The sequence below is a fragment of the Populus nigra genome, chromosome 9, assembly GCF_951802175.1.
Source record: "Populus nigra chromosome 9, ddPopNigr1.1, whole genome shotgun sequence".
NCBI lineage: Eukaryota > Viridiplantae > Streptophyta > Magnoliopsida > Malpighiales > Salicaceae > Populus > Populus nigra.
Genome location: NC_084860.1, coordinates 14,218,801 through 14,362,979, shown reverse-complemented (window position 1 = coordinate 14,362,979; position 144,179 = coordinate 14,218,801). Strand labels below are relative to the sequence as shown.

The 144,179-nt window shown below is 32.1% G+C and overlaps 12 protein-coding genes and 1 long non-coding RNA gene across 18 annotated transcripts in view; 7 read left to right on the top strand and 6 right to left on the bottom strand.

Annotated features, from left to right (window-relative positions):
* Positions 1 to 1,718, top strand: part of LOC133703268 (uncharacterized) — a 1,918-nt gene extending 200 nt beyond the window's left edge. The window contains exons 1-2 of the long non-coding RNA XR_009843862.1: positions 1 to 472; positions 1,380 to 1,718. The exon at positions 1 to 472 is cut by the window's left edge and continues 200 nt beyond it. This is a non-coding gene — a long non-coding RNA (uncharacterized LOC133703268). The remainder of the gene's footprint in view (positions 473 to 1,379) is intronic.
* A 17,193-nt stretch (positions 1,719 to 18,911) lies between these two features.
* On the top strand, positions 18,912 to 20,701 carry LOC133703117 (B-box zinc finger protein 22-like). Its single transcript, XM_062127546.1, has 2 exons — positions 18,912 to 19,986; positions 20,178 to 20,701. Exons 1-2 carry the CDS (start codon positions 19,159 to 19,161, stop codon positions 20,307 to 20,309), a joined length of 960 nt encoding a protein of 319 aa, XP_061983530.1. The 5' UTR covers positions 18,912 to 19,158; the 3' UTR covers positions 20,310 to 20,701.
* A 12,208-nt stretch (positions 20,702 to 32,909) lies between these two features.
* Positions 32,910 to 36,906, bottom strand: LOC133703456 (universal stress protein PHOS32-like). Its single transcript, XM_062127986.1, has 3 exons — positions 35,921 to 36,906; positions 33,495 to 33,542; positions 32,910 to 33,199 (listed from the first exon to the last, which is right to left on the bottom strand). Exons 1-2 carry the CDS (start codon positions 36,681 to 36,683, stop codon positions 33,535 to 33,537), a joined length of 771 nt encoding a protein of 256 aa, XP_061983970.1. The 5' UTR covers positions 36,684 to 36,906; the 3' UTR covers positions 32,910 to 33,199; positions 33,495 to 33,534.
* Positions 36,907 to 55,284: 18,378 nt separating this feature from the next.
* On the bottom strand, positions 55,285 to 62,218 carry LOC133702904 (tRNA (guanine(37)-N1)-methyltransferase 1). Of its 3 annotated transcripts, XM_062127236.1 has the most exons (9): positions 61,251 to 62,218; positions 59,038 to 59,136; positions 58,088 to 58,207; positions 57,818 to 57,984; positions 57,105 to 57,175; positions 56,733 to 56,875; positions 56,248 to 56,359; positions 55,711 to 55,823; positions 55,285 to 55,558 (listed from the first exon to the last, which is right to left on the bottom strand). In XM_062127236.1, the coding sequence occupies exons 1-9, from the start codon at positions 62,124 to 62,126 to the stop codon at positions 55,391 to 55,393; spliced, it is 1,869 nt and encodes a 622-aa protein (XP_061983220.1). In that variant the 5' UTR covers positions 62,127 to 62,218; the 3' UTR covers positions 55,285 to 55,390. The 3 variants fall into 3 exon arrangements, with proteins under 3 accessions (XP_061983220.1, XP_061983221.1, XP_061983222.1); XM_062127237.1 differs by lacking the exon at positions 59,038 to 59,136 and having other exon boundaries at positions 58,088 to 58,215; positions 61,223 to 62,218; XM_062127238.1 differs by lacking the exon at positions 59,038 to 59,136.
* Positions 62,219 to 67,149: 4,931 nt separating this feature from the next.
* Positions 67,150 to 77,549, top strand: LOC133703158 (ubiquitin carboxyl-terminal hydrolase 14-like). 2 transcript variants are annotated; one of them, XM_062127602.1, is made up of 20 exons: positions 67,150 to 67,534; positions 68,010 to 68,181; positions 68,590 to 68,702; positions 68,808 to 69,144; positions 71,035 to 71,129; positions 71,882 to 72,015; positions 72,099 to 72,155; positions 72,327 to 72,404; positions 72,501 to 72,555; positions 72,649 to 72,684; positions 73,069 to 73,149; positions 73,902 to 74,100; positions 74,184 to 74,241; positions 74,309 to 74,431; positions 74,536 to 74,624; positions 74,716 to 74,805; positions 75,748 to 75,918; positions 76,040 to 76,158; positions 76,272 to 76,404; positions 76,988 to 77,549. In XM_062127602.1, the coding sequence occupies exons 1-20, from the start codon at positions 67,439 to 67,441 to the stop codon at positions 77,164 to 77,166; spliced, it is 2,415 nt and encodes an 804-aa protein (XP_061983586.1). In that variant the 5' UTR covers positions 67,150 to 67,438; the 3' UTR covers positions 77,167 to 77,549. The 2 variants fall into 2 exon arrangements, with proteins under 2 accessions (XP_061983586.1, XP_061983585.1); XM_062127601.1 differs by having other exon boundaries at positions 72,646 to 72,684.
* Positions 77,550 to 83,529: 5,980 nt separating this feature from the next.
* On the bottom strand, positions 83,530 to 85,099 carry LOC133702656 (transcription factor MYB41-like). The gene is made up of 3 exons (XM_062126961.1): positions 84,967 to 85,099; positions 84,675 to 84,804; positions 83,530 to 84,319 (listed from the first exon to the last, which is right to left on the bottom strand). Exons 1-3 carry the CDS (start codon positions 85,097 to 85,099, stop codon positions 83,530 to 83,532), a joined length of 1,053 nt encoding a protein of 350 aa, XP_061982945.1.
* A 13,830-nt stretch (positions 85,100 to 98,929) lies between these two features.
* LOC133702780 (uncharacterized) lies at positions 98,930 to 99,238 on the top strand. The gene has a single exon (XM_062127097.1). It carries the CDS (start codon positions 98,930 to 98,932, stop codon positions 99,236 to 99,238), a length of 309 nt encoding a protein of 102 aa, XP_061983081.1.
* A 6,573-nt stretch (positions 99,239 to 105,811) lies between these two features.
* On the top strand, positions 105,812 to 108,859 carry LOC133703350 (vesicle-associated protein 4-1-like). Its single transcript, XM_062127822.1, has 7 exons — positions 105,812 to 106,328; positions 106,442 to 106,512; positions 106,858 to 106,939; positions 107,059 to 107,177; positions 108,169 to 108,246; positions 108,343 to 108,462; positions 108,557 to 108,859. The coding sequence occupies exons 1-7, from the start codon at positions 106,058 to 106,060 to the stop codon at positions 108,608 to 108,610; spliced, it is 795 nt and encodes a 264-aa protein (XP_061983806.1). The 5' UTR covers positions 105,812 to 106,057; the 3' UTR covers positions 108,611 to 108,859.
* Positions 108,860 to 112,836: 3,977 nt separating this feature from the next.
* On the bottom strand, positions 112,837 to 115,132 carry LOC133703349 (uncharacterized). The gene is made up of 2 exons (XM_062127821.1): positions 114,430 to 115,132; positions 112,837 to 113,452 (listed from the first exon to the last, which is right to left on the bottom strand). Exons 1-2 carry the CDS (start codon positions 114,883 to 114,885, stop codon positions 113,093 to 113,095), a joined length of 816 nt encoding a protein of 271 aa, XP_061983805.1. The 5' UTR covers positions 114,886 to 115,132; the 3' UTR covers positions 112,837 to 113,092.
* A 3,781-nt stretch (positions 115,133 to 118,913) lies between these two features.
* On the top strand, positions 118,914 to 119,657 carry LOC133703224 (uncharacterized). Its single transcript, XM_062127681.1, has 2 exons — positions 118,914 to 119,180; positions 119,367 to 119,657. The coding sequence occupies exons 1-2, from the start codon at positions 119,043 to 119,045 to the stop codon at positions 119,577 to 119,579; spliced, it is 351 nt and encodes a 116-aa protein (XP_061983665.1). The 5' UTR covers positions 118,914 to 119,042; the 3' UTR covers positions 119,580 to 119,657.
* Positions 119,658 to 122,336: 2,679 nt separating this feature from the next.
* Positions 122,337 to 125,474, bottom strand: LOC133703159 (uncharacterized). 3 transcript variants are annotated; one of them, XR_009843835.1, is made up of 7 exons: positions 125,282 to 125,474; positions 124,613 to 124,677; positions 124,462 to 124,491; positions 123,463 to 124,348; positions 123,003 to 123,242; positions 122,819 to 122,880; positions 122,337 to 122,612 (listed from the first exon to the last, which is right to left on the bottom strand). XR_009843835.1 is itself a non-coding variant. In XM_062127604.1 (6 exons), the coding sequence occupies exons 1-5, from the start codon at positions 125,321 to 125,323 to the stop codon at positions 123,009 to 123,011; spliced, it is 1,257 nt and encodes a 418-aa protein (XP_061983588.1). In that variant the 5' UTR covers positions 125,324 to 125,474; the 3' UTR covers positions 122,337 to 122,880; positions 123,003 to 123,008. The 3 variants fall into 3 exon arrangements, 2 of the variants coding, with proteins under 2 accessions (XP_061983588.1, XP_061983589.1); XM_062127604.1 differs by having other exon boundaries at positions 122,337 to 122,880; XM_062127605.1 differs by lacking the exon at positions 122,819 to 122,880.
* Positions 125,475 to 128,495: 3,021 nt separating this feature from the next.
* LOC133703662 (chlorophyll a-b binding protein 13, chloroplastic-like) lies at positions 128,496 to 129,849 on the top strand. The gene is made up of 3 exons (XM_062128273.1): positions 128,496 to 128,708; positions 128,788 to 128,949; positions 129,167 to 129,849. Exons 1-3 carry the CDS (start codon positions 128,589 to 128,591, stop codon positions 129,674 to 129,676), a joined length of 792 nt encoding a protein of 263 aa, XP_061984257.1. The 5' UTR covers positions 128,496 to 128,588; the 3' UTR covers positions 129,677 to 129,849.
* A 234-nt stretch (positions 129,850 to 130,083) lies between these two features.
* Positions 130,084 to 143,918, bottom strand: LOC133703661 (myosin-2-like). Its single transcript, XM_062128271.1, has 25 exons — positions 143,450 to 143,918; positions 142,129 to 142,606; positions 141,400 to 141,501; positions 141,157 to 141,300; positions 140,904 to 141,054; positions 140,779 to 140,806; positions 140,380 to 140,548; positions 140,218 to 140,281; positions 140,081 to 140,094; positions 139,907 to 139,991; positions 138,726 to 138,829; positions 138,481 to 138,619; positions 137,804 to 137,922; positions 137,536 to 137,688; positions 137,364 to 137,453; positions 136,630 to 136,707; positions 136,343 to 136,501; positions 135,211 to 135,378; positions 134,714 to 134,919; positions 134,492 to 134,627; positions 133,319 to 133,448; positions 132,882 to 133,004; positions 132,687 to 132,802; positions 131,764 to 131,976; positions 130,084 to 130,954 (listed from the first exon to the last, which is right to left on the bottom strand). The coding sequence occupies exons 2-25, from the start codon at positions 142,570 to 142,572 to the stop codon at positions 130,490 to 130,492; spliced, it is 3,600 nt and encodes a 1,199-aa protein (XP_061984255.1). The 5' UTR covers positions 142,573 to 142,606; positions 143,450 to 143,918; the 3' UTR covers positions 130,084 to 130,489.
* Positions 143,919 to 144,179: the final 261 nt, after the last annotated feature.

The window sequence follows — 144,179 nt, the reverse complement described above, 5'->3', positions numbered from 1 at the left end:
TCCTTCTCTTATATAATCCCCCTCCTCACCCACTTCTCCACCATCCCATTATTCACACAGCTCCAGAGCTTTCACTGTTTGTTTTAGCATTATAATAAAGTATTTCTTTCACATTTTCTCAACCATCAATGGCATTGATAGGTCATGCAGTGGAATTTCAGGATTACCTCCCATCCATGATGCAGACACTGGGAACAGAAGGGTTTATGTTGGAGCTGTGTAGCGGGTTTCGTTTGTTAATGGATGTTGATAAAGGCCTGATCACGTTTGAGAGCTTGAAGAGAAATATTATGCTACTAGGGCTGCAAGACATGAGGGATGATGACCTTGTGTGCATGTTAATGGAAGGTGATTTGGATGGAGATGGGGCTATAAATCAGATGGAATTTTGTATTCTCATGTTTAGATTGAGTCCTGAGTTGATGAATGGATCAAAGCAATGGGTGGAACTCTACGCGAATGACATGTAGCGGTACTTAATTTCATGTTCTTACTACTGAAGCATTACTTTATCAGTTGTATTATCCTTTTATGAATATCATGAAGTTAGATTTGCAATATTAATTAATTTAAGATTTCTTACTTAATAATAATAATAATAATAATAATAATAAAGCATTTTTTGCTATTAATAAGAAGAGATCACGATCGATTTCAATTACTAAATCAAATTATTTGGAAAATGGCTATCCCAAATTTATAGTATTTTTCTGAATTAGTTTTTGATTCGGTATTAGGAAAGTGGCACCATTTCCCTCTCTACCACGAAACATTTAATTGCTCATGAACGAGGCATGCAGTTTCTAGGCAGGAAACTACCTAATGACTAGGTAGCAAAAGCATTCTCAGAATAATCTGTCGTAAAGGGTGAATATATATATATATATGAAATTAAGGCTTGACTGCTGAGTTCGTCTGGCTCGATAAAAATAAAATACCGTTTCATTGATAAGGATAAAGCTCAGCGATTTCCGAAACACACTGAGATCTAATTCCATCATGTTTAACTTATATTTATCTGTTTATCCTTAGGTTTCCTTTCTGCAAGAAAACCCTTCTGCAAGTAAACTTTTAAAAAGATAAATCTTTTGTAACAAACTTTGGATATATATATGGCTAAGAGAACACAAGTCTCTCAAGAAATTGAAGATGTATTTTATTTCTTTCATGGTAGCTAATGCTTCTAACGATTCTGTGGCTACCACTATAGATTCTTCACTATCTTCCGCTACATTTCATCTTCCAGCTCAAGTTATTTCCATCAAACTTGATGGAACTAAATTTCTTGTCTGATCAGCTCAATTGTTTTCTCTATTTTGGAGCTATGAACTTATAAGAATTATTGATGGTTCTGATTTTTGTCCTCTTTAATTTTCCAGCGAAGAACACAAGGTCCAATAGATTCTTAATTCTGCTTATATGACTTGGCAATATAAGGACCAAACACTACTTGGTTGTATTATTTCTTCATTATCTCCTACAGTGGTCTCCATTATTTATGGCCTTGAGACTTCTCGTCTTACTTGGTAAGCCCTTGGTGCACGTTTTGTTGCGCCCTCATCCTCTCGCATTTCTCTTATCAAGAAAAAGTTACAGTCTTTACAGCAACGCTCCTTGTCCTGTCAAAATATTTTGGATTTCATTAAATCTCTTGCTGATGAACTATCTGTTGTTGGGAAACCTATTGATGATTCTAATATAATCTTATTTGTTCTCAATGGTCTCAATTCTTCATTTCATTTCTTTGTCACTACGTATATGCTCCTTTCTAAAAAGAAATCTATGTCATTTTCAGATTTTCATGCAAAACTACTAAACTATGACCTTATACAACAATTTCATAGCCAGCCTATTCAACCTGAGGCAGGTTCTTATGCTCTCTACTCACATAAACCTGGCTCAAAAATAGGTTCTCGCCACAACAATATTAAATCTCGCTTCTTAGGGGTATCTAAAGGCTCGAGTGGTGCTTTCTGACTCTCGCTCCCGATCCCTATATCAAATTTGTAAATGAAAGGGTCATCAGGCCTTGGATTGTTTTAATCAAATGAATTACTCATTTTAGGGACATCATCCTCCTACTGAATTAGCCGACATGGATGTGGAGGTCAATACCACTTATCTAAATCAACATTAATGGTATGCAGATAATGGTGCTAATCTTTATGTTACCTCTGATATTTCTAATCTTGCAACCTCTCAACCATATAAAGGTGATGATTCCGTTGGCGTAGGCAATGGGACAGGTTTGACCATGTCTCATACTGGCAATGCCTCTATTAAAACCTTTTCTTTTACTCTTGCCTTAAATAATGTTGTTTATTGTCCTCAAGCCTCTGTTTCTCTTCTCTCTATCAATAAACTCTATAACGATAATAATGTTTTTTTGAACTTACTGGTTCTGATTTTTTTGTAAAGGACATCTTAATAGGGGACACGCTCCTGATAGAGCCAAGTGACAATGGATTGTATCCGATCAACCTTCGTCAACTATCTTCCTCACCATACCATTCTCTCATAATGACTGTTGGCGTCAAGGCTTCTACCTCCACCTTGCATTGTCGTCTGGGTCATTCTTCCACAGAAATTCTTCATCATGTCATTTCTAATTTTTCGCTTCCAATTAATGATTCACTCAATAAAAAGTCTATTTGTGTGTCATGTCAACTAAGTAAGTCTAAACAATTGTCATTCTCTGATTCTTCAAAAGAATCTATTGCTTCTCTTGAAATACTTCATTGTGATGTCTGGTCCACTTCCACTCCTTTTTTGAGTGGTTATCGTTATGATGTTACTTTTATTGATGGTTTTTCTTGTTTTTATTGGATGTTTCTTATTTCAAATAAATTCGATGTTTATTCTACATTTGTTAAATTCAAGCTTTTAGTGGAAAAACAATTCAAATCCACCATAAGACAATTTCAAAGTGATAATAGTGGTGAATATTGTTATACCATCTTTAAACAGTTTTTGAGTGACAATGGCATTTTTCATCGACACTCATGATCTCATACATCTTAACAAAATAACCTCGCTGAGAGGAAACATCATCATATTATAGATATGAGGCTTACTCTTCTCGCTCAATCTGGCATATCTAAGAAATTTTAGGTTGATGTTTTCTTAATCGTTATCTTCATAATTAATCGATTGACAACCAAAGTTCGTGATTATTTATCACCCTATGAATGTCTTTTTCACCTTTCTCTTTACTTCATCTATTTTCGGGCTTTTGGATGTCAATGTTTTCCATGTCTTTATCCTTACACCAATGATAAATTATCGTATCGTAGCACACCTTGCATTTTCATTGATTATAACTCTAATCACAAATGTTTTTGGTGTTTAGATCCTTCCTTCAGGCATGTTTACATTTCTCGAAATGTGATTTTTGACGAAGAGAAATTTTTAGCACAATCCATGCTCACAAATCCTGCCAATTGCGTCCCCTCCTCAGGTAAAACTCCAAGTTTATCCTTCACTCTTCCCTCCCATATTTTCACCTATCCTCTGTTTTTTCTCCTCCCCCAGAATCTTCTTCACCAGACTTTACTCCTAACTGTGTCTCACTTGACACTCATAGTACTCCAGACTTTATCTCCCCTGATAACCATCTTAACTCTTTTATCCCATCTCTTACTTTTATCCACCCCAAGACCTATGTATCTTTATCACCTGCGCCTGTTCTTAGTCATTGCTCTGCTCACCAGGATAGTACACCCTTTAACCTCCAAAACAGTGCCCTCTTTCCTCTTATGCCCTCTATTCAAATACTAACCAGATCACAGACCGATCACCTTAATCCTTGCAGGTTTCCTGATTTTCATTTATATTCTACTAGTCATCCCCTTCAAGTAACGCATGTAAGTCTAGTTTGTTTTGAGCCTTGAACCTATGCTCAAGCGGCATCAATACCTGAATGTCGTGTGGCAATGAACAATGAATTTCAGTCTTTATTAAAGAATAAAACCTGGTCGCTATGTTCTCGTCCTTCTAATAAGAATATGGTTCCATGCAAATGGGTTTTTAAACTCAAACGATGACCTGACAGTAGTGTTGGACGTCATAATGCTAGACTAGTAGTTATCGATTATCTACAAAGAAGTGGTGTTGATTTTCTTAACACGTTCAGCCCAGTCATAAAACCTTCTACTGTCCACATGGTTCTTGCCCTCGCTATTTCTTTCAACTGGGACATTTGGCAACTTGATGTTTCTAATGCCTTTTTTCATAGCCTGTTAGAAGAGGAAGTTTATATGACACAACTGAAAGGTTTTCCAAATGCGGTATACCCCCACTTTGTTTATAAGCTTCATAAATCTCTCTACGGGTTAAAACAAGCTCCTCGTGTTTGGTTTAATTGCCTATCCATTGCTCTTTTACCTCTTGGTTTTTATAGTTCCCAAGTTGATCCTTCATTATTTACCTATCACCTTAAGAGCATCCATGCATTTTTGTTAGTATATGTGGATGATGTTCTTGTTACCTCAAATGATCGGAATTTCGTTACCTCTTTTATTTCTCAACTTTAACTTAAGTTTGCTTTAAAGGATCTCAGCCAATTGACATATTTTATAGGCATTAAAGCCACACGTAATTCTTCTAGCTTACATCTTCGACAAACAAGGTATAGTATTGATCTTTTAGGTCGTGTGTAACTCACTGGTATCTGATTGTATCGTGCTCCTTGTGTATCGGGCTCTAAGTTGTCCAAATGGGATGGTGAAATTCTTCCAGATCCTTCTGAATATAGGTACACGGTGGTTGCTCTATAATATGTCACTCTCACACGCCCCAACATCGCAAACTCTGTGAATCAACTCTGTCAACACATGCAAGTGCTAACCTCTGCTTAATGGACAGTAGCCAAACATGTGTTACAATACTTAAAACATACACTTGATTATGGTCTCTTCTACAAACCTGGTTCCTTTGCCATTAATGTCTATTGCGATTCTGATTGGGCCAGTGATCCTGACGATAGACGATCCATTTATGGTTATGGTGTTTTTATTAGACCCAATCTTATATCTTGGTTGGCTAAAAAACAACTTGTAGTGTCAAAATCAAATACTGAAGTTGAATATCGGTGTTTGGTTCTCGTTATGGCTGAGGTGTATTGGTTGTGAATGTTGTTGCGTGAGCTCCAGGTTTCTTTTGCTTCTGCTCCACTCACGTGGTGTGACAACATAAATGTCTTATCTCTTGCCTTAAATCCAATTTTCCATGCACAATTAAAACACATTGGAGTGGATTACCACTTTGTTTGAGAAAAGGTGGCCAAAAAAGATATCCTTCTTCAACACATCCCCATCTCTCTATAACCTGCAGATATCTTTACCAAAGGACACACGATAAATCAGTTCTACTTCCTTTGAGATAAACTTTCTGTGATAGATTTCCCTGCCAGCTTATGAGAGAATAATAAGGATAAAGCTCATTATACTAAGATTGTCAAAAGACACTGAGATCTAATCCCATCGTGTTTAACTTTTATTTCTCTGTTTATCCTTAAGTTTCCTTTCTGCAAGTAAACTCTTGTAAAGATAAATCTTTTATAACAAACTTTAGGTATATATATGGCTGAGAGAACACAGGTCTCTCAAGGAATTGAAGACGTATTTTAATTCTTTCATTCATATCATGCATCTTTTTTTTAATTTTTGTTTGCCACAACTCTGTGCAATTATATAAGGTCATTCTTGGTCATCTTTTATACAAGTCTAGAACATGCAAATTATCAAAAAAGGAAGCTAAAGGGTTGCCCTCAGTCCTAGAGTATAAGTCCTTGAGAAGAGTGGCATAGCTTGCTCAAGTAATAAAGATGGGATATCACTTGTCACACCAAGTGTCGGAGGCATCTTTAATTGACAGCAAAATGTTTTTTTTTTTCTGAGATGATCATAAGCACAAGGTTGCATGAACAAATTAAAATCCTTTGTTATTAGAAAAGGATAGTACTCCATCTAAAAAAGGCCAAAATAAAGGAATGGAATTTTCAAAAAATCAAAGTGCATTGGATGCATATTTTCTAGTAAATGTGATCAATTTGTCTATGTGAGAAAATATTTTCTTTCACACGTCCTCATGTTTTATTGGGGCGTTTCATTGGGAGGCTCATTCAAGTTTACATTTGAACTTAAAATTCAAATTTAAATCAGTTGATAAAATATCCAATAATTTTGTTATAAAATAGCTCATATATAGTAGCATATACCCATAAATATTTGTTTTTAATTACCATTAAATTATAGATACAAGATAGATTTAGCATCAATCATCGACTTTAGCCAAATTTAATCATTTGTGAAGCTTATTTTTTAATCAATTAAATGATTATAAACATAGATATTTATAGGATTTACAAGAAAGATAACGAATAAAATTATTAAGGATAAATGTACTTTTTTTTCATCTAAATTGTCTTTTTTTTATTCATGTGATTTTTTTCTTACAACAAAAGTTGTTATTAATAGTAGCATAGTTTATTGAATAAAAACAACATCAATAAAAAAAATGTTTGAAGAAACTATATCAATTTGAGATAAAAAGGAAAACACATATATTTAAAAAAAAAACTATTTTTTCCTATTCATGCATTTTTATTTTTTTTTACTTTTGATGAAAACATTTTTTTTACAAGGAGCATTTTGTTTAAGCAAAATCTCATTATGATTATGAAATCAAGCTTCAGATTAAAAAAAATTCATAAACCGATCATCTCTCTGCAACTACTTCTAAGAATAAGAATAAAAAATTTGAAAAAAAAATATAAAAAAATCTATAATGAAAAATAAAGAAAACAATTATATTCTCACTCAATATTAGTTAGAAAATTATAATAATATTTTTTCTTATAGAATTGACACATAATTATCCATAAAACAATCAATAATAGTATCATGAAAAAAGTCATGATCTTCTTAAAAAAAACATCATGATTTTTTATTAGGAGTATTTTTTTAATAAAACATAACCACAATAAAAATAAAGGTTTTGTTTCTAAGTTTCAATTGTTTGAAATAAGTAGAAAAAATTTATTTCTCCAATCTAATTTATTTCTCCTTTTAATGCATCTCTCAATTTTCAATGAAAACATATTTTTTAATTGAAAGAATTGTTTTCCAAACAAAAATCCAACATGATCTTAAAAGAAAATCTTTATAAAAAAATATCAGTAATATATATCGATTTGAATCTGAGATCTCTTACTGAGTTGCTTTATGTGATTGAAGGGAAAAAAATTAATAAATATGATAAAATTATATATCAAAAATCAATTAAAAATTGAATAATAATAGAAATATCAAGATAATTTTTTTATAGTGCATTTAAATATAAACCCAAAATAAATAAATAAAAAATATATATAAAAAGTGGTCAAATCACACACATGACGCAACATAAATAATGTTAATAGTGGATGGGCCTACATGGCTAGGCCCATATAATATTTTTTTTATTAAGAGATTGATGATATAATATCTATTTTTTATTTATCTTTTTAAAATAATAATAGATGATACGTTGTATATTTTCTCATATTATGGGTAGCTGGAAAATTAAGCTATGGCTTTTTAGACTCAAAAATTCATTGATAAAATATTTTAACCTAAAAATCTAATAATGATTCTTATTATCTCAATAAACTCATATATAAACTCAAAACATCTCCCAATCAGATAAAAACACACAAAGTTAAGAGAAAAAAAAACGTGATGGGTCCCTTTTCGTTCTCAATGTTCTTTCCATAGGGTACAGCAAACCCCATTTGACATGACATAATAAGTGTTTTATTTTCTACCAGCGAAATTTTCTCCTTCTTTTTTCCTTTCTTACGAGGGATAGCCCCCGAGATAGACAAAGTTGGTCATTTTTCTTGGTTGCTTTGTTTTTTTTCTCTTCTTTTACTTTATTGCACTATTCATGTCAGCTATGTAATTTGATTTTGTTTTTTTGTTCTTGAACAGTGCATTTGTCATTCTTTCTCCGATTCTAAAAGTCTTATGGGACTAAGAGAAAGAATTCTTTATGTCAGACAATCCTCAAAAAAAATATATATTTAAAAGAGCACAATAGACACCATCGACCGCATTTCACTTGTTGAAAAAAAATGATGGAACTTAAACCATAATTTAGAACATTAAAAAGTATGTGCAAATAGTAAAAATGACCAGAGGATTCATAAAATTCTTCTATCAAAGTTAATTGCAAGGTGATTAATTTGAGACAGTACCAGTACCAGCACCAATAGAAGAATAGATATGAAAGTATCTACTTTTGAAATTTCAAAGTTAGACCATTGGGTTAAAGGTGTCAGATGATTGAGGAGTCAGATGAAAAACGACATAAATCATTTTGACATTAAGCTGGAAAAATTAGTGGTAAAAAGTGAATTTTTTTTTTTTTTTGTCATGAATGAAAATCTTGCAAACAAGTACATGGAAGATATGGTGATTTATGACAAGTTTTTTGGAAATATTATCTTTGATTTCATTTCCATACAAAGGTTAATGTGCTAAAAATCATAACTGATGAGAAGGTCAGATTTGAAGTAAATGAATGTGTGAAGAAACTTGCAGACACTATAAATTAAATTTATAAATCAAGGACATGCTACTTCATCAAAAACTTACTATAATGTTGTAGTTGAAATATCAATATTTTTGGCAGTGGAGTTCAATATCTAATAATTAACTCAATGACAAGTTTTTATGTAAGTGGAGGGAAGTAACATGGGGCACTTTCCTCATTATTTTTTTTATAATTATTTTTATGAAATTAAATTTTTAATTGTTGAGGTTTTATAGGTTTTAAAGAGTTTTGGATAAGTACAATGATAGGATAAAAATCAGCATATTTTTTTATCCAATTATTAAATCGGGCTAAAATCTTACTAGATCATTCTAACAGTCTAATTATATAAAAACAGCTGGTTTGCTAGTTGTTTTAGCTTTTAAGCCTAAATTAGATTTGGAAGTTATTGTTTTTAATTTTCTTTAATTTCCGTGTTGTTTTTTGAATTTTTTTTCTTTTTAAATTAAAACTTTTAATTTAATTAGTATTTACTACTTATGATATTTTTATTTATTTAATATCCTTGTAGATTATTTTTCATAAAATAATTTGTTAAATATACATTTTGAGAAATATTAGAGTTTCTTTCTCTACATTTTAGAGTTGTAAAAATTTAGGGATTGAAAAACACTATTAAGATGCATAATAGGTTTGCGACCCTACTTCTTACCATATAAATATTGATTAAGATGCATAACTGAACAACACACACATCAACCAGGAAGAACACTCTCCTATGTATTGATTCATTTTCTTCCATACCTTATATTCCTCCAATATTTTGTACTTGACTTATTTTGCAAGAGTAAGAAAACCACCAATCCATGATGATTTAAATTATTCAACAAAACACATTTTTCAGATGTAGGTTTAAATGGTAAATTCATCCTCCTTGTTGTTGATTTTATTTTTTTGTATACACTCTTCTATACATGTAAAATAACTTAGATATGACTAGATTGATGCCTCAGGTGAGCATAAATTTTCTTTAACATAAAAAAAGATACTAATGCAATATATGCATTCCTAAAATGTAAAAACAAAATATGAGACTTGAATTATTGACTAGACTAGTTTTAATAAGTTTATTCAATTTAATAATACAAATAAAAAATACAATAAAAATAAATAGATTGACAAAAACATTGACAATAATAAACATTTTTGCTAAACTGAGGTAATCCCTGCAAAAGCAAGTTGATTAAAACTATGAAACTTAATAATCAAACAACCTAATGTTGAAGGGCGGGATGATTAGGATCAATTTTAAAATTAGTAAAAAAATCAATAGAAAAATTTTTTTAAAAAAATAACGAAGCCCAATCTAAACAAAAAAACAATGTTAAAAGATAAAATCAAAAAATTATGAGCTTAAAGAAAACAAAACTCGAGTGAATCTTCTAAACCTAAGTTAATCTCCTAAACTCGCAATCCATTAAATCTGAAATCTGGGCTCAACTAAAAAGTAATTTCCAACTAATTTAATATTGAAAGATAAAATAAAAAACAAATCTGACAAGAAAGTAAACCATAGGAGGATGAAATCACAAAACAAATTCAATTTTAAAATCTATCTCAAATAACATAAGTAGCAATAAAAAAAAAGAGATCAAATCTGACACATGGAAAAAAATAAAAAGAGAATGAAATTAAAAAAAAATCAATTTGATAAATCATTTCATATAAAACAAATAGAAATCAAAAGAATAAAGATCAATTCTAAAAGAAAAAATAATTGAAGAGTTGCCATGAAATTTGAGGTGGAGAAGGAGAATAAAGAGGAAAAAAAAGGATATCGGTGCAAAATCCAACACCTGTTGTCCATACACGGTGTCATATAATGGACGCGTGCATGTCTAATAATTTGTTTTAATTAATTTTATGTTTCTTAAATTAATAAGAAACTCCTAGGTTAACTTCAATATTATTAAAAAAAACATAATGAAAAGAACAAAATACCTTTGATGGCAACTTAGTTTTTTTATTTCAATTGTAAATTAGTTATTTAATTGTGCAAAAAAATTATAAAAGATAAAAAAAAAAACCCCTCTAGGCATGTTCATTCCTTTTTTGCTTTTAATGGTCATCAGCATCACTACTAGAAGAACTAACAGGGATCCTATCCTTGCGACGTTCAATAGTTTTTCTCCTAGACATCTACACAAATTAACAGATAAAAAATTAAACAATACTTGTTTTTTAAAAAAATATTGCAACACCTCCCCTATACAAGAGACTACCTAAAAATTTTAAACCTACAAATACACAACATATATGTCAAAGACAAGTTGGTTTTATTCAATTTCTTTTAACAATTTAGCATAATTCAATTTCGTAGAAACTTTTTATCTTCTATGTGATAATATTTTTAATCATAAATTTACAAAAAATTATTAGAAATTTACAAAAATTCAAAATAATAATTACAATTAATCCTGCATATTTCATTGAAATTGAAAAACAAAAATGAAAAAAAAATTAAATCAAATTAAACAAAATACACAACATATATGTCAAAGACAAGTTGGTTTTATTCAATTTCTTTTAACAATTTAGCATAATTCAATTTCGTAGAAACTTTTTATTTTCTATGTGATAATATTTTTAATCATAAATTTAAAAAAAATTATTAGAAATTTACAAAAATTCAAAATAATAATTAAAATTAATCATGCATATTTCATTGAAATTGAACAACAAAAATGAAAAAAAAATAAATCAAATTAAACAAAATAATGCAAATATTATTACAATAATAACTAAAATTCAAGACAATTATTTTTAAGTGATAATGTTTTTAATCCTAAATTTACAAAAAAAAATTATTCTAAATGGAATAAATACAAAATAATAATTAAAATTAAACTCACACATTTAATAGAAATTGAACAACAAATTTGAAAACAAATAATTAAAATTCAACAAAATAATGCAAAAATTATTCAATAACAACTAAAATTGAATACATTTATTAATTCATAACATTATTAAGAACATAAAATTGAAAAACAATGACAAAAAAAACAAAAATAATGCAAAAAAAAACATAAAAAAGGAAGAAAAAGGAATGAAAAATACTTATCTTAATGGCGTGCTTGATTTCGTTTCTTAACTAAAAAAAGAAAGAAAAGACGTTGTTAATAAACCTAAAAAATAAGAAAAATAAGAAGAAAAATGAAGAACGACAACATACATTAAAATGAGAGGAGAAGAGAATGTTTGCTCTCGGGTTTGAAGTAGAGTGAGAAGAAAAGAGAAAGAGAGAGAAATGAGTGTAAGAGAAGATGAGAGAAGAAGATAAAGCCCAAATCAATCATGGTTGAGGTCTTTTATTTTAGTTTTTACCAAAAGGATTACTAATGAAATAGTAAATACTAATATTTTTATTATTTTTGTTGGTGATTCTGTTTGTAAAGTTAAATTGAAATTTAATGGTCTGCGCTTTTTAGCAATGGAATCACAAATGAAAAATTTAATATTAATCTTTTTAATATTTACATCGGTGATTCCGTCTGTAAAATCAAATGAAAATTTTTAACTTGCATGAAAATTTTCAAAAAGCCCCTCTAAATATTATCGACAGCATTCCATTTTTTCAATGATTCTGTTGGTAAAAAAACAAAAAATTAAAATATCATTAATTTTCATTGCATTGAGAAATGAACAGTTCCCCTAGTCTTAGGAATTTACTGACAAAAACATTTTGTTAGTATACATGTATGTAATTAACACCGTGAATAATGTCAGGGTGAAGAGGAACAAATCTCATGGTCTCTGGAACATACCAACAGACATATTTCGTCGGTATACTCATTGTAATTAACACCGTAAATAGTGCCAAGGTGAAGGGGAACAGTTCTCATGGTCTCTGGAATATACCGACAAACGCATTTTATCGATATACTTGTATGTAATGTGTTTAATGGCAAATTATATTTGTATTCTCTATTTATCCATCCTGAAAATACTTAAATTCACAAAATAACACACAACACAATAACACTAGTTCACATCACAATAATAAAATAAATATTTCCTTATCATTCAATAATAAATTAACATCATTGTCATTACATTAAAGTAAATTTTATCCATAAAATATTACATTATAGTTTATGGCATTACACATTCTTGTCGTGAAAATTAATTAGAATTATCTTCTTCTTCATCAATTGACTCGTCCTCATCTCTATCGCAATTTTGGATGTTGATTTATCGTTATCATCTTCATTGACTTGTGTATATTCGTTGGAGTTCAAAACATCATTCAACTCCTCAATGTCAACATCAATAAAAGTATTCTTGGCAATGTGAAAAATTGAATTTTCTTCTAAGTCATTAGACGAAGCAATTATATAGATCACTAAGTCACCAAATTGAAAAACATCATCTCCCACAGTTAATTCATCGTTGTCATCCTAAACAATCTCGACATAACCCCTAGGTTTAGTTTTCACTATGGATAACCAATCAGCTCTTGAACAATCATTTCTAAAGGAAGGATTGTATGTGCAATAAAGTTGTTGGCATTACTTGGCGAAAACAAAGACATCGTAGACGTTGTGGAATATAGCCTTTAAATTAATTTCAACCAAACCATGATGAGGATCTAGTCTGATTCCTATGTTATTAGTTTCATACCAATAGGATTCGAATAAATATACTTTATTTTGCTCGCTATGATATTGCAATTCAATGATCTCTTCTAACTTCTCATAGTAGTTAACTTCAAACTTATTAAAAGTCGACCCCTTAACATAAATCTAATTGTTATAAGTCTTTCTACCATACCCATATTCTTTAGTATGAAACACATGTCCATTGATAAAATACTTGTTGTAGCACTTCACCTTTCTTTTAGGACCAAGATTTAGTAAATACAAAGTAACACTAGTATTCCCTTCCGATTGATAAACCTAGTACATGAAATACAACTATAAACAGTTAATAAGAAATATGTAATGAAATTAAGTATCCCGAGAGATAAGAATAATTAAATAGTACTTACATATGTTTTGAAGCATATGGAAAATTATTCATTTTGTAATCAAAAGATTTAGGGTTTAGTTAGTTGTGAGTTTTGTGACAGTTAATATTGAAGATGTTGTCTGTGAGGGATTCAATAATATATCAATTTATGATATTATAATAGATAAATTGTTCAAAAATAACAACATATTAAATAATATACTTACTAAATAAAAGAACTCAGATCATCACTGTTAAATAGCATATAATTATGTACTTGTTTGAATTCTATTTTGACAAATATCTTCCCCTTACAGTACTTTTTGGTACGGAATGTCCAAAATGGGAGAATATTGACTAGTTTTCATCAAAAACACATTCTTACCATCATCATCCCTTAGAACGCGGTTGATTCTTGTTCTCAATTGAGGTTTAAAATAGTACAAGATAAATGTTGGGATCTCTTTAACAATATAGGGTTTGTATATCGAAGCCTCAACATATGCCTTGTTTTTTACTTTTCTCTTAAGGTTAAACAAGTACATGTATGGAATTAAATGAATCTTCTGAAAAATGTAAAGAAAGACAATAAATTTTTTAATTACGATGTATATATAAACCCTAACCTCTCGATGGATACATCTATTTATATCGGACTAGGCCTTCAACTTATGCCTCAAACGGTAAATATATAGGTAAATGCTCCATCAAGTCGAAAAATGATAAAAGGAATATCATCTCAAGTTTTCATATTGTTTGGACGATATTTGTTTCAAGCTTCTCTATATGTTGTGTCTACAACTTGTTGGAGCATATATTTCTAAACAAGTCAGTGATCTTCATAAATGCATCTCATATCCTTTTTAGCAATAAATCCTGGTAAGCTAATGGAATGAGTGTTTGTATAAACATGTGACAACCACGGCTTTCCATTCCATACAATCTGCAATCCTTTAAATTCACCAAACTTGACATGTTCGAGGCATGTCTATCAGGAAACACTGACTCTTAAGTCATTGGTAGACAAGTAACTATGCATTCTTGTCTGAGGCAAAGTTGGCTTCGGGCTTTGCGACATGTGACCCAACATAAATCAACTCCAAATTTGTACGGTGACAAAACAAAGCTCTATCCATTCTAGCCTTAATATTATCCTTTATCTTCCCCTTCACATTCATAACCGTGTTGAAAATATTCTCAAATATGTTCCTTTCTATGTGCATAACATCAAAGTTATAGCGGAGGAGATTGGTCTTTCAATAAGAAAGCTCTCATAAAATACTTTGTTTTACCCAATTATGGGTCAAACCAAAATCAGGAAACTTCTGCTTACTAGATTGAAAATCAAACACAATGTCACCGTATTTTGACACCATATTATATAATTCCTCACCTGAAAAAATAGTGGTGCAACATCCCTTCCAACTCTGCCAATAAAGAAGTCTTTTATATTCTTTTTTAACCTATGATCCATTGGCAAAAATCATTGATGGCAATAACAAAAGATATTTTACCGTCATTTGTTAGCGTGAATGCCTTGTTATTTTTCATATAGTATGGATATGCTAATTTTCCATGTGTTCTCCAACTAAAGCCCATTCTATAAGCTAGAAAATCATTAACAGTCCCCATCAAAGTTACATTTATAACTGCTTCAACTCATCAATCAACGATCAAAGAAAAACATCTATATTTCGACCTAGACTATTAGGACTGTGTATGATTATAGATAAAAACATGAACGCCAGCCTTATACACATTCCCCATGGCAAGTTATAAGTCGTGAGTGTCACCGACCAATAAGAACAAGGAGAAGCAAATGACCTGAATAGATTGAATTTGCATGTACACAACCCAAGATGCATGTTCCTTATCTCTACTAAAAAAATAAGGATGCATACTATTAAAGTGTTTCCGGGCTTCACCATTGAAATGATGTGCAATCACTTCATCCACCGCATCATGTGATTGATGTCATGTCATGTCATGTGATCTGCAGTCTTTGGTGATATGAATAACCTCTGTAGTCTAGGTGTGATTGAGAAGTATCTAAGTTTTTTGTGTGTGACAAAAGACTTTCATCTGCCAATCAATTTGGACATGCAGAAGTTTGGACATATGTCAATTTTCTGGTATCCTAGACCTAGGAATTTCATTATGGACTTAGCAGTATAAAAGTTTTGTTTCAGCCTGTTCCCATCAGATAAAATGTTTTTCGTCCATCCAACAATTTTGTCATAATCGGTCTCACTCAATCCATGACCTGATTTGATGTTGAACATCTGTGTAAATACCGATAATTTACTGTGATTTTTGCAACCATCTTATAATGATTTATCAGAATCTTTTAGAAAATCAAAAAACCTAGTCGTCTCTACATTAGGTTCTTCATCTACGATTGAAAATTGACCAGCATGACTCTGATTCATTCCCATCACATCAATAACTATATTCTTACGAGGATTACTATTATCATCTACAACTCCATGCACACTGCTATAATTAGAAGTTAACTCAACCATCTTTTCTACCATGGTATCGTGAAGAATATATATGGTTCTCCGTGTATATACCTATACAAGTATATCTCCACGAATATTTTTTTTTATAGAAAATGCATCGTTACAACATCTGGATTAAAAAAACTTTTTATTTTTACATCTCTAGCATGAACATATAAAACTTTATCCACTAATATTTATTGAATTAGATAATGTATAATTAATAAAATCTTGAATTTCATTATAATAATTTATTATTAGTAACTTTTGAGATTAATCTTTATATTATTCATTACTTATATCACGACTATAAAATAAAATCAAAATCAAAATCTTTTAATAGCATGATACGGACAGAACACCGTCCATTAATTTGATTGCTTTGGATACCTCCTCCCCCACAGAGTCCTACTACTCTAGTTTTTACGGACACATTTTGATAAGGGCTGCTATGTGGGGCTCACAGAACATCACTGGAACCGTCACCTTCTCCTCGCCTCTTTTATTGAGGTTCGAATGGCTTGATAGTCTCCCCAAAGCAAACAATTAGTCTTGATGCAGAGAACCCTAATCTTTGCTTTCTCCTCCGCACAGTCATTTCTCTCTCTTCCACATATTCCCACACTAGTGGTCGCAAGTAAGCAAAAAGCCACACAGATTCCCGTCGCTCCACCATGTGCCACGCTGGATACTTCACGTGGGCTTTGCCATGTCAGCATCGCAAATTTTTTCATTTAAAAAATTATAAATTAACGGAAGAATTTAAGAAATAAAAAAGTGTCTGGATACTTTATCGGACATGGTCATGGTTGTCCCACGACCACCAATGATGTCGCGTAAAATCACTTCCTGCCCATACAAGTGTGTTCATCATGACTATACGAAAACAGGATTCAATCGACAAGTTATATCGAAAACTTATGAAAGCAAATAGGGTTCAGAGAAAGTTTTTAAATGTGTTTGATATTCGTTACAAAATGTGTTTAATAAATGGAAAGCAAACAACACTCAATGCTAAAAAGTTGTCTTGTCTTTGAATTAATATAATATAGTAATAGTATTTATTATACATAATGAAAAAAATTAAATAAATGAACTTTTGTATTTATTAAGTATAATATTTAGTTAAAAACTAAAGATTGGATGATTAGGTTTGTTCTATAAGATTTAAAATGATTCCGTATTAACAAAAAAAAAATACAGTAATAATATCAGACAAAGTAAATTATAATGATACGTAAATTTATTTTAATTTGAGTCAAATCATATAAAAACTTTACTCAATCGAATTGAATAATATCAGTATTTAATGGAAAGAAATTACCATCCCTAATTTTATATTTTTTTATATATTTATTGATGTCTTTGGGAGTATTGCAATAATTCTAACTTAAAATCTATTTGTTTTTGTGTTTTAAAAATGTTTTTAAAAAAATTTAAATTTTTATTTATTTTTTTATTTTAAATTAATATCTTTTGATATTTTTAGATCATTTTAATGTATTAATATCAAAAATAATTTAAAAAAATAAAAATATATATTTTAAAAAATAACCAGTCATTTTCCCACGCATATTCTTACAGGCTTCTAAGAAATATTTCAGGAGCTGGTGTTTTTTAAAGCAGGACTCGGTTTCAAGGAGCAAAGAAACATATATTTACTCGAGTAATGAGAAAGGGAAGGAGGGTTGGATAAGCATGCTATGGATTAGCACACAGGACACTTTAAGCCATGGCTAATGAAGATGGCAGGTGGGCATCACGCGGGTTATTAACCATCATGGACCAGATTTGTGCATCTAGGGTAGGTTAGCCTCTGCCGGCTCCTGCAATGCTCGAGTCTAGACGCCTGCGTCCATCCATAGAAACCAGGAAAGCATCTTGGAGAGCTAAGCTAAATTAATTCTCTTAATTAATCCCACCGGAAAGAGAAAGCTATATTATCAGCTCCATCATAATTCATGGGAAACGTGGCAGATTATAAGTAGGCTTGCCATATCTAGTTTAGGAGAGAGCTCTGAGAATTAATTCTGTATGTGGTACGTTATAAGAAATAATTGGACGAATTTGGCAATCTTCCTTTAGGGGCCGGTTGAGCCTGAAAAGAAAGACTAATGTTAATGTTAACTAGTTTCTGCTTATTTGTTTTTTAAGGCAAGTTGGCAATCAAATCAAACTTTATGTTAAAACTTAGTGGGGATTTGAATTTGAATCTTGCAAAATTTTATTCGAGTCAATTCAAGAAGAAAGTTAAGTTCTCTGTTAGTATGTTTTTTTTAATCAGTGTATTAAAATGATTTGAAAATATAAAAAAATATTTAAAAATATACTTTTAAAATATAAAAATAAATTAGAGATAGATAAAAAAAAAAAACCTCTTCTGAATAAAAACCTCTTCATAAGAATTTTTTACTTCTTCCATGTCTCCTCCGTTGTCTATGCTCTCTCAGCTACATTTATAAAACCCAATTCCGTACATGATTTGGTTTACAGTGGGGTGATAAATTGAGGTGATTAATTTAAAATGTTGTTGTTTTAAAAAATATTTTAAATATTTTTTTAAAAAAAGGATTTTACCTGCATTTTGATATGGATAATTGGGCATGAGGTGACCCCTTAATTTTGACCTTTTAATTTACTAGTTTGATTGAATAATTACCACGAAATTTAATATAAAACATAGCTCAAATAAAGTGCAAAAATAAATTTAATTGTTTTGGTATGCTATATTAAAAATAAAATTTTAAAAATAAAAAAATATTTTAAAAAATAACCTAACCATAATTCTAAAATACTTTTAATTTGAATGGATGGATGGTTCCGGGAAATTTCACTAACCAGTAAGCAAAACCAAACCCTCCCTCTCCCTCTCCCTCTCCCTCTCCCTTAATGGAATCGTAGATAGGAAGTCTGAAACGGTGAAATCTTTTCTCACACCAATCCTAAACTTCCCAAAACATCCCTCGCAAAAAAAAATCACATAATTAAATGCGAGAAATTAGGAGTCGTTTTTCCATTATTCACTATAACTTGTCCACCTATCTTTCCTCTCCTATCCTCTCTCAAAACCCCTTCCTCACCGAACCCAACAAAACAAAATAAACAGGAGAGAATGAAAGGGTGTGAGCTTTGTGGGGGTTCAGCAAGAATGTTCTGTGAATCAGACGAAGCTAGTTTATGTTGGGATTGCGATGAGAAAGTACACTCTGCCAACTTTCTTGTAGCTAAACACTGTAGAACCCTTCTTTGTCAAGTCTGTCAATCTCCAACTCCTTGGAAAGCCTCGGTGTCTAAATTTGCTCCTACTGTTTCCATATGTGAATCTTGTTTTACTATCCCTAACAAAACAAAAGAAACAGAAGAGAGAATGAAAGGGTGTGAGCTTTGTGGGAGTTCAGCAAGGATGTATTGTGAATCAGACCAAGCTAGTTTATGTTGGGATTGTGATGAGAAAGTGCACACTGCCAACTTTCTTGTTGCTAAACATTGTAGAACCCTTCTTTGTCAAGTCTGTCAATCTCCAACTCCTTGGAAAGCCTCGGGGTCTAAATTTGCTCCTACTGTTTCCGTATGTGAATCTTGTTTTACTATTCCTAAAAATAAACGACATTTCCAATCTGAAAACGTCATGACGAGTGATCAAGAAAGTCAAGGAGGAGGAAATGATTTAGATGAGTCTGAAAATGATCAAGAATCTGATGACGAAGATGATACTGATGATGACAGCGATGAAGACGAGGATGAGGAGGAGGAAGATGAGAAGGAAGAAGATGAGGATGGAGACAACCAGGTGGTGCCATGGTCAGGTCCTACTGCGTCGTCGTCGCCATCACCTGTGCCACCTGTGGCTAGTTCTAGTAGTGAAGAGGAGACTTCTTGTGCTGGTAGAAATGGATTCTTGAAACGGATGCGAGAGAGTAATGTTGATCTTGATTCTGATGTTAGTCTCTTTCTTCTTTCATCTTTGATCTGTTTCTTGTTTTCAGCTTTGGTATTAAATTTTAGAGGCACATTATTTAGAGAATTGGTGCATCTTAGGAAATATTGAGTTTTTTTTCTTCCTTTTCTTTTTTTACCCTTTTAGGTTACAAACTTTGGTTTGTTTAATAAATTTAATATCAATGAATGCAGGATGAAATTGGATGTTCCTCTTCTCATAATATAGGAGGTCGAATATTGAGCGATCATGAAGGGAATTCTTTGAGTTCATTGAGGCCATGGAAGCAAGCAAGAACAAGTGTTAATGTTGAAGAAGATGGTTAAGCAGGGTCAAGATCAAAGGTTGTTATAGACACCATCAAGAGACTGCAAAGAGACATGGTCACGAATGGAGAAAACGCGTCTGCTGCTATTCTTGGGATCTGCATATTTGAGTAGAGATCAGAGCCTTTGATTTCAGTCCCTACTAACTTTCCTCTTACGATTAATTAATAACCATACGTTTTGTCATAGTTTTTGAATCATAATTAATTATTATGTCATTTTCTGTTGCTAACATAAGCTTTCTTTCTTTCTTTCTTTCTTTCTTTTTCTTTTTCTTTTTCTATTTGCATAGTTTGTACTTTGTACTGTACATAAGAGGTTTCTCCATGGTGTGTACAGAATTTAGTATTTGATTATTACTTTATGCTATTTTCCTTATTGTTTTCTTACCATGGAAAAAGTGTATGTGTGCCGGTAAAAACATCCTCAAGTTGCTAATGGTCAATTATTTAAGAGTGGGTCACGAATTTTATTTGGTGTGGAAATGACAGTTGATTTGCCATTCCCCATTGTTACACCTACTTTTGTTTCAATAATACATTACTCTTCACTGTAGAGAGAAGAAAAAAAGTTCATCCCTGATTCTTGAATTCAAGCCTTGAGTTCTAACCGCGTACAGAGGGGTAATGCTGATTATTGACTAAGGTGGGTGGTAGGGTAGATGTAAATACTAATAACACTTTGGTCTGCGTGTAAGAGCTTAGTTAATCTTTTGTATTCTTTAAGAAAAATATGTTTCAGATTCATATGAACTTACAAGTTACAAAAATAACATAAAATGGGATTCCTAGTTAGCTAGTTCTCAACGGATGCCATGTACCAACTCAAGCCCATGGAGTTAATGATCTGGAACAGAATGAAGCGTGGGAGAGGTATTTGGCCTTTACGCTGCACTATTCATGACCATCCATCACAAAAATAACGTATAGTCTCGCCTATATTGTTTCATGGCTAGCAAATAATTAAGGTTAAGCTGTCACATATCAACCGGTAGAGTCCATACTGACATAGCTGCCCTCTTTGAATATAAATGATATGACATTATAGATAGATGAAATGAACATGAACAAGAACAGGAACAGGAACAAGGGAAGATGCCCAGAAAAAAGAAAGTTCGTAAGTGGTACTGAGTGGACCCAGATGTATTTGAAGTTAACAACTTGTGGTCTTGGTGGCAGCAAGCCATGAACATTGGCTACAGTTGGGAAAAGAGTGTGGTATGGCTGATAGAAAACAAAACCCACTAAATTTATCATAAAATAAGTAAAAAGAAATCCACTTGCTTTTGGTCTATATGGTTTTGGTGATAAATTTGCTTTATTTAATAAAGGGCTTTGATTTCAACTGTGATGTTGATTGCACAAACTTTGATTTCTTAATTATCTTCGTTACTGTGGCAGATATTTTGGTGTTGAGTGGTTACTTTAAAGAGAATTAATATATAGGTTTTGCTTTGCTGGGGACAATGTTGCTAGATTTAAATCATTGAGATCAAGTTTTCTAAGTAATTTCTCGTTTTCGTTATCTCTTACTCGCTCTCATTTGAATATAAATCCTTCAAGATCTCTTACAACACACATAATAAAAAATAATTAATAAATAAACTTGTGATCAGTTTATACAATCTATATTGCCAATACCATGCAAGGCTTCTTAAACCCAAGGAAACCAATAAAAAGTTAATGTGTAATCTATTCAAGAAACAAGATGGTTTCACGTGTAAAGGCAATTGAGGCCTACAAACTTGTCCTTAGTTCTGACATTCATTTTAAACCTTGAAATAACCTTTTATGTTCGGAAACCTTATTTCAGTTTCAAGACTTTTACCTACCTTCAGTTTTAAATTCATCGGTAAGTCCTTTAATCTGTATAAAGATAATGTTTTTATTGTCAATGGTAATGTGAATGATAGATTATTCAAACATCATTTGAATCATACATTTAATTGTAGCCTTATGATTATGCATGGTAATAATATTGGCATTAAGCTTAGAGTTATAAATGAGAGATCCTCTGTGTCATGGCATAAAAGATTAGGTCATATTTTTATTGATAGAATTAAGAGATTGGTAAATGATGAAGTCGTTGAGGCTCTTGACTTTACTCATTTTAGTATTTATGTAGATTATATTAAAGAAAAGCAAACAAACAAGTCCAAAAAAGTGTCAGGATGACACTTCTATGTTTTAGATATTATACATATTGATATTTCAGGTGTTTATGATATGTGTTTTAATGGTAGGAGATATTTCATTATCTTTGTTAATGATTATACATGATATATGTATCTCTATTTTTCTTATGATAAAAGTAAAACATGAGATGTTTTTAAAGTCTATAAAGCATAAGTAGAGAAACAATTAGGCAAATAAATTAAGATTATGATATCAAATAAAGATGATGATTGTTTTGGCATGTATACTGAAAAAAGATAATTGTTAGGTCTATTTAAAAGTTATTTTAAGGAACAAGGCATTATGGCACAATACACAATGCCAAGCTTGCCATCTTAAAATTGTGTTGTTGAAAGGATAAACCAAACATTGATGGATTGGTGAGGAGTATAGTTAGTAACTCTAATCTCCTATTGTTTTTGTGAGTGAATCTCTAAAAACTGTGACATATATACTAGTGTAAACCCTTAATAAAAAAAACTATAAGTTAACCAAGTTAGCATTAAGTTAAATGAATGGAAGCATGTGGGATCTAAAGTGTAAATAAAAAAAAACTAACTAATTATGTAATAAGTGAAATTGAAATTATAAATAGATGAATAGTGATTACAAGGACATAAATGGCCGACCAAATGAGGAAGGGAAGAGGAGAGAAAAACTTGTGAGAAAACCTTGAAATTGCATCCTAAAGACATAAAAAAAAACTAGATTAAGTGATCAAAGGATGTTAGAAGAAGATTTGGGCAAGGAAAATTGAAGAATTCAAGCATTATTTCTTTAAGGGAAGGCATAGTTTTGAGAGGTAAAAGAGGGGAGGAAGAGAAGTGAAAAAAAAAAGTTTCCTAAGCTTTTTAACCTTTCATTTTCTTTAGATTGAAACGTAATAAACTCTTGCAAACTAGTTATTTTGTGTGGTTTTGTGTAAAATGAATTATTGAAATGTTTAGTGTAGAGATATGTTAAGATTTCTACGTTAAGGTGTTAGGATTGTGGAAATTATGGATGAATAATGATGATATGGGTAAATAATGAATGGGTAAAGGTTAAATTGAATGAATTGAATGGGAGTTTAATTCTTGCCATGTTTAGGGTTTTAATTAATGTATGTAGGAATAATATTTAGGATAATTGATGTAATTACGAATTGTATAGTGTAGAATTGTATTGGTTGGAATGAATGATAAATGAATAATATTTGATTTGAACTATTGGGAAAAGAAAAACTCACTCTTAGATGTTCTTTGTGTTTTCGCAAAAATTATAGAATTTGGGTTGACTTTATTTGGATTGTTTGTTGATAAATGATGTAAAATTATATTAGTTTAAGTGTTGGATGATAGTTTAAGGTGTTAATTGTGAAAGTTTTGAAAGAAACATATTCATTTTGTAATAAAGAAAAGTTTGGCTAACATGTAGGTAAATAGGAAAGTATTTTATATATATATATATATATATATATATATATATATATATATATATATATATAATTGAAGGTCAAATAATGCTTGAATATGTTAGTCTTGATATTAAAAAATGAGGCAAGGTATGAATTGAAAGAGATTGAAGAGAAAAATCATTTCCCACCTTAGTGAATAATTTGGTTAGGTATAAAATAAAAAGAAGTGATGGGTTTTTTATTTAATTGAATGTTCATTAAATTTAAGTGTGCTAGTTAAAGGAATTAATCTATGGGTTCAAGTGTGATGTATAAGTTTTTGAAAGGAATTTCCTTGATTTTTCCTTCTGAAAAAATATGTTAAGAAAGGAATTGCCTAAATGGGGAATATTGTTGCTTGTAAGTGGGTTTTAAAACCAAAAGATACTTTTTAGGTAATATTAAAAAATATAAGCCAAAACTTGTAGCTAAAGGATTCACTCAATAAGAAAGAATTAGTTATCATGATTTCTTATCTCATGTTTCAAATAATGATTCATTTTGGATACTCATGACATTGGTATCGCATTTTGAGATAGAGTTGTATCAAATGAATGTAAAAATGATTTTTTTTTATGAAGACCTAAAGGAAGAGGTTTATATGTAACAACTAAAAAAATTCATTTTAGAAGGGAACAATCACTTGGTTTGTAAGCTTAAAAAATCTATAAATTGACTAAAACAAGCCTCTCGTCAATGATATTTAAAATTGCATAATGTTATTTCTTCATTTGATTTAATAGAGAATATCATGGATGAATGTATATACTATAAGATCAATGGGAATAAAATAATTTTCTTAGTCTTATATGTACATAATATTCTATTTGCTTCAAGTGATTTGGGTTTATTTCATGATGTTAAGAGATTTCTCTTAATGTAATTTGATATAAAAGATATAGGCAAAGATTTTTATGTTATAAGCATAAAAAATTAGAGAGATATTATAGAGATTTTATATGAATAATTATTCATCTAGTGTTGCACCTATTGTTAAAGGTGACACGTTTAGTTTAGAACAAAGCTCAAGGAATAATTTAAAGAGTAAACATATAAAGAACATTTCATATACTTCCGTAGTTGGAAGTTTAGTATATGCTCAGGTTTGTACAAGACCTGACATTGCTTATACAATTAAAATATTAAGCAGATATTAAAGCACTTTAGGTTTAGACCATTAGAGAGTTACTATAACATCTTGATAACCCAGCACACATCATTCACGACATCATTTAAGGTTTTTAGGAAATCACTAGATTTTTTTTACTTGGATGAAAAGTATCAATGTTTTCTAACTCATTAATATTCTACCAAAATTTCGGCAAAATCTTCTTTGTATTTTGAACATTCCAAGTGTCGACATTAAATCAAAACACAATCAAGTACACTTTTTATCCATAAAACCACATAAGAATCATTCTTCCACCTCTTATCCAATCATCATAGATCATATCAACATTTCCTCATTTATTTTCAGTAGTATTTATTAGTCACATTAACCATAATAATAAGACGTCCAAACATATAAAATGGAATTCTATAATAAACTATCATTTATTATATAAGTTAATTAATTGTATTATTCATACCCAAGATACTACAACATCATGATATAAATTTAAGAATTTAGATTTACAAAGTTCCAAAAAAAATACATAATTACAACTAGTCATTAATATTACATAATTAAATCTTGTTACATATCAAAATAAAATGTCTATAAATCACAACCCTAAAAGATTGATTCATAACCACCTAAGTCTAATGCAAAAGGTAACAACTATTAACTGCTCCTAGCAGACTTGTGAGGTACGTGTAAATAAGATCAATTTCATTTATTAAACTTGTAGATTAATAGTTTACTTAAGTTTTAATTAATATCCAAACTTTTTATCTAGACATTCTTATAACCATTCTTTCAAATCATTTAAAAATTTATCATTACATTGATCCATTTAATCCAACACTAATTTTACAATACTCGTAAATCAATTAATCATCTCAGCATTCCTATATAGAAGCCAATCATTTGGTATTCTTTCATGAACATCAATCAATTTGACAAACCTATTATAGTTTCTAATTAATTCGGCATTCCAAATTAGAAGCCAACAATCTAGTATTACTTTTTGAATACCCATCAATTCAGTGAACCCATCTTAGTTGCCAATCAATTTGGCAGTCTCAATTAGAAGCCAACATTCTGGTATTCCTTTTTGAATGCTCATCAATTCAGCGAACCCATCATAGTTGCCAATTAATCCGACATTCCCAATTAGAAGCCAACAATCTAGTATTCCTTCTTAAGTACCTATCAATTCGGCGAACCCATCAAGGTTGCGAATAAATCCAGCATTCCTAATTGAAATCCAACAATCTGATATTTTTTTTTGAATACCCATCAATCCAACGAACCCATCCTAATTATCAATCAATCTGGCATTCCCATTTAGAAGCCAACAATTTGGTATTGTCACTTGAATGTCAATCAATCTTTACAATATACAATTTTTTCTCTCTCCAATTAAACTATCAAATATCACAATTCTACATTTCATAAACTATCAATTCACCATTATAGATAACAAGCAGTTTATAAAGTAAAGTTTACCGTAAGGTACCAAATACCTACCTGCAGTCTGGCTATGTCCAACTCCTCTAGTTTGTCGAACCACATCTCCTGTATTGACAGGTTTTCAACCAATTATTATTGTATCAAAAAATACTCATTCATCATAACATCTATTATAATTTCACCCAGTTATTTATCCATAACTAATTTATTTTTTTTCTTTTCCAACTTATTTGATATAATTCCTTTTATCATATAATTACTTAACATCTAACCTTCTTTTTTTTTTGTTATAATGTTGACCATATCATTCTTGGGAAAAGTTATATTTTCTTTTCTAAATCATCATCAATATATCCTAAATCATTAGTTAAACAAAATTCAACTTAGTTACAAGCTAACTCATAATTTCTTCAATTCTTCACTCAATTGCTATAATATTCTCATTTAATTCACATAAAGGTTTTTATTACTTAAAAATCATGAAGATTCTTATAAATTCCAAAACATTTCCTAACATTTCTTTAAATATTATTCACATACAACTTATTAATGAATCCATGAAATCTCAAAATCCTTTCTCATTTTTTTTTTGGCACCAACATCATCCGTACTCTAGGTTTTCTTTTCTTGCCTATTCACTATTTGGCTAATTCAATCTCATTCTATATTTTTTAGTTACATTTAAATAAACATGAATTCCATTTCATCATGCTTTAATCCCAACACAACAAAAACTCACTTTAAATTCAACAATTCCTTAAAGGCATTAAATTCATAAAACATCAAAAATTCATATTCATCACATAAAAATAGAACCACTCATCAAAGTAATTACCCATATATTCAATTATCATAATTACAATACAATTTACAAGAATAACACACATGTGTTAAATCTATCTTTTTGTCTCTCAATAGCCAGCTCCTAGGGCTTCACCATCTATCAAAATTTCTTTGTTATTTCAACATAATTTCACTCATATTACACCCTAAAATAGTTCTAAGAATCAAATTTCAAAGAACTTTTCCCCAAACTTCTCTTATGAACCCTAATCCTTTTTTTTTTAAGTTTGCTTAAAACTATTTCAATTCTTCTCAAACTACTTTTAAACACCTTACCTAATGATAATTTGAATTTTGAAAGCAACCAGTTAAGGTTCCTGGCACTCTCCTTCTTTTTCCTTTGAATTCTTATTATTCCCTCTTTAAAACCCTTACTTTCCCTCTCTAAATCCCTCTCCCAAATCCTTAGCTTAAATGTTTATTCTTTTTTTAATCTTCTCTACATGGCTACACTTGATTTCAAGGGATTTCAAAACTCGTAATCTAGATCATAAGCTTAGGATTAGCCCTATAGAAGATAAACCCAAAAGGAATCACAAAGCTAAATTTTCAATCAACAAAATATTGAGGGGTGAAATTGAAAAAATAGCTAATTAAAAAAGGATAAAAAAACAAAATAAAAAACAATCAAAAGAATAAGAACTAAATTTGATATAAAAATAATCTGAAATCAAATTCTATAGGAAAAATTAAAAAAAAATCAACTAAAATAAGGATTAAAAACAAATAGCAATAAAAACAATGAGGACCAAACTTGATATAAAAAAAATTAAATATTGAGGGATAAAATTAAAAAATAATATCAATAAAAAAAAGATTCAAAACAAAATAAATAACAGTCAAAAGGATGAGGATCAAATTTGATACAAAATAAAATTTCAAGACACCTTTCAATTTTAGGAGGTCAACATGAATCCCGAGAAAAAGAGAGAGAAAAGAGGGAGGATCAAAAAAAAAATTGATTGTTGAAGCCCTACTATCGTGCTCATGTTGACACGTGTTGGACCATCAGAAAGAGTGCTGCAAGCCACTTTTAAATACCACTACGAAAGCCATTGTTTGGTTTTTAGGTGACACCTCACGCACCACCTAAACATAGTAGTTGTCTCTCATATGTTGGTATATGCATTACACGCGTCAATATATATGCCTTACTTGTTTATCCCATACCCCATGTTTATTTTATTTTTTATTTTCATCCCTTAATACTTACATGTTTTAAATTATCATAATTTTGTTTTATCTTGAAAAATTGAGCACCAGAGATTTCCCTCGATAATACAAGATCCTGGTATCAAAACAACAAAAACAAACTATCAAGTCATATCTCAAATAAAATCAGTGCAAAAGGATCAAATTAAAAGAAAAAAAGTTGAAGGGCCAAAATTAAAAAAGAAACATAAACTCCCCCCTTGACCATGTAAATCAGTCCCTAACGTTGGCAAAAAAAAAGGTTGAACATTTCATTAAGCCTCAAATTTAGTCCGTGAAACTTTAATTATTTTAAATCAATTAAATTGAGTTGTGCTTGACCAAACCAAGAATAAACCGAGCTACATAATATTTCCCTGACATCTCAAGATTCTCACGCGCATGCATATATATATATATATATATATATATATGAAAAAGAAATCACTGAACCAATAGCAAATCAAAGCAATTCTAAATGATAAAATAAGAAGGCAAAGAAATTAAGGTAACGTTTGGGAACGCGGTTCAACCCGTATTTTTAAAAATTTTGAATTTTTTTTTTTGTAAACTTTAATATGGTTTGTACATTTTGGATTGTTTTGATGTGCTGATGTAAAAAATAATTTTTTTAAAAAAAATATCATTGACATGCATTTTGGCATGAAAAGTTATTTCAAAAGCACCCACAACTCTATTATCAAACAAGCTCTAAGAGATCAAAGTATAAAAGTTTATAGAAAAAAAAAACATTGTTGGAATAATAAGCCCCTCACAATCTATAGTGAAAGACTGGGGGCTTAGATTTTTTTATAATTGATAATTTACAAGTTTCTTGTGGGCCTTGCATGACACCAAAATCTCTGAAAACTAAAGCAAAGCAATAACTTTAAAAAAGACACCCATTAAACTCAGTTTCTAGCACGAACAGGACAAGTTTCCATCACGCTAAAATCCCTTTCAAAATTTCAACATATTAGCAAGATACATTCTATCACATATCAACTGGTAGAGTCCATGCTGACATTATAGCTAGATGAAATGAACATGAACAAAGGAAGATGCCTAGAAAGGAGAGACTTAAAATGTGGTTCTGAGTGGATTGCAGTTGACAACTTGTGGTTTTGGTGGCAGAGAGCAATGAATATTGGCTACAGAAGGGAAAAAGAGCGTGTGGTATGGTTTATAGAAAGCAAAACCCTACTAAATCTATAGCATAAAATAAGTAAAAAGAAATCCACTTGTTGTGGGTCTATATGGTTTTGGTGATAAATTTGCTTTATTTAATAAAGGGCTTTGATTTCGTATCTCCATTGCAGTGGATGCGAGCTAGCATTTGGGTTTTACCTTGTCCCGCTCATATAAGATTAAAGGACTAATTATATTTAATGAAGCTTTTGTCTTAACAAGAAGGACAAATTAGAGCATGTGGCCCATCCCATCAAGTTGAGTCGAGGAAGCAAGGTATATTGGATCCTACAATATGATGCATAATGCATTCTACCTATGAATTTTATAGACCGATTCTAGGCCATTATGTAAATAAAAAAAAAAAAAAACTCAATTATTGAGGAAAAGAATCTCCTTACATTTTCTAAATACTTTTTTATTTGATGTTTACATTTTTAGATTATGTTAATGAATCTGTTGAAAGCACTTGAGAATCATGTGCACAACAAAGAAAAGAATTAAAATAAACTCCCTAATCAATTGCTCTTTGTGACATCACCCGAAGATTTTTCTTTTATTATTGTGATAGTTGAATTGTTGCGTGTTAGAATTTATTTCTTTTTATTATATTTTGTTGATAGATATATTAAAAAAATAATTAAAAATCACGTGTATAACAAATAAAAAACCAAACTTTAAAAATAAAATATTAAACAATATAAAACTAAATGAAGGAAGAAACAAGTGGAATAAAAACCTAAAGAAGAGTAATAGAAGAAGAAACTATTTTTGCTTGCAGGTTGATAAATCTTGAACTTTTTAGATGAGTGTTTTTTATTTTTGTAACAAAAAACTATGTAAAGACAAATTCAAATTCAAAGTTAAATTAACTTGAAATTATATAATTTAAATTTTAAACATAAGTAAAAAAGTGAGAGTTGAACCGATATGACCGGATCAACTCGACGGATACAAAAACAACTCAGATAAATGGTAAAAATATTGTTTGACTAAAAACAATTCAAGCCAACTTTAAAAAAAAAACAAACGTTGAGATGACGATATATTGAGTCGACCCAAGTCAACCTGGGTTAACCTTTTCAAATTCATGACCCATGTCATGAAATCATGATAACCCCAAATCAAAACAAATTATGAAACTCAATTACCAATAAACTCATTGTTAAATAATGAAATTAAGAAAAAATTCAATCTTAAAAAATGACACAATAAAATGATATTTATAAACAAAATTACAAATTTAAACAAAATTATAAAATATCATTGGCAGTCTTGCAAGGCCTTTCTAAAATCTGATTACCTTAAAATTTTATCATGAGACATAACAATAAGTAAGGAGACTCCTCGTCAACATTTAACATGATCCAACGGTCGGATTGAGATATATAATTAATAACGTAAAATTAGATAATATTTATTTTTAAAAAAATGCAAAAAAAAATACTATTTAGCTGAACAGAATAACTAGAATTTCGACAACATATCCAGAATAGATCAAGATTCTGAGCGAGAAAAAATTTATTCAATTTATTCTACTTTTTAAACTGGAATGAAATATAAAAATTATTCTACATACATAGAATTGAATGAAATTTACAATCTTGATATAGACGGAGCCGATTTAATATTTTTAACGGTCCCAAAGGACCATCAAGTTTGACCATACGATACTAGATAAACAGGAATGATTAAGATCGAACAGCACGATTTCAACGATTTCCGTCGCCTCTGTTGGAAAAGGAATCTCTCAAATCCCGTGAGAAAATAAAGTCTTAAAAGTTTAGCCACCATTGAAAGTGAACTATATTTTCCTTAATCCTTAGGAACTTGTCTACGACTTCGTTGTCTGTATGAATGGTTTGACTGACCATCCTCCCTGTCCTTCACTACGGGGAGGTAGGGATGATAACTACATCTACGTAGACACTTACAAGTTGCTTGTTGGCCGTGCACGCCACCGCAATCTCGGAAAACTAAAGCTAAGCATGAAGGCACTCATTAAACTCAGTTTCTAGTACGAACACGACAAGTAGAATCCCTGTCATGATTTCAACACATTAGCAAGATACATTCCATCATTGCAAACACTTGCAAAGCTAAGTCAACCAGTTCTGTCACCCAGCAACTGTCCAACATTGTCCCTATTCCCAATCCCGCCGGAACTTGTCAATCTTGTGCTGCGCTAGATGATAAAAACACCACAAGTACCGCCCAAAAAGTTGTTGCCCAAGAGCATATTTACATGGTATATATTTTTTTTTCTTTCGAATATTTTTATAATTTTTTTTTTAAAATGAGACTAATTTCATTTAGGTTCGTAATTGTTTTTCTCAATAAATAAAAACACCACAAGAACAGCTCAAAAGTTGTTGCTCAAAGAGCATATTTGCAGGGTGTATTTTTTTATTCTTATTTGAATATTTTTATATCTTTTTAAAAGATGAGATTAATCCCATTCAGATTTGTGGTTGTCCCTCCTAATAAGTATGCTTCTTGGGAATCGAACTTGTGTTCTCATTCTTGCAAGGATATAGCAATACCTTAACCGCTAGACCAACACTTCATTGGTATATTTACAGGGTATATATATAAGTGTAATAATTGTTGTTTTTAAGTATATTTAATTTGAAAATATATTAAAATAATATTTTTTTTATTTTTTTAAAATTATCTTTAATATAGGCCTGTCAAAAAGATTTAAAAACTTAAAAAAAAAATTAATTTTTAAAAACATGTTTCAGCTATATTTCCAAATATTAACTTACCTGTGGATGCTTTATAAGAAATACCGAGTTCGAGGCTTCACCAAGTTGTAGTCTCATTACCAGTCATTCATCAGGATCTTGGGCCCGGTAAGGGAATGCAGCCTACAAAATGGCACAGATCCCTGCTATATTTGGGAAAAGGTTCAAAACCTGGGCCCAATTCCTTAAACACAAATATATGTGGTTTTAGTTCAGTGTTTATAGTTAATATTTTTTAAAATGTTGAAAATATATTAAAATAATTTATTAAAATTTTTAAAATTTATTTTTTACATTAAAAAATCAAAATTATATAATTTTTTTTAAAAAAATATATTTTGAAAAGCGTTCTTGTAGGGTTGCTTATTCAAATTACAGGTTCAGCCATGATTAAGCAACTCGTTCATAAAAAGCAAACAACTTCTTCTTAAGTGGGAACAAAAGAAGTAAAGAGAAGCAATCTTCAACACCAAAATGATGTACATTACAATCCATTGAAACACATTTCCAAAAGCCTACATGAATATCCAGAAACCTCACATCAATGATCAGCCGTACAAATATTACAAATCCTCCCAAGTTTCAAATGTGAGAAACATTGGACAAGAATCACACGGGAGATAAGAGCATTCCTCTACAATCTGTCTATTGGAAAACAGTAGACCCAAACAAGATCATCTTATTAACTACTCGGCTTCTTCACCTAATCTCTGCTGACAGCGACAACTCCATTATATCTACAAAGACAGACAACCAAATATCAAAATTATATCTACATGGCAATCTAAATGTAGTAGAGAGAGACATTAAGGGAAAATGCACGCCCAAAACAAAAGGGGAAAGGGCAATTATGGGGTCCATCCTCATAATGCCATGTGTATAGCATACATGTGGCCAAATAAACAAGACAAACGTTGCATGCACTGAGCAGGGGGGGGTGGAAGGAGGGGCAAGACGACACAAGATTGCATCGATACATGCAAAATAAAAATACAGGAAAAAAAAAACATGATTCCAGCCTAAACTGCATACCTGCTATGTAGATGAACTAGTCGCAATAAGGTAGTTCAAACTAGGCATCTGTCAGGCACAAGCAACCAACAGTAAATCATTTAAAAACCAACAGTGTATTGAAAAGCAATATTAAAAATCCAAAACATTTATGAAACAAACACAACCAAGCGATAATAGCAATAACAGCAATTCAACCAACATCCAGTCCAAAGAAATCACTTCTTGAACAGAAACAGCACAGCTAACACAATCACTCAGATAAAGGATTTGCAACCAACAATTAGGATAAAGTTACTGAAGTTTCATTAAAAGAACAATATGATATAACAGCAGCACAGAATCTTCAACAAACAGATTAAATGTCTTTATGTTACATCCAATCTAAAATGAATGTACAGACAATGATCCAAATACAATTTACCTCTCTTCTTTCAGCTATTTTAAATATGACACTATGAAACAAAGAATTTCTCAATTGTGCCGACAGGTAAGTGTTAAAATACCTATTCTGTACAGGTAATTAAAGAGTTGCAAATCACAGCAATGGATCTTATTCCAACCACCATTGAGTAGCTAGACTATGACCTCCCTCAGCCAAGGGAGAATCATTAAATAGAAGCAACAAGGAGAAGAAGACAGTCTCCAAGACAGTCAATTTACAAATTGTCGTGTTCATGCAACAGCAAGCATTATACATGGACTTCGTGTTCATGAAAAAGCTATGCAAGGCGAACAAAAGCCTAAGCATAGTCACAACAACACTCTCCTGTGAAGCATTCTAGAAAAACTTAAAACAGATGATAAAGACTAATACAATAAATCTGATTAAAACATCTAATACTAGAATGATTATGTATATTGCTCTGCATCTGCTGTCGTAAGACCAGCAAAATTGAAAGGAAAAAAGAAAAACTTATCCATCAATCCAAAGCCCAGGAAACCTTCATCACATTGCATTAATGAGATATAGTGGTACTTCACCAAGCATTATACATGGACTTTGGTGCTTAATTGTCATTGATAAGCCTTATCAATTGCCATCAATACCTTGCTGCTATTTATTTTCTCTACAGAGCAACAATATCAAATCGCCATCAATCCAAAGCCCAAAAAACCTTCATCACATTGCATTAATGAGATACAGTGATGCTTCACCAAGCATTATATATGGGCTTTGGTGCTTAATTGTCATCAATAAGCCTTATCAGTTGCCATCAATAGCTTGCTGATATTTAATTTCTCTACAGAGCAATAATATCAAAGCACCATCTAGCTCAGTGGAAATACGAAATGAAATGACTCCTAGTTGCAACACACTCTCGCCTGCTACAAATTTCATCTGATAAGACATATATATCTCTAGCTCAAATCAACCACATCTTTAACCAAATTTTACAGGTACCCAAAGGTCCAAAGTCATGCTTATAATTCAGAAAGCATTTCAACTATCTAATACATCTTCAAGGCAATATTGCAACAATTCTCTAATATCCAGCCATGTAAAATATCATGTCACCCATGAGAAGACCAATCTCACAAATTCACAAGTAATATATTTTGTGCTATTTATACACAACATCAACCACTAAAGAAAACAAGAAAATAATTGTAGTTCTGAAATTTCTATTGCCGCATAAGCTCTTACATGTAAATTTAACTATGTTTGACTAATTCACTCAGCTGATGATGCAAAATTTAGGATGATGTGTCCTATTCACATGAACCATAATCTGTGCCAACGATCTCATAATAATATTAAGGAAAAAAAAATCCAATCATGCATAATCAATACCAGCAACGGCAACCATATAACAAAATAACAAAACACAAACAACAATCACATCAGCTATTTAAAGTAAGAATTTTCCTACTACTCAATGTAGATTAGCATGAGAATACCACAATGAAGCCAAATAAGCAGAATCCGCTTTCTATAGCAGTGAAAAAGGCCAGTACCCATTACATTTTATAACATCAAAAGATCCTGCACGTTTTTAGATGCCAGCTCCAACTCAAAGCAACCCTACTTTCATCACAACAGCTTGTTATCCTACAAGCACCATTCAAATTTTGTGCTCCAGATTTCATAAAACAAGCCAACTATTTAACACCTCATCATTGCAATATTTCACGAACACTACAAAACTCAACGATTCCAGGATCACAAGTTACCCACGAGAACATCATCATCCTAAATCAAAATTACTCCATTCTGTCCTATTTATATGCAACTTTGATCTCTCAAAAAATGAACTCTGACCTAATCTAAATTTGCTAGCACCCAATCTGACCTAACCTGATCAAAAAATGAAAATTGCTCCACAACCTAATCTTCCTATACATCACCAGCATTTGCATACACTAACAAACTTGTAACATCATAAACCAAAAAAAAATTCAAAATCAGCAATAACCAAATCCACAACCACATAACAAATCCTAACCTTTAGGTTTTCCCTCTGCAGCCTCCACATCCTCTGGCACATTAACAACCGCCTCCAGGTCAGCCACACCGCCATCCTTATCCTCAGGATATCTAACAACCACGACTGGACATACACAGTGATGAACACAATAATCACTTACACTACCCAATCTCTCATCACTCCCTCTTTTCTCCGCACCAAACCCTCTACTCCCCATAATAACCGCACTCAACCCTAACCTCTCAACTTCAAGACACAGCCTCTCCTTCATATCATGATCTTTCACAATATGAATCTTATACGGGATCTGCGCTTCCTTTAAAGGCCTTGCAAGATCGGCCGCTTTCGACGCAGTGAAAGAATCCTCATCGTCCTCGTTCTGTTGCTGCGGCTTCTCACTACTGTCATTTTTACTGTCAATTTCATTATTAAATTTGCTAGTATTGTTCAAAAGATCGAGTTGCGATTGCGTGGGAGTGGAGAGTGGGAGCGGGCCCCAGTCAGCACCGAAGAGAACGGATGTAGGGCTGACGTGGAGGAGAATGACAGCATCCCCGGGACGGATGTAGTGGTCGACAGCCCAGCTGACAGCGTAGGCAGATTCATCGGAGAGGTCAACGGCGACGCCGATCTTGCGGCGGGCACCAGCGGTGGGAGTGGCGGCGTGTAGGTGGGAGTGGTGGTGAGAGTGGCGTGGGGAAGAAGGGTGGTGGATCTTGATTGTTGGGAGTTGTGGGTGGTCTGGATCTACTGGATTTTGTTGTTGCTGTTGAGGATTCATCGCTTCTGATAAGGTTTGATGTGTTTTTATTTTAAGGTTTAGATGTTTTCTTCGTTTGCTTTATAACAAGTTTCTGATTCCTTAGAGAGAGAGATGGGACTTCGTTTTTGGTTTTGGCTTTGTCTTGTGTTCTGGTTTGGAGAGAGAAGGGAGAGGGTGACAAGTTCGGGGGTCTAGGAAGGAAGGGGGTAGAGGGCGGTGGGGACAGAAAAGTAATGGTAGGGACACGAAGTGTTTGGCAAGGGAAAAGGATTTTTGTAATAAAGGTGTGTCGGTTGGGCTGGGCTGGGCTGGGCTGGGCTGGGATGGGCTGGGATGGAAATAAAGGAACGCCCATCCCAGCTGGATATTATATATTATACCATCAGATTATCTATCCACTAGGCCTTGATTTCTTTTTCCATTGTTGAGAAAACTAGACTTCATGTAAAATAATTTGTTTTAAAAATGTTTTATTTAAAAAAAAATATCTTTTTATAATATGTTATATTCTCCATTGTTTGGTCATGTTAATGAAAAGTTATTAAACTTAATTGTTTGATATTTAATAAGTGTGAAAAATATGTGCAGAAAGAGAAACAATAAGAGCTAATTGATAATAGAAACCATATTAATTAATAAATTTAGTCGCATAAAATATTTCTTTCTTTGAGATGGAAGTTTCTTTTCTACTTTTTTAATCTAATTCTTCCTTTAGACAGCAAAATATATTATATTGATCAATTTTTATACCAAATATAAAAAGTGAAAAAAAATAGTTTATGAAAAAATGTTTCATGTGAAAAAAAATGTTGCCTAAGCGTTTTATGTATGAATTGGTATCGGTAATAAGTGGTGATGGAAAAAAAAGTTGAATTTGTGTTTTTTTATTAACATGAGTTTCCGAGTCAGTTTGTGCACACCTCGACTAATCTCACAGGCTTTGATGTTAACGACCATGTAAGTCTCCAGTGATCTTGAAGTTTGTAGGACTCGAACTAGTGATCTCTAGAAAACAAATATAAGATCTAACCAATTAAATTATACCTCTCAGAGTTTGAATTTGTGTTTTATAATTTGTTATTGATAAGTACTTTTCTTCATTATATTAGAAATATATATAATGTTATGATGGAAAGAAATGATAGAGGGAACAAGGATGACTTCAATGGAGAAGGAATAATGAGGTTTTAGGAGGAGGTGGGGGTTATGGGAGAGTATATTCTTCAATGCTTTTTAAGTTTATGGTGGAACTTTTGTAAGTATATAGATTTATTTTTTCTTATGTGTTGTAGCTAATTTTTTGGTTATATATAATACTAATTTTATTCTTGTAAAATATATTTGTTGGTAATAAAAGTATTTGATAGTACATAAATTTTTTATATATAAAAAAACATAAAATAGCACACTCCAACATTCCTAACATTCAAGTGGAACCCAAATAGCTAGAAATCATGGTTGTTTGGCCCTGAACAGCTATAATTCAGGTATTTTAGGTCCCAAGCTATCCAAATATTGTATGAGCACCTCCTCCCCAAGCATTTTTTAGGTCCTAGTAGCCATGCCCATGGACTTCTCAAGCACACAATTTGTTAAGTGCACATACAATTTGTTAAGTGTACGCACAACCTTTTCTACGTATAGCATATATTATTTTCTTTGTCAATGGCACTTGTCTATCATAAGCACCTCCACCAATGATGCATATGACATAGTTAGAAATGATCGTTTTCGGTTTGATTCAGTTTTAAATTAAAATAACTAATCAAACCAAAATTTATATTTTTTAAAAATTTTAAACCGAACCGAACCGACTAACCGGTTGTTGATTATGTAATTATCAACAATCAAATGAGAATTTCAAACAAAGTTTACTGTCAAATTATAACAAAACAAAGGAATGATTTCCAAGTGAAACTTCAACTAGAAAACCAGTAGAAGAGGACAGAAGGTAACAAGAAAATATTTTCCCTACTTGAAAACCAAATTGTTCTTCTTTTATGAGTCCAATGAACAAACACCTTCAGACACACAAAATTGATGGGAAATTTAACATTAAGCCAAGTTATGGAAACCAAAGCAGATTTTTAAAAGTATTCTTCTATCTATTCATAAACAATTCAAGAAATTCATTAAAAAAAATATTTAAAACCCAAATCTATTTTCTCAATGAATACGAGCAAGTAAGCAATGAAAAAATACTTGGGTGTTTCCATCTTTAACCACACAAAACTAAGAAATCAGAGGGAAAAGGGAAGAAAGGAAGGAGAGTGAAGGGGCATGTGAGGGGAATGTGAGTAGACTAAAGACGGAGGGGAGTGTTGGCTGTGAGAGAAAATAAAATTAGAATAATAGGGTTTCAGTAAAAAAAAAATAAGCCTTTTATACCTAGGTTTGAAGTAAGGTTGAAACTTGGAATTGAACTGGTTCAATTCGGTTCAATCGGTTTCAAACTTTTGAAACCGAACCGAACTGGATTTTTTTTTGTTTTCTAATCGGTTAATTTAGGTTTTTTTTTGTTTGGCTTTCTCAATTAATTTTTTTTTTTTTTCGATTTAATCAGTTTTTTGATTTTTTTGATCACCCATAGACACAACAATCAACTATGACTTAATTTTCTAGAAAAATATTGTCACTTCTCCATCAATGGCAAGCATATCACACACTTCAATATTATTTGGTTCCAAGGCTTGCGTATAACACACCACCATGGCTAGTCAATGGTCTTTTCCTACATGAAGAGCACTAAATAGTATTTACAAGCACCATTTTTTCTTTCAATTGATTATCAGCTCCACAACTAATAATAAGCACCAACTTCTTCTTCATCAATGATATGCTAGTTTTTTATTCTTGATGATGTAAATTTAATGATGTATAAATACACTCAGTCACTTAATGCAAGTCTAAATTCAAGTCCATCAAATCACCAGCTTTGAACGCAATTATGAAACACTTAAATTCTATCTAAATTAAGTTTTTTCAACTTCATCAATATTTATTACTTTTAATATTTAATTATATTATATTAATGAGTCTAGTGTAAAAACAAAGTCTTTGAAATAAAAATGTTTTGCAAAAAATTATCTAAAATATGGAATATGTTTCTGTTTTCAAATTTTATCTATCAAAAAATTTTGTTTTTATTATAAAAAATTTATAGCTTTGCGATTACCCCTTTACATTATAACTCTGATTGCTAAGTCTTTAATAAGGGGGGGAAAATTCCAGTTGCACCTGAAAAATAATATTTCCTTTAGACAATGACGATATTGATATGTTATATCTGGAGGGGGCCTCAAACTTTTTTAAAGCAAAGTTGTTTTTCATGTAAACTTATGATGTTGTAAGAACATGAATGCAGCTTGGTTCATGCAATTTTACAAATGGAATCGAAGGTTATGCAAGAAGAAAGAATAAAGCACTAATTTTAAAAGTTTTTATTGTGTCAAGGTTATATCCATACAACCTTCAATGTTTCACATTAAGTTTGTAGTGAAATTGTGATTTAAATTAATCTGTTAATTAAAAAAAAGAGATAAAAAGTGAATTGTTTTGATTAAAAAAAAACTACGAGGCCTCGAAGTCATGCAAGTAAAAAGAATTATTTATTAAGTAATACTCATAATAGTTGGGATTTTCATCGCCATCTTTAACGAAGAATCAGTAACTGAAAGTGTTTTTCTTGTTTGTTATTGATGAAAAATCAATGGAAGATATAATTAAATTAATAAGTGATAAGATGTTAAATATTACAATGCCTTGGAAATTCCCTTTTATTGGTGGCTAAAAATATACATTTATAATAGGTTTTTATCAGCAACAAGGTGGTGGACGTGCTGGAGTGGTTATCGGGCGTTTATCTGTTGCAACAAAATTAACTTTTCTAGATATTAGATATCTAGAGTATCAACATGCATGCATTAGATATCTTGAAACCACGCTCAATTGTGACATAATAGTTGTTACTTTCTACCCCAACTTCAATATGACTTTTGATGATCCTCAACTTCATCACTTTTTGAAAGTCCAACTACAGATCAATGATGTTGTGGCTTAAAACAGTCATTTCTATGGACACTTAACAGCTACTCACTGGAGCATGTCTTATTGGATGATAACAAAAGCTTCTAGTTTTTTAATGTAAATAGGAAAAAGGGCTTGAAGAACAGAGAATTAGAAAAACAAGTTCTTTATTGAAGAGGCTTCTCCTTCGAGGTCTACTCTCCCAAGGTTTTCTGCCTTAAATCATGTGGACTTAAATCATGTGGACTGAAATAAAAAATTAAAGCTTAGTATGAAGTTTTCAGATTCATGAGGGATTTACGTAGATAATATATCGGTGTATTTAGAAATATGGTATAAATTATATTTTTTTAAAATGAAAATTTTTTATGTTTTTAAATCGTTTTGATGTGCTGATATCAAAAATAATTTTTAAAAAATAATAAAAAAATTATTTTCTTAGATTTATAAGCGAGAAGCATTAAACCACCATCGTTACCACAATCTCAAACATACTCTTAGTGATTGGTTGGTTGGTTGTGTTTCAACCGTGTTTGGATATGTTTTAATTAAAAATATATTTATTTTGAAAATTTAATAATTTTTATATGCTAAAATTTAAAATTTTAAAAAATATTTAAATATATAATTTTTTAAAAAAAAACACATGTATTATAATACCAAACATATTAGTAGACTGCCAAATAACTGTGTGGCGACATCCCATCAGTGACAGTTTAATGAAAGTATTTTTCAATAAATATATGTATATGCACTTAGTTAATACTCCACATACATTAAATATATATGCTCCCTGAGAAGAAACAAAATGACTATCTCAGTATATTCCTAGGTTATCATTAATAAATAAATAAAAAGCATTCTACCTTAATTCTTTATTTCCATATTAATCAAGAAAAATATTGTTTTCCCCTCAGATTAAATCAAATTCTTACATATTTTGAACTCAATCCACATAGTTGAACTTTCATTTATTCTCTAACAACAAAAACATAAAATCTCTCTCATGCATTATATGCTAGCTGCGTTGTGCAGCTGATAAATCAGAGCAGAGCGAGCATCAGAAAGTTTTTTTTTTTTTTTTGCAAAATTAATCATGCAATGGACATAGAAACAAGCCTCACTAAACAGAAAATTAGAGGCGATAGTTAGTGACATGAAGATTAGCATGAGATAAAGAAAGTAGTTAACTGGGAAAGACAAGATTATACCATTCAGATTTGTATAAACAAAAAAAAAGGAATTAGTTGAAGAATGCTTTTGAGAGATTAAAAAACAAATTTGAGAGATAGTAGTCATCAAAGTCATCAGTTTAACCACTGTAATCGTGTTTCATTGAGGCGTAGTGAAATTTTTACATTTCATTAATTGTGTTATGTAGGTCTATCATTGGACATGATCATAATCATCCAGTACGCGGTCCAAATGATAAAAGTTTGATATGAAAAGATTTACTTTTTATATGATCTTAGGGTTTGAATCTTATAGTTATTAATATGATGGTTACTGGAGGTTTACATGGTCGTTAATTTCAAGGTGTATAGGATTAGTTAAGGTGCACGTAATCTGGTCCTGATACCCACGTTAATAAAAAAAATACAATTTTAAATTGTCTTCGCTTTTATATATATATATATAACTCGTTTATTAACTAAATGTAAAAATTGTTTCTTATTTTTCAGTTCTTCAATTTTCAATTTATTGCGTGTTATATAGTACAATATTTATTGTTTAACCTCCTTTTTCCCACAGGATTCATGGTGCATGGATCCATATAGCTAAAACCATCAAATTAACAAAAAAAAAAATGAAAAGTAAAACATTACTAGTGATAATTACAGAGTTTTTGCCCTAAATGAAAAAACAAGAAAGAGAGAAAGGAAAAGGAAAAGCTGGTTAGCAGTAGCTAGGACGAAGGAGATCACTGATGATCGACCAATCTAAAGGAACTTAGCACTTATACTGAGACTAACAGTCTCCTTCTCTACATTTATACACTTATTGCAGATTTTGTACTGTTGTAAAATATATTGTGTTGTATCTGTATCTGTATCTGCACACACTAGCAGCCACGCACTGACCTCATATATACACAGCAGTGACCACAGTGTGTCTGTTAGGGAGGAAAGAGGGCTAGTTTTTCTATAGCTTGCTTTTAATCTATCTTTTTCACTTTTTTTTCAAGAACACCCTAAAAGCTTGCTTGACTCCCATAAACAGTAAAGCAGAGATGCCCTCCTTGTGTTTCAGCACATAAAAGATGTAAGGTATGTCTAGAAGAGAAATCCCTCACCTGTCTTCTAACATAAACAATAAAGATAAGAGAGAGAGAGAGAGAGAGAGAGTTGATGCTTGCTAGGGTTTTGAGCCTCCCTGTGAGGTCCTTTCACCAGGTTATACAAAAGTCTTAATATTTTTCTTAATGTATTGAAGGGAAAATGTGCAATCAAAACCAAAAATAAAACAAGAGCTGTAAATTTCTATATGGAAGTTTTATAAACATTATAGCACTAGTTAGAAGTGAAGCATATCAAACAATATGCAAGATCCTGATCGTAATTTATAGATCGTGGTCTGCCCCACTTTATTGCAGAGGTAGAACAAGCCAACAAAGTATGACCACTGCAAAATTGTATGTTGTTATAGTACTGAACAAATGCCTTAAAAAAAACCCAATTCTTTTTGGGCTATATGTTACTCAGTTCTTCACAAGGAACGTCATAGATCACAAGCGAAACAAGTCAAGATCATAAAGCATGGAAATGTTAAAGAACTGACACTGATCAGAGAGAGTGAGAGAGAGATTAAGCAAAACAAGAATATGTAGAGCACTGTTTTTGGCGTTGCTGTTAATTAGTTTAAGAACAAAAGGGAAATTATAAGCTGTGTTTAGGTTTGGGTAATCACACAGATATTGAAAAAACATAAAAAATTAACCATAACCAGACATGTTTCTTTGAATCTAATATGAAAGCTTCAGAGACAAGTCAATAGAATTAGAAGCATTAGATGCACTGTAACCACTGTAATCAGAGTAAGTTGTAACACAAAAAGCTTCACCAGTTCCCACTGCAACTGAAGCTTCTGGAGGGGGAAATTCCATCTCCTTGAAACAAGTGTTTTTACCATTTTTTCCAGGGAAAAACTCATATTCCATGATAACATTTCTGCCCAATGGGTTATTACCCTTTCTGTGAACTGCCATCACCTCTGAAGTACCCTACAAAACCCTCATAATTAAATTACCAACAAATCAATACTCTAATAAACCAAAACACAAATGAATATTAGTATTTCCATTGAAATTAAATCAATAATAATACCGTTTTTTTGTGTTCTTCTATTGACCAAATATAGTTAAGAAGCATAGTTACAAAATAATATATCACTTGAAAGAAAGATGAAGGAGATTTATAACCTCATTGTTGTTGTGGTTGTGATTGGCGTAGGGAGCACACCTTGCAGCTCTGGCACTGAATCCACCCATCTGTCCATAGACGTTAAAATAGCAAAAATGATTTTTAACAGAGAGTTAAAAAGGAATTGAAAATTAATCCAAGACTGCTTGAAAATCTTGTTGCTTATAAAAAAAATTTCCTTCTCATATAATTTCTCAAGAAACAAACAGGAAAGAAAAAGGACTAACATGCATATAGCATCAAGAAAATCAAGAACCCCTTAAAACACAAACCTTAAAGCAAAGATCACAACGAGAAGGCTCGTATTGCTGATGCTGCATTACTTTTGGGATTGAAGAGAGCTCTTTCGAAGCCTCAAAGACAGGAGCAGGAGCCCCAACCTGATGAACCGGAACTGATCCAACCAAATACGGGTTAACGAAAACCTGACCCGACCCAAACCCATCATTATTATTCACATTAAACCCAGCAACCCTCTTAACCACCACACCACCCTGGTGATCACAACCCAAGAAACCATTAAAAACACCACCATTACTACTCATTGGCACACCACAGTTAACTGTAGTACCATATTGCAGCATTTGATTATTATTATCAGTATTATAATTAGACGGGTAGTGATCATGTAACTGCTGGGTGGGTTGGAGATTGAGAGCACCAATATTCTGGTTCGCTTCAGTAATAGCCTTCCATCTTTCTTGAATCCTTAAACTTTCAAGTTGAGCTACTCCCATGCCTCTTTGGCATTGTTTCTTGCGAGTTTGACATTTGCTGGTGGTAGGCCTTTTGCTCTGATTAGTAGCAGTACTTCTTCTTGCCGGTTCAGCTGGTTTGGTGCTTATGGCCATGGTCTGGGTAGGTTCTTGTTTGTTATCATTGTTAGGCATGAGAAATAGCGAAAGTGGAGTAGCCATGGAGAGGAAAGATCAAAGCAAAAAAAAAAAAAAAGAGTTGAAAAAAGATTTAGGAAAGGATGGTGGGTTTTAAAAGAGAAGAATTAAGGAGAAAAGGCACCGTACGTGTTACATTGAGAGCTTAGACCAAAGAGAAGTGTACTGTAGAGAAGGAAAAGAAGCTGGTTTTTTAAAGAGTAGAGTAAGAGCTAGGTAGCTAGATAGCTTCTCGTGGAGATGATGGAGAGGATTTGGGGTTTAAGAGAATGTTGGCTATGTGTTTTGTTGTGTTGTTACAGAGAGAGAGAGAGAGAAGTGATCAAGAGAGAAGAGAAGTACAGTGTGAAGCAGAGTGAAATGCCAAAAGGACATGGCCATGCCTATGTAATATATGGGTGTTTGCTGGGTTTGTCATCTGTCTCATTTGTGTAGTGATTTTAGAGAGAGAGAGAGAGAGAGAGAGAGAGCATTGCTCAAATTGATCCAACAAGCCACCCAAGTCGATGCATACTCCTTGGAAAATTAGAAATTAGTCAAGCTAGTTGTATTTCTTGATGTTTTTATTTTATCATACAAAATTTAAATATTTATAAATTATTTATTAAGTTTTGAGTTTTTATTATCTACTATTATTTATTAATCAATAAAAAATAAAATAGTTAATATATATACATATTTAATATATATATATATATTAAATAATAAAATAATAAGTATTATTCATATATGTGGGTTTTATATCAATATTAAGATATGTATATATATCATATTATATTGAAAAAATTTAAATATTTTATAGATATATTTATATAATATGGAGCTCAATACCTAGTGAACCAAATATTAAAAGATAAAATTAAAAAAAAATAAAAAAACATAAAAAAATCCAAAAAATATTTGAAATTTTAAATACTAAGGTAGAAAAAAAGAAGCTTGGCTTTCACCGTTCATTGCATTGCTACAGTAAAAATTCAATTCCTTGTAGTATATGTTAATTAATTTTAAGATATAAGGATAGATATATCATGCAATTTCAAAATACAAAATACAAGTAAGAATTTATACATACATACATACATATATATACATACATATATATATATATATATATATATATATATATATATTAAAGTAATGTGAATAATATGGTCCCACTGAAACGTGTTAAGATAAGAGAAAACTTGGCCAGATTGGCATCAGGCATGGTCGGAGGGGAAGGGTATTATCCTGTGGAGCAGATGCTAAGACAAGCAAAACAGGTGGACGCTGCCCAAATGTCAGTTTTGTCAAAAATAGCAAAACACCATCACTGTCTTTGTAAGAAAAAACAAAAAAATGGTTCGTTGTTTTTCTGTCACCTTTAGTTGTTGCACTGCTATCCTTCACTTCACTGGGCATGATCTTCAGATCATGGGGTAGCTGGCTAGCTAGGGTTTGGACTCACCAGGTGACGCGCGGTGCTGTGTCCTTAAAAAATCTGAATTGGTCCACCGATCAAGAACACCAAAAGAGCAGTCTTTTGGCAATCATACAGAGTAAGATTTGATTTGGTCATGAATACATGAGTTCGCCTATGATATATATAGCCTTGCAATGATGCCTCCCTCCTTCATATTTGGAAATATCATAAAGCTGACTCCATGTGCTAGCTTCTATTATCGTAAAACTATATATATATATATATATATATATATATATATATATATATATATTCTTTTGAACAAATATCAATATTTACTGCCTTCTGATGATGTTTAAGTTTAACTAATGAATAATCACTTTTTATAGCAATTAATAATGCTTCTTTAAGTATCTTTAATTCAGGTTTGATCATTGAAAGTGTTGTAATTTGTGGTTTATAGACAGAGATGTATGAGCAAAAATAACAAATTTGAGATGTTATTGAAAATTATTAATATTCTTAGGATGGTTAGAATCTTCTATAAATATATATTATATAACTTTAATTTGATATCCAGTGAAATAAAGCTTTTTATTCCTGTAAATATAAATATATTACTGAATCACATTAATTAAATATGTATGTTTTTATTGTTTTTTATTATGTAATATTCGTCTTTAATAATGTTTTTTTCAAGATCATTCACCAAAATAAATGGTCATCAACCACATTTTCCTAGATATCTTTTGAAATTCATGGTGGAGAAACTGTTTGAGAGCAATTAAAAAAAAAATCTTAATCTAAATCAAATGACTCAACTAATAATATATTACCTAGCTAACTAGTTAAGAATATATATCTATCGGTCTGTATGAGTAGTAAAAATATATATAAATTGACCCGAACATCTATGTTAAAAAAAAATATATGTGCCTCTATCATCATATCATCATATCGAGAAAATCAATTTAAATTAATTTAAAATAACTTTTTTAAGAAAATATATTAAAAATATATTATTTTATAAAAGATTTCAAAAAACAACTAACACATTAATTCACCTGATTTCATTGAATTAACCCATCAGATTCATTCAGGTTTTATAATCATCCTTTTCTATTAGTTTCAACTTTAATGAAAGAAAGACAATCTTTTCATATATATATATATATAGAGAGAGAGAGAGAGGAAACCTCAGTACGTAGAACTGTAAGTGGACAACAAATATTGATATTGGCAAAAATTGTTTCAAAACACAGACCATATCAGTGTTTTTTCCATGAATATAAATTATTATAAATAAAATAAAGTGAAAAATAAATTGAAACTTCAATCTCAACAAGTGAATGCTAAAATTAATATGGTATTGAATAATATTTATCTTTTGTAAATGAATAATAATTTACATCTCCTAATTGAAAGTATCTAAGGAAGAGCAGGCCTATATCATGCCCTATGATTAAAGGGATATGAAGAAATTTTATGATGATCATGAAACATTTGTATAAATCTAGACTTTAAAGAATCTTGCTTGCTTGACACACAAAAATGTTGCTGTATAAAGATGTAAAATACATATCACATGAAGCCAAGTTCACAAGAGTAACGCCGCTCCACATGATCATATGGATTATGAGTGCTTTTTTGGATTATAGTTCTAGTTGCGGTTTAAAGTGTTTTTAGTTTAAATATATATTAAAATAATTTTTTTAATTTAAAAAAAAAATAATATCAGCACATCAAAACGATCTGAAAACATAAAAAAATTAATTTTTAGCAAAAAAATTAAAATTTAAAGGAACGCGATTTGCACTATATTTCCAAAAAGACTCTATAACTTGGATATAAAACAATTTACGACAGTGTTTGGGACAATAGTTGTAGAGGTTTTTAAAGTGTTTTTTGCTTAGAAATGCATCATAATAATATATATTTTTTAAAAAAATTTTACTTTTGATATCAGCACATAAAACGATTTAAAAAAACTAAAAAAATTAATTTAAAACAATAAAAAATTAAAATTTCATGAAAATTTGACTGCACCACGGTGCCGAAACGGGCTCTTAGAGCCCATTTAGGAACGTAGTGCAAACCGCGTTCCCTCAAATTTTAAAATTATTTATGTTTTCATATCGTTTTGATGTACTTATCTTTAAAATAATTTTTTTAAAATAAAAAAATATTATTTTGATATATTTTTAAATAAAAAATATTTTAAACTATAATCATTTCCATAATCTTAAATAAAATTAAGCCTCCTTAGAAGGAAGAATTCAATTCTTAAGGTGTGATATAAACATTCATATAACATGAATAAAGGTATGTTTTGGGGGTCTTCAAGGAATCCAAACCGCATGACCAAACCAACAACCTAAGGTTGATAGGATTCTGGTGAATTGAAAAACTCAGTTATAGGGTGGGCGGGGCGCCGTCGTAATAAGTGAGAAGAATCATCCTTATTCGGCCATGTAAGCAGGAGGGGCTCTCTCCTTTTCCATTTACGGAGAGGAACCTTGTGCTCTCTCTACAATTTCAGGCCATCAAGCCCGTGATATCACATGGACATGAACGTCATCAGACCATAAAATTTTTAAAGAAGAAGAATCTTGGAAGATTGCTTGCTTATGGTCCCATTCCACGTGGCAAATGGCCCCCACTTTTGGAACTGGCTAGGTCTTTTATACTATGTAGTATAGGTTGTACTTTGTACGTAGCTAGCTGGGAAGAGAAATTATACCGGTGCGATTGATAGATTATACGGCCAGGACAAGGACTCATGCTTCCGTTCAATTCTTTTTTCTTTTAAAAATTATTTTTTATCTAAAAAAAATCTTAAATTAATATATCAAAATAATGTATTATAAGTGCCACATTACACTTGTTATATATTACATGTTATGGTCAATGTTTTTGTTTTTTTTGGATTAATTTGAATGTCCGGGTCAATTTGTATGTACATAGACTAATTTTACGGGCCCTAAAATAAGTTAACGACCATAAAAACCTTTAGTAGTCCTGAGGTTTGTGAGATTCAAACTAGTAATTTTTGCCTAGCTAACTCAAGGTCTAACTAGTTAAGTTACATCCCTCGAGTTTATGATCATTGTTTATACAAGGCCCTCTTGTTGTTTTTCTTGGATTTGGTGTGAAAGATTGAAAGGTTCGGTATTGTTTGATATTGAATAATGATTATTTTTTAAAATAATTTTTATTTAAAAATATGTTAAAATAATATTTTTTTACTTTTTAAAATTTATTTTTAACATCAACATAACAAAACAATTCAAAATTATAATAAAAAATTAATTTTTTTAAAAAAACTCAAAAACTTTTAAAAATATTTTTTAAATACAAAAACAAACACAATTTTTTAAACACGAAATCAAACACGCTACTTTTGACATATTACTATGAGACATAAAAGCGGTGATTTTGCTTGGTTAGAATATTTTCACATGATCATCAGCTGTCAAAGAGATTCCGTTTGAAAAAATCAACTCAGATTACTAACTTGTAACAGTCTTCACTGTTTCTTTGTCTCTCCCTTTTACAATTTACTTGCTATAAATGTATCTCAGAGACCTTTTAGCATCACCTTGTTTGAACTAAACCTCTAAAAACAAAGGGAAAAAATTGCAATTGCATAACAAGTCTCATGCATGACAAAAGGTTGCTGTCATTTCAATGTCGATCAGTTTGGTATACTATTATATATATATTTTCTTGATGAAGTATATGAAGATCTTTTTTCCTGTATAGAAACCATACTAATTTAAGATTCATACAGATTCAATTACCTTGTTAATTACCATGATCATGACGTAGAAACACTTTGAGGAAGAGAAAAATAATGCCAACTTTCTTGTAGATAAGATTTTGGCAAGAAATTAAGCTTGGCAGGTTCAGAGAAGACCAAAGAAGAAACCAAAACGAGAGCTCTTTTCTAAATTGAATTGTACTTGGAGATTATGTGACATGCACAGTAATTTAACCCTTTCGCACATGTAGCTGTGCTCGTCTTCGCAAGCACCCTAGTTTTGATTACTTATTAGCTTGAAAGTATTCAAACTAGGAAGTGGTAAATTCTAGTTTCATCGGGACACCAGTAGTTAAGAACTTTTAGGGTTTCTTTTCTTCAATACCATAATTGCTTGGGGCTTGGGGGCAGATGAATGAGAGTGTGTAGGTGGTGAGCGTTGTTTTTTCCTGCTGGTTGCTATAAGGAAACCTGAAGCTAGAGCAACTCTTGGTTTTGGCTTTCTGCAGCTTGTGAACGATCTAACTATTTCAGGATAAAACCCTTCCCCTCTTCACAATTTTCTATACCCAAAAGAAAGTCCTGAACAGGGACCACGAGGATGCATGTAATTATTTATATCTCAATACTGAACTGAGATTTGCCTTCATTTTCCTCCCTGTGTTTCCTCTCCCATCATCACCCATGATCAACCCCACAAAGACCCTTCTGTCCCAGAAGATAAACAGGATCGATATGAAAATAACACAGGCAGAACAGAGCAGAACCACGAGGATGCATGTAATTATTTACATCTCAATACTGAACTGAGATTTGCCTTCATTTTCCTCCCTGTGTTTCCTCTCCCATCATCACCCATCAACCCCACAAAGACCCCTCTGTCCCAGAAGATAAACAGGATCGATATGAAAATAACACAGGCAGAACAGAGCAGAAGCACGTCAGGGCAGGGTAGTCCTTACAGCATATAGTTATAGGGTACATTACATGTCTTACAATATTTGAGATTTTAGGGGAGGCCGGACAGAAATCAGTGGGCATGGAGATTTTAGGGAGGTAAAAAGCGTCGCCATCACCTGTTTGTTAGTTGTGCTGGTACTGCCAAAAGAAGAACAGTACAAAACAAAAACTCAGACATAAAAGCAAGTTATGTCAGAGAAATGTCTGGACTCTGATCGTGGTGAGCAAAAGGACTCTACAGTTTTATTTTCCAATCCATCCAAACATAATAATAATAATAATAAACAGAAAAGGGAACAGCAAGGCACTTCCATCCACAGCAAATGCTTTCGTTAGAAATTTTAAGCTTGAAAAATGATGCAGAATTAACTTAGAGTTAATAGCACTCAAGATATGAGCAAATCTAATGAGATAATGTTGAATCCTTGGTTTTAGTAGTAAATGAGCTTGTTTTATATATTTATATATATAAAAAAAAACTTAAAATTGATTAGCAAAAATTTTAAGCTTGTTTTTTTTTAATGAATTTAATATTTTTGTAATTATTTTTTTTTATGATTTTGATATCTCATCAAAAAATCACTTAAAAATTATTATTTTTATTATTTTTAAAACAAAAAAATACTTTGAAAATAATTTGAAAAAACTACTGAACTGCAACGTCTTAGCTTACAAAGGAACTTCATGCTCAATTAATGAAGGAGGCCAGGGGCTTTCCTCATGAAACATGATATGCACATGTGAGTTTCTTGGTTTATTGTTTAGCAGTGTTATAAAAAACTAAATTGAAAAATATTTTTTAATATTTGATTATATTATGAAAAATAAGTTAAAAAATAATTTTTTAATTTTTTAATTTTATTAAAGAATTGAGATTAAATTTGATTGATAAAAAAATTGAAGGATGATGAAATTAAAAAATAAATCCAGTTTCATAAATTATTTCAAATAAAACAAATAATAATTAAAAGAATAAAGATCAAATATGATAAATTAAAAAATTAAAAGATAATAAAATTAAAAAATAATTTCAATTTCATAAATAACTTCAAATAAAATAAATAGTAATAAAAAAATAAAGATCAAATCTGATAAATAAAAAATTCAATTAAAAAAATGATAAGGAAAAAAAATAACAATAAAAATAATCAAAAGAATAAAGATCAAAGTTGGTATAAAATTAAATTCTAAGAGATGAAATTGAAAAAAAAAATCAAAATAAAATATATATAGCAATAAAAAAAAATTAAAAATCAAATTTGATACGATTAACAAATAACAATATATTTTTTATTTTTTTATAATTTTTAAAAAATATTTTTTACCTAAAATACTTGAAAATATTTTTTATTGACTAACTTTATTAATAATAAATAAATATAATAAAATTTAAAAAATAATTTTTAAAAATTTATTTTCATAAAATAAAATTTGATAGTGGATGAAAAGCTAAATGATATGGCTAGGTAGGAGGGTTCACTTCATAGGCTTTGCCGAAAACAGTTAACGACTACTTAATTGGACATTACCGGCACACCTTTGGGTTCCAAAAAATATTTAATTTAAAAAAGAAATTAATTTTTTTATATGTTTTAAATTATTTTGATGTGCTAATTTCAAAAATAATTTTTAAAAAATAAAAATATATATTATTTTAATACATTTTAATATTAAGGATTCATTACGACGATATTCCCAAATTGCCTCAGTTTTTAACACCACCTTTTTCACTTTCTCTGATATTTTAAGCTATTTGACACGATTAATATTCCGGGCATGGAGGACTTGCCTTTCCCCTCTGCCCTCTTTGATAAGGGACGAAGAAATCATCAAGAACTATAGCCTATAATCAGGGCCATTAAGAGTCTGTGGATTGAGTTTCCGAAAGGGCATAACACAACGTGCATGCATTTTCCAGGCATGGAATCCAAACAACTCCAGAATTCAAAGGATAAACAAGTTAAGCAGGAGGTACAGATTAGGGAGATACGGTCTTCTAGCAGATATCTAAACTAGCCAGCCCTTTCACCAGACTGTTTCATTGCCTCGAAGGGCAAGTTAAATATAGAATCGAGTTCTTCGAAACGTGACCGATATTGCATTCTAGATATGATATCAACTATATTAATATAAATGTCTGTCAGCACTAAGCTGTCAGTCGGATCAAAATAAAGTTGAATATACAAAAGAAATATTCCTAATGTTTTTCTCATAGTTTTGAAATCCGGACCGGCTCGATGGATCGACCCGGGACCCGGCCGACCTGAGCCCGGGACCGGTTCGGATCTAAGTAAAAACCCGCTTGGAAGTTGGCCGTGCATAACCCGGTCGGCCAGGCGGGTCAACCGGGAACCCGGGCGACCCAGGTAAACCCGGCTAAGACCCGACCTCTTTTTTTTAATACAAAGACGGAAAACGACGTCGTTTTGGCCTTTTAAAAAGCCAAAACAATGAAGACGAAGAGCAGAATTGTAGAAAGAGAGAAAACCTAAAGAGAAAGCGATTTCAATCGCGAAGAGCAGAAGACTCTTGATCAATAAAGAAAAAGCGATTTTAATATTGTTAGACTCTTGTTTCTTTACACGAATCTCCTTCTTTCACTTTTTCTTTTTTTATTCTTTGCTTTTTTTTGAACTTGCAGTTCTGGCATTGATTCGCAGTTCTTGATCTCTACATCGATTCATTCACAGTTCACACCCATAGGTATGTTTCTCTGTTCTTTTCTTTTCTGCACGTCTTTATTTAAGGTTTTTACATGCACGTCTTTGAGTAAATTGACAAGGCTAAATCATCTTTGATAAAGATAATGGTGAATTATTTCAGTTGTATTCTTGTTTTTTGAGGACAAGTAGGATTTTTTTAAAACACTTAGATCAAGAAACTTGTTAAGTTACAAAATTTATGAACACCTGGATCAAGAAACTTGGTTCTAGACATAATCTCTACGAGGGAGAGAGATATAAGGAGAGAGATGAGAAAAGATTACTATCTTCCATTCTTCGAAACAGTGGCATCAAGAGGAGATATAATTATGTTCATTTCTATTAATGGGGTTTATTTTATTTTTCACATGGGCTTTTATTGTTAACTTTGATCTGTAGCGAGGTTTGGCTAAAAAGTAGTGAATTTGTAATGCTGATTGAGAACAGAAATTAATTATCCTAGTTTAGTATATATTATTTTAATTGTATTCTTGTATTTTTAAAACAATTCTATATGATGCTAATTCATGTTGAAATTCAAAAACTTGTTTGGGATTTTTCTCGATTGATTTGAATTTTGTGGGAAGGATGCTTGGATACTAGTCATCTTGTGCCTTGATTGGTTACAATATCTGTACGGTTGCTTCATTTTACATTTTTTTCTTCAATTCTTATAGCCTTAATCTGTTTTTTAAACTGTTCCATCATATCTTCTACCAGCATTCAGAAAGTATTCTTAAATCTTCTTCCTGTCTAGTTGCTTACATGTTGTTATCATTACATATGGAATCATCTTGAAAGTATTTTTTTTTTTTGGGTTGACCCGAATCAATCCATCTGACCCGTGACCCGATCATTAGACGGGTTGGGTTTCAAAACTATGATTTTTCTAGTAAAAAAAAAATCATACACAAGTTAACCTGATCAACTTAATAGGTTTAAAGGCAACTCGATCAGTTAGTACAAAAAAAAACTTGAGTCAACCTGTCAAACCTATAACACAAGTTATAAAACTAAGTTAACCACGTATAAAATAAAACATAATAAACTATGAAATTCAATCTCCAATAAATCAAATGTCAAAGTATGAAATTTGGGGGAAAAAAAATAGATTTAGAAAACAAAAACTATTAAAATGATTAGTATTTTGTGAGGTGGTGCTAAAAAACCAAAAAAACTCGAGTCAATTGGATGAACCCACCGAACCTGCAACATGAGTCATGAGACCAAGATAACATTATAGAAAATAAACCAAAATAAATCATAAAGTATAATTTCTAATTAACCTAATGTTGAATGATAAAATAAAAAATATCAATTAAAAGAATAAAAAAACTCGAGTCAACTTGTCAAACTCATGATACGGGTTACATGACCAAGCTAACCATATATAAAGCAAATCATAATAAATTATAAAGTTTAATCTCCAATAAATAAATTTAAAAAAGAAACATAGATTTAGAAGGGAAAAAAAAATCTATTGAAATGAATAATATTTTGTGGTGCTGTGAATTGGAAAAACAGCATCCGTTTAGTTTAATGTTAATAATTTGAAAATTAAAACTAAAAGGATTTAACTTGATGCGCTTGCATCCTTGACATAGCATGCGCATATGCTACACTTATAGGAAGCCTAAATGATGCACACAGCATCCATTTTCCAGGCGCAACTTGCCGCACCCTACGCATTTCTACATTAACTGCCACCTCTTGCAGTGCAATCCTTATCCGCTGCATTTACAGTGTTCAGGAAAAGTGGGAAAAAAATCAGGAATTGAAGAAAAATGAAAATAAAAAACCAGGCTTGCACACTCCAAGTCCAGCATATAATTATCAAAGGTGAAAAAAAGGTACAATTCCTCAAAAGATTTTATGCAACAGACCTCGTGGAAATCAAATTCTGGATCACGAGCTTTGGAGAATCCATAAACATGGATCATTGGCAGGGCATATTCTTTATCGTTGGGTTTATACTTGAATATCCCTCTGAATGCATCTGTGAATAGAGGAGGAAAAAACATAGATAAAAAGAATCACGTAATTCTCAGAATTCATCAATTTCAGAAACAATCTGGTTCTAGCTTAACACTATCCCGGTTATTCAAATTCGGTGCACGAAATTGCTTGTCAAGTAACAGCATCAATTGCCACATACAGGCTATCCAAGAAAATTAAGTACATGTTTCTTGGCAGTAAGTACACTTCAAACAAAATGAAATACTCGATCAGCAGTGTATTTTTAAGGGTAGCTTCCCATTATTGTATGTCCACAAACAAAATTATTGCATTCTTAGAGAAGTCTGTATCAAAGAAAGTGTGACTGGAAAACTAATGGCATGTATTATGATTGCATAGAAATAACCAGATTGTGCATGCAATTTTTAGAATCTAAACATTTGGTCCAGGAAAACTTTGCACACCTAGATACTCCACTGCATCGTTTGGCAAGTTCATGACCACTTGTGTGATGGCCTGAGCTTTCTGACTGGCATACATAGCATCGATGAACCTTCTTCCATCCATGTTAAAGATCTACAAAATGGCATGTAATATCCTTATTATGAAGCATGTTGACAAGAAACAATTGCAGCTAGATACCTAAAACAATTAACCTCAAGCTTAATGCCATAGAATTAAAGATATGGAAGTCAGATAACTTATGCAACAAGCTGGCTATAAAACACTGCATGACAGCATGAGAACGGCTTTATATATGGTATCTTCACTCACTAGGGGGCAACATAATTGACTGAACTTAATGCATCTTTATTTCACGCTCAAACTTCCAACAAGAGGAAATGGAAGGAGATAACTATGAAGTAATGCTATATCGAGCTGAATGATCTTCTAAATAATATAGGCAAAAGGAAACTACAGAAACCACAAATGGAAGTCGCTATCATACCTCAATATGCCTCTCAAGCTTGTTGAGAACACTATTTTTCTCCATATATTGAACTGCACAAGGGTTCAAATCATTGGCGTATACATGTTTCACTATCTTTGCAGCAGATAGAGCTATTGGCCCAACTCCAGCAAAAACATCACCTATCAATCATGTAATAAATATGGCCGGAAACAGGTTAGTACATTGATAAAAATATTCAACGGAGATGCAGGAAAAAACTTGAAGATACAAGTAAGCAAGCAGCTACATTCAAATACAGACTAATGATAGAAAACTACGACCTAAAAACTCTCAAGTTTCAACTCTTAGCATACATGAAAAATCTGCAGGTAAGTTAAAAAAAATAAAAAGGTAAATATCATAACATACAAAGGACATCATTGTGCGTAAAGCCATTCAGAAGTCTTTGCCTTTCACTAGCAAGCCTGGAATTCCAATAGCTGCATCAAGGGGGGGAAACATAAGTCCTTTCTGCTTTTATGTCTTTCATAGATTACATTAAATTTGAAATTTATTCTGGGAAATAGTTTTTCAATTACATCCACTTCTGACTCTGCCACTCAGGACAACATAAAGATCATTCAGCAACTGCAGAGAGAGAGATAGAGAGACAGTGGAAGGTAGGGAGGGAGGGAGGGAGGTATAAGATCCAGTATAGGTTAAAGAAACTTTAGATGACTGCGAGAGAAATTTAACCTTGGAAATTTGGGTGCTTTGTTGGGGGGGGGGGTTAGCCCCTGAGACCCTGTAAACCAGCTTCTGGACAATTGTTGTATGGTCAAAGCTTTACCACTTCCATATTATGTAGCAGACCTATTTGATTATCAATATATACAGCTAAGGCCTGTTTTTTGGGAGTATCAACTATAAAATAATGTTCAACACTGACAATTGGGTGCTCAAAACATGGACCTCAAAAACATAAGATGATAAATACAGAAAACTGAATGATGCAGATTCCTGACTGAGAAGGGAATAGAAAGAAGTGCCTTTTAAGTTGGTTTTCTGCTAAACTCGAGAAGAACAAACATCTAAATATTTCAGTTGAACGCTCAATGATGTTGCAAGTAAAGTGAACATACACTGCTGCTAAATCAACATGGAACCGTAATCCATTCTCGACTACCATGGTAACAAGGGAGTGATTTCCTGCTAAAACTTCAAGCTGCATTGTTCTGTAGTCATTATGTATGGCATCAATCTTATTTACAACTGTTTGTATCTTTGGCTTATTTTTATCCAGCACTACCTGTAGGAGAAGATGTAATCATTAAAAAAAGTAGTTCAGGAAATACGTTTCAATTCCTCAGTTAATCTTCAAGATTGTAAGACTAGAAGTTCCTGGAATGAACCTTTGCTATAAGCTTCTTGTATGGCAGATGCTCATCTCTCAGGTTCAGATGTGCAATATGTCCAACTGTTTCAAAAGCTGATGGAATAATCATATCCCGTGGCAGTAAGGCCTCCAAGATCTGTAAAACTGTAGTTATTATAAACCAGCATGATTTTGCAACACTCCAATAACCCAGTGCAGTGTGAGAATAGCAGAAGCGTTCATGGGCAACAGCTTATAAAAGGCAGTACACAGTCAACCAAGTTTAAGTGCATCCAACCCCAGCTGGAATTAGAATAGCAATGGTCAAACTTCAACTCAGCTCAAGCTTAGGATCCTACATGACCTCAGCTTGATTCGACTTCTTTAAGCATGCAAGTTCAAGTTTGGTCATTTAATTAAAAATAACATTAATTACCAAAGCAAATAGTTTTACATAAACAAAATTACTATGAATTAAAGTAGCTAAAGGGAAAGGAAAAAGGTGAGTGTAGAGATTAAACATATAGAATGGAATATAAAACTCTATCTTCAGTGTCCTGATCAAACCTGTTCACAAGCCAATCAATAAGGCATAAAAATATGTGGGCTAAATGATCCTAAAATAAGGCTTGAAATTGGTCCCCTTTTAAATGAACAAGCTGAACCAAGCGAGGGCTGTTCATAAACTTCTCAGTTCCATTTACTGCCCTGCAAAAGGGACTCCTTACTTTTTTTCTTTTGGTTTTTTTTCCTGAATAACAATGGGACATGCATTTCTGGAAACCTGCTATTTCCCTCTTTTTTTGGTTGCTGAATAACTTACAAACACCCACTGATGTATTTTTTCAAAGAACAACATAAAATCAACCTAGAAATCCTCCGAGATGGAAATTCACTTAAGTTACTTCACATCATATAAGTGTAAGAGATTGACCATCAAAACAGAGCAAGCAAACACATCAAAAAAAGTGGATACCCTTTCTGTACCTCATTCATCTGCCAGTAATCATAAAACAAAGTCAGCTTGCATCTAACAAGATTAAAGGTAGAAGATGAGTTCCCTCTCATAGCTTCTTGTGCCACAGCCTGGTGTAAGGGAGGAGAATGTTAGGTGTAAATCACAAACAAAGAGGGAAAAAAAATTGAAACCTGCCGTTGAAGCATAAATCTTATGTCATGCTATAGAGCATGTTATATGAATAAAAGAATAGACACGTTGCAGTTTGGCAGAATTAGCTGTATAGGGAAAATTCCTTTGAGGCAACAGAACAAGGAGTGCCACCAGACACTCCAGTCTGAAACTTCCATATCAAGGTTGCACACGTATAAAACAAGAAGGGGAGAAAAGGAAAGCATGAGACATTTTCTAAGCTTGAAAGGAAAGATATTTGATTTAGAAAAGCTAATAAAATTATAAAGAAAAACTGTCAATTTACATACAGACTATTTGCAAGGTAGGGGGCTCTGTCTAAAAGGTGACATGAAAAGCATACATCATTAAGGTTAGCTGAAAATTGAAGATTCATAGGACATAAATTCTAATGGCTGAGGAAAGGAAATTATCTCATAAGAAGCAGTCAGACAACTCCCACCATAGCAATAATGCTATGGATATTTTAGGGAGATATAACAATCAAGGCACAGCATATCTGCTGCATATATTTCACACCTGGAATCAATATGATCAACTTCCAGGATTGGTCACTGGGATTGTTATCAATATTCCACGAGAATTAGACAACTCTGATGTATTCTCAGAATCTTGATGTATGCTTTTGACTTCTGTAGGTTACGACACCAATAAGAAAGCAAAACTCTTGTAGCAGTTGAAATATACAGGCAATCTTGAAACACATCACTGATCCTAGTCAGTCAAACCAATAACCTATGATTTGAAACACAACTTTTGATTGATTATCTGCTGTGTGGGTTTCACCAAAAACAAATACTGACCATCTCATTACAGACTGCCACTTTTGTTGCTAAATATAATGCTTTCCTACTGATTGAATGTGAAAACCAAAAGAAATAACAGCTGTGCTAGTGGTCCACAAACCAAGGGAGTGGGATAAACAGTTCAATTTGAATCAACAAAATTGTCTTATAATGTAAGTGGACAGATCTCAACTCTTGCACCAATTCAACCGCACATCATTGCTTTGGTGCAAGTTTTATATTCCTCCTTTCCAAGATAGCTTCTTTATAAATCTGCAGTATTTTCCACTCCTAAAAAAGATATGGGGAGAGAAGATGGCAGATTGCTTTCTTTGCAATAGTTCGATCACAGAAGTTTTCATTGCAAAAATCATTTCACACATAGAAATGGAAATCAGCGTGACAGGGGCATCAGATAACATGCCTAAAGCTATAATTACTTGTCTTTGATCATAGTGCATTAGTCTCTCCACACCATGGTTCTTCTGCCTCGTCAAAAATCAATCCACATAAAATGTTACATATTTTTCTATACATGCAAATAAGATGCTTATTTCCCTATTTTCTGAATGTTCTGTGCTAAATTCTTTGCTTGCCAGAACCAAGAAAGAGTTAATAGTTTTACTTCTTTTCCACGTGGCATCCTACAAAATTTTGAGAACCTACACTCACAAAAGGCAAAAAAGAACCATCATCAAACAGCATGCTTCACTGGCTTCCCAAATTAAGTACCAGGCAAAAACTTTTCTCCAGTGAATCAGCTGTCCTAAAATTAGGGCATAGACCAGGTGACAATGGTAAATAATCATACTTAATAAAGTTCAACTGTTCTCCTAATGTATATGCCCTAGCTAATCATAGAATAGCACATTAAGTACAAGATATTCAAATTATATCTTAATGAGAAACAATTAGTTGTTTTTTATGCTTGCCAAGGAAACTGAAAAGGAACAGGCCACGCAATTAATAATGTAAGGAAGGCATCAGAGGACTGCCAAAATCGCCAAAATCAAAAGAGCTTACGGAAAGAACACAGAACAAGACAAGCATGAAGTGGAAAAAACTAAATGCTAACCAACATCAACCAAAGTATGATGGCAGCTAATTATACTCCTGAAGAGTCAGTTACGCAAGAAAAGCAAATCACAATCCTGATTCATGGCGAGACACATTAAACACAAAACAAGAGCAATAAAATTGCAGTGTGGAAAAATGAAAGACCTTCAAACTGACTCACAGAGCAACAAAGTATTTGGACTAGCCACCTTGATTGCTTGGGGCAAATCATCCACTCCCTTTTCCGCATACCTCTCGTCCAAAAGCAACAACCTCGTCGACCCCATCCATTTCCCCCTCCCCTTGAATTCATCCCCCAACAAGCCCTTCCAATCCCCTCCTTCCTCCTCTTCCACAACCTCCACCACAGAAAATTCATCCCTCCTTTCCCTCTCATTTTCCTCCCCCTCCTCTCCTTTTCCTCCCATCTTCTTCTTCTTCTTCCTCTTCGGCCTCGAAATCTTTGCCAAATTCCTAAACTTTATAAACCCCCTTGAATTGAACTCGTTCGCCAATTTTTCCCTGTACAAAACAGGACTTAGTTCTTCACCATCTCCTTCTGCTTTCCCATAAATCCTTCTATTAAAAGCATCAAAATTCTCTTCATCTTCACTTCCTTTCTCTCCCAACAAAGAAACCATACTTTCCTCCATTTCATCTCCAGGTACTCTGGCAATGTTTCGAATCCGCGGCCAATTCAATAAATGGCCACGAATTCTGCTCTCCAGAGAAAAACAGTCCTTTGCAGGAACTCTAAGCGCAGCTATATCAAAAACCCGAGTGAAGTCATCCTCGTTTATCACATTAACATCATCAGCGCCCTCTTCTTTTTCACCTTCCTGGTATTCTTTGCATTGATAAAGGGGTTTTGGGACAGAAAGAGATTGACATTCTTGTTGTTGTTGCCGCCGCCGCTGCTTTGGTTGAGGGCAGTGAAGTGAGGTTTTACCCTTTCGAAGGGAGGGTCCATATGGGAGGGAATTAGAGGCTATGGTGGGTTTTGTAAGAGAGAGTTTGGGGAAGAGAAAGAAGTGAGTTGGAGAGAGGATGACTGAGTTGGGTCTGAGAAAGAGTCTGGTGAGCATTGTTTTTACAATGGATGTGGTGTTGAGAGCAGGATGAGCGGTGTTCCAAGTGGTAAAATTGAGGGGTTGAGGGGATAGAGAAAGGTTTTAGTGGGTCTTTAACCATTTTTTTTTGCCCAAGAAAGGATTTACCGGTTCTCACAAGTCAAAACGAAGACAACACTTGGTCCTGTTTGTCTTCGGCGTTGCTATGCCTTTTTTAAAAAAATTATTTTTTTAATATTTTTAAATCATTTTAATATCAAGTAAAAATAAATTTTAAAAATTAAAAAATATATATTTTAATTTATTTTTAAACAAAAAATATTTTAAAAAATAATTATACATGATGTTTTGATTTCTCATCTAAATGGTTCTTAACCTCAACTATCACTAATTTAAAAAATTTATTCATTATCTCTAACATAGTATAATTAAAATTAGATATTACTTTATCACTTTCTTTTTTTTTTATTTTGGCATATAATCTTGCATTAATATATTTAATAACCTTAGTCATTCCCTTATAAGATTTTTTATTCAAATTTTGTTATTTCATGCTCCAAACTTCTTTTACCATTCTGTTTTTATCTAATATTGAACTATAAAATGTTACAATTTAATTTTTTATTCACTCTTATAATTTTATTGTAATGATCTTCAATCATCTTAATCTTAATTTTATGTTTGTTTTTATTTTTTTAGAAAAAAACTTATACCTTTTTTCGAGTATCTTATTATTTGTTCAAAGAATAAACATCTCTATTTTAGAATTATAAACATGTTTTTTTTTTATATTTCTTCTATTTCCTTCTTCAACAGGGACATCTAATAATTCTTCTTTTTTTTATATTTTTTTAATAATTTTGATTTTTTTTTGCTCTCATAGTTTCAAAGAACAGATATGACACTGGTATTGTAATTGCTAATTTTTTTTGAGTTCTTTTATACTTGTCTTAATTAAAAGGAACTTTTTTTAAATTGGATATTGAATTTAATGTGTGCAATTTGTATTCCAAACTTAAATCCTAGACTCTTGCTACAATTTTAGATTTATAGCAATGCCATAATATAACTCAAGAAATAATCAAATACTTTAATGCTCTGAATATAAATAAAGACTTTAATAATTCAAGATTATATAAATTACACTTAGATAATCTTTGTTTTGATTACAATAAAATGCCTTGACAAAAAACACGAACTAATATTTTTTATGGTTTCTAGTTTTCTTGATAATGAAAATTGCAAGGTTACTTATTACCAACCTATTAATTATTGCCTACATGTCACTTGCCTGGTTGATGCCTACTAAGAAACAAGTTTTGAACTTTTTGCAAATTTAATTGATGCAATTCTTGTTGTTTTATTGATTTATTATTGTGTTTTTATTATCCTTGTTCTTTCTTTAACCTTTTTTTAATAGGAAAAAGTATAGAAAATCGTATGATAACCACCTTTTTTTTTTTTATTTTTCTTGGTTTCAAGGATATTTAACTCGTCATTAGTTTTTGAATAACATTGTCATTAGTTTCCACTCTTTTCCATTTCTTCTATTTCTAGGATTTTTTTTTCTTTTTTTCAAGGCAAAAAAGTGTGTAATTCATTGGAAAATTGTTAGCTTTGAATTTCATTTTTACTAATCCTATTCTCCAAGCCAATGCTCTCATTACTTGTGCATATGAAAAAATTAAAAAAAAAAACAAATAACAAATATATATTTAAATAAGAAATATTCCAATCATATTCTTTACTTTCAATAAGTATTCTTTCACAACCAAGAAAAATAGCAAGAAACAACCTTCAAGAGTGGATGTTCTTAAACAACCATTCTCCATCAAATTAGAATATGTTGTTTGGAGGTCTCACCAACCTCCATTCCTGTTAACATGATAAATAGTGTTCGTTATTTAGTAGATATTGCAGCAAAACATAACAAAAAATTTTCATCTTCGTTTTATTTTATTCCTTGAAGTTTAGGCATGCTTTTGTGTTAGATCCTTGGAAATTATTACTAGCATAGTTATTAAATTTGGACCAACCAGACGGGTTGACTTAAAACCTGATTAACTCGGTGGTTGGACCGGTTCAGTTAGGACAAAAGATCAAGATGAACAAAAACCTGGTTGACCCACCGAGTTGACCCATGACTCGGGCGACCCGATAAAACCCGGTTGGGACCTCTCTTTTTTTTAATGTGTTTTTTCTCCTAACTAGAGACCCCTTTTTTATGTATATTTTAATTGATTATTAACTATTTTCAAAGATCATTATATATATACTACAAGAATGTTTTATTTTTTTAATGTGAGATTTGAAATCCTTTAATAAATATACTCTATGTTCACAGAAAAAAAGTTATATTTTTTTAATATTGGATAAAAAAATCATTTTGATTTAAATACTTCAATTTGAAAAGATAACATACTAATATAATATCTTTTCAATGTGAGATAAAAAATCCTTTAAAACAATATTTTAAATTTTATTATTTATAACATGTATAGCTTATATTCACATGAATTGTATTTTAATCTTTTTCATATAAAATATTAAAACTTTAATTTTTATTATTTTTTTCAGGTTGATTCGGGTTGACCCGAGTCAACCTGTGTAACTTGGGACCTGGCTCCTTAGTCAGGTCCCGAGTTGGATCTGATAACCATAATTACTAGACTTATTAAATATTTTCAAAATATTTTGCAATGTTTCTATCTTGAGATATTATTAATTTTCCCTCCTCAATAATTCAATCCATCTTGTGTCATTGATGATGGTGCTCATGTTATCATAAGTGTTTTATAGTGCTAATATTGATATCATGATATCTATACATAAAAAAGAATTAAAATTTAAATCCATTTTATGCTATTTGGAAAAATCTATTTTTGCTTTTTAAAATCACTCATGGAGAAAATAAATATAATTATTCAACCAAACATGTTTTTTTTTTAAAAAAAAACATATAGACTATAAATGGAAAAGGAAAAATATCATGAATGCTTTAAAAAGATTTATTACTCTACTGGAAATGGACAAAAATAAAGTTAGAGAAAGTAATTAAATCTTTTTAGGGTTCCTAAACCTAAAACCTATGGTTTGTGTATCATCAATTTTCTATCAAGACCCCATTCAAATTGTCATTGGATTCCATCTAAAGTATATACTTTATGCTATAGAGTTGTTGATATTAATGTGCTGCATGGTGATTAGACTAGTTTAAAATAAGTAGAGTTCATTGTATACTAAAAGTGTGTCATATATTATATATAAAGTGCTTTTAAAAAGTATTTTTTATTTAAAAATATATTAAAATATCTTTTTATATTAGTATATTAAAAGAATTTATAAATAATTTTCTATAATCGGATTATGTTGGCTTATGAAAATAATTTTTTTAAAATTTTTATCCCTCCACTTTCCTCCCATTTCTTCATAAATGAGTAAAAAAAATACCTTCAAGATTGTCCTTTTCCTTTATCCCTTTTCTTTTCTCTCGTTTTTCTCTAAAAAAAAAAAAAGAAGCATTTTAAAACACTTTACTGGTAAACTTTTACATTGTGACGAGAGAAGATAAAGTGGAGGAATTAAAAATTTGAGGTGATTGGATTGTTTTTTAATAGTTAGAAGGGTTTACTAGAAAAATTAACATATTTTTTTAAATTGTTTTTTATTTATAAATATATTAAAATAATATATTTTTAAATATTTTTAATATTAATATATCAAAATGATTCAAAAATATACAAAAATTAATTTAAAACTATTTTTTAAAAAAATATGGTGAGCCACATGGTCAAATAAATCCAAGATTGAAAAAAAAAAGATAGAGAATGTATATGGTTGTCTCTCAAAAAAAAAAAAATTGTCTCTCAAATTTAAACAAATTTATGCTTCAACAAGTTACTTTTACTTGAATAAGGATTGAAAGCATCAGGTGTTTGGTAGTGAGGTTATGATTATTTTTTAAAGTATTTTTTATTTAAAAATATATTAAAATAATATTTTTATTTAAAAAATATTAATTTAAAGTAAAAAAATAAAAAAATTTAATTTTATTCAAAAAAAACTTTTGAAATGCAAAAACAAATAGGGCTTGAATTATTTTTAAATTTATTCAAAAACATTTTTGAGATATAAAAAGTGAAAATATAAACGCTAAAATAATAAAATTAAAAAGCTGAAATGTCAAAAAAAAAGGGCTGATATTGTTTACATGTTTTTTTATCATATTTTTTTTAAATGTAAATTAATATATATATATATATATATATTCAATAAAATAAATTGAGAATTATATATTTTAATAAATAACAATAAATCCTTTAAATTCAATATGAGTCATGAAAATGAGATAAAAATATTATATTTTAGGAAAAAAAATGCTAAACATTTATTTCAATTTAAAATTAGATTTCTAAATTTTTAATTGATTTAAATCAATAAAATAAAATTTTATTTTACCAAATAGAACATTAACTTAACATCAAAATCTATTTATAACATTGCGAGAGTCCTATATAAAATCAATTAAAATAAAACATCAAATCCAATTATAAGTCAATTTGATGTGAAATGATTAATTTGAAAATAAAAAAAGTTAAGTAATAATTATGTTTTAAAAAAACATTATAAATAATTACTGCAATTTGTAATGGATCATGTCTTTCATCTTCATTTCATTTCTATTGTTTTTTTTAATATTTATTTTATTTTACATTGAGTCGTATATTTATAATTTCAAATGCTATTTTATAGTTTATCAAAGTTAATTTTGTAAAACCAAACAATAATTATTAAATAAGAAGCAAAATGAGAAAAAAGTTTGAAAGACCAAAAAAAAATTTAAATAAAATTGAGATGCTAAAAAAAAAAGTTTGAAGTACCCAACCAATAAAAAGAAAAAGAAAAAGAAAAAGAAAAAGAAAAGTGTTGTTTCCACCGAAAGTTTTAATGAAATAGTTTAATAATAGTTACAGTGGACCAAATATCATGGACCCAATTGTTAAAATCCAATCAGAGAACCCACCCATCCAAATTCAATTCCAGCCACGTCACCAAGTACTCTCACACCCTCGAAGACGTGCTGTGTGCTCTCTAGTCTCTACTCTACAAAACCCTTCTCCTTGCTGCTCACTTCTCATTTCTCTCTCACAAAATCAGAATCAAATCAACTCTAGACCTTGCATTTTCTTAGGGCAAAGCACAAATTCTCCTCTTTTCTCTCCTCCTCCTCCTCCTCCTCCTCCTCGTGGAGGCATAAATAATAGAAAACACAGACAGCTCTCTCTAAAATTCTCTTCAAAAATTAACGTTTCGATACTATAAACCCTATGGAGCTGCTCCGATCGAATCTCTCTCGGGTTCGGATCCCTGAACCAACTAATCGCATCTACAAGCATGAGTGCTGCGTCTCCTTCGAAACTCCGGTATTCTTTTCATCTACTCTTCGCTTGTTTTCCGAGAAACTGCAATTTTTCAGCGAAAAGACCACAAATTTGCTTAATGTAGATGATAACTCACTGAGTCCCATTACTTGCTTACTCTGACGTTGTTGTGGTTCACTCAAATGTACTTAGACCCCATCAATAGCTTTTGTTTTTGGATGATTTTTAAAAATGTGTTTTCCTTGAAAAATCATATTTTTTAAGCTTTTTGATGATTTTGATGTGTTAATGTGAAAAATGATAAAAAATTCTGAAAAATTTATTTTAATGTATTTTCAAGAAAAAAAACACTCTGCATCACAATGCCAAACAAGCATTCATTATTTGGTTCCCGAGAAAGTGAGAGAAATAAATTTCCATTTTATTCTGTATATATTTTTTTAATTTTATGTTATTTCGTTGTAATTTTAGAATTCTTTATATATATATATATATATATTGTTTTGATGAATTTCAGAGGTCTGAAGGCGGGTTGTTTGTCGACATGACCACATTTCTTGCTTTTGGGAAAGATTATGTGGATTGGAATTATGAGAAGACTGGAAACCCTGTTTATTTACACATAAAGCAAACCAGGAAGGTGGTCCCTGAAGATCGGCCTTCCAAGAAACCAACTCTTTTGGCTATAGGTAATCAAATATTTATGTAATTTTATTGCTGCTTTCATGATCATTTAGTGTTTATGATTGACACTGGGGTGCGGGAATCGATATTGAGACTTGGTTATGAGTTGCAATCACCAATGACTACAGCTTGTCGAGAGAGAGAGCATGCATCTGATTGGATTTGTTATATTGTTTAGAGAGTGATTTTGTAAGAGGTGTATTTATATTGAAATGAAAGCTTACAATCTAATATTTAAGCTTTCGGGTTTGATTTGGTGCTGCTTTGGTATAGATCCTTTTGTTTTGATCCCCCTATTGCTTATAAGAAGAACTGGCTTAAAAAAAGAATTTCAGGCATTGAAAGCACCTCTTTGCTTGCCATCAGATAGCTTCCCCTCGTTTCTCTCAAATATATAAATTATCTTTTTGTAGGTGTTGAAGGGGGATTTGACAACAATGAACCTCAATATGAAGAAACTCACAATATAGTTATATTACCTGATTATGTTACTTTTCCATTCCCTTCAGTGGAGTTGCCAGAGAAGGTGCATTATTGTTCATTAATCATTTCTTTTAGTTTTTTAATATAAATAAAATTTTACCACCCAGAAGAAGACCTTATTGTGGCTAGTGTTTGCCTAATACTGCAGGTAAGGTTGGCTGTTGATGCTATCATAATGGCTGAAGGTGCAGAGAGGAAAGAGCAACTTGCTGCCTGGACAGCTGATAAGAAGCAAGTTAGTGCATATGCAATGAATTTACCACAGATTGACAATGGTGTTATTGTCCCACCTTCTGGATGGAAATGTGCCAAGTGTGACAAAAAAGATAATTTGTGGCTAAATCTTACTGATGGAATGATTCTTTGTGGGCGAAAGAATTTTGATGGAACTGGAGGCAACAACCATGCCATTGCACATTACAAGGAGACAAGCTACCCTCTAGCTGTGAAGCTTGGGACAATTACCGCTGATCTTGAAGCAGCAGGTAACGCCAACTTGCATTGTGAAGGCTTTGAAATTTCCCATATAATAATTTTCTTTGCTTAGCTATGTGCTTGCATATAAATGCCAAAATCATGCATCTTTTGAATGAAGGGTACAAAGTCAAAATTGTATCTATTCACTCCTTGCACCATTACAAGCAGTTATATGGTTCCATTTTTTTTTAATGTTATTGTATATGCTACACTGTTAAGCAATGTGATGAGTGTACTCAACTAGGAGTAGATTCCTAAAAGAGGAAGAAGTTAGATGCTGGGTCGGAAGGATAGTTGCCCGCATGAAAATTTGTGCATCCTTCCATTTGCTTGATTATCTGTTCTTTAATTGAGTGTCATGAGTGATTTGAAGGTTGCCGAGGACAAATTATAGCATGTATTGAACAATATGAAGTGGATTAATGATTGTGCACTATTGTATGTGATAAGTAAATCTTTGTCAGACATCTCTAACAGGCACCAAAGGGTGCTGCTAGAATAAAACCTCACCCAAGACAAAAAACTCACAATCTCTACAGTGTATCTATACTTCTGATTTCTAAAAGGTTTATCTGTAGAAGTTAAATGTCCTAGTCCAGTAATCTTGGGAAGATGATAGGATCTATCTGTAAAACTTTTGCCACAATTCGATGTTATGAGCAGCTTTTAACTTAAGTAGTTGGTGCATTATTGCTTATTAACAAAATGCAATTGCAATCTGCGGAAAGTTAGAAATCATAGACTAGGAAGTTGGAGTATTAGAATAACAGAAACTGGGAGTTTACTTTTTGTGATGATACATGCTAATCATGCACTTGCAGCATGTTTGGAGGATTTATTTGCCTTCATGAAAAGCTGCTAGGTATTCCTCAGTTACGTTTCTAATGAAATTTGAAAGAAGTGAACAAGATGGGATGTTGTAGAATGTAGCAGCCAAGCCACCGAGCATTAATTTTGATGTTGTAGAGAAATTTAAAGAAAACTTGACATCTCTATTTATATTAGTCTTAAAATCCTTTATGGGACATGATTCTTAATTAAAACTAAAATCCTTTATAGAAAAAGATTCCTAATTAAAACTTACCTAATTAATAGAATCCATACAAGTAAAATTAGGATTTCTAAATAGTAAAATATTAAATTAAATTAAAAGTCCTAAGTTAAATATGAAAAAGAATCCAAATACAACAAGGTAAGTAAGGACAATCCCAGATAGTAAGTTCTGAGCCTTTTTTGAATGCCTTTCCGATCTCTGATCATCATGAAATTTTAACCTAATAGAAAACAGGGCCTTCAGAATCTTTTGTTAAAATTTTAGCTCGATCCAACAGATGGATTAAAAGTTATGCTTGATTTACCAAAACTGCACATTAGACTCTTCTTAAACTCTTCAAAACCTAGAAATCTTAACCATTAATGAAATAATGCAATAAACATTATTATGCCAAGAATATGGAAGAAATTTCCTCACGCCAAATTTTTTATTTTTAATTAAGTAGCTTAGGAAAATCTTGAAGGATGAAATTAAGGCTTATTATTATTGCTTGACAATTAATTCTGCAAACTGAATCGATGTTATAATGGTGCCCAATGGTTAGTTAAAGGAAAGAGTTCTAACTTTAACATTGAAGGGAACACATAAAACTCATAGACTAAGATGGACAATACACAAATGTGCAAGTGACTGGTAGAGACAGCCTGGGAATCTTGGGGCTTTGCTGACTTTCCATATTTAATTCTGCTTGTATGGATGTGTTGTCTTGTTGATTTGAAGAAGAGAGAGAAAATGTGTCTTTGGTTTAACATTCCATGCATTCCAGTTTCTTCTTAATTATTCTTTGAGGATTTGTTTTGCACAACCTCAGAACTAACCATGGGTACATATTGTGGTAGCTCAGATGTTTTCTCATATCCAGAGGATGATAGTGTTGTGGACCCGCTTTTAGCACAACATTTGGCATTTTTTGGCATTGATTTTTCTGCCTTACAAAAGGTTAGTCATCTGTGCTGTTTACTGTGAACTATTAAGCGGTACATCTGACTTTTAGGTTGACCCTTTTTTTAATGTTATAATTATTATCAAGCAATTTTCATGCCATTCACACTGTCCTTTTATGATGATGGATGAAATGGAACTATTTTTGACATTAACCTTGATTTGGAAGCTTAAGGAAATTTATACCTATATTTATACTATGCTGATATGAGTATTACAGGAAAGTTCTTGTTATTCATAGGTGGTAGAGTTTTTGATAACAGTGAATAAGAAAACTAATGGTGTAAAGATGGCCATCTATATGCATTTGCATTATGGGGACATGATTGGTTTTTGGTCTATATATTTTATGCCACAATGATATGTTTTGACAATATCATGTCTTAGTGGTCATCAATATTTCACATTCACAGCTGTAGTTTGGAAACCATCAACAAAGTTGGAGGATTTTGATTGTTAGTCAGGTTTTGAGCAGCTTTGTAAAACTAAACTCTGAAAAGCTCTGGTTTGTCTTATATGCGGGTTGGAATGTGTTTCTATTGGTTTATGTTTCATTGTGTTTGCTGCATTTTTGTCACAATCCATCACTTGCTTTTAAGGAGCAGGCATTATTTTTCATTTAACATGATCTTTTTGTCATTTTGGTTGAGTTTGCCAGTTTTTGACATAATTTAATACCATGATGTCTCATCAATAATGATTCACCCTTCAGGTTTGACCAACTACCAGTATCAATTTCTTGTTTTCAGACTGAAATGACTACTGCTGAGAGGGAACTTGACCAGAATACCAACTTTGATTGGAACCGAATTCAGGAAAGTGGACAGGATTCGGAACTCATTCATGGACCTGGTTATACAGGACTTGCGAATCTTGGAAACAGGTAACCGTGGGCTTCATCAAGTGATGTCTTGAACCATGCATTTGTTTGGCTTTCATGTTTACTAATTTTCTTTTTCCTGGCAGCTGCTACATGGCAGCAACGATGCAAGTTGTGTTCTCAACACGTTCCTTCAATTCACGGTTAGTCCACATTAAATATGAGTAAAAATGCAGATATTCATAGATAGATATATTTATATGTATATAAATGTTTCTGCATACACATGCATGTGGTGCACAAACATCCACCAATCACTTTTTGGTCAGACATTGTGCTTATTTGTTCATTATTTGGTGCAATAATGTCATCAGATACTACACTAACCAAAGCTTAAAAATGGCATTTGAGATGGCTCCTGCTGATCCAACTGTAGACTTAAATATGCAGCTGTAAGTATAAAGCAGATTAAATATTATGCAATTTTTCACTTGATAATTATAAAACGAAATTCCTGCTACTCATCTCTGATGTTCATTATGTGGCAGTACAAAGCTGGCACATGGTATGCTGTCTGGCAAATACTCGGTTCCAGCACCCGAGGTATGGAAAATGGGACAATATGATGTGCTTAATACAATAGATCACTTTTTTTTTTCCCAATAAACATTTTTCTTATTTGTTGCTGTCCAGAAGGATGATGACGAGAATGCTGCTATCTCAACAACCAACGTAAGCTTTCTATTTAACTTTTTCCTCTTTTATTAGCTCTGGATTTTGTTGCTGGAGATTTAAAAATCTTAAATTGCATTATGAGATGAATAATCTGTTATAATTCTTATAGAATTTTAAGTTTTTGAATGTCATGGATATAGTTACCAAATTCTGAATTATTTCATTTCAAATGCAATTTTCAGCTAATTATATAAGCTACTTGTTAAGTTGGTACCTTTTTTAAAACACAGATTATAGCTCAATGCGAATGATTTTCTTGTATATGTCACAACCTATTGTCTTTTTGCTCAGAAATATGCCTTAGTTGTTTTTCTTATCTGACTTTGTTTCCCTTATATTTTCTCTCTCATTTATCTTCTTGTATCCTTCTTCAAATAATAGAAACAGGAAGGTATACCCCCTCGTATGTTCAAAGCAGTTATTGCTGCCAGCCATCCTGAGTTTTCTTCCATGAGGCAACAGGTATGAATCAATGGAAACTGCAAATTTGTTGCTTTCCACATGCATGAATTACTTTTAGAAGATGAACATTCTAAATTGTATAATAAAGAAGCTATATGAATAGTGAAATTTCTAACGTCTTCCCTCTGAGCTATTTGAAAATCATTCAACTTGAATTATGAGGTTATGAATTAATTTCCCCCTTTTTGGTTGACAAAAATAAGAAATAAGAAGGCTCTAGTTATAGTATAACTGGGTTTTGTACATATCAAATTTGACATCAGTAATTTTATAAATTGACAGAAATCTGTACCATTTTCTTTGGGTGCATGAAGATAAATTTTCCTGTGTGCTGCTTTTTTGTTTTGGAGGCGGGGAGTGGAGTGTGGGATTCTTGTAATCTACCTCTATCCAAAATAGATCATTGCAATTGTTGTCTGATCCTAAAACGAAAGAATAGGTTTTGAAAAAATGGGTTTCCATGCTTGGGAAAGAAGAAAATACATGTAGAAACATTTCCTTGAAAAATGCATTCAACCTTCACCAAGTATGCCATAGTTAGCATAAAGAGGCTTGTTAAAAAATCTATGAGAGAGGAAGTCAATTTGGTGATTAAATATTTAGAATCATCCAGAGGGTACAATTTACTAAATATTTTTGTGTCTTAGCTGCAAAATAAAAATAAATAAATATCGGTTGGGTGGGGAGCCTAATAGACAACCATTACTGTTCAAGAACTGATTTCGAGAAATATAATGCCCACATATTTGTAGGATGCATTGGAATTCTTCCTACACTTTCTTGATCAAGTTGAACGTGTTAATGGCGGGAGTTCTGCGTTGGATCCTTCAAGGAGTTTCAAGTTTGGAATTGAAGAACGTATCCTGTGTCCATCTGGAAAAGTTGGGTTCAATAAAAGGCTTGACTATATTCTCTCTTTGAATATTCCCCTACATGAAGCAACCAATAAAGGTGTTTTTTCTTTGTTCTATCTCCTTCCTCTGAAACATATACCTGGAGTTATATGTTAACAGTGTACATCTGTGGGAATTCAGAAGAACTAGAAGCCTTCCACAAATTGAAAGCAGAAAAGATTTCTGAAGGAAAGGATGTGTAAGTACAAATGTTTAGCAATCCTGTTTTACTTTAAATTTTGTCTTAGTTTAGTGAGTTGTTTCAGGTCCAGTGATGAAATTGTGCGTCCAAGGGTTCCCCTAGCAGCATGCCTTGCTAATTATTCAGCTCCAGAGGAGATACAAGATTACTATAGCACTGCCTTGAAGGCTAAGACAACAGCACTGAAGTATGCTTTTTGATATTTCTCTGGTTTATGATGATGTCATTAGTGTGTTCAGACACCCTGATGCAAAGCTAATTTTTTTTTTCCTTTGTGGATATATGCTGCAGGACTGCTGGTCTAACTTCATTCCCTGATTATTTGGTGTTGCACATGCGAAAATTTGTATTGGAGGAAGGCTGGGTGCCAAAAAAGCTTGGTAAATTTTAGATGGCTTCAACACTTTTCTTACTTTGTTGGTCTCTAAAATACAGATTTATAATTATTGTTGATTGTTTTTATCTGTTCAGATGTCTACATAGATGTTCCTGATATCATAGATATCAGCTACATGCGAAGCAAAGGCCTTCAACCAGGGGAGGAGTTGTTACCAGATGGGGGTACACAATACTCTTTGGAATTTCCAACTTCTATATTTTATTTGATTTTTTCTATGGAAAATTTAGGATAAATTTTGTATATGTAACGGGTTAATTCATTCAATTTATCCTACATGCTAAGTATTTGGTATTGTGGTGTAGGGTGTTTTTCACTTGAAAATACATTAAAATAATTTTATTTATTTATTTTTAACATCATCAAATCAAAATCATTGAAAAGCACTGAAAAAGCATCAATGTGATGCTTTTTCAAGTGAAACGCTCTTTTGAAACACATCCAAAAACATAAGCTACCGCATTCCCAAACACTCACTAAGCCACAATATGTCAACGCTATAATAGCTCTGCTCGTTACATACTTGTCACCCTATGCCTTGAATTGTTTTTTTCCATTCTCAAATTAGGGAGAAGGCGTGGGGAAGAGGTGAGTGGCTGAACTTTATGAGTGACCTAGAATTCCCACCAAATTATGAGGTGCATTTCCACTGGTGACATTGCGACTAATCATTTGATCAACTGTTCACAAGGAGATTGCATGTTAGTTGCTCACTAGGTGTAAACTGAATTAAGGTGACCTGTATCATTTCTTCCATTATTAGAAAACCACTGACAAGTTTTCTCAAGTAATATTTTTTTTTCAATTTTTTGTTCCTCTGTTGCTGAATAACCCCCTCAAAAAATAAATAAACAAATAAATAAAAGAAACAAAATTGAAGTTGTCGGTCATAGAGACTAAATTGTTGATCTTTCTTTTTGAGAATAAATTGTTGCATTGTTGCATAGATTGATGCTTGTGTTTCTGATCTGTGAAACCTATTCTCTTGGGTTGTTGTCGCCACTATTTAATGGTGGTATATGGTCATCTATCTCAGTTTTTTGTTTTGAGCAGAGATTTAGAGCAGTTTTATTTTAATTCTTCTTCCATGCTTTCATACTGCACAGTACCTGAGGCAGAGGTGGAATCAAATAACCCTGTGGCCAATGAGGATATTGTTGCCCAGCTTGTCTCAATGGGGTTCAATCATCTACATTGCCAGAAAGCTGCTATAAATACCTCAAATGCTGGAGTAGAAGAGGCTATGAATTGGTTGCTTGCTCACATGGATGACCCAGGTATATAAAATGTATCATTGTCAGGGAACTAAGCTTCTATTGAGATCCAGCTTCTGCGGATGTGATGTAGGAGGCAGTAATACAGTTTCTGTAATTGATATGATAACATGCCTTCTTTCAGATATAGATGTTCCTGTTTCCCAAGGGGCACATGGTAATGAAGTTGATCAATCGAAAGTTGATACCCTACTATCATTTGGTTTTCAAGAAGAAATTTCTCGAAAGGCACTTAAGGCATCGGTAAAGATATGCTTCTTGTTCTTTTAGGCTTAAGGATTACATTTGGCAACATTACTGTACAAAGAACTGTGAAACTTAAACTATTTCATGAATATTTTTTGGGAACTCTCCAGGGTGGTGACATTGAGAAAGCTACAGATTGGATATTCAACAATCCTGATGCTTCTGTTTCATCTGACATGGACACCTCCACATCAAGCTCTAAACCTACTCCTGATGACACTGAATTACCTGATGGAAGAGGGAGTGAGTTTTGAACCCTTGTCTTCACTTTATTGATCATAAGCATTTTATAATGCTCACATGTTTTGAATCTTACATGGCTGCTTCGATGGAATGTTTATTGTTCCTTTGCAATGCTATCTATCTTATGTGGCCTGGTGCATTTTCTATTTGCATTTCCCTTCTGTAGTCGTTCTTTTCCACTAGAAATCATTATAGTGGCCTTAATGGAGATCCCTTAAATATTTGGTGTTGTATTTAATTTTCAACTTAAAGATAGGTTACCATACTGAAATGTTAAAAGACTTTTGACTATTGGAAGGACAAGGCAAAACCTAACTTTCTAAGTCTTTTATTTCTATTCCTAGAGTTTTCAGAAGCTTAGATTTGATTGGAATATTATGTATCTGCAATGGATTGCCAGCATCTGCTGTTATTTTCTTAAAACTGTTAAATTATACATTTCTCTACATAGCATCGTTTCCTTTATCTGAGTCATATAACATCGATCATTCAGATCAAGACCAGCTGTTTCATTTGATCTTGGTAGCACTTTTGAGCGGTTGGACATTAGCATTAAGTGAGTTGGTTATGTGGCTTAATGCAGGATACGGGCTTTTTGGGATAGTGAGCCACATGGGAACCTCTACCCACTGTGGACATTATGTTGCTCACGTCCTGAAAGATGGCAGATGGGTAATCTTCAACGACAACAAGGTTGCGGCCTCCATAAACCCCCCCAAGGACATGGGGTATTTGTACTTCTTTGAGAGGCTTGACAACTGAATTGTGTGGCGTTTGACATTGGATGGGGGAGAGATTCAGCGGCAGAAGAAACAAGATTTCAGTCTTTTGGATCACTGACAGTTGACTATCCATGGGTTCTTGGCCTTGCATATTGTGGCCTGATGGAGCAAGTCTTGCCTCTTGGCCAGAACAATTTTCCTGAGTACGTGACTTTAATTCTAGACATACTTGATCCTCTTTTCAAAATAATATGAAAAAATCAAATCATTGAACATATGAGGGTGAGTAGTATTAGAATTTGAATGTGGAAACATGTGATGACCTGCCATCTCCTACATCTTACTCCTTTATCTGTCAATAACCAAGACATTTGTTATCTCCATATTCAGAGTAGTTGGGGAAAAAAAAACTTTATTTTGCTATTCTTTACTGGTACTGCCTCCCTGTTTTCTGCAATTCACAAAGAGAATACATTATCTAAATGACCTTTTTAAGCTCTTAATATTCTGTAAATCTTTTAAACGAATTTTGAAGGAAGCCCATTCCTTTATATTCTGTTGCAAATCCACCTGGAGATTTGCTTTCCATTTTATACCTGCAGCTAGGTGTCGTCTCATTCAGGATGTATAATCGCTTGCCTTTTAACCATCAAGCCCATCCTACTTTTTATAATTGGGTTTATATATGGTATATGATCGAGGCTGGATAGCTCCAAGATGACCATGCTTTTGGATTACATGAAAGCAATGGGAAGAACCACTGTCCAATTCACGTTTTTGCATTGAAAGACGAAGGGAATCGTCAAGAGTGGTGGCAATAATATTTTTAGCTAAATTGGCTTGGCTATAATCTAGACAATATTTGTTTTTTGTTATATTTTTTTTTACTTAGGTTGCAACGTTTTTCCATAGCATTTGAGGATGAATATTTTCAGTTTGGTTTGGTTTTTACTTAAAAAACAAATCTGATTTTTTTAAAATTTAAATAAAAACTCAATCAAAACCAGTTTGATTAGGTTAGTTTATATAAAAAACCAGGAAAACACATTTTCTTTCGAGGCTCTTTGTGATTTTTTAAGGGTTTTTAAAAGCCTTTTAATTGATGTAAAAATTCATTTTGATTAGGTTAGTTTTTAAGGGTTTTTAAATGCGCAACACTTGTCCAATTGATGTAAAACATATCATGCCAAGAACATAATAAATCTTTCATTTTACACATCATCCCAGTCAAGAAGCAAATTAAGAACATTGCTGAAAAATTCCTTAATAAACATCAAAACCTTCCCTGCAATAAAATCTCATTTCAATCTTTTTTTCAAAGATTCATAGTCAAAAGAACCAAATTTGATTTATCATGGCAGTGTACTTCATTTTATCAACAGCTTTTACTAAAAAATAAATTGCACACTACTAATTAAAAGTCCCATTTGGCATCACTCACAGAAAAAGAAAAATTATAATACAATTCAACTACGTCAGAAAAAAATTACAATGCAATATCATGGCTTGGGAAGTTTTTAGGTATTGTTTGATACTTTGATTCATTGAACATTCGAATAATCTCCTAAAATTTTCAATAATGGCAAGTCAATTTGTTTGTTTGATTCATTGGACAATGTAATTTAACTTTGAGTTTTTAAATTGTCGTATGTTCTAGAAAAGCATTTCACTCCTATATTTTTCTTCAAAATCTAGAATTATAATATGATAAATTAAATTAGAAAATACAAAAATAAAAGTAGCATTTTTACCATGCATTCTAAAAAAAATGCCTCAATTTTTGAACTAATTATCATTTATTACCAAATTAATTTTTCACCATATTCTACAAAATAAAAAATTAGACATGTTACATTGAAAACATATTAATTAATAAATCATAAAATAAAATTTGTCAGTTTATTTGAAAAATTACCTGACTCAAGGTTTTCATAGGTTTCTATATCATCCATCAAGGTTCTAATGTTGGTTGAAATTGATCCATGATACAACTAATTTTGACAATAAACAAGTGCTTGAACTGATGCTAGAGATAAAGAACTTTAAAATTGGTGAAGTGTATGACCGCTAGTGCTAAATGATGTTTTAAAAGCCACTATTGATAAAAAAATAACTAGCACATGTTGTGAGATCTTTGAAAGTATCTTATATTTTAAAACATCTTATATTTTAAAGCATTACGCTTTCACCAACCTAAAATATCTAACTTATCATTATTATGATCCTCACAACCATCAACTAAATACCTCTTAACCTCATTTCTACTCTCTACACTAGCTGCTTCTTGTAAATTCCTTTTGAATTGAGCCAAAGTGTTTAACTTATCATTTAACTTCATGGTATAAATAGCATTAGCATTGTATTGATGTCTACTATCATCCTCCAGCTCATCAACTTTCAAATAAAATTCGTACAAGCTCACTAATATATCTTTCACATTCTTTATTAGCAATTATGCTTTGTCATCAGCATACAAGTCACTAAAACAAAATTTTATACATTTCAACTTGAAACGTGAATCTAAGACAATAATTATATACAACAAAAAATTCTGATTTTTATTGTAACCCCTTTATTTCTCAAACTTTAACATCATGTTCATTGTCATTCCACTTAAAAGAATATCTTTAGTTTTACATTCGACTTTATAAGCTTCAAGATTTCCATCAAATTCTATAAAATGATCTCAAATTTATGATTTTGTTCTATCATGAGCATTTTTTTTCTTGATGTAAAAAGTTGGCTATTTACCTTTACTATATGTGGTGGGTCCTATAATGATTGATGTTGGGTTAGTGTTTAAAGTCGGGGCATTGATTGATGTTGGTGTAATGCTAGTGGATGATGCATTAGGATTTTTAAGATTTTTCTTCTGTAATTTCTAAAGAAAAGAATGCCTAACTGAATAGGTAGGAAAATTAAACATTATTTTTCTTTTTCTAGTTTAATTTACAAATCAATAATGCTACACACATTAAAGATTAAACCAAAGATAATTCAACTCAATTATTTTGCAAAAGCTAATGATACAAAAGTTTAATCTAAGTTTTAGACTTTATGAATTATAGTCTAACTTCCAACATGAGTTCATATGCAATACATTAAAAAAGAGACATATTCACACATGGACATCAAGCAAGAATGGTTACTAGGTCTTTAATTATAAAAGTGTTAAAGGTGAATTCTCCTTTAAATCTTTATACATATGCATCTACCATTTTGCTAGGTTGTTGGACAATGTTAACCATGTCAGCAATGATTACCTTTGGCTTTGTTTGATAGAAATACCTAATGAGCTTTTTTTTCTATTTCTTAACAAATATAGATTGAGTTTGATAGCAATATTGAATACTAGTGAAAAACGATCTTAGTTAAAGATAACATGACTAATCGTAATATTAAATATGGTTTATGGAAAACATTAACATATTAAGTCAAAAACTTGGCCAAATGCTCTTTAATGCTTCTTCTCCCCACTAAACAAGACAAATCGTATATCAACATGATAGCTTGACATTGTATTATACCCCGGAGTAGGTCTCACTAACCAACTATCCCTACAACTACCATTGTATCGCCCTAAAATGACCAACCTGACCACCTTTTTTGCAGCTATTTTGATAGTTTATAATGGCCACTTTAAGGCAACGATTAAGATCTGTCAGAGTCAAATCAATGGCTAAGATTTGCCACCAATAAAGATAAAGTGTCAATCTTTCACCCCCTATAAATAGGGTGGATTTCATGCATTAAGTATCAAGAAATCTGAGGTCAAAGTTGGAAAAAAAATAGCCCCTTCCCTCCAATTTGTTTCCTCCTCTCCCAATCAGTTTTTCCCCTCTTCCCTTATCGTGCCTCCACTGCCAGCATCACCACCAACAACACTTCGACCTTCCTAGAACTACCAGATAGCCACCCTTATGCTAGGTAATCTTTTTTCTTTCCTTTTGGTTGAAAAAATTGTAGCCATTTGCATGAAGAACGAGAACCCATTCTGCATGCAAAATGTAAAATAATTAATATGGTTACTAGGTCGGGCTAGCAACCATGTGGGTTGTGGGCTGGATCCATTTTAGCCAAGCACAAACCCTCTTAAAAAAAGAGAGAGAGAGGTTTGTTGGGCTACCGGTCAGCCCAACCTAAATGAGTCGAGCTAGACCCGTTCTAGCTCAGCCTGGATGGATGGCCCAGGTCCAGCCCAATATATTAAATAAATAATATTATAATATTTAAAAAACTTTAAATTTTTCAAATGGCATTTTAAAAATACTTGTGGCTCCCTCACATGTTTTTTTCAACAATTTTGCATAACATCGGGCTATAGACTTACACTATAAGATACGAATCCGATATTAAATATACTCGGTTTCCTCCCAAACTTAAAAAAACAAAAAAAAATATTTTGTTTTTGTACATACGACCAAATCCTAAAAGTTTTCATGCATATTTTCTAAAAAGAGATAAAATTATTTTTATAATATTTTAAAAATAAAAAATGGATATTGTAACTAGTTTATAATTATCAGTTAAGTTCCAAAATATCAAAAATCCTTCAACAATTATTTTGTTTAATTAATGTTTAGAGCAGTAGGATTTAGTTGTAGATTTTAATATTTTGGGATATAAAATTACATTGTAAAGTATATTCTCAGGTATTAAAGATACAAAGTGCAAAATAAATGCAATGCTAAAATTTAGACTTTATAATGGTTAAGATTTAACCTATTAAGGTAGATATTTCCTCACGAAAAGAGATCTATCTTGAACTTTAGACAAGACCAACAAACAGAAACGTGACTTAGAATAACAATCAAACAACAATGCAACTTACCTTAGGTAGGGTGCACTAGAGGTGATGTGTCTTCTCCTTATATAACCAGTCCCTTACCCGAACTCTTGCAGACCATATATAGGTTTTCTAGTAACCATAATATCAAGTGGTGACTCCTGAACCTTTTAATCATGACTTTATAATTATATACCTAAACCTTTTTTTAACACACTTTTAGGAGGCAGGTCCATCGTCGTTCGACGCCGCCCCACACCATAACAAGTGTTATTCTTAGTTTTTGGCTTGTAGGGTTGAGTATCATCTCCAGGTTTTAGATTTGGCTCTATGTCTATGTTCTACCAAGCATGCCAATTTATATATTTTCAACGAAATATCTTCTTTTCTTTTAAGGTTAGAAAGAAATACTTATGACTTAACATACCAAGAGACAACAAATACCTCGTGATCAAACAAGATGTGCATTCTACAAAAAGCTAGTGCAAAATAGGCTTGCATGAGTATGAATTAAAAATTTATTAAAATTCCTAAACAATTGTTATACAAATTCGGCATGGAATTGGTTTAAATAATGAATAATATGGTTTAACCAAATAATTGATCATGAATCTCGATCATGTATCACAAGTTTTTATTAAATCTTAAACAATTATGATCAAATTAATGATCAATTTCTTAAGTATTATTCAAATCCAAAACTAAATATTGTTTACTCCAGTACTAAGCTATAGGAATTAATAAAAGAAACCAAAAGGTTTACTGAGTATCATGCAACTTGATCATGGTGAAACTAGAAGAGTTCACATAAGTTATAGGTTCAATTAACATGTTGGCAAGAAACTATTTATTGGTTGGTTAACCTGATAATAAACCATAAAAATCTATTACGAGAAACTATATAAGTTACATTAAGGTGATGATATCTAAGACTAAGAATAAATATTAGATAGCTTTGAAAGTAAGAGCAATATAAATAAATAAAAAGCATGTAAATAAATAATAAATATAAATAAACACATAAATTATACAGAAACAATAATGACATAAAAAATAAAACATAAAGTTATAAATAACTCACAAAGTACATTACAAGAAAGCTAAATTGCGAGAAAGATATATTATTTAAAAGCTTGGGAGAAACTTACATTGGAATTGTGTAAAGGGCAAGTCAAAGAATTATAATGAATACATCCTTTTAAACTATTTCTTAGATCTGATTTTTTTCAGCTAAGTAGAAAAATTAACAATCAAGAGTCAGTCTTAAACAAGAAAATCATTCATTTGAGCATTAACTCTTAGTCCATCTTATACAAGGAAACAAGTGCCCAATGCTTGAAAGACTATAATTTCTTCGCTGAGACTAGACAGGAAAAACTCCCGACGGGTATCTACATGGACACTCCGCCCATGATGTCTTCTAAGCCCAGCAAGCATCCTCAGGATTTTGGTTGTTCTAGCCCTAGCTACTACATTGTCTAAAACATCAGCCTTAGATCTGCTTCGATCGCACCATAAGTCTTTTTCAAAAATCCCATTACCACATTTTACCATGATAATAATATACAAACATCCTTTTATTTATTTTGGGCATCAACAATGCCCTAATTGTTTTGCTCATACAAGCCTGTTGCCATCCAAGCAACTGGGGATATCAAAAGACAACATATCACTGCAATAAATATTCTTTTCGTCTTCATCGCTAACATTGACATAAGTTGTCGATGAAGAATGCAAGGGAGTTGTGCTGTATGAAGGTGTAGATAGAAGGGAACCAAAACTCAGACTTGGTAGTGTCTCAAAGGAAATATCGTTGATGATGGGTTTATTATTACAGTCATGATACACATAGTTTGACATCAAACTTTCACTAACGTTGGGAGTCTCTTCAATGGTATGCCACGAACTTTGTAAAGAATTTTGGCAGCTGAAGTTGGTGGGATCTCTAGAAATAAGTTGCTCCAAATTGGCTTCACTAATTTGGGTTTCATTTAGAGATTGAGCACCCGATGTGTTCGTGCAAGCTTGGGCTTGGTTTTGGAGCTCGTTTGGCTGTAAGCATTGAAATTGATCATTGACTTGGTTATTTCTACGCTGGCTTTCTTCAAAATGTCTTGGACTGACTTCTTGGCTGATATTGCCTTGGCATGACAAGAAAGAAGTGGCTAGATTTAAGAGATTTGGGTTCAAAATGGGTCCAATCCCAAGCATACTTGGAATACTAAGCTGAGATGAGTTGTGGAGGCACGAACTGAGAGCCGAGCAGTGTTGAAGAAGATCGAGGCGTGGCTTGTGAGTCGCAGGATCAATCCCCATCATCAATAGCCTTTTCTTGATGTGGGTGTTCCAGTAGTTTTTTATTTCATTATCAGTTCTTCCGGGTAAGCGAGTAGCAATTGTAGACCACCTGAGTCACCAAACACATAGTACAGAAATTGTGATGTTAATTGACTTGGACACGAGTCCCAGAGAAACAAGACAACTTAGAAATTGTACATGATATTTTGTTGTGTATATTGGTAACGTTTGGAAGAAACTGTGTTTTTTTTTTAATAATTTAAAATTTATTTTTTTTATATTTTCATATTATTTTTATGTATTAATGTTAAAAATAATTTTTAAAAAATAAAAAATACTTTTAACTGCAATACAATTCCAAACATCCAAATTAAAACTCTGACTATCAAATAGATGGCCAGGGAGTAAAGTGATGATAAAACAAAAAAAGTGGGCACAGACCAGAAAAAAACAAATGTACTCACTTATTTCCCAAAATACCATGCAGTTGAATTATTGTCTGTTCTTCTTCATCCGAGAATTTTCCTCTCTTGATGTCAGGTCTCAGGTAATTAGTCCACCGGAGACGGCAACTCTTTCCACATCTTTTGAGTCCTACATATGGAAAACAATATCGCAAAAACATCAGTCAGGTTATAATAGAAGTGTGATGAAGAGGAAAAAAAAGGATATATAGTTCTAAGTTCTAACATTACTTAAATTATTGCAACCCATAAAGTTTATGCATGTAAGTAAACAGAGAATCAGCTTGTATACCTGCGTTTTTGGGTAGGATTCGCCATCTTCCATGCCCATGTTTCTGAATGTAAGTGATCAATTGTTGATCTTCCTCTGCAGTCCATGGACCTTTCTTGAGTCCATTTTTGTCACAAGAAGGAGATTTTCCCATGTAAAGTACTCACAAATCCCTGAATGCCTATTTCGCGTGTGAGGGAGGAAGAAGAGCGGGGGAGAAGGAGAGGTAATGCAAGCCCTCCTCCATTTGAGAATCATGGGTGTAAATATATAGAGTAGAGAATTCAAGCAAGAGAAGCAAAAGGAGCTGGAGAAGTCAATGGGATTTGGTACCGTCTTTCTTCAGCATAAATTAATGTACGTGTCTTGTTATAAAGAAATATCTCAAAAAAACAAAAAAAAAAAAAAAACCTTAATTCACTTCTAGTTTTAAAGCTAATAATCCTTCCAATGGCAAAAAAAAAAAAAGAAAAAAAAAAGAAAAAAAAAGAAAAAGAACAGAAAATCACCTTTTTACATTTTGTGTTTGTGCCTACTGGTTGCTTCCGTCCTACATTTCAAACTTACCAAGATTTACATCAAAATTCACAGTATGTTTCTCAATTAATTAAAAATTAAAAATTAAAAACAAATTGCATTTCTTTTACAAATAAAGATTGAATTGAGATTTTTCTAAACATTTCCTCCACATTTTGGTATTGTTAACCATCACTCCACCTACCAAATCACCTCATTTAAGAACATATAAGAATTATATATATATAGAGGTAATTATTGATTAGGGAAATTAAATAATATTTTATTAATTTTTCTGTTAATTAACCATGTTACAGGGAGTAAGACAACCATTTATTGGAAATATATAAATTCTAGTTGGTATTCTGGTAGCTGTTGTTTGTATTTTTTGCTTGAAAATTTATTAAAATAATATATATTTTATTTTTTAAATTTTATTTTTAACAACAGTACATCAAAATATTTAAAAATAATAAAAAATAAATAAAATTTCATGTTTTTTTCAAAAATATTCTTAAAACACAAAAGGAAATATAAAAATAATTTTTTTTGAAAAATGAGAAGAAAAAAGAGAGTATATAAAGGTTAAAAAGAGAAAGGGGTCCAATAAGAGCCGGTGAACTCAGTCATGACGTGGCAGTGGTTGATTTGATATGGCGTAAATTGCTTCAAATACGTGCTTAGCTGGCTCTTTCAAAGTGGACCCCCTCCAGCAGTCTCTCTCGCTGTCTCGTATTCCAAAACAGTCGTGTGAAACCGAAGAAGAACAAAAACAAGATCGTTTCTGGCTGTCACTGCCACGTATCCGTTCTGATGTATTGCTGGGAGCATTTGACTCTGCTACAGAGCCTCAGGCCCTCAGCATGTGCATGGCTCCAAGCCTCAGGCCCTCAGCTCTTTCGAGTCGCAATTTCCTTTTATACACGTGGACGCCTCTCATCATCCGTCATCATTTATTCTCTTTCATCATCTCTATAGAGAACTTAATTTAATAATCGTTGTTAAACGAAAAACAAAAACTTAGGCACCGTCGTTTATTCCGTGAAGAGTGATTATTTGGAAATTATTTTTTATGTGTTTATTTATTATTAAAAAAATTAGTTAATGAAAAATATTTTTTGATCAAAGAAAAATATAGTTTTATTTTTTAAAAAATATTTTTTTTATTTTGGATGAAAAATATTTTTCAGAAGTTACGAGAAATTAAAAAATATATTGTTATTTATTGATTATATTAAATTTGATTCTCAATATTTTTATTACTATATATTTTATTTTGAATATTTTTATCTTTTAATTTTATTCCTTAAAAATTTGATTTAATTTAATTTTATATCGATTTTGGTTAAGTTGTTTTTTTCTCTTATTCTTTTGTTAGTTAAAATTATTTATTTATCAAATTTGATTTTTATTTTTTTATCACTATTTATTTGAAATAATTTATGAAATTTTTTTTTTTTCAATTTCATAATGTTTTGACTTTTTTATCCGTCGGATTTGGTTCATATTTTTTTAATAAACTTGAAAATAAATTAAAATATTAATAAATTATTTTTCAATTTATTTTTTAAAATAATCATTCACTTTCTAAAAATACACTTTCCACATGAATCATTCTCTAAAATAAAACTATTTTACAGCAAAAAAAAATATATCATTAATTAATCCGCACTAAGCTAACTCTCTATTTTAGCTATACCTGCACGTAATCAAGTGACGTTTTAATGCAAGTGATTTTGAGTGACATAAAACACAGTTTAAATTCTTGGCTTTATATTATTTGTTAACATGATATTATAGATTTAACATCCACAATCAACGAATTTAATTAAATTTTATATTTTTATTCTATCCAATAAAATGAATTTTAAATAATACTTAACATATATAAATTTCAAATATAAAAAATATTCACTTGAAAAGTTAAGCGGATTGAAGAGTAATATTTTTTAAATCTCACACACATATATATATATATATAACAGCTTAAATTACTTAGCAATATAATGGTTTTTAGCTATGTGTATTTTTAAATGAAATAAGATTTGAATTATTATAATAATATAATGGAGAGAAATATCTATATTGAATAAATTAAGATTTAATTGAAAACGAAAAACACGGAGAAAGAAAGAGGCATTACAAATTAGAACATTAAGAAGTAGAAACAGGATATGGTAATAAACCAAATAAAGGATACCTACCTACCATGCATGCGTGACATTCTCTCATATAAATAAATGACCACAAACACTTGATAAATTAAATCTATTAAACAATATATACGTAGTAGGTTCCAATGTTGGGGTGGCGTGAATTTCATTTCATGTCAGAATTAATATCTGATTAAGATATGTTAGAATATATATACTATATACACACACATCAACAACTAATTCAAAGCCCACAGTTTTCAGAAAAAGGTTGGAGGCTTTCATTTTCAATTCGAGTTTTTTTAATATTTTTCTAAATAATTGCAACCCCAAGTTTTTTATCCTGCTACAGCACTGATATATATATATATATATATATATATATATATATATATATATATATATATATATATATATATGTTTGAGAGTATAATTGCGGTTATTTTTAAAATATATTTTACTAAAAAAATATTTTTATATTTTTTAAAAATTATTTATGATATCAATGTATTAAAATGAATAAAAAAACACCAAAAAATATTAATTTAAAAAAAAATAAAAAAATTTAAATATTTTTAAAATACAAAAATAAATAACAACCAAACAAAAACGAGTGTCAAAATCTCTGGCAGGACATTCAAACTTTGAACTTAATGGTGAAGAGTGCATGTACTTGCTAGTCACCGCTGTAGATGATTTTCCCGAAAGAAGATATTGTGAGTTCTTTCTCCAATTCAAAAACTTCCCATATTTAGAATTTATCGAGCGACAAGACGTCTTATAGGGTTGGGGAGATGCAATTCCTACACATGTCACAACTCACATAGCCCAGTTGAGTTGGCTTAAAACTGCCTTGACTTTTGAAGGTGAAGTACAAATTGATTAAGGTAACTTTTGGAACACGGTTCAACCCGTGTTCTTAAAAAATTTGAAATTTTTTTTATTAAAATTTAATATGATTTATATGTTTTAGATCGTTTTGATATGCTGATGTCAAAAATAATTTTTAAAAAATAAAAAAATCATTGGCATGCATTTTGGCACGAAAAGTTATTTGAAAAGTATCCGCAACCACACTGCCAAACAAGCTCTAAGAGAATCTTGGGCTGAAGTTTGAATACTATTGATGATAATCTATCCGTTTGAAATAAAAAAAATTTAATTTGATTCTCAAACTATTTTTTACACAATTAAACTATTCTGAGCCAAAATTAGAATATAATTGCTTCTTTTTTAAGAGTGAGTGTTGAATTGAAACATAAATGATTGAAGTGGAAAACATGGGTAAAATAGATGGCGTCTCTGTAATTTATTTGAAAAGTTTATTTTAGTCCCCCATCTTTTTAAGTTATCAAGTAACCGATCTCGCTGATTTAAAAAAAATACATTTTAGCACCAAACTTTATTTTTCTCTTTTTTTTCCCAATCTTTTCTTTTGTTGGAGGAGAGAGAGGGGGTCCCTAGATTCTGGATTTGAGAGAGAAATTTATCGTTGGTGAAGATTTCGGCTACCAAGATAATTGGTTTTTGTATCAAATGATTTCGTATAACAAGAGAAGTTAAGATGAGATGTTTTTTTTTCTTTGACCTTAGAAACACCTAAAAAACATATCTGATTTTGGAAGATTTTTTATTTTAGGTCAGTTTTTTGAGGCCATGAATTAGTTTAACAAGATTCTTAGGATGTTTTTAAATAAATAAGTGAAAATAAGTTTTAAATAAAAAAAACCTTGTTTTTACGGCCATAGCAGTGGCCAGAATTTGATGACATATAAAGACACGTTGTTTATTAAAGCAGACAACACATCAATTTTTTTTTTGTTTAGGTCATTGGGAAGGACGACTCGTCGTCCACCCCATTCACCTAAAGAAAAATTAAAGACTCGCGTGCGTGGGCCTGGACTTGTGCATGGTTTTTTGGTTGAAAAATAAACTTCGTGAATGGTTTTTTTTTTCATGTTTTGTTTAGGGCTTTTAGGGTCTCAAACAAATATTTATTTTATTATTGATGCTTGATTTTACGAGCATCTAATTTCTATCATATAATTAAGTAAAAGTTATTTTAAAAAAATTATTAAATCCAGTTCAACTCACAAATTGAGTCGTGTGTGACTGGATTCATCAAATATATCATCGTCTAAATGCTTGTTTTAAATAATTAATTTTTTAATAAATTGATCTATGATTTTGTTAATCATCCGGATTTCCTTTAGTGCCTGTTTGGGAGTGCTTTTCAAAAGCGCTTCCAAAAAAATTTTAATTTTTTTTTTGCTTTGAAGTAATATGTTTTTGATGTTTTCAAATCATTTTGATATGCTGATTTCAAAAATAATTTTTTAAAAATAAAAAATATATTATTGGCATACTTTTCTGAGTGAAAAGTATTTTGAAAAACAACCACAACCACACTCTTAAACACCTTAAACTCATTGTAGCAACCAATTCACATTAGATTAGCTCTTATATGGTTTGGTTAAAAACTCACGCCGACGCAAAAGAGCCAAGTTAAGAAATTTTACTTGTTATTTTGGTTTAATAGAACAACAAAAAAAAATCCCTACATTTTTAGTTTTTATTTTTATATTTAAAAAAAATAAAACCAGTCCTTCGCACAACGCGAGACAATTGACCAGTCAACTCCTAAACCTAGCGGGAAATTAGAAGGATTCATGTATCATCCATCTCTACAGTTCAAATCCTTATCGTCCCAAGCAACCGGCATGCAAGTATAGTCTATCCTATAAGTTGCAACATTAAGAAAGGAATAGTCCGAACCAGAGCTTAATTAGTTTCCCTTTTATTCTTTTTTTTTTAAAATAGCCCAAAGAACACCTGTCCTTGAGAATTTAATAAATTCATGGCAATGTACCGCAAGTTACCAGATTCATTTCTTTTACGTGGACCGACAGGTCGTCAAACGATGCACATTGGAAGTTTGGTACCGAAGACTGAATGGGATCGACCGCGTATGCATGAACATGACACTTCCTCTTGTCCTAGAGCGAGGCTGTGACCTTGCCAGCAGGCATGGCTTTGGAGGTGACACAGCACCCCTGAAGTTTTCAAACATTTAGAATGCACCCCTGAAGTTTTCAAACTTTTCAAACATTTAGAATGCACCCCTGAAGTTTTCAAACATTTAGAATGCACCCTGAAGTTTTCAAACATTTAGAATGCACCCTGCGTATTCATTTATTATTGTCTTCTTGCCCCTCCAAATTTACATTTCCAGTATCTATTTCCTCTATTTCTATATACAAATTAAGAAATTTTGAGCTGCAGTAAACATTTTAGAAGGTACGCTGTTTTGGGATTAAAAAAAACTTGAAGAAGACTCTGAATTCATCTGATAAAATGCCATCGAAAACTAGAAACTCAAATGCAGCACAAGTTTTTTCTTCCTTTCCCACTCTTACTGTTGGTTTCATATGAGGCCCGCTGAGTTATCCTTTTTTTTCTCTTGATCAATGCAGCTGAACATGCTTTTATTATTATTGACAAGTATCTTTTATTTGAGTTAGAGTAGTTTATGTATATCTTGATTAATTTTATGAGTCCTGAAGTTAATAATTATATAAACTTTTAATGATTTTAAAATTTATAAAATTTAAACTGATAATTAAACTATACCTCTCAGAGTTTGCTGTAGTACATGCATTGAACTTGTAATTAGGGTGCCATCATCTCCTATCCTATCAGTATTATTTGGAGATTTTACTTTTAGCTACCGTTCTTTACGAAGAAAATAAATTAGGGATAAGTTTACGTGGTGGAAAATGAGGCTCTACGTCGACGTAGTGGCAGAGAGATCACTCAAGCTTATGTGATGAAGGCTGATGCCACATCTCATTGTGTTCATGAAGGGACAACGCTTGACAAGACTTCAAGCTGAGAATCATATTTCCTGCTTCATTTCGGTCTAAAAGGATGAAAATGACACGAGATCTAGCGACCATTTATGGATTCCAGCTACTCCATTATCAGGTTTTATGACTGGTTATTTTTGGGGAATAAACGGCGTTAATTCTAGCACAAAATTAAAGAAATTATTTATCTTCCAAATTATCTGTAGCTAATTTAATTAGGACAACAAATTGAAGTTTTGTCAAGGGATTTGGAATCCTATGCCTTTCATTCACCCCTCAAATTTAAGAATTCAACGGAGGACGAAGACTGTCAATTTGCTGTATTATTTTAATTACCCTCGAGACCTCGAAATAAACTGAATCAATATTGTGCTAATAAATATTAGTGCGATAAACTTTCTAAAATCGTCAAACTAAGATGGATTTTTCCACAAGTGGCATCTAAAAAAAAAAGAAGGTGTGGTGGTACAATTCTCAAAATCAAGCAGTAATGGTCTCCTGAGCCCACAAAGTTAAGAGAACACAAGGTAATTAAGGCTGGAAATTCGTTTTTTTTTTTAAAAAATAAATTTCAAGAAAGTTAATTTTCAAAAAGTAAATTATTTTTTAATATTTTATAGTGTAATGAAAAATAAGTTGGAAAACACTTTTCAATGTTTTGTTATGTCATGGAAAATGAGTTGAAAAAAAACTTATTAATATTTTATTTTTCTCAAGTTTATTAAAAAATCTTACAAATTAAAAAGTTTAATAAGAATGAAATTGAAAAAAAATATAATTTCATAAATTATCTCAAATAAAATAAATAATAATCAAAATAATAGATATCAAATCTAAAATATAAAAAAAATGAAAGATGGAGAAATTAAAATACTAATAATTAACATTTCATAAATTATTTCAAATAAAATAAGTAAAAATCAAAAGAATGAGGACCAAATTTGATAGATAAAATATTTCAATAAAAAAATAATAAGGAAAAAGCAAAGAACAATTATAAAAATGAGGATCAAAGTTAATATAAAAATTAAATTTTAAGAGATGAAATTGAAAAATAAATATTCAAAACAATATATATATAGCAATAAAAAATTTGAGGATCAAATTTGATATAATCAGCAAATAATATGGCATTTCTAAATTTTTCACAACTTTCAGAAAGTGTTTTCTACCCAAATTTTTCAAGAAAAGACTTTCCTGGAAATCAAGCTAAATTTTTCTTTGACCGGAAAGTGTTTTCCATTGACCAACTTTTCTAATAGCAAACAAACACAGGAAAGTTTGGAAAGTAGTTTTCGAAAAACCACTTTCCAGAAAACAAATATGGCCTAAATAATTAAAAACTATAAAACCGTCAAAATAAAAAATAACAATAATAATTAATCCAAAAAATACATTTTTGCAAACCATGAAAGGATTTTTACTAGTAAGTTTATATTAGGTTTATAATAATTTAAAAGCAAATGTTAATATTCTCACAAAAATCTATAATATTATTTTAGAACCATGCAAAATTGAATAATAATTAAAATATAATTTTTTATATAGTTTATTTAAATCTAAATATAAAAAAATAAAAATATAAAGGGCGCCAACAAATAAATGACAAGATGTGTGTGGGTCTATAAAGCTAAACCAACGCTGCTAGGTTTTTTTTATTGTGTAGATTAATTTTTTTGAAAAAAATAATAATAATAAATGTTATATCATCTCTTATAATAGATAATGCACCGTTTAATTGCCTAAATTTCAACTACTAAAGGGGGAGGCAGGAAACTATAATCTAATACAGAAACTGTTATCTAAAGTATACTTTATTTAATCGATCAAGACGATCCAAAACAAACAAATAATTACAGGCAACTTACTATAATATTCAGAAACGGATAAATTAAGGAAAGCTAATTATACAGAAACTATATATTATCCAGATTATACTTCCATCCATCCATCCATCGAGATATTATTGGGACTCTAACATGGACGATTTCAGCACGGTTAGCATGGAAGTCACGCAAATTGCTAAAATTAAGGTCAGCTTTTACGTATTCAATAGCATTTAAAGCTAACATGGCCCGTCCTTTTCCACAGAAAGTCGTTAAAAATGGAAATATAAAACGAAAAAGAAAACCTATCTCTTTGCTACTTTAGAAAATATGCCAGCCAACATTGATATAATAGCAATTATTTTTTAAAATATATTAAAATAATATATTTTTTTATTTTTTAAATATTATTTTTGAAAACAGTACCTCAAAACCATCTAAAATTATATAAAAAATTAAAACTAAAAAAGTTTAAAAAAATTAATTTAAAAAAGTAACCTTCTGGTCTTGACATGGTTGGCTTACAGCTTGTGATGGGCTCAAGTCATCTCAAATTATAATAGACGACCAAACAATCCCTTTCAGTTTTAAATAAGGTTGTGTTGTATATAAAATGTAATCAAACAATAATAGCAGCAGCCAAATAATATTTAAATACCCAAGTACTGAGATACGTGCCATGTTTTTTTTTTTTTAAAAAAAAAAACAATGATGTATCGATTTGAGCAGCACTATATTTTATCTTACCACTTGATAAAGAAAAAAAACAAAAATAAAAAAATGAATTGGACTGCACACAGAATTATAATTTGTAATTTTATTTGTGAAATAAATTTTAATAATTTCTCCCTCTTTAGAAGGTTTATAAGATTTTAAATAGGTTTGAAATCAACTTTAATAAAGAAAAAAAATATAATTCCTAATAAAAAAAGAAAATTAACAAAAAATCCAAAAACCGATCAAGTAAAAATAGCTTAAATAGTATTTTTGGGGGTATAATTTGAGGGTCTTCTAGAGAGGGTGGTGTAAGCAGGCCGACCTCACCATGGAATTGATGGGTTGATCCATGATCAATAAATTTAGTCAAACTCGGTTCATACCCAATCATGTTAAAATCAAGAAATTAAAAAAAAATATTAAAAAAATATTATTTTAGATAAAATAATAAATCTAGTGATCAAGGATTAAAGAGGTAACCTCAGTCTACTAAAAAATAATTTTACAAAATAAAAACTTATGGGCTGAACATGATTTGTTTGCCAACCCAACCCATTTATATTCTACTGGACTTTATAACGGAAAGCCTTACAAACCCTAATATATTTCTCAAGTCTCGTCAATGTTTCTCATCTCCTCTGATTGAAAAACTCGAGGCTAAAGGCTAAAGCTGCCTCAACATATCGCCATCTCGTTTTGCTTACGGTTTCCAATCTATTGTTTCTTCATCTTATTTTACTTATGATTTTGATCCTCCTTTATCCCCTCTCGTCTTGATATGTTCTCATTGACTAATGGAAGGGTCTTTTCTAAAGAAATTTGTCATTTTTTTAGAACTGGTTTTAGATTGATTTTTATTAAGTTGATTAGATTTACCGGCCAACTTAGATTTTAAACCGAGTTTGTTTGTTCTTTTTTTTTTTTAAATTAAACCAATTCAAGTTTTAATTTTTTTTATTAACATAGGTGTTTGGATCATCTTACACACACCTCGATTATTTCTACAGGTCTTAAAGTTAATAATTATGTAAGCTTCCAGTGGTCATCATATTAGTAACTACATTACTCAAACCTAAAATCATAGGAAAAACAAATCTCTTCATCTCAAACTTTTACGATTAGACCACCTACTAAATGGTTTTGAAATCTTAATTTTTAAATTGATAAGTAGGGCCTATCCAAGTTTTATACCTATTTTATAATTCACACACAATCGTGGAAGCTAGACATTATTTTCTGGTTTCAACTTGGTGGATACATCATAGTATTATTTTTTAAACTAATTTAAATTGAAGGACACAGTAAACAGCTGAAGCATATGATAAGTGAGATAAAGAACAAATGCTTACGAGATCAAAAGCAATAATCCGATATATGTAAACAAACAGAGATCAAAAGTAATAATCGGTCCATCTAAGAAATGAGAATTTTAGATTTTATTATTTGGTTAACTAATGTTGAGGTATTTGAGGTGTTCGGAATTGATTTGAAATAATTTTAATATTTATAAATACACAATACATTGTTTATTTAAATTTAATCACATGTATTAATTGGAAATTACATTAATCACAGCTAGGTTTCCAGTTTGCTTTCCCGCCGGGAACAAGTAGTTAATCCATTCAACGAGCAAGCTGTTTCTTAGGACATCTAAAGATTGGCTCTTCAGATGCAATCTTTTTTTGTAAATTGAAAGGATATCTTTCGTTCCACAAATCCTTACGAGTTTTATGACCATATTTTGGAGGCTAGAAGTCATTGTTAGAACCCCATATTTGACATTCACTCCAGCTAGAAACAGCTCCTGTGCTAGAGCTCGGGTATGCTTTCTTGCAGTGGTTAATTAATGGTTTATCTGTCTTCCTGGGTTTTTCCTGTATGGAAAATGCTGAACGTGAATGATATTTCATTAAAAGCTTCATGTAATTGAAAGTAATTTTGATTCATTATCTTATATTAAACACCAAAATGGAGGAAAATTTAGATCAATATGCGTTGCACTAAGAGCTGTATATTAGCCTTTTGTTGCAGATCCATACAAGCATCATAACGTTTGCACATTGATATCATCGCAATCTCATGATTTTAGGTCGAACCATGTAAAGTAATGGAAAATGTTTTCTGAGAAGATTCAAATTAGTCTTTAGTTCATGATCCAAATTAGTCTTATTTGGAGATAGATGAACGAGAAGATCTTCTATATATTGACTAGGTGTATAAGAATCCGACTGCAATTTGATCTGAATAAGCCATTAACACAAATCTTGAAACTTAGATCGGGTCCAAATAGACTGTGCCAGGTTACTTTTAAGCATGAGCGGCTGCCCATGTTCTATCCTCCATGTGGAAAAATTCATGCAAAGTGAATGGTAATGTTAACGACGGCGAGATGGCTTCCAACTCAAAAGAGGATTCTTTCCATAAACAAGGCAGACTGCCAGAATTTTTATATTCGCCCACTGAATTTTTTGTCCGTCATTCTGTTAACAATTAATTTACTAACAAAATTATTGATGAAAATATTTTTCAGTGAATCTTTTATCAATAATTTTTTATTTGTTGGTAAGTTCATTGATAATAAAAAAATATATTATTATCGATAAATTTATTAATAAAAAAATTATATGTAATTCCGTAGGTGATTATTTAAAAATATTTTTAAAAAATATATTTTACAAAACTATAAAATAATTAAATTAATATAAATCAATACTTTATAGTACTCAGAATTGAGTTGCTTGGATATCAAAAGAAGAAAATTAACTCAAATAAATTTGTAATAAATAAATAACACAAAAAAATAAATCAACTAAAAATAATTCATATGAAAAAAATAAAGTTGCGATTGTTAAAATTTTTAAAATTCTATAAATAAATCAACTAAAAATTGATCTTATATAAAAAAGAATACTACAACAACATTTATACAATTATTAAAAATAAAAAAATAAAATAAAAAACAAATTTAATAAAAAAAACATAAAAAAAACTTTTATATAATTGCGAGTGAAGTAAAGAGCAGGAAAAAAAAATAAATTTATAAAATAAATTAATTAAAAAGTTGAGAAGGAATTTAAGTTTTTTATTGGAATATTTTACTGATAAATAATTAAATATTAATACTTTTTAATCAGAGGTAATGCACCCACAGTTAATGAGGGCGTGATTTCAGACTCCGCAGATAGACAGATCTGATGGGGAATAATGGGTAGGAATGCAAAGCTTCTTCATTGATAATCCAAACTCTAGCAAGGAAAACCCAGACCCATTTTTCCTGAAGAACAAGGCGACCCAAGAAATTGTCACTGAGCCTGTACATCACAACATTTCATTGCTTAGCCGCCACCAACAAGTTTTCCTAATTTTATCAGTTAAGATACCTGAATTGACTCAAACTACTACTTTTATAACCCATCAGAACGGAGCTGAAATTTTCTACAATAGCCACCCTGATTACAAAACTACGTTCAAGAGGGTCCGGGAAGCAGAATGTAGAAGGCATGGAAGATGGTAGAAGACAGCAAGGGAGCAAGTGAGTAGTGGCGATTTCTTAACAAATTTAACCATGGGCGTACATGTTGGAGTGGAGGAAGAAGCTAGTAGAGATGGCGATGAGGTTTTTATCTACTCGAAGAAGAATGATTCCTCCATTATTAGAGGCTTAGAGCATCTCTAACGCAGCACGTCTGAGGAAAGTTAAAAGGGAATCATTTTAGCTTTTTATCTGAACTTGCCCCACTTCCTCTTTAAAAAATTGCATACAAATATTCTCACTTGAGAGAACAGTATAATTCAGAATGTCACTGTGATTATTTTTTAAAATATATTTTATTTAAAAATATATTAAAATAATATTTTTAAAAAAATAATTATTTTTTATATTAGTATATTAAAATAATTTAAAAATATTAAAAAAATTTAATTTTTAAAAAAACATTTTTAAAACACAAAAATAAACATGATAAACATTTTATTTGAATAATCAAATATTTTTTGTAAATATAACACTGTTTTTATGTAGAAATATCCCTATTTTTTGTTTCCCCCCAACAAGAGAGCCTAATGTAAAATTATTTTTTCATGATAATTGAATTTAAATTATTAAGTTTAAAATGAATGATTGTGATATTAGCATACTTTTAAAATAATAATAAATTAATCACTTATTATTTTTTTTTCATTTGAATTCAAATTGATATAGAGATCTAAAACATGATAATTCATTATATTGTTTATAATTGTGTTTCAAACATCATTTTATAAAATTTTATTTTTTAATTATGTTTTTATATTATAGAATTATTTTGATATATTAATATTAAAAATATATATTTTAAAAAATATATTATTATAATATATTTTTAAATAAAAAATACTTTAAAAAATAATTATTAGCTCACTTTCGAATAGTTAAAGAATACTGAGAACGTGAGCATCCTTCTTCTTTAATGGCCGAATTCTCATCTACTCCCTTTTAATATTTAAACATAAAAGAATTGAACCAGGGTGACCATAGAAAAGTCCCATGAATCATACATATCTTGAATTGTTTAAAACAATTCCATCCTGTTTTTTTGCACAATCTAAATTATAATACATTTACAAAAAATCTCTAAGGAAAAAAATATAAAAAAGCTTTCGAATATTTTAAAACATATTTAAAGAAATGGGGAATGTACTTCCGGTTTTGACTGTGGACTGAGAATACCATGGGTCGGATAGTCTTCCTAACTGTTGGTTTCCTCCGCCTCTGGTTTTTCGTCAAAAACCATGCCCCCGCTCGCGCACTATATATCACAGCCGGCTCACCGTCGCTATAACCCCACCTCAAAGCCTAATAACTAATCAAGAAACACTCTCTTTACACGCACCAGCAACCCAAGAAATCAAAACCTGTAAAAGGAAAATGAGTGCTGCAGCAAGCAAAGCCTGGATTGTGGCAGCTAGTATTGGCGCGGTGGAGGCACTAAAAGACCAAGGTATTTGCAGGTGGAATTACACCCTAAGGTCACTGCATCAACATGCCAAGAACAATATCAGATCATTTACTCGATCCAAGATCTTGGCCTCCTCCTCTTCTTCTAGTTCTTCATCAACAGCAGCAGCAGCAGTGTCTAATGAGATTCTGAAAGCCAAGATGAAGAAGAGAAGGGAGACGTCTTTGGTGAAAACCATGAATTTAAGCTGCTGGGGTCCTAGTACTGCTAGATTTTAGGTATACAGAGTGTAATGGTCATTCCAATATTTTTGCTACGAGTATTTGATGAAGTTCTAGGTTGCCAATCACCATTAATGTAATTGGGGACCGATTGATCCAAGTAAAGTAGAAATTAATCTATAATGACATGAATTGTTACTATATCACTGTTTATTAGACCCTAAATTGCATCTCTCTTGCCATTGTCTTGTTATTCCAATGGGGCTAGCTGTTACAGCTTGAGCATCCTGGTGAAAAATCAGAGATTCTATTATGAAGGTGTGACTCCAAAAACAATGGATATGCGTAGACGAACGGAAGGTCATATTCTGCTGCTATCCCTGGCTTAGCAAGAAAATTCAATTCATTTCAATTAAATGAATAGTTCTTGTATAGTTCTTTTATCATATTTATATTCATCTATATCTCATTATATCATAAGAAAATCTGTCTTTATTTTATTCTATTTTTTATGCGAAATGCGATTTATTTCACTATTGGGTTCTGTTAGTTGCATTCATGAAATAAGGGGGCAAAAAAAAGCTATCAAGTTGGATCTTTTCCATTAAAGAGTCTATATTTGTTTAGTTAAATAGCTTATATTTTTTTATACTATAGCTTATATTTTTTATACGAGATCTTATATATAATTTTATTAATATTAAAATAATTTTTTTTATTCATAGAATCTCCATCTCATAACAGTTTATATAAAACATATATTACTTAAAAAAATCACAATTAAATATATATTTTTTAAATCATGACTAAAAAAGTACTACAGTGTCGAACACACTGAGAGCCTCTTTACTTGAGGTTCGGTCATGGTGACGTTTGATCTCGAGCAATTTCCATTGTTAGTTGAAAATTTTTGACATTATAGTTTTTTTCCTTTTAAAAGTTGGATACAAAATTATCATAAAACTTCAAAAAATGAAAATCATAAAGTAAATTTACAAATTCCGACAAATAATCAATGATATATAAGAAAGTAAAAGGAGTGTTTAATTAAGTATTTTTAGTTTTAATGTGCTGTTAATTTAGTTATTTTAAGAGTATGGAACATGCCGTTTGTTTAGGAGATTGAGTCTTTTATTAAAGTTAAATGTTTAGGAGGTTGTCTCTTCTATTGAAGTAAAATGCAAACACAACATGTGTTTGGTAATCCCAAAACATAGTTTACCATGTATGGAGGACCCATGTAGATTTAAAAAAAAACATAGGTTTGCAGAAAGTAGCTCTCAACTGCTTTCCATAAACCTGTGGGCACGTTCAGTGGAGAGTGAAACTCTCCACTGAAAGTCCATAGTGGAGTTCAACTCTACTGTTCACGTGACAGTCACCCTCCATTGTTCACATGAACATTGGAGTCACTCTCTACTGTTCCGGGCGGACTAGGTCCGGTTTAAAGCTAAATGCATTGAACTGGGTCCAAATCAGTTAAAAAAATTTAATTTAATTTTTATTTTTAATTGTGTTTTATTCAAAAAATTAGAAGTAGATCGCTTGATGACGTAACATTTGCAGAATTTGATCGCAATCCCAATTTTGCTCTTGTCGGATCCGACCCAGTTAAAAAAAATCAATTTTTATTTTTATTTTTAATTGTGTTTTATTCAAAAAATTAGAAGGAGATCGCTTGATGACGTAGCATTTGCAGAATTTGATCGCAATCCCAATTTTGCTCTTGTCGGGTCCGACCCACTTAAAAAAAATCAATTTTTATTTTTATTTTTAACTTGTTTTATTCTAAAAATTAGAAGTAGATCGCTTGATGACGTAACATTTATAGAATTTGATCGCAATCCTAATTTTGTTCTTGTCGGGTCCGACCCAGTAAAAAAAATCAATTTTTATTTTTATTTTTAATTTTGTTTTATTTGAAAAATTAGAAGGAGATCGCTTGATGACGTAGCATTTGCAGAATTTGATCACAATCCCAATTTTGTTCCTGATGATATTTTACCTGATGTTGTTGCGCGCTTAAGAAACTAATGAAACTGAAGTATTTGTCGGATGGATTGCGTACATGATGAAATTGTAAATCGTTTAATGGAACAATAAAAAATATTTAATATCAATATTATTTATTTCATGATGTAATAACATTAGTTAAATCTAAAATATTTAAATTAAAAATCATCAATAAATAAATATATATATATATATAACCTCAATTTGTTCAACCTATTTTGTCCAAATACATTAAACTATTTTTTTGTTTAACCTTAATTTCAACCACAGTTTTAATGAAACATATATAAATACTAAACCAATTTTAACTAAAAGTAATTTTTATAAAACAAATTTTTTCAAATCACAACCATAAAAATTACCACAAATACCAAACACTTTGATATTTAATAAAAAGTTCTTAACTTTTCTATGAAAAAGGTAAAAGTTAATTATGAAACTACTGGCCAAGGGCATTTCTGACATTTTAGAAACCGACTGCCCAGAGCCCCAGACCATGTAATTATAACCGTGTGCTCAAGCTGGGGGTGTCTTTTGTCAAAAAGTCACTTTAGCACGTGCTTACTTTCAATTAAATTAAATTAAGTGAAAAGAAAAGACACGCCAGGACCTAAACAAGAGATCCAGCTAAAAAGCCGGCGAATAGGAGTGTTTGGTTGGATTGTTTTTTGAAATGGTTTTTATGTGAAAATATATTAAAATAATTTATTTATTTATTAAAATTTATTTTTAATATTATGATATTATTAAAATAATCTAAAAATATTAAAAAATTAAATCAAAATAAAAAAATTCAAAATTTTTAAAATCGCCAAACACAGCCTAGACCCTCACCCCTTGGAATATTAAAACCACTGCCCACAAACCTGGGAGCTAAAATCCTTATTCAACCTCAGTTTTCTCAAAACCACAACACTTTCCAACGCGGGAGAAATCATTACCTTTTTTTGTTTTTTTCTTAGCAAGGGTGGTTTTAGCTTCCGTCCAGACAACAAAAATAACAAAAGGTGGTTTAAAATTAACAAATATATTCCAGTAATTGTGAATTCGTTAATTTATTTCAATGGAATAGATTCGTTAATACGACTATCCAAGTGCTATTAATTCATGAGCACTTTGTAAATTCATAAAAATAAATTTTTATTTTTATTTTCTATTTAAATTCACATCTTAAGGTGATGACATGCGAGGTATTCATTAGCTTCAAGACTTTTTTATTTTATTGGCAAGGAAAGGAAAAGAAGAACCCAGTTTCCCATATCCCGAGGAAGCAAGCCCCTGTTTTATCATTGCATGCATAAATAGACCGCGCCTAACAAGTTTCAACGCATCCAGCAACCTTTCTGCCAAGTGATCAAGACTCCGACTGCCTTAAGAATCACTTCTACATGCCCTTCTTTTTACTACCTCTAAATTTTTAGCAGAGAAGTTAGTGAGAGAGATAAAGAGGAGCAATGGGAGGTAATAGAACACTGTGCAAGTTTGAGGTGGCATTCAAGTCCATGGCGCAGAAGAGTAATATTGGTGGGGCAGAATCTGCACCAAGCAACATTAACAGTGCCAGCAAAAATATGTGCAGAATTAGCACCGCATCTGGTGGTAATAGTCATGAGGCCACGGGAATGAACAGTGGTGCTGATGACTATAGGAGGAAGAGAAGGGAAGAGAAGGCTGAGGCGCTCTTACACTTGATTTGTTGGGGGCCTAAATGATCCCTTTTTTTCCTCGTATAAAATATCAAGTTCTTAGTGTTCCTACTGCGAAAGAATAGCTTGATGTATTTTCAATCTTCAGTTTTCAAATACCTTGATGTATTCCATGTAATATTGTTTGCAACTAAGATGTTCAAGAGAGGTCCACGCCACTGATGGTATTTTCATGTCGAGTCCATCCATCACTGCTATGAAATTCGATGCAATTGAGAGGAAAAAACCCACTCCGACTTCGACATATAGGTGTACAAGATCAAGCCCGTTGCTGGAAACTGGGAATCCAGCCCAAAAACGAAGCGTTAACTAAAAAGAAAGCCCTGTTATAAAGAAGGCAAAATGAAGAATATTTATCATCAACAAAATTTGCTATTACCAGAACTTCTCCTTGATCTGTTGATTTGGTGTTATATTTCCCACCACTCCACCATGGTTCCTCGGTTCAAAGGAAAAAAAAAAAACCATGGTTCCAGCACTGGTGCACACGACAGCCTAAGAAAAAAAATGTTTTAAGAAAGAAGCATAAAATAATCTCGACAAGGTTGATCCACTAGAAGCTTCGATGTGGTTTGTTTTTTATTTTCTTTACCATCTTCCTTGGTTTTCAACGCCAATGCCACACGGAATCATCTAAACTAATATTATAGCCCGCGGTCATTTAATTTTGAATGTAATAAAGGAATATTTAATATTATAGATACATTTTAAAAATATTATTTTTTAATTGAGAAATACTAATATACTATTAATGCAAATATCTCATTCATGCCGCCGCGGACAAGATTCCAATTAATTTTTAATTGAAAACAATTATATTCTGGACATGTTCTCTATCACGACTTTTTTTAACTGAGAAACAAAAATATGGTTTATGATTTATAAAATAAATTATAAAATATATAAATTGATAAATAAAAAAAACTGTTAACACTAATTAATTATTAAAGTGAGAAGCTAATTTTTATTGTAGAAATAAAATATAAATACATATACAAATTTTTACATTCACTATCCTTTTTATTTTAAATATTTTCATCGGGGTTCAATATTATTGCTAATAACAAATAATTTATGTTTGTTTTATAAAAATTTCATACAAATACAGTTAAATCATATCAAATATAATAATAATAAATTCAATATAAATCAAGCTAATCTTTCCAGGGTTTCATATAACTAAAAGCATATGAAAATATCAAACACTAATTAAAAACAAAACAATTCAATTTGTTTAAGAAATAAAAGAAAGTGCATAAATCAATATTTAAAAATAGAAACAATAGATAAAAACAAGAATAAAGAAATTGGGCATTAATGGGCTATGTCCACTCACCTTTTCTTAATGAAAAAGCCCAGGCATGCCAATGTTTAGGGGTTTTTTTATTTATTTAATTTGGGAGAGGATTATGCATTGTTTGTCTTTATTTTTTTTAAAAAAAAGTGGGTGACAGGTCATTTACAATGAAAGAAGACATATCGCTAATGGTTTTTTTCGGACAATTTAAAAAATCAAGATTTATGTTTTTTCTATTAATTTGTAGCAATTATTATAAAATTTAGCTTTAAATTTAAGTTAGAGACAAATGATTACATTAAAAGATTTTAAAATTAAGACAATAGACTAGATGCAATAACAATATTAAATAATTGTCTATGGCACAATATTAAAAAAAAATTCATACTCTTTTTGTTTATCATATTATATTTTGTTTTGAGTTGTTCAAATAATACTTATATTAGATTGATATTCTTTTATATTTTACAAATTGATTCTTATATAAAATTTAAAATAATTTAAGTAAATTTTTCGGATGTTACTTATCTGTTGCTTGAAAATCAAATCATATACTTTTTAATATTACTACCTTTAAATTACATGTTTAGAAAACATTTTTCTCTTTTTGATTATTTTATAATTAAAAACAGTAAGTGTTTCTAGAAATTACTCACAACAATATATGCAACATAACTAGTTGAATCTAATTAAACATATTAACAAACACAAATTACACATAAGTGCAATTCATTGCTAACGAGATAATTTAAAAGGTATTTATATAATCAACTATTATAATCAATTTTACTTTTTAATAAAAAACCAACACTACAAAAGTATTTAATAATTTAACAAAGTGAAATATAAGGGAATATAATGAGACAATTTGTGCAAATTTTTTGCATGTTATTTATTTGTTGGTTAAAAATCAAATCATATATTTTTTTAGTACTATTAGCTCTTGATTATATGTTTAAAAAATATTTTTTTAATTATTTTATAATTAAAAGCAGTGTACGTTTCTAGATATAGCTCTTAGCAACACACATACAACTTACCTAGTTGAATCTAATTTAATACGTTAATAAACACCAATTCCACATAGGTGGTGTAATTCATTGCTAACGAGATAATTTAAAAGGTATTTATATAATTAATTATAATAACGAAATGTACTTTTTAATAAAAAGCAACACACCAAAAGTATTTAATAATTTAAGAGGGAAGTATAAGGGAAATTCATTTCCTTTCTGGCAAAGGAAGATGGTATTAGCGTATTAGGCAACAAATCACCCACAACACTCGCAAACAAATCTTTAATCTCACTCTAATGATAACTTAGACAAATATCATCATATTAGGATAGTGTTATTTATAGCACAGAGCAAAGCCATTCGACTGCTTCTTAGCCGCGGAAGCCATTAAATATTCAGAAGCACGCCCACCGGAAGAATATCACTATTCACCTAATTAATTGCCCAACTAATCCCCAACCAACCAACCTTTCACCACGCCAACAAACGTAGCCGACAACCGTAAATGCCATAACATTAACCTTACCTAATTTAGTTTTCCCTTCATTAATTCTCATCACCAGCTCGATTAACGCTCCTCCCCTCCACCATCACCCTCCGCTACTTTTCATACCTAATATACCCCCTCTACCCTTGCTCAATCCCACATCTACCCTTGCGTACAACCACACCAAAGCACGGACTCCAGAACCAAAATATAAAATCTCAAGTTGGACAAAAACCATTTCAAATCCGACACCCATGTTTAAAACTCGTTCCAGGCACGCCCTTCTTCTTACTGAACAGCTACATAACTAACTGATAGTCTTTTTGGTTACCGGCCACGTGGAGTTTCCGGTGATAGATGGGGGTGTCTGGCCGGAATAAAAGTAACGGCGACCACAACATGAAGCTGTTTAGGCTCTGTCCGTTCTGGCAAACAGCGACTAACTCTTCCACTTCCTCTTCTACACAAAACCTTAACCACAGTCACAAGGGCAGCAGCAACAGTGTCCGACACGTGGAGGTTAATAGCAGCGGTTTGAAGTCCGCAACCGTGTCCTCTGTTGCGCGATCGCTTTTACCTGCTCCGCGAAGGCTCCGGCTTGATCCTGCTAATAATCTCTACTTCCCTTGTACGCTGCGTTTTAATCTTATCCCTGTTGACTTTCCTTTTGTCAACTATTTTTTTTTGCTATTTTTATTGTTTAATTCATTTTAATATTAATTATTGTTATTATTATTATAGATGAACCCGGGAAGCAAGTAAGAAGTGCGATAAGGTTAAAAAACAGAAGCAAGTCTCATGTTGCTTTTAAGGTATCAGTGTTTGTTAAAATTAATAATTATAACACAGAGGTTAATTACATTATTTAATAATACGAATTAAATTTAACCTTGTGGTTTGCATTTTAGGTGTTATTTTAATTTTTGTCTATTTTAAATATTTTGTCAGTACACTGAATGGGATCTTTTCCGCTGGTGTCCTACCTGTAGTAACTTGTTTTTGTGTGCATTTTTTTTATTCTTGATTTAATGTGAATTTTTTATTGAATTTTTTTATATAAAAAAAACCTGAGTTTATGCTTGTTAGTGTTCTGACTTGTGATCATTGATAACGATCTTGTTGAACTATCTAACTGATATCTATATGTGATGTTATAGTTTCAAACAACTGCACCGAAGAGCTGTTACATGCGTCCACCCGGTGGTATCCTTGCTCCAGGAGAGAGCCTTATTGCGACGGGTAATTTACTCATGATCATTCCATTTGTTTGTGTCTCAAGGGGTGATGTGCTTATTAGCTCTTGGTAGTATTTTGTGTTGTTTATTCTGTTGATTCGAATTTTATATTTTGATGGATAGTTTTCAAGTTTGTGGAGCAACCGGAGAACAATGCAAAACAAATGGACCAGAAGAGCAATGTTAAATTCAAGATTGTGAGTTTGAAAGTGAAGGGAGGAATAGAGTATGTGCCTGAACTGGTACGTCATGTTGAGTTGTGCCTTTTATATCACTATCTGTCTCTGTATTATACTTGGTGTTGAGGAATAGCTATTCACATCAATAGTTTTTGTTTCACTTTTAAAGTTTGAAATAAAATGAAAAATCCAGTGCTTTTTTTGTTGGAGAAATGTTAATGTTTGGTTGTTGCCGTAATGCCTTGGGATAAACTTTTTCAGGGTTCGGACATGCAATTTTGGAAGCTTTACTGCTGACAAACTTTGCTTATTGGCATTTGTGGCATATAATGGGTTTTCATCAATGTTCATGAGGTTGTGGGATTCAAAGATTTTCAGTGAACTCTTATTCCATGGCGAGTATAATTTAATGAATTAAAAAAAAATTATATCCATGGAAATAAAATTAGTGGTTTGGAGATAGAAACGGCAGCGGTCTGTTTTTCATTTTCATAGTTGAAGATGCCAAATGAGTGCAAGCAAGGTCAAGAAACATAATTCTGAAAAAAAAAAAGCCTTACCTATGAGCATCACTAGTTAACAAGTGAACTGAGGAGTTGAATTTTTTAGCCATCTTAATTATTGTTTGTTGCCTATTTATATTGCAGCTTAGTTTGATTGAATATAAGATTTTTAAATAACCTTGATGTTCAATCTAGGTCCTACAAGAGCCTCATTTATAAGGTTTGTTATGGTAGTTGGGTTGCAACTACACGGCTGTGCAGTATTGTCATGTATTGGAGGATTTTTAAAGAACTCCAAACATAAATGTTTAAAAAAGGGATGAGTTGTCAAGTTTCCAATATCTTTTCCAAAGTTTTCTGAAAAGCTGGCGTTTGTTTCTTGTCATGTTTGACAGGGAAAACTGTGATTGGAATTATCTGCATTTAAATTATGTGCGTCTAAACATGATAATTCTGGTGCTGCCAGAGACTGCTCATAAATATTCCTTATGCTTCTACTTCTTTTATGCCTCTTCCATTTCTTGAACCCAAATTGACCTTGCCTTTTGCAGTTTGATGAACAAAAGGATCAAGTAACAGTTGAGCGCATATTGCGGGTTGTGTTTTTAGATGCAGAGCATCCTAGTCCTGTATGTAAATTTTGTTTTTCTGTGTTCAGTTGTTGATTATGTGCACGATAAAAAGCTAAAAAGCTAAAAAATGAGAATGAGATTGTTTCTCTGAAGGCAATGGAGAAACTGAAGCTTCAGTTGGCTGAAGCAGAGGCTGCTCTTGAAGCACGCAAGAAACCTCCACCAGACACAGGGCCCCGTGTTGTGGGGGAAGGTCTCGTGATAGATGAATGGGTATGGATATTCTCTCTGATTTAACAGTGTTCAGTTTTTATGATTTTCATGTCATAATACAATTTCTTCACCTTCATTACTATTTATTCTTCAGAAAGAGCGGCGAGAAAAGTACCTGGCTCGACAACACGTTGAAGCAGCAGAATAGGTGTGGCACGCGGTCTGATCTTTGCTGTAAGTTGTATTAATTCAGCCTCTTGACTAATGGGCAAGGGGAGGTGGGGTTGAGTCGGCAGTCAGGTGCCACCAAGAGGAGAAAATCATGTAGTTATGCCGATATTTGTTTGATGGATGGTATGGAGGTCAGGTCAGGGTGCTAGGGATGGGCTTGCCCTTCTACATGTGTACATAGCGGATTTGTTTTGCAATGGAAATAAATCAATCTTATTTGGTATAATTTAGGGATGGGTTGCTCAGATTTGTGCTGGCTTTGTGTATTGGAAGTTATATTTGGTCATTAATCATTTGTTTATTAGATATCACATGCATTTGTTAGGCCATCATGAAAATCATACTGGACTCGTATGATTATTTTTTTTCTCTGTCTTGAGCTAATTTTGAAAGCTGGCTCTTGCATTCTATCAACAGCAATGTCAGATCTTTTCCTGCTGTACGGCATGCCGTTAGATTATCTAGTGCCGCGATAAGTGACGTGAACTTTCCGGCGAAGAGATGCTCTCCTTGTTATTTTAACATCATCTCTTTTCCACCTTATGCCTACGCGTTTATGCTCTGTGAAAAGGGTGGATGCGTTCTCAATATTCCCATGGTTTCCTAAACTAGCCTGATTCCTCAACTATACGCTAGCTAGCTCTTTACTTCTCACCCTGTAAGAGTAGGCGCTAGGCACCCACTGAGATCCAAACTTTGCCTGAAAGCTTTCACTTGGACAAGATGCATGGTCTGGTTGGTTAGGATACTCGGCTTTTTGTTTTTGTTTTTGTATTTGTAGTTCCTGTCCTCGAGAAAGGAGAGAGTGTTTTATTTTATTGCTAAGTTGGAGGGAATGGGGACCTTTTTTTGATAGAAACGCACAATGAGAAATACCCCCGAGTACTTATTGAAGAAAAATAGAATAAGAGAACATGAGAAGGAAGATACCGATGAGAACACATAATAGCATATGCTAGCTAACTATTTCATCTGTACTTACAGAATAATTTTATTCTTGATAAGAAAATCAAAAAGATCAAGAAATTAATATAAATCAAGATATTTAATCTTGCAACATGGAACATGTGCAATTGTGTTTAATAACTTTATTTTTTTGGACAATCTTTTTATTTAATCAAATAATTATTCATGCCAATAAAATGATGTCTACCAAATAAAATAAAAGAAGTCTCTTCTTTTTTAAAATATCATGTAGTGAACATTTTATACTTATATTTAATCAATTAGTTTAATCTAATTTTAAAAAATATCTTTTAAAAAAGCTAAATTTTAAAAATAATAACAAATAAAAGACTCGAGATAACCCAAGTTATATTTAAAACTTATAACTAGTGAAAAATCATGTAGAAAGAAAATAAAATAAAAATCAATGAAGCTCAATCTCCGATCAAATAAATATTGAAGGATGAAACTGAAAAAACATGAGCTTAAAAAAGAAGAAAAGATAAAGCAAACCCAGATGAACTTTCTAAAACTAGGTCAATCTCTAAAAATCACAACATGTGAAATTTTAGACCCGGACTAAATCAAAAAGCTCAATTCCCAACCAATTTAATGTTGAAGGATGAAATTAAAAAAAAATCAATTTTAAAAAAATACCAAAGAGAAAAGAATAACAATAAAATGAATGAAGACTAAATTTAGTAAAAACAAAAAAAACCTAAGGAGAGTGAAAATGTAAAAAAAAAATCAATTTAAAAAATTATCTTGAATAAAATAAATAGCAATCAAAAGAATGAGAATCAAACTTGAAAGATGAAAAACATTTAAGGGGGATGAAGTTGAAAAAAATTCTAAATTTATAAATTATCTCAAGTAAAATAAATAGAAATCAAAAGAATAGAAATCAAATATGAAGGAATAACAAATCGAAGAGCTGTTTTGAAATCTTGAAGTGACAGACATGAAAATCAAGGAGAAAAAAAAAAAAAAGTTATCGTTGATAAGCTGGATGGTTGTTGGTTACACATGTTGCCTCATTATAGAGGGATGTTGAGAGATTCAAATGCTACTGTGGAAGGCGGCGTTTGGTCATTGAACAACACCACATATGTTGTCCACACGCTAACGTGTGCATTTTACAGGTTAACCATCTTTTTTTTAATAATATTTATATTTTTTAAATTACAAAATTGTCCCTGAACAAACCTAATAACAACAAAGAAAATCAAGTGAAAATACAAATAATACCCCTGAATATAAGCTAAAGAAAAATCCATTTTTAAGGGCATTTGCTTCGTGGAAACTGGTTTTTTGGAAACTATTTTTTAAACTTTTGTATATTTGTTTATTTTTAAGAAAAGTTGGTTATTGTAAAACATTTTATAATTAAATAAACATTTAGCTTGGTTTATAGGAAACTATTTTTCATTTTCTTTTTAGACGAAATATATTTTCCAGAAGTTATTGTTATTTGTTAATTATATCAAATTTGATCCTTAATATTTTAATTGTTATATATTTTGTTTTGAATTTTTTTTTGTTACTAATATATTTTTGATTTTTTCTCCATCCATCCTTCCAATTAGCTCCTTACCATTGGGCTCTCAATTTGATTTAATTTTATTTTTATATTAAATTTGATCTTTAATATTTTATTTGTTATATATTTTGTTTTAAATATTTTTTTGATTTTTTCTACATCCATCCTTCTGATTAGCTCCTTATTGTTGGGCTTTCAATTTGATTTTTATATTAAATTTGGTTCTTATTTTTTAATTTATTATTATTATTTTACCTATTAGGTTTGATCTTTATTTTTCTATTGTTATTTGTTTTATTTGAAACAATTTATGAAATTGGTATTTTGTTTTTTCAATTTCATCCTCCTTCAATATTTTTATCTACTATATTTGGTTTTTATTCTTTTAATAAACTTAAAAAATAAAGTATTTATAAGTTATTTTTTATCTCATTTTGCATGGAATAGCCAAATACTATGAAGTATTTTCTAATTTATTTTCTATGACACTATCAGACATCTAAAAATAATTTACTTTTCAGGAATTTATTTTTTATAGAAATCACTATATAAAAAAAATTATTTTCCAACAAACAAACGGGACATAAATCATTTCACTCAACTTAAAAAATTGAAAATACAAAAACTCCCGTAAACATATAACCTTTTTTTAAAAATTGATTTTAAAGACAATATAACCATTTCATTATGCATAATAAATATAAAATGATTTATTTATCCTTTATAAATATATTAATGACCAATAGCCATATGAAAAGACTATATTGGTCCTAATTGTTAGGTTCATTTTGAGTACAACAAAATCATTTACTTTGGATTGCTAGAATGATTTCTTACATCGTTCATATTTTCTTATAATAATTATAATAATTCATTTCCAAATGACAAGGAACCTTGCCACCTGCTACTTTAGACACAACTTGGCCATTATAGGCCGGCCAATATAATCCCCTTCTCTCAGTTACAGTAGAATTCTACACTAAAGCCTCAGATATCTTAATTTAGAGACCAACTTTTAGAACGAGGCTTACGAACAAAGCTTGCGTTGTTTCCACTCTAGGAGCTGCATTTGGGCTCAAAGGTTATTTGATCATACCCAAATCACCAGTTCTTCTAGAGATACGGAGTGCTGCAATAGGATAGTCAGCAGTGCAAATTAAACCCCTCTCCAGTTCTTTAGATTCATGAAGGGAAAGTGGCAAAACATCTTATGAGAAGTATCAGGCAGCAGAGAAATCATTGAGAATGGTGTTTTATTTGAGTTGTTGGGGCTCGAATTGAGTGTTCTATATAAATATCCAAATATAAAAGTCTATAAACCCCAGGAGATGTACTTCTACGTAAATTTTAGCCCTTGAAGGCAACATCCAAATTCACACAAGCACTGATAAAGAATTTCTCTCTTCTGAACTTTTCAGAACAGAAAAAACCTCTCCGTGACGAAACCTGGTGGTCTTGTTGATGTTCAAGAACTATAAAATAAAGATTGTATTTTGAGTTCATTGCGAATTTAACACTTGAAATCCTATGATTTCTGCTTTACAAGATTCCATTTGAAGCTATTACCTGACCTCACAATCTTCATAGTGAAGACAAAAGGAATATTTCTAGCCCTGCGACTCAGAAGAGTATGGTCCAGGTAAAGCAAAGTCTATAATGCAATTATCGATATAGCATATCTGCAACTACTTGAAAGTAATTAGATGCCAACAAAATCATACAATGCAATCAACTTGTTCCAATTTTTCAATTCCGTTTTCCCACAGAAACAAAGATATCAATGAAGCAATTTATACCAGCAAACCGCGAAAATGTCTCTATCCATCTCCTACCACATGTAAAGCGGGTAAAAAAAAAAATTTAGAAAGATCAAAAAAAGAAAGGAAAAAAGAAATTATTATCTAACACATACTGTACACAAAAGTCCGAGGTTGATCATAGCCAGCATATCGTCGTTGATTCAGTCTGAATGTCTCATATTGTATCCGGGAACTGAATGCTCTGTGACCCAAAAATTTGATGGGAGCTGTCTTCAACAAAGACAGCAATACCACATTTGCTGCTATTGAAGCCTTCCCATAAAGCAAAATTAACAGTTCCTGAAACTGTCTTCTTGGCAGAGATGTCTTTGACAGTGCAGAGCTTTTCAAGCTTTCTAACAACATAGTCATTTGACAGGACACGCCCTTTGTTCTCTCCCCTAGGACAGTCTGTCACCAATCCACTCTCATACAGAGCCACCATGACATTGACACCATTGTGGTCAACTTTAGCCCTTAAAGCTCCTGACATAGAGACTTGCAAGGAATCTGTTGTAGGCCTTAGAAATGTTGCCTGTTACCACGGGGATTGCAGTTATACATGATCAGAGTTTAAGGATACAAACATTTTTAGTGTTTTTCAATTTGAGGACTGATTTCACATTCTGAATCGTACTACCTAAATTTAACATCCCAATATTCAGTGATTATCAGGTTCATGTTTTAAAGAAGAGATGACATTGCCATGATGCCACATCCACCCAAACACAATCAGGTAAAGCTGTCATTTTCCAAATTAGCTCCTCTGTTGCCATTAAAGTAGTTGTTCATAGGTACACAGATGATGCTAAACAAGGTCACTTTACTAACAAAACAAATGCAAAATTCGTCAGGCAATTTTAAACTAGATTCCTAAATGATATAATCGAATTAGAACATCTACATCCCTGATACCGATTTTTTCAAGGAGTTAGCGAAGAAGATTTTGATGTTTCAGATCACTGGAAAAGCTTAGCAGGGTTTAGTTTTAATTATTTGAACATGTTCTGTAAAAGAAATTTTCTGTCATTTTTCTAATTCTCACAATATTGCTAGCACGCTCATTGTCACGACGTTTGAATGGTGAGATCAACTTCCAATTTTCCTTTGTTTTGTTGACAATCTTTACTCAAGCAGACTTGTAACAATGATGAACAATAATTTGCAATCTATGATCTATATCACATGATAGCCAAAAAAAAAACCATGTTAATTATCACGAGCATCACTTTTTTTTTACTTATTTCATGATTAATTATCACATTTCCTAAACTACTGATTAATGAAAAAGCATGTCACAATTATATATTTTGGGCAGGGCTATTTTTTTATATATCTCTATCACCTAGCCCCATTGCACAAAAAATTACAAAGATCCATGACTACAGGCATAGAAAATAACAAAAGTAGGAAAAAATTCCGAGGCAAAAGACGGAGGAAAAGAGGTAATTAATATATATATATATATATATATATATATATATATATATATGTATGTATAAAAGTACTAACCTGAAATGTGGGAGAAGGAAACCTTGGTGCATTGACAATGGAAGACAGCAAAGCCTCCTCATCATTTCCCACACACTGAGTTCTCCCTTGAACAACAATTTGTGGCGTAAACATTGTATCAAGCTTCAAAGACTCAACGTAAGCCTTCTGTCTAACCGTCCACTGACTACCCCCATAAGGGTCTTTCCACCCCATATAATCCCAGTAATCGACATGAAAAGCCAAAACAATAACAGGCATTTCAAGTTGAAAGTCCCCTCTCCCTAGCCTTGACACCAACAATTCAGCTGCCGGGGATGTTGCACATCCCTGTGAAGAGAACAGCTCCACCAACACAGCCCCTCCACGGCGCTGCTCCTCCGCTGATACATCAACTGTTACATTTGCATGGTTTTGGTTTTTTGAAGAGGAATCGCTATTTCTTTTGCCGAAGCAGGATAAGAGACGTGGTGCCATATTGTTATGATGCGGCACGGCAGTCCCTTGTCCTCCGGTTTGCCTTGACAAAAGAGAAAGAAAGAAATGCAAGAGAGGCAGAATAAAGAAAGGGAAGATATTAGGTGTAATGAAAGAAATCACAGGGAGGGTGAGAAAATTTTGTGGTTAAGAGAGAAGGTAGGCGAAAGAAAAGCTGGCTCTACTCTTGGAATATTTTTGTTGGTCTTCACGTTCGAGGATGCTTTCATTTTTATTTCTACACTATTTTTTTCAAAAGAAAAGGTACATATGTCATGGTTTGGTTGGTGATTTCAGCGTCGGCGACACGGTTCGTGCAAGTCGGTGACATGCTGTAATTTGTCAGAAGTGGGTTGGGTGTCAGCACTGAGGGAGTTGGCATGGCAACAACATTTCCATATTTTAATTAGCTTAGCCATAGTGGAGAAGATGGGGAAGGTTGTTTTGACAAGGATTGGATTCTTCGATGTAAAGAAATGGTGAAGACAGGGGACGGCACAACAACTCAGCCTTCTGCCTACGTTAACATGTTGGAAAATTTTATGGCTACGTTAACATTGACAGGTCTCGGATGGGCTCAGTGGATCTCAATTAGGCCAGTGGATGCCCTGAGGCTCTTTGCCATCACTTGCAAACTTTTGTCGATTGTGTCTTTAGAATTGTTGTAGCATTTGTATGGTTTAAAGTATTTTGTATTTAGAAATATATAAAAATAATATATTTTTTATTTTTAAAAAATTATTTTTAATATGAGATATTAAAATGATCTAAAATCATATAATTTTTAATAAAAAAATTTAAATTTTTAAAAAATATAATTTTAACCACATTTTCAAATGAATAAAATGCCAAGAAGACAATCATCTAGGTGGTGGTCCAATGGTAAGAGCTTGAGACTATGAGGTTTGCTCCCTCTGTGGTCTAAGGTTCGAGTCTTGTGGTTGCTCATATGATGATCACTGGAGGCTTACATGGTCGTTAATTTCAGGGCCCGTGAAATTAGTCGAGGTACGCGCAAGCTGGCCCGAACACCCACGTTAAAAAAAAAAAAAAGCCAAGAGGACTTTTTGGATTGAATTCTTCTTCAACAAAATGTAGCCACCGCCTGAACTGGCCAGTTTAGCTGGGATCGCTTGGAACTGGCCACCGACAACTGCCATCAATAATAACCTTTTTAAGTTGTTAAATAACTAGACATTGCTTCGATGAAGAAGTCAAATGTTGTCATATATAACCGAGTCCACGTTTTGGTGTAATCGATTCTGTATATAAGATGAAATGTGAGTATAATTTAATTGAACATAATGGATATATATTCGGACTAATTTAAATGAGCAAATTTTTCTGTACTTATTTTCATCAATAAATAATGTGGATAGACTACAAAATATGATCCCTAGTAGCACTAACTAGTTTGCTTTTCATTTTATGTTGTGTGGGTTACATTAAAAAAAATATATATAAAAAAATATTTTAGTTCATAAAAATTATTTGATATTATAATTAAACTTAATACAATGAGTTAAACTTGAAATTTCAGTTTTTCAATTAAATGTTATGGGAGATACTTTAATTTAACCCAATTAACTTAGAAAAGTAAAAAAAAAAACATAAAAATTAAAAATCAAACGTGTGAATTTAAAGGTAATTTGAACAACTACTAAAAAGTTGTGACTTTTATATTGGTAGCCAAATGCTGCCAACTCGGAAGTGACAGAACTTGCTGTATGTTTGATTGTTAGCATGTGTGGCCTGGGTTTATAGCTACAGCACCGCCCAATCTCTCTCAACCAGAACGTATCAGGAAGAATCTATCTCACTCCATAGACTTTTTCTAGATAGTCAGTCATACGCAGGTTAGTTGTCTTAAGTGTTGCTCCCCTCATGACAAGACATGGCCGGTGCACCGGGATCATTAAACTTGGATACTTTTGCTCATCAACCATAACCAACATTCTTCCCATGGCATTTGGTCTGTGCTGGCTTGCCAGCCAGCTACACTGCTTCAGCAGATTCTACGCAGTGCCTTCCTTCTTGAAATTCCTTTCCCAGCAATTTTCTCACCGGAAAAGCACTCACTGCGTTGTGTATTTCAGGGGAAGGGATTTAATCAGAAAACGTGCTTGTATTCCTCTGGAGCAGCGTATTCTACTTCCCTGCACACATAAAATGCCAGTTAAATTTATCTTCTCGAGGCTTCATGTTCTTGGTTAGTTAAATCATGCTTAACACGACACTAGCATGAGTTTTATAAGCAACAAAAACTTCACAATCAATCTCAGATATAGACCCCGAGAGAACTAGACAAAAACCACCGTGAGCTGACATCCTGTCAGAAGACACTTGGCAAAATCCCATGGACAGGCCACAAATCACCAGCCACCTGTCTGAGCTAAATGTCGGCCTAACATCTTTGTAATCTTGCATGAATCCTGCCCTGTATCAAACCTCCGTGCACCTTTCCCACTTCTTCTTCTTCTTCTTCATCATCATTAATTAACAAGTTACTTTAGCAATGAATAGTAATTTCCCCAGCTCTAATTTTTTTTTCTAGTTAATTAAAAATTAAATTTTATTAATTTTTTATTTGTTTTGTATTAATTATTCTAGTATTATAATTCGAGAATAATGTTTAATGGGTTAACCTGAATTGAATCAAGTTATTTTTTATATTAAATATTTTTTAATTTTATCATTCAATAGTGGGTCGGTTAGAAATTAAGTTTCATAATCTATTTTGATTTGTTTTGGTATTTTAACCTCGATTAAATCATGTTTTTTTATAATTTTTTTCTAAGAGGTTATATATCTTGGTCTCATGTCCTTCAATATTAGATTTGCTTTTTATTTGGTTGTTTCCATCTCATAACTAGAGTTGTGGGTTTAGCAGATTAATCTAGTTGACTCAGTGTTTTTTAATTGATTTTATTTTCCAGTTTCATCATCTAATATTGTATTTGATTGGGAATTGAATTTCATGATTTATTTCAATTTGATTTTTATGAAGTTATCCTGACCTCGTAACCCTAGAATAATACTTAGCGGGTTAACCCATATTGACTTGGCTTATTTTTCTGTCATTTTTTATTAAATTTTTTTATAAATTTCATCATTCAATATTGGATCAGACAAAATTGATTGAGAATTAAGCTTATAAGGTTATCTCAGTCTTATGACCAGAATCGTGAATTTGGTAAGTTAATCTAAGTTAAATCAAATTTTTTTTCTATGAAATTTTCTCGATCTCATAACTCAGGTCATAGATTTAACATATTAATTTGGGTCATTTTTTATACTTTTTTAGTCTTATTCTTTAATATTGAACTAATTGGAAATCGAACTTCATAATTTGATTTGATTTTCTTTTCATGGTGTTATCTTGTTTTTATGACCCAAATTGCGAATTTGACAAGCCAACTCGAGTCTCTTTTTTAGGTCTTTTTCTAATTAATTTTTTTTTTAATGTCATCCTTTAACAATAAGCTGATTGAAAATGAAGTTTTATAATTTGTTTTGATTTAATTTTTACGGGGCTATCACAGTCTCATAAATTAGGTCATGAATTTGACATGTTAATCTGAGTTGACCCAAGTCAATTCAATATATTGTTATTTTAATATTAAAAAAATTATTATTTTAAATTTTTTTTTGAGTCGAACTATATTTTATAGGTTGTTAATGTTGTTTTTGAATCCAGAAAGTTAACTAGATAACATCGACTCAAACCTCATAATTTTTTTTTCACTAAAAATCTCATTAGCAATATCTAAATATTTTTTATATTAAAAAAAAAATTAACTCGACATATTCAATGCCTAATTTGCTATACAATTTGTAGCAGAATCAAGATTGGGTCATTTGCGTAGAAGGGTCCACCAAGCTCATCAAGATCAAATTAAATATTCCAATGGCATAATCCCACATCCTTAGTTACTGACCACAAAGAAGGAATCCTATACGTGGCTGACCCACTAGCGCCACCCCTTTATTCCCAGCTCAATATAAATCCCCACCATCACCACCTCTAGAACTTCGTATCTAGACCTTGTCCAATATCCAATTGGTCCATTTTTCTTCATTTCTTAGCTACCGACATCTCTATCTCTCAATTTCTTCCTTCAAGAAGGCCTTATATTCAACTAAAAATCAGATTAGCCATGCTAGAAGGCAAGGCAGTCATTGGTGAGACTGACATGCTTCAAACCATGCAACAAGATGCCCTTGATCTTGCAGCCAAAGCCCTCGACTTCTTTGACGCCACTGACGCCACTGACATAGCTCGTTTTATTAAACAGGTGAGCTATAAGATGCATATGGAGCATGCATGTTGTCTCTGTGGGCGCGCGCGCGCGCGCATGCATGCAGGAATTTGGTAGCACACATGTACCAAGAATATTTAAACATACAAGTTTTGCAAATAGAATGTGAAACTTGAATTTTCAGGCTTATTTAAGTGGGTTTTGTGCTTGTGTTTGATGCAGGAATTTGATAGGATGTATGGACCAGGGTGGCATTGCGTTGTGGGAAGAGATTTTGGTTCATTTGTAACTCACTGCTTTGGATATTTCATATATTTTCAGGTTGGAAGCCTTTCAATCTTGCTCTTCAGGGGCTCTGCTAGTTATCCAGAACCTGAGAAAAATCAGTTTGAACCCTTAGAACCATTAGGGACCTTAGATACAATGAAAGCTTGATATTTCCTTTACTGTTCTGCTTTTCCGGTAACCCGCCTTGTAAATGAAAGAGAAGAAAGCACAGGTTCTTCGCTATTAGCCTCTCTTGTCTTTGGTTCTTCTTAATTACGTTGGCCTGCACAGGTTCTCTTTTGAACTTGATCAAGTTTACACACAGAGTTTGTAGCGATTATCAGAATCATAATCGTAATCATATTCATAGTCTAAAATGCAAGCTGAAAGAAATTATTTCATTTTAGCATCTCTTGAAAATCAGGGATCACAATTACGAAAGGTAAAGAAGAAATATAAGAGCATCACATGGAAGATTTCTACCTGATTGGATAAATCAAGTAAAAAAGTAAGAATCATGCAGAGACAAACCAGTTTTGGCAATGGGACGAGGGAACTGTGTGGATGGATCATGGAATGAGTTCTTATGACCACATTTTGATACAAGACAAAAGATGCTTTGATGAGGGTTTTTTTTTCTTTTAATCCTAATAATTACAATAAAATTTTTAAAAAAACTAACAGCCATATTTTCGTGTGGATTTGTGTTGGTTGTTGAAAAGAAATCAATAGCTGTAGAAAAAAGGTCTTTCTAAAAGGTCTTCTTAGGCACCGTGATAAGAGCTCATCGCCACTGAAGTTTCCAGGGCCTAACATACAGCAACTTTTGACACCATCACCGGGTCGCCCTCTCTTGTAACCTACAAGGAACTCAACGAGTTCGTAATTATTCGAGAATTTGCACCTGTAACCAAAAAAAAAAAACTGATTTTGTTGTGCCCGCGCGAGTAATATCCTTGGGTTGACCCGACCAAGATACAAGCCTCACAAAGTTCTAAATGGTATGAGTTCTTCCAAGTCAACCCAGAAAAATATAAAAAAATTATATTTGAAGTTTTAATATTGGAAATGTTTTGAAACAATGTATCTAAATATAGGCTATAAAAAAATAAAGTGTAGTGTAAGTATCTCATATTAAAATATTAAAAAATAATCCATTTGAATATATACTATATATAGTTACCACATTAAAAAATTATAAAATAATATACATGGGTATAGACTATATATAGTTATCTCACATTGAAAAATTAAAGAACCAATTCATGTGGAAATAAACTATAAAAAAAGTGAGGCTAAGTACTTATAAACTAATTTTATATTTTTTGAATTTATTAAAAAAACTCAGGTCTCACTCGAATTATACTGCATCATCTAGATTTTGAATTTACCAAACCAATTACAAACTCAGGTTTTTATAATTTGAAGTCTAATCCAGATTTTAAGTCCCCAGTCAACGGTCAGCCCAAATTTCATAATGATGTTAGTGTACAGGATTTTCACATCTAATGGTGCCAAGTGAATGCTAAAACGTTTATCGTATAATAAATTTAGACACTCAAAATGGAGTCATGGCTTTGGATAATAACAGGACCTTACAAGTTCTCCCTTTGTGAAAATGAGAGACTTTACACTCAGGTTTGTTTATCCATATGTTGGAACAGTGGCACCTGAAACAGATTCTCGAAATAAGTTGTAATTTGAGACCAGAATATATGCGTAGCCCAAATATAATTGGACTGAATATGAATGTGGAATTGGACTTGGATCACAGTCCATTAAATGGAAGCTCAGCAGTCTTTTCCTTTCAATCTTCATGGGCTAGAAGCCCATTGTAAAAACCCAATTCAATTGGATAGCTTTTTATCTAATATATGTCTAAAGTTTGACATGCATTAATCACTTCAGGAACGTACTCAAAAACCAGATTAAGATAAAGCGCATCCTCCTTCTCCTTTTCTTTTCTTTTCTTTTCTTTTTTTTTATTTATTAATATAAGTATTTATATGTACCTCAATTAATTTTATAGATCCTAAAATTAATGATCATATAAACCTTCAATGATCATTATATTAATAACCACCTAAAAAACAAATTTTTTAGTCTTTAAGTTCTTATCACTTTATGGGTTAAAAATCACATCCTTCTTAGTTTCTGGAAAGAAGCAATACCTTGAAGAGACAACATTCGAGTGGTTGGCAACTCACGGTTCTTATGCCTCTTATCTTGAAGAACTTTCTTTATACCAACAGTTTCATGGTCTCTGAACATTGCCTAAAGCCAAAAATGTAAAAAGGCAGAATGCAAACATGAGTGCCCGGTGATAATCTGGAAAGGATGTAGCAATAATACACTATCAAGAACCATTCAGGAAAACACTGTAGTCTTTAACAACATACCTAAGAAACAGAAAATATTGTACGAGGATGAAACATGTGATATGATGAAGGGCTCTGGGAAAATAACAACAGCAAACACTGATGTACAGAAAAACCATTACGGAATTCTCCTAATCATGTATTTTCTTTCCAATCTTATTGAAATTTTATTTTTTGGGGTTGCTGGCTTAATTTTCTTTGCAGGAGGAAGAGAGGTGAACTTTATGCACCGAATGTTCTACTGATAATACCCCAAAACGTAGAACTTTGGACACAGCTTGGTGCGTTCCAAATTTATGTTAGAAATAGGGGGGTTACTTGATTTAATTGCAAGATTACTGTAATGACACAGCTTCAAACCCTGTTAAAAGAGTTATCTACTAAAAAAATGCGGCTAATCACCATATATTAAACTGCAAGATAACAACATCAATTCGTTTAATAAAAATCAATTTGATTGACGCAGGTGTCAAAAAACTGGATATCACATTGTCAACATGACCAATAATTTCCGTACTTGTTAGTTGAAATTGAAGCAAGGAAGAGAGACCACCAATTCGTATATGCTCAAATAACAAAGCCTGAGATAAAAGAGCACTTGTACGAAAGAAAGCCACAGGCATAGTCAGTAGAGGCATGATAACAAAATTTGCCTCTTGAATCTGGTAAAGCTTGAATGAAATTCCACGTTTCTATGTTAATGAGACTACGTTGGCAATTTATGTACAAACAAAAACTGTCCTGCAATGCTTGTTTATCGAAGGTAGACCCTCCGAATCGCATTTGTTGGATGCTTCCCCTTGCCTGGGCTGCTGATTTTTCCCTGCTAGATAGTATGTTGAAAAATCAGATTGTATAAAACTATTGCATATAGTACCAAAAAAATAATAATCAAAAGAGAGCCACAAAAATGACACCCATCCAACAGAGACATCTTCAGATAGAAAAACAGAGACATCTTCAAAGGGATGTTGCATCGGTTCTTGTTTAAAGACATTCCATTCCTTTCAGACAGAAAGACACGCTTACCGCTTGTGAAATAGAACTTAAGTACTAAAAGCTCTGCATGCAATTCCAATAAGAAATCCTCCCTGAGAAAGAAATGCCTCATGAATTGCTGAAGAACCTCATATGTCCGTAGACGACTATGCAATTTTCAGGAAAAAAAAAAATCAAAGTTGAGGACAGAAAATTGATGTTCAACAAATTGTACCATTTGTCAAACTAACACCGTTTTGTCACCCTTTTGTGGCACATTCAGTTTAGTCCCTCTGCTGCTGCAGTTTTGGCTCAAGGACATTTTTCCCGTCACATTCTCTTTTCCAGGGGCAACCATTTTGTTGAACCTACTAACTCTTACCTTCTCCCTAGATTTTGCAGTACCAGGTAACGAGTGTTGCTTGTTACCTCTATGTTCGGCCAATGCTGTTACACGGAGGGTCTGCTTCTGAACCTGTGAATTTTAGAACAATTTCAACTTGTCCCATCATTATGATGTCATGTATGAAAAGTTCTACAAAAAGGATCACTCATCTTGGCAATCTATTGCTGTGTTAAGATAGAATGTAATAAATTATTTTAGACATACTTTGTCAAATATCCAAAAGTTTCTGAACTTGGAAAAAAAATTTGTAACCAACATATCTTGAATTTGTACAGATTCTAATTCTAACCTTTGATTTCAGAGCTTCTTGGGGAACTGATTTTGAGACATTACTTATAGCTCCCTTCCTAGAATTGAAGACCTTCTCCTTAACTCGAACATCAGAAGTCTTGGACATGTTAGAATCTTTTGTTTTCTTCCTTGCTGCTTCAGTCATCCTTGCCACATTTCTGCTATCTGGAGTTTGTTCTTTGTTCCTCATCAATGTAAGTGTTGAGCTCTTGACATCATGACCAGGGTTCAAAGACGATCCAACACTAGATTTGCTGGATGAAGACTTGCGATCTCTTAATTGGTTATTCTCATCATTAATCTCCACCCTTGATGCTTTTCTTGTAACAAAGCTTTTCCTAAGACCATTCCTCACAGCAGACAGGAGCCCACTTGTGTGATCAAATCCTCGACTTAATACTTCCATGTTCCCTTGCCTTGCTTGATGATCACTCCCAAATGTAACAGTACTTGTATTGCTATCACTTACCATAGCCACCCCAGAATTCAAACTACTTTCACTAGCACCTTGACCGGATTTAGCTTTTAAATCAGTTTCCTTAGCATTTCCAGTGAAGGTCTTCCCAGAAACCATACTTAATTTTGACCTCGAAGTTCCTTTAGAATTTGCAAAGCTTAGTTTGGGTTTTATTTCATCACTGGGTTCTGAATTCACCCTTGAAGACTTATCATTTAACACCTTAACTGGATGCTTCTTATTCATTGAAAGATCACATTCACCTCCTCCCCATTTCTTGCCTGCATAATGTTTTCCCCTTGATCTTGAGACAGAGGATGGAATATTCGGGGAAGATGGTCCCTTAAACTCAAAATCTGAAGACATACTCCTCTCACTAGAATGAGCAAACGCAGCTTTTAACCGGAGAGAAGTACACTGGTGGAACCTGTAATCATATTGTTTTAGTTGTTAATGAACATCACTATTGTAATTTAGATTTTCACAAACAAAAACCCACTGCTAAATATGGAAAAAAGAAATATAAATAAAGATGCTTACGGATGGCTAGTATGAAACCACTTATCATCTCTGCAATGTGGAAAAAAGAAACGTATTGGTATCACAAATGCAGAATTTCTCTTACCGAATTCTGAAAAAACATGGAATTCTAATGGTAGTTCATAACATAGAGAGGAAGTGAGGAACTCACACATCTTGGTAGTTAGACTTTTCTTCTATTGTGAAATCCACCCACATTGGTGCTTCAATTTCTTCCTAAACGTTGATCAACAAGCATAACAAAATTAAAAAAAAAAAAAGTGTACCAAAAGAATGCATTAAAATCCAGATAAATTATGAACTCCACCATTAGCAAACAAACAGCCGCGGCTATTAAACAATGTGAAAATGAAACGAAACTTGCATCAACTGCCTAAAAATTCTGAAAAGAAATCCAATAATTTTAATTCCGAACCATATAATGCAAGATATTCCAATGATGGAAAAAACACTAAATAACTGTAATTGTTTGCAATAAATTATACTCAAATCAATTCAGTTGAGTCAGCTAAGTCCAAAATCAACATTATATATATATATTGTAACAAATTTTCCACATGCAATCTAAAAACCAAGAAAAAAATTTACTAGAAATCAAATTGAAAAAAAAAATCCACTAAAAAATGAAAAATGAAAATAAACTTCCAAGATTAAAAATATACAAGAAATAAAAGATCTGCTATATCATTATCAGAGATACTACCAAGATACCAAATTCAAGGGGCAAAAATCCTCAAAGTTTCAATCAAAACCTGTCAAAGAGAAGAAAAAGACTCGTAAACCCCATAAAAATCCCTTAGAAATAGGAGGAGAGATTTACCAGAAATGCCCAGTGATCCTTGGCGTTATTTACAAGAGCCATTTACGGATTCTTTTTAAGTGATGAAGAAGAGCTCTTCAAAGAAAAAATCACTGTGTTCGTGTTTCTTTATTGAATTCTTGAAAAGAACCCAAACTCTCCATTTCCAGTCTAATCGGCTTCTCTCCACCTTTTTGTTTTTTAACAAAATTCCCATTGTGGACAGCCTTAAAACGACTGTGTTTTTATTTTACGTGACAAGACAGGTGCCTTTGATCTCTGTTTAAGTGAGTCATACACCGTTGGATTGGTGGACTAGTTGGGGTATACCAAAATTCTACGGTCGAGATCTGCTATGTGAGGAAGGTGGGAAGGTAATAGTCTGGTTTTTACGGGGCAAGTAATTCGACCGTTGGGAAATTTTGAAATATTGAAGTGGAGGAATAAAAGCTAGCCTCCCGCGCTCGTTTCTTTTGTCACATGAAGGACTAATCAGGAGACATTGATAGCATACGAATTAGAACGAATCATCATCAGAGGATGTTTTGAACTTTTTGCAAAACTGATCTTCCTCCTTTCTCTAAAATGTGTTTTTTCCTCCCTGTTCTATCCTTTATCACCATGTTTGATAAGGATTAGGGAGGGTAGAAACTTGGTTTTAAGAATGAACACAAATTAACAAAAAGAAAATGATAAATTTGGTAGTATTTTTATTTTTTAAACTTGATAGTATTTTTAAAAAAATATTAAAATGATAATATTTTAGATTGGCTTAAATCAACTCAGATTAACTTATCAAATCTGTCATTCAGATTATGAGACCCTAATAACCCTATAAAAAATAAATAATTTTTTGTATTAAAATCAATTCTCAATTAATATAATATTGAAAATAAAATTCAATTAAAAAAATAAATCGATCAACATGAGTTAACCTGTCAAGCATAAATTATAAAATAATGATAACCTTTAATAAAAAACAATTGAAACAAATTATAAAACTCAATTCTCAATCAACCTAATGTTGAAGGGTGAAATTAAAAAAAAAAGAACACAAAAAAACACTTGAATCAACCGACCAAACCCGTGACCTGAGTCATGAGACCGGGATAACCTCATAGAATACAAACCAAAACAAATTATGAAGCCTAATTCTCAATCAACCTAGTATTTAAGGATGAGATTTTTTAAAAAAAAAATCCAACTAAAAAAAACCTTGAGTTAACCGACTTAACTAATGACTCGAGTTATAAGATCGTGATAATTTCATAAAAAGCAAAAATTAAAATTATAAATTCTAATTCCCAATCAACTCAATTTTGAAGGTCTAAATGAAAAAACAATAAATAAATAAATAACTTGAATCAACCCGAGTTAACCTAACCTGCAAAACTTAGGTTAGAATATCAGAATAACTTTATAGAAAGTGAAAAAAAAAACATTATAAAGTAATGATAAATGATAAAATTAAAAAAAATAAAATAAAAAGTGAACAGAAAAATAACTCGAGTCAAGACAGCTAACTTGCAAAACTCGCGACTCAAGTCATGAGACTGGGATAACTTTATACAAAGAAAAATAAAAAAAGATTGTAAAGTATGATTACCAATCAACCCAATGTTAAAAGATAAAATTGAAAAAATAATAATTAAAAAATGGACCAAAAAATGACCTGAGTCAACACAACTAACTCGTAAAACTTATGATCCAGATCATGAAACCGAGGTAACTCCATAAAAAGCTAATTGAAAAAAATTATAAAATTTGATTCTTAAATAACTCAATGTTGAAAAATAAAATTAAAAAAATATATATTAAAAAATAGATTAAAAAAAATGACCCGAGTTAACACGACTAACCTGTAAAATTCATAACTTGAGTGATGAGACCAGGATAATTCTATAGAAAGAAAATTGAAACAATTATAAAGTTTTATACCTAGTAAAACCAATGTTGGGGGATGAAATTAAAAAAAAGTTTGAAATTAAAAAAAAAAAGTCTTCAAATTTTTTAAGGATAAAAATGAAAAAGTGATTGGTTTTTCACTATACATTGCTAAAGTGAAAATCCAAGCTCTTTAGTATATGTTATCTAGATTTATGATATGTGCTTGCGGGTTAGATCATATTTTTCTTTTTAAAATGAGAAAAAAGATCAAAGAGTTGTTAATGTTTTTTACTACTAGAAAGAAATTAAAATCATGTATGAAATGATTTAATGTGACTCGTTCAACTTGGTGATTATAAAAGCAACTTAAATGACTATTGTTTTATTAAATATAGAGACAAAAACATATTTGATCAATTTGGATCAACCTGGGTTAATTTGCATGACAGGTCATGAGATCATAATAACCCTGTAGAAAATAAATTAAGATAAATTTTGAAGTTTAATTTCAAATAAACCTAATGTTAAATGATAAAATTTTAAAAAAATCAATAAAAAATAAAAAAAAATAATCATGGTCAACCCGGATTCACAAGTCAACCCCATGATTTAGGTCATGAGACTTGGATAACCTAATAAAAAGCTAATTGAAATAAATTATATAGCTCAATTTTTAATCAACTCAGTGTTGAAAGATAAAATTAAAAAAATAATTAAAAAAAAAATATAAAAAACAATTCGAGTCAACCTGAATTAACTAGCCAAACTCATGACCCGAGTCATGATACATGGATAACCTCATAAAAATCAACCAAAACAATTAGAAAATTTAATTTTTAATTAACTTAATGTTGAAGGATAAATTTAAAAAATATTAATAAAAAAAAAAATTCGAATTAACCCATCAAACTTATAGTTTACGTTATGAAACTTGAATAACTCATGCAAAAAAAATAAAAAAGTTCAAACTCCTATAAATCCAAGTTAAAACAAGACTCGTTTAAATCAACTTTCATCAAATTAAAAAAATTATCAAACCCAGTAACCCAAGCTTTTAATTGGATCAAAATTCCAAACAGGGCATGGCGACTCTGTGAACTAGGAATTGTAGTTGCAATGTTGCAAAAGATTTTTCATGGCCAGAAAAAAACAAAACTATCTGAAGTACATACAAGATAATATGAGGATAGAAGGAGATTAGTTCGAGATACTTTAAAATCCTTTGCAGCCTCCTCATAGGTTGATTTAAACCTCAAAGATCCCCACCACCACTTGTCTCTCTTGTATTCTTAGCCACTCGTTCTTCTGATTCTCTTGCTTTCCTTCACATATAAGCTTAACACTTCCTTTCTACACGCTTCCAGACTACAATTTTCTGCTCTTCAAGAGAGATCAATAAGTTCTAACCCAGGGAAAAACAGTAAGGATTGTCTGCAAGACAATGACATCTCTTGCTAGCTCAAGCACCATTGCAAGACCCACCCCATTTCTTGGCAAAAAGGGTTCAAATGCTAACCCTCTTAGAGATGTTGTCTCCATGGGAAATGGCAAATACATCATGGTAGGTTTATCTCTCTCTTCTCTAGTTTGTTTGTTTTTTTTTGGATGGGGGCTGATATATTTAAGTTCATTTTGGATAGGGTAATGAGTTGTGGTATGGACCTGACAGAGTGAAGTACTTGGGACCTTTTTCAGCTCAGACTCCTTCATACCTGACTGGAGAATTCCCTGGTGACTATGGATGGGACACTGCTGGTTTATCAGCTGATCCTGAGGCCTTTGCTAAGAACAGAGCTCTTGAGGTAACCTTTTTGTCACAAAAATCATGACTAGTTTCTCTATGATGAATAATAACCTTAGAAAAATCATTTATGGAATGGAACTTGATATAAAATATGACTTAAATATTACTCACCCAGTACAATATGTGATATTGCGAAGCATTCATAGACATTTTTTACGAATGGATAAAGGATTGATGGGCTGGTGGCTCCCCTAAACTGTAGCGCAATTTTTTAGGTCATCCATGGCAGATGGGCTATGCTAGGAGCACTAGGTTGCATCACCCCAGAAGTCCTTGAGAAATGGGTTAAGGTAGACTTCAAGGAACCAGTTTGGTTCAAAGCTGGAGCTCAAATCTTCTCAGAAGGTGGCTTGGACTACTTGGGCAACCCCAACCTTGTCCATGCCCAAAGCATCCTTGCTGTCCTTGGATTCCAAGTTGTCCTCATGGGCCTTGTTGAGGGATTCCGCATCAATGGTCTCCCTGGAGTAGGAGAGGGTAATGACCTTTACCCTGGTGGCCAATACTTCGACCCTCTTGGCCTGGCCGATGATCCAACTACATTTGCCGAGCTCAAGGTGAAGGAAATCAAGAATGGCCGGCTAGCTATGTTCTCCATGTTTGGATTCTTTGTTCAGGCTATTGTTACTGGAAAAGGTCCCCTGGAGAACCTCTTGGACCACCTTGACAACCCAGTTGCCAACAACGCCTGGGTCTACGCCACCAAGTTTGTGCCTGGGTCATAAATTAACATTTACTTTCTCGGATTCGAATGGAAAGATCTTGCCAGGATTGTCGTGGTTACTGTATTTCTAGATTTGAAGATTTTGCCGTTGGGATCCAGAGTAAATTGTACAATCTGTTTCGTTGTGTGATCCGGTGTAAATTGTTGTGTGAAGGGTTAATGTTTTCTTTACAAGATGAACCTAGAGGCATGACATGCGCTATACAAACCTTCCTGCTATGCTATTGTATCAAATATTCGGAACGCTGACGAAAAAACAAAGAAAGAGCCATGATAGGTATTCAAGAGAATAAGAATAAACATGGGAAACAGTGTTTCTCATTGAGCGATTCAAGTAATGGATCTACCAAACATGAACTTTGTATTTGTACGAAAAAAACAACGACAGCAAGTAGAACAGAACTGTGATGATGCTTCCAAGGGAAAAAAAAGTACTTTCATTCCATATTTCACACTTGGTACTACCGAGTTCGTCCTTACATCTATTATAATAAGATATACAACTAACCTAAACTATAAAAAAAGAAACTGGGGCTGGAACAAACCCAGCTAGCTATTCACATGACCATCAATCCTTCCACCAAGCAACAAAAATTGGTAGACATACAATTTCCCCAACTACACTATCCTCACGAAATATAAACACCAATTGCTGTTTCCATATCTAGAATTAAAGCAACACATCCAGAATTGGAAACGAAGAAGCTTCTTGGAAGCACTGTTTGCTCCTCAATTGCTGCTTTGAGTGCTCTCTTCAACTTTCTCCACCAAATATGATCACATTATAAACTGGATCATTTTGATACTCTTGTGCCTATCTCCTCCACCATTTCCGACGATTTCTATCAACTTCTCCATGCCCAAGTTTGTGAAGCCTTGCCTTTGTCTCCCGTAATCTAACCTTATAGTCTTTCTTCCATGTCTCAAACCCTAGTTTCAATCTTCGAAGCTCTTCATCCGGATTCATGTTGGAAGCTGATTGTCCAGCCCTTACCTCAACTAATGCTTTGACATTGTCGTCAAAATTTTGTTTCTGCTGCTCAAATTCCTTTGTAAGATTGCTGACTGCATGCACAGGACCATTATTCTCTCTCATTGCTCTTAAATCAGGGAAGGTATTCGCAAATATGTTGGGAGTGTTCCCACCAGGAGTTCGAGATTCCGTAGAAACATAATCTTCAGAATCATAATAGTGAGGTGATGTAGAAGAATCCAGTTTTCCAGGTTGGCCTGCAGTGTTGTCAGCTGCAAGACTCTTTCTGGCTGCAGCAAGACTCGTCTGCAACAGATTCACAGAATCTCTCATCAGGCAATGACTAATGAGGTATGTGCAGGTCTCACCCTTTTATGGGTGCCTGCCAGGCTTGTGTGTTTTTGTGCACACATATTTACAAGAGATCAGCATTTTTACTTCTACATATTGCATTTGAAGCTTTTGACAGCAGCAACCATAAGAAATTGCTTCTCACATACAAAATTTTTTTTCTCAACTCTTGGCTTTGAGATGGATCACAGTGGGGAGGATCAGTAACAAAGTAGAAGAAAGGTTTTGATCTCCTTTGAAGACATGGACCTGAGCCTGAGCCCAATCACCAACAAACTTTTAACACTTCAGCCATTGAATCATTCATCAGAAGATATTTATTGAAGTAGCCTTCTCAACTTCTCTCGGTTTTCAATGAGAAGTTATTCAATCAACATTTCAAGATTGAAGACACAGCTCACTTCAAGAACGTGATCATACAGTTTACATTTCCTCAACCTTTCATGGTTCTATAGTGGGACTAAACCAGCTAAAGCTAATGATCATTGGCAGTCCCTTGCTTATTTAGCAGATCATCATGGACAGCCAACATGCCTAATATGGACAAGGACATGTTCAAACCAGTTTCGATTGACAATCTAACACTACCTAGTCTACATATCTAGTGAAACATAACGACAGTTCAATATAGAAGCCATAACTTATAATTAATTTCTCCACAGTTCTTAAACTGTTTTTTAAGCTCCTGTTATACATACCACAATAAAGCATATGATGCATGCACTTAGTTACGCGTATACTATTAACATGGAATGGAAACTCACTTGCAATGATGCCATTTGCACTTGCCACATCTCTTCCATTGCTTTCATCTTTGCCTCATAATCCAACCATCTTTTCTCGTTCTGTTGCAATTGATCTTTCAGTGCAGCATTTTCCTCCTCCTTTTGTGCAACTGTTACTTCTGCTTTAACAACCCTTTTTTGGAGCTCAGCTAAAATTGAAGTCTGAATGTCAACCTGCTCTTGTGGTATGACCTGCACAAGCAGCCGGAATCAGCTTCTTAACACTTCAGAGATGCTTGATATGCATAGAAAAAAACACAGGAAAAAAAGGCCCTTCTAAATGCCACACATGTAAACAGAGCATACATGAAATCTCATCATAACAGGAATTGAAAAACATAATTTCACCAATGTTATACCCAAAGTACAGGGGTTCAAAAAGGCATGGCCTAGGATTAACACTTGCTTAAAATGTTGCAGTTCTTCAAAAAATGCCATCCCATTGGTTGATTATAATTGCATTATAGTTCACTGATCATAGATAGTAAATGTGTTTATCGATCATAGACAGTAAATGTGTTTATTTTATTGTGAAGATTGTTTAATTGAATATCAAAATTCCAGAAGAAACATCACAAGTAGACTGAAAGACATGATAAGGAAAAGGTAAAATACCTAAAGTTGACAGAAAGACGTAACAAGGTAAAATACCTAGAGATCTAAATAAAATAATAAATAAATAAAAACACTATACTGCCAGAAAGAAGGATGTATTTGGAAATTCAACAAATGAGCCAGCCATCCATACCAAGCACTTAAAACTGCACGTGTGTACACAAAAAACCAAATGTATGACTTCTGTATGTTATATTGGGAAAGCTAGTGACCACCAAAACATTTCAACAGATGGGAAAAATGAAGAATAAATCAAGTTGAAACGTAATAATTACACCAATGTGTACCTTCACTTCTGAAATCTTCTTGCCCAGTTTTCTTTTGGAATTTGAATTCTCATGAGTTAACTGCTTCATTTTATGCATACTGTTGAACTGCTTTCGAGCCAACCACCCACGGATTACTGCAGAAACAAAAGGTGAGAATATTATATCTACTAGGAAAAAAAGTGAAAATTGGTCAATAAACAACAGAACATTTACCAGATTGTAAATATAAAGCTGCCACTAGCTGATCATCAACTTCATCAACTGCTAGAGGAGCATTAGCTGTGCGCCTCTTTATCATGTGATTGTATTTCCTTCTCATGTTTTCACCACGGATGACTGCATTTCAATAGTAATCTGAATCAAAAGCTAAGCAGAAAATACTGACCTAATCATTAATAGGTCCCTCAGCATCCATCCCAAAGGAACAGACTATGCTAAGAGTGGCCAAAACAACTGATTTTGTTGTCATATAGCAAAAACACATGTGATCACCAAGGACAAAACACTCCAAAAAACAGAAAAATTCAATTTGTATTAGCATGGTGCAAAGCAAAAGCTGTCCAGAAAATTAGAGAATAACAAGACTACAAAGCAAATAATAAAAATACCAGATGAGACACTGAAAACAACTAGAAGGAAATGTGCATTACATGATTGTAATATCACCACTCCTTGTTTGAGTTCATGGAAATGTCGACGGGCCTGGCCACCACGGAAATACTTTTGAACTTCAACAATACCTAGCAGAAATTGTTTTCTCTGCTCTTCCAATCTCCCAATCTGTAAGTCAACAATATGATATGCCAGGGAACCAATCAAACATGAAAATCTTGCTACAAGCAAAACAATTGCATTCAAATCAATTCCTAGAAGTAGCATCAAACTAATGTGTTCAGGTTCCTGGATAAAACACCTCTTCATCAGGCATTAGATTCATCAGTCAAGTTATGTGTGACTCCAGTAATGTTTTAGTCTTAATTGGGTAACAGTGTTACTATTGTACATAGGAGTATAGATTGTACACCACCAGGTAATAGACACAGAAAAGTTACATGCAAGAGCAGAGATGAGCACCACAAACCCTACTTGTCCAGCCACTTACAATTTTTTATGTCATTTTTTCCCTTTTCTGATAAAAATTCTAATCTCGTCACTGGAATACATATAAGCAATCAGTAATTAAAGAAACAACCAACCAAGGCCAGAAGCACAGCAATTCTTTGCAGAAATCAAAGCTAACCAGTACAATGACGGCATCCATATATAGCATAATATATTGCACCAGGCACAAACAAAGCAAGCTAAGTTGAGGTTTATTCCCTCTGGGAACCTCATCAAAAGTAGCTCCAGCTTGGATCTGAGAGCTTGAGAAATCAATATTCTAAAAGTAGCTCAAGCTTGGGATCTGTTGAAGAGCTTGACAAGCTCTGATCAGATTTTAGGCTCCTCATCAAGTGCATTAATAACACAGGAAAGAGCCATGCACTCAAAACTTTTACTTGGTCATTGCACACCACTATTTGTTATTAATTTTTTTTTCATATATTATGTATAAAACACTCTGTTAAATACTTTTTTTTCCTAGACCAAGCCGTTGCTATGTAATATTAACACAATCCATTGATTAAATACAACTCTCGAGATTTTGCAAAATGCACCCCTAATGCCTGTGCTAAAAGAATAAATTGCAACTTCTGGACATTTAAACAAAGCACACAAAATCCATAAACAACATATTCAAAGAAATAACATATAACATAACATTAAGAAATTTGAGGAAATAATAAAACATTAACAACAGTGAAAATAACACCAGCACATACCTGGCCCTTTCGAAGGTACACTTTGGTGTAACCAACTTCATACATTTCAGGGAGGAAATTAATTTTTTTGAGAATAGCAACTGACATGCTTAGTGGATCCCAAGATACATTTGTCTCCATAAGCAGGAAACCATACCTAAATTACATGTGGGGTTATGATAGGAAATATAAACTTTAAAGGAGGAGTTATTGGAGAACTGAGAAATTTGTGTCTTATTGTACCTTCCCGCAAATTCTTGATGTGTCATTCGAGTAGGATATCCATATCTTGAAATCCTCACAACTTCCAAAACGCCACAACATCGCAGTTGCTGGGAGACAAGATCATCTTCATACTGGTCTGGAAACTGCTTAGCATTTGGTTTTATGCAGCGGATGAAGTGAGGAGTTGTTTTCTCCAACTGGTGCATTAGTTTGAAGAGTTGACTCTACAGGAAGAAAATACCACTCAAGATTTTGCAAAGTACAAATTATTGCAAGAATGCAGATAAAAAAAATATGGTCGAATGCCATTGCCAGAAGAATAATTATTTTTCCCAAGCAAAGGATACAGTTTTTAATTTTCAGTGATCAATTCAAGAGCACCAAAAGTCAACCAGTAAAGTGTTCAAAATACCAGAAGATTTTTGTCCTCTACATACTTCCAAAACAAAGAAGAAACTCTATATTCATCAAGAATCGCGTGATATTGTTGTTGTGCAGAACAGAACCTCATCTACCTTGAACTTTGTACCAACACTTTGCATTGAGGATTCCAATCCACCAGATTGACAGGATAGACTAGCTGATTTTGGTAATTGGCAACCACTTGATGATAGCAGATGGATGAAATCAGAGTGCATTGGATCACGGTTCTTTTCCAGAAAGCCATTGGTATCATATACAACCTGATCAAATTCCAAATATTAGTGAATTATTTAAATATTATCAACTTAAATGTTCAGAACCCTGCATGAATCGAGTAGCCCAGAGAAAGAATAAAATTTTCAACAGATCAGAGTCAAATGTAATTTTAGCTAACAACTGGAGACATTACTCAAACAAAATAGAGAAAGATCTGCTAAATATAGTACAAAGTACCCTCTATAAAAATAAATATCTCACAGCAATTTTAATTACAGAAATTACCTATCTCGGTGCTGAGATGTAAGTAAACAAACATTAAAATTTTGGATATAGAACAAATGAGTTCCGCCATCAAGATTTTGCTTTTTAAGTTTTTGGCATCCATTCTACCACAAATAAAATGATGGTATAAAAGCTCAACAGTGTTTCAAGCTTTATTCTACAAGCGGATCCAAATTTGCAAAAATTGCTTGAACATGATTTTATATGCTTCAATATACTTGTTTCCAATTATCTAATCAACTACTTAATCAAAAGAAATTCCTGGAAGAAAGAACTATACCAAGAAGATATACAGCACATGTTGCATTTTCAGTTGTCCCACATCATATAGAACTTCATTTTATTTCCATTTTTTTCCAGAATTGTTGATATTTAAATTTAAAACATGGATCATAAATGAGTAAAGGGTGAAAAGGTGGATATAAAAAAATATCTGCACAACCAAGAACAGTTCAAGGATTGAAAAGTTTCAATGATATTAGATGTGTATTTACTGACCTCCTTTTTGAAACTTCAATTAACTTTTTCTGTAGTCAATTCTTGTTATTGTTGTCACCATGTATGATTTTTCACGAGTAAATTATGAATTGTTATACATGTATTAATTTCAACTCTAGTACTAAGAACAAGCACAAACCCTCTTAGAACTACAGTTGCCAATCTGACTCGAAAATTTCAACAGTGCAAAAAATAATAACTTATCAAAAGTAAAATATAACTCACCTCTCCAGCATAATGAAAAACACCAAAAGCCCTCCCTCTTTCACCTTTAAACCAAGGATTATCATTGAAGTATTGCTTAAGCTTATTGGCGAAGGTCAAATCAGTGGCATTAGGGATATTTGATTCCTCATCCAATACAGATAGCAACCCTAAAGGTTTCTGAAACAACCAAAATAGTTAAAGAGTGACCACTTTAAGTGTAAGGCAAACATTCTGGTTTCACATACACCAAGGAGAAATCTATAGGTGCACATGAAGGACATAGAAACAAGCAGCAGTTGAAATACCTTCTCAAAGAGATTCAAGCACTCTTGGTTATCTTCAAAGTCAACTTTAGTCCAATTAATCCCATCCTCTTCATACTCCTTCAATTAATGAACGAAATGTCAATGAGACTTTTTAAAACAATCAAATTTGAATAAACATTTCATGAATTCTTAACCTGGGAGGAGAAAGAAAAAAAATACAGCCAAAATGTCAATGAGACTTTATATCAGAGGAACAAAAAAAAATGCATGTTTGAAAATTGGGGGAATGGCTTGCGATAATTAGTTGGTGTGATAAAAGCATCATGGACCTGAAATGTAAATCTTTCCACAGTTTCTTAATGCGCAAGATTTTTAATATGCAACTTACAAGTTAGCACAGAAATTTAACTACATACTTAAATGCTTCAACAAAGGAGTTCCAATAATCTGCATAGAAGTCATATTTGTTTCATGCCTACAGCCATGCAGAATACTTAGCAGAAAGAGAGAGGCCAACAATTTTGGTGGCATATACTCCTTAATTTGCTTTTAAAACTCCCTCTTACAAAAATGTGTCTAGACAGCAAAGCATATTCATTTCATTTTCATTGATTTGAGATTATGCGAAAATATTCTGACTCTGAAAAAACAAAGAGAATAAGTTCAATTATGAAACAATAGCATATTCATAGTATTTTGCACCATCATGAAGGCCCCTTCCATTATAACCAGCACACCCTAAAGTTGAATTTGCTTTGATATGAGATGCTTACTTCCTGCTCAAGTTTAAATAGATGTCGGTTGAAATGTTGTTGCAGCCTCTCATTCGCATAATTTATGCAGAATTGCTCGAAGCTATTATTCTGAAAATGTAAAGACATATCATCAGGGACACAAGTTTAGAGCACTAAAAGATCACCAAACAGATAGATGCAATCTATATACCTTAAATGACTCAAAACCATAGACATCAAGGATATTTATGGATCTCCCAGTACTCAGCTCACCCATTTCAACTGAATTGTTTATTTGTACCACAAGCCACTCAAACAACCTGGCATAGATAAACTTTGCCAATGCATCTCTTCTATCAATAGCCTGTGAAGAAGATGATACGGAGCCTTTTACATCAATGTGTATCGGTAGGTAAATATACAGCAATGTTGGAGTAATGCAGGGGTAACTTTATTTTCAAATCAAGATCTAAACACACCTTTTGCATTGTCAATTTTTTAGCAATAAAATCCTTTCCAGCTCGGATTTTATGGGTTGATAGAGCTAGCACCAGGTCCTGGGCACTGCAATTTATTAGCCTGGCAGCATTTTCTACAGCTGCCAAAAGGAAAAGAAATGGAATCAGTCTTATTTCAGAAAAAGCACCATGATATAAAAGTGATATCATGTCATGAATATAGCATTGCCTCATGCAGTGCACATGTTTGAAGATCATTTTTTAATCACAATGAGCTGTTTCACTCATTCATCTGAATTCTCATATCAGCACACATACAAACACATTCCATATGTTGTTGATCATGCAAATACTATTTCAGCATGATAACTCTTAAGATGCAATTGCACATACGATTATGCTCATCCAAAGTACCATTGGAAATCCAGGACCAAATTTATCACTCCATCCCTTTCCATGAAAATATTCTTCATGTAAGTGGTAGGAGGACACAAACTCTTAAAATAATAACAGATTCAACTAGTCTTCTGAGGAGAGTCATACTTATGCCTTTTTTTATGATGAATCAAGACATGCTAATCAAGTAAAAAAAATCCCACTTCCATTTATGGTGAAATGAGAGGAATTAAGGTGTTATCTGCTATTGGCAAGTACTGAGAGCTGGCAATTCAATTTACTCAAAATGATATCAATCTTACCTTCATTAGCGAGAACCTCTACATGATTTCCATTGTCAGTTACTTGAAACGATATGTTTCCAAGCCATAATACTGCAGCAAGCATTGCAAATGCCTGCTCTTGATCATCTTTGCAAATTTGAACTATGTCCAAGGCATCCTGGGGAGATGAGAAAAAAGAATGATGGATGCTTGTGACCATAATACAAATGAAGTGATGGCAGACTTCAAAAACAGCAACAGTAACACATAATTATTTGAATTACCACGAGCTTATGAAACTCCATGCCATCATCAACACCATCAACTACCAAGCACTCACTCTGGTTAAGATACTTGTACTCGCTAGCCATTCTAAGGTTCAGTCTATCTGCAGAGAAGACAAGAAATGCTCCACCGTATGAATCAATTGCAAGCTAGAGCATAGAAGTACAGAACACATGGAATAAGTTTATCTTTTTAAGAAAGATAGCTGTCAAAAAACTATCAGCCATTGAGTGACATGAGAATTTATGACTGACGACAACAAAAAAGCCTTAATCCCAAAATAATCGAGGCTATTATTCATGATTGACCATTAATAAATTTCAGTGTGTTTTGTGTCTTTACAATTATTTTTCACCAATAAAAGTCACAGATAAAGATGGTTCAAACAACTGGAAGATCTAGCAGGAAAATGTGTTCATTTGACAGAACATGAGGAACTGTTTCCACTTTATGAAAAAATGCAAGTGCATTGTATTCTGAAAAAGACATCATCACAAGTAAAAACATTAATCAAGCAGGAATATTACATAAAAGAAAAAAAACAACAAGGATATGCATAATCTGAATGCACAACATGGATTTATAGGCTTCAACCACCAAGTCAAACAGAGGTAATAACAATCTAAGAGAGGTAAAGTACTTCAGTAATACAGAGTCCCAAAAACCCTGCACAGCAAAGTGAAAGAGGAGATATTTTTTGGATGTAAAACGGGTCGTGAAATAAAAACTTGAGCTTGGTGGGAGAGACTGTTGTCTAAATGAAAAACGAAGCAAAATTGAATATGAAGAACACTAGGAAACATCTTTACAAATGTTACAAGATTATTCTTCTTCTTCTCCTCCTCTTTCTTCTCTTCTTCTTCTTTTTTGTTGGGAAGAGAGGGTGGATTGCAATTTTCTTACTCAAAAAAAAAAGAACCATGTTTGAACAAGTACTACTACTACTATCTTTATTCCCCACAAGAATTTTTCAGGAAAAAAACAAGGCTTTGATTTTTCCACACGGGTCCTTCACCTCCTACTAATTTAGACTATGAAGACATGGTTATAGACAAACGAGTAACTATTAGCCCAAGTAGCATTATGCCAATACTACTTGTTTGGAACTTTATGTTCTGTAAAAGAATGAAAAATGTATGCATTCCATCCCAAGCAAAGTTGCATAATGTAAAAACAGTACCTCTAAGAGTCGAAGGAGCACCAGCACAAAGTTGATAGAAGATATGGTATGATCTTTCATCATTGGCAAGCTGAACTACTCTTGACTGGTCAAAGGAGACATTGTAATTTCAGATTTGGATGGTGTTGCTAATCGACATTCTGAAAAGCTAAGAAACTCAGAAGATCTACTTGCCTTTTCTAGTAGAACTATTCAAGATTATCATCGCCGGATATTGTTTGAATATAATGAGTGAATCAAGTCAGTCAGCACCCAAACACAGTCAAATGGTAGGGTAATAACAACAATCTATCCAACTGAACTATACTTACAAGTTTGGATTTTAGCACCACGAATCTTTCCTGATGTGGTAAAATGAATTTCAATCAACTTTCCCTGCACCAATTGAGAATTATCTATAAACCAAATTGCAAAAACAACAGATATGGGAGTACCTAATCCAAGAAGAAGAAGAAAAATTGGTGACAACTTACAAATCTACTGGAGTTGTTATTCCTGGATGTTTTTGCATTCCCAAATGCTTGAAGTATACAATTAGTTTGAAGGATTCTATACTCCATACCATCATTGCCACAACCAAGAGCAGCCAAGTACTGCATAGCATACTTGGCTGTCTCAGTTTTCCCAGCTCCACTTTCACCACTGCAAGATACATGCTAAAAGTGACTCTTCAGAGCAACAGGAGTGTCTCAAGTACTCAAGAAACACGAAAGGGGCACTTAAAAACCCAAAAGTTCAAGAGAACATACCACAAGTAATTAAAAAATACACCAAGGGAAAATAGCATAGAAAAGCTCTAAAATAGACTCCATCAGTGAAAGAAAAGAAAAGGTCCAAAATAGAATACAGTAATGAAAGAAAAGGCAACGAACCTTATGATTATGGACTGGTTCTTTTCATCTGCAAAACAGAAGCCAAATGAAAGAAGAAAGGAACTCTCAGAAGCAATACTAACTTCAAACGCAAATTGTAAAAAGGTAACAAATGATTCATCCACCTCTCATCATCTCATTATAAGCAGCATCTGCTATAGCATAAACATGAGGGCTATCCTTAGCCTTCTGCTTGTAAGAAGTGAGAATTTCATTTCCATAAATCGGAATTTCTTTAAAGGGATTGACAGCAATCAAAACTGGACCTGCTTTACTCTGTGGAAGGAAACACGAGAGCCAGTCAAAGACAAACAGAAAGGAGACATAAAATTGGTTCGCAAGGCAATTGCATGGCCATCAGAATTATATCCTACTCACATAAATCAGATCCTGAGCATATCTGTGCTTAATATTATGAAGCACAGAAGGTTCATTTAAATAACTAAGCTGTTTAAGATCATCCACGCCCTCAAGGATATCAGGGTTTGCAGGTAAGAGCTCTGCTGTAGACACTTTGACAACCTAGCACAATGACAAACATTATTGCATGTATAATCCACCAAGGAATTAACCAGTACAAGTTTAAATAGCATCAGGGATAAAAGGAGCTTATTAACTTACAGTTCCTGATAAAAGTGAAATGGTTGCTTCGTCCCCGAAAGTTTCTTGTATCTTTCCTAACCCCCATTGCCCATTTGGGAGATGACACCAAACACGGAGTCTCTGGGGAAAAAAGCCCATTTTAAGAGTAAATTAATAAGTTTCGATCCTCACAAATAAAAGAAATCAACGAAAAAGTATGATCCTCTCAAAACAAATCCGGTTCCTTCTGGGAAAGCACAGTAATAATGGACAAAAAAAAAAAGCCTAGCAGATCTAGCCTCTCTAAACACTTCACCTAATTTAAATTACTCTAGACGTTACGATGAGAGCACTGTGATACCTACTCGTTCATCTCGACAACACAACAATGTTAACTTGTGTCTCCTTTTGCACTATGATCTAATAAGAACACTGCTCTTTCTTCAAAGTTAGATTTCCAAGAAATACAACAATATGGAATAGGAAATATTCTTCTACTCGTGCCAAAGTATCCCCGGCTGCAACACACAGCCCCAATGAATCCCCCATGATAAGAAACTTTCTTTAACTCTTGACATTACTAGTTCTAACTATATAATTATAACCTAAACCTAAACCAACAAAACATGCATAACAAGAAACACAAACATTCCTATTCATGCAAAAACATGCCAAACTAGTAATGATATTAAAAAAAAAAAAAAGTTAATCTAGTGATATAATAATAATAATAAGAACACAAATTAATTGATTTTTTCCATCCCTTACCTTCTTGATAAAATAACCGATATTATCATCCCACTCTGGTTCTTTTCCCCTTGGTACTGAACCCGCAACAAGCCCATTCACTTTCTCATTATTCTCTTTTACATATGGATTAGAATCCACACAATTTTGATCTTTCCTCATTTTCTTGCTTCCGAAATTCCCTGATTTGTACCCCAACTCCTTCCCCTTTCTTTTTGTATCCCCCTTCACTTTACTAACTCTTGTCTCCACTTTGCTCTCCACTTGTCCATTAGAACTGACTTTAAAGTCTGTAGGCAGTGAGTGGCGAGCCGAGGGAAGCCTTGCCCTAGAAGTAGGACGTGCTGGCAAAGCGGGTGGCAGGTCCTTGGACTTCTCCAAACCCTCATCTCGTCGCTGCAGAGAGTCCAGCATCTCCTCCAGAGAACTCCTTGTCACCGCCGCGGGTGACGCTGATAACATCATTTTTATGTCCAATTTTTCTTCCAAAATATAAATCCTGAAAAATTACACGGCAGTAACTCATAATGTGGAACTCGGTTAACAACACTTTTAAAGAAGAAATCCCATAGTATCATCTAGTTAAGATCAAAGTGGGACCCGCAGACTTAAATTGCAGTCAGGGTTTTCCCTCAACAACTAGGAATCGATGCCTACAAAGCCCAAAAGGTAAAAGAAGAAACCACTAATTAAGATTACACGAACTCTGCAAAGAAATGAAATCACATAAATTGGGTTTTTCTTTTCTGACTCAAAAACTGAACAAAAAACTAGAAAGCCCTGATTCAACAACAAACTCTATAATTTGAGGCAAAAGCTAGGAAACTTGTTATTCAGTATACAACACTTTTAAATTAAAACAAAAACAAAACAGCTTTAGATCATCAGATTAAGATCAACATGGGACCCACAAACTTAAATTAGACTCCCTGATTTCCCTTCTTAACAACTAATGACCGACGATTATGAGGTCAAAATTGCCAAAAACAATTAAGACGATGCCATCTTTGCAATAAATTATTATATATATCAAAAGTTTCTAATTTGGGGTTTTGCGATTAAAACAAATATTAAAGAGAAAGAAAACTCTTATTCAATAAAGAAGTCCAAAATCCATGCCAAAAGCTCAAGATTTGTGATTTTTAAAGGACTCCTTGACAGCATAAGAACCCTAATTTGGATCAAAACACGAAATTAAAACACAAATTTCCATTAACAATAAAGAAGACCGAACCTCAAACTCAAATTGAAACAACTTCTTGTCTCAAAAACTCAAAAGTCATGTTTAAACAAGACAACATTGCAGGGGGAAAAAACACGTAAATTAAACAAGTGTGCTTACAATTGGTTACTAGAAACTCAAAATCTTTGTCTCCTGCAACGCCACCTTGTCCAATCTGACGCTAAAGACGCAACAAAAAAAAAACTAATCTGGACATAAACTGAAGGCAAAAGGGTTTTTTAGAAGGAGAGATTAAGAGGTGGAAAAGAGAGGGAAGAACAAAACGAAGTTGGTTTTAGGAAAAAGGAGAGGAAGTTACGAGGAAGTTTAAAAGAGTAACAAAATGTGGCCAAGTTTGTTAAAAGAAAAGGAAGGAGAGACAGAGGGGGAGAGAGAGAATCAAACCTCAAAGAAGAACAACAAGGAAAGATAAAGTGAAAGCTGTTTTCTTGGTGAAGCAAAAATAAATAGAAAAATAAATGAATAAAACCAGCAGAACTTATTAGTTGCTGCTGCTGCTGCTGCTTCTTCTTCTTTTTTTTTTTTAGTTTTTTTGTTAGGTTGTTTGCGGTGGCAGGAATTCAAATTTTGTGCACGTTAGGTGGTGAGAGTGTCTTTGTATTCGTTTCTTTGACGAAACGGTTTATTATATCCAAAGAATAAAAAAGCATTTTTTTAAAAAAATAAATTCTTTTATTTCTTATTTCACCACATTAAAATTAAAAATATTTCGCATAAAGAACCTGAAAAAGCTGAGAGATGGAGATAATGAGGGGATGCGAGTTGGGAAAGTTTCGAGGGTTTCTTTATTGTTTTGTTTTGGATTGGATTAGCTTTTGAATTATTTTAT

Bases quoted from the DNA above. Each gene is read 5' to 3' on its own strand.
- LOC133703456 (XM_062127986.1), bottom strand. From the start codon at position 36,683: ATGAATCCTCAACAGCAACAACAAAATCCAGTAGATCCAGACCACCCA.
- LOC133703159 (XM_062127604.1), bottom strand. From the start codon at position 125,323: ATGGCTCTTGTAAATAACGCCAAGGATCACTGGGCATTTCTG. The intron at 124,678-125,281 runs GTAAATCTCTCC...ATCAACGTTTAG, and splicing joins AGGATCACTGGGCATTTCTG to GAAGAAATTGAAGCACCAAT. The intron at 124,492-124,612 runs GTGAGTTCCTCA...TCCACATTGCAG, and splicing joins AAGTCTAACTACCAAGATGT to AGATGATAAGTGGTTTCATA.
- LOC133702656 (XM_062126961.1), bottom strand. From the start codon at position 85,099: ATGGGAAAATCTCCTTCTTGTGACAAAAATGGACTCAAGAAAGGTCCA. The intron at 84,805-84,966 runs GTATACAAGCTG...TTCCATATGTAG, and splicing joins AATCCTACCCAAAAACGCAG to GACTCAAAAGATGTGGAAAG. The intron at 84,320-84,674 runs GTGAGTACATTT...TTGGTGACTCAG, and splicing joins CATGGTATTTTGGGAAATAA to GTGGTCTACAATTGCTACTC.
- LOC133702780 (XM_062127097.1), top strand. From the start codon at position 98,930: ATGAGTGCTGCAGCAAGCAAAGCCTGGATTGTGGCAGCTAGTATTGGC.
- LOC133703224 (XM_062127681.1), top strand. From the start codon at position 119,043: ATGCTAGAAGGCAAGGCAGTCATTGGTGAGACTGACATGCTTCAAACC. The intron at 119,181-119,366 runs GTGAGCTATAAG...TGTTTGATGCAG, and splicing joins TAGCTCGTTTTATTAAACAG to GAATTTGATAGGATGTATGG.
- LOC133703350 (XM_062127822.1), top strand. From the start codon at position 106,058: ATGGGGGTGTCTGGCCGGAATAAAAGTAACGGCGACCACAACATGAAG. The intron at 106,940-107,058 runs GTAATTTACTCA...TTTGATGGATAG, and splicing joins AGAGAGCCTTATTGCGACGG to TTTTCAAGTTTGTGGAGCAA. The intron at 108,463-108,556 runs GTATGGATATTC...TTTATTCTTCAG, and splicing joins GTCTCGTGATAGATGAATGG to AAAGAGCGGCGAGAAAAGTA.
- LOC133703117 (XM_062127546.1), top strand. From the start codon at position 19,159: ATGAAAGGGTGTGAGCTTTGTGGGGGTTCAGCAAGAATGTTCTGTGAA. The intron at 19,987-20,177 runs GTTAGTCTCTTT...CAATGAATGCAG, and splicing joins ATGTTGATCTTGATTCTGAT to GATGAAATTGGATGTTCCTC.
- LOC133703662 (XM_062128273.1), top strand. From the start codon at position 128,589: ATGACATCTCTTGCTAGCTCAAGCACCATTGCAAGACCCACCCCATTT. The intron at 128,709-128,787 runs GTAGGTTTATCT...CATTTTGGATAG, and splicing joins GAAATGGCAAATACATCATG to GGTAATGAGTTGTGGTATGG. The intron at 128,950-129,166 runs GTAACCTTTTTG...GCAATTTTTTAG, and splicing joins CTAAGAACAGAGCTCTTGAG to GTCATCCATGGCAGATGGGC.
- LOC133702904 (XM_062127236.1), bottom strand. From the start codon at position 62,126: ATGCTCACCAGACTCTTTCTCAGACCCAACTCAGTCATCCTCTCTCCA. The intron at 57,985-58,087 runs GTTCATTCCAGG...CTTCTCCTACAG, and splicing joins ACAAGAAGCTTATAGCAAAG to GTAGTGCTGGATAAAAATAA. The intron at 55,824-56,247 runs GTGTGCAAAGTT...CTCTATTCACAG, and splicing joins CGATGCAGTGGAGTATCTAG to ATGCATTCAGAGGGATATTC.
- LOC133703158 (XM_062127601.1), top strand. From the start codon at position 67,439: ATGGAGCTGCTCCGATCGAATCTCTCTCGGGTTCGGATCCCTGAACCA. The intron at 72,405-72,500 runs GTAAGTATAAAG...ATTATGTGGCAG, and splicing joins GTAGACTTAAATATGCAGCT to TACAAAGCTGGCACATGGTA. The intron at 74,432-74,535 runs GTATGCTTTTTG...TATATGCTGCAG, and splicing joins GCTAAGACAACAGCACTGAA to GACTGCTGGTCTAACTTCAT.
- LOC133703661 (XM_062128271.1), bottom strand. From the start codon at position 142,572: ATGATGTTATCAGCGTCACCCGCGGCGGTGACAAGGAGTTCTCTGGAG. The intron at 137,454-137,535 runs GTATATAGATTG...TTACATTTTCAG, and splicing joins ATGGTTTTGAGTCATTTAAG to AATAATAGCTTCGAGCAATT. The intron at 132,803-132,881 runs GTAAATGTTCTG...TTGTTTCTGCAG, and splicing joins AGCTTTATATTTACAATCTG to TAATCCGTGGGTGGTTGGCT.
- LOC133703349 (XM_062127821.1), bottom strand. From the start codon at position 114,885: ATGGCACCACGTCTCTTATCCTGCTTCGGCAAAAGAAATAGCGATTCC. The intron at 113,453-114,429 runs GTTAGTACTTTT...CCGTGGTAACAG, and splicing joins TTCCTTCTCCCACATTTCAG to GCAACATTTCTAAGGCCTAC.